The following is a 144,179-nucleotide window of genomic DNA, read 5'->3' on the forward strand; positions in this document are numbered from 1 at the left end:
ACAGATCTCTCAAGGATGTACTATTAGTCTAATATTAGTGTAGGAAAAATTTTGGAATAAATTTTGAAGGGTTGTTTAAATTACCATTAAGAATACTATTGATCAATATCTAGCAGCACGAAGCTGTTACACATCACTTGATTCAATATTTTAAGGAGATAAAGAGGAGGATTGATGGATTTTAAAGAGCATCTAATGTAATCCCACGTGGCTATCTGATTAGTAATAACAGCCCCATGAAATGAAATAAATTAATCCAAAATTGACTAGGTAACAGAGTGAAAAGTGTTATTATTGTGTATTTTAGTGACTGGAGGGCTGCTTTTAATGGATTTTGCAATGATTTGAACTTGCAAAAGTATGAAGAACCTTGCTCTTCTTATGGTGTATCAATGAGTTAGATTGAAACATTGTGACGTGATTTTTTTTTAATTGCTAAGTGGTTGATGAGGAGGAAAGATATAGGTGCAAGACATCAAGGGAATGGTTAGGTAGTCAGGAACGTGACAAATGGAAATCAATCCTGAGACATGTAGGAAAATGAATCTGTGTTGAGAAAGAAAACAGGAGAATAGGCCTCCTCTACTGTAAAGATGAAGCCACACTCAGGTTGGAGGAACAACACCTCATATTCCGTCTGGGTAGCCTCAAACCTGATGGCATGAACATTGACTTCTCAATCTTCCGCTAATGACCCACCTCCCCCTCATACCCCATCCGTTATTTATTTATATACACACTTTTTTTTCTCTCTCTCTCTCTCCTTTTTCTCCCTCTGTCCCTCTCACTATACCCCTTGCCCATCCTCTGGGCTTTCCCCTTCCCGCTTTTCTTTCTCCCTCGGCCTCCTGTCCCATGATCCTCTCATATCCCTTTTGCCAATCACCTGTCCAGCTCTTGGCTCCATCCCTCCCCCTCCTGTCTTCTCCTATCATTTTGGATCTCCCCCTCCCCCTCCCACTTTCAAATCTCTTACTAGTTCTTCCTTCAGTTAGTCCTAACGAAGGGTCTCGGCCCGAAACGTTGACTGTACCACTTCCTTAGAGATGTTGTTTGGCCTGCTGCGTTCACCAGCAACTTTGATGTGTGTTGTAAGAGAATACATAGTAAGTTATAGGAAGATGAAAATGCAGTGGGTGGAGAGGCTTACGAAAGTACAGAGGGAATAGGACAGGTGAACAATGTGGTAAAGAAGGCACAAGTATACTTTCCTTATTGGCCACGGCATAAAACACAAGGATTGGAAGGTAATGCCAGAACTATATAAAACACTAACTAACTGGGTGCAGTCCTAAACACCAGACTACAGGAAAAATGAGTCAGTACTCAGGAGGATTCAGTGGTGATCTAGAGATCATGCCCGTGATGGAGAATCTTGATATGAAATAATATTTGCAGTTTCACCTCTATAAAACTGCAAACATAATTGAACATCCAAACACCTCAAAGCAACCCAAGTGTTCAAAGTCATGATTGATTTTTGATGGAATACAAAGTGAAAGACTGTCAGATGAGGTGAACACCAGAAGATCGAAATTTAAGATAATTGGGTAAAAGAACTGAGGAGAGATAAAGAGAATATTTTATTGCAGCCAAGTGTTATGATCTGGAATTCAGTGCCTGAAAGAAAGGTGAAAAAGAGATCTAAAGGGAATTTGATACATGCTTGAATAAGAATCATCAGCATTATATACTAAACAACAGGAATTCTGCAGATGCTGGAAATTCAAGCAACATACATCAAAGTTGCTGGTGAACGCAGCAGGCCAAGCAGCATCTATAGGAAGAGGTGCAGTCGACGTTTCAGGCCGAGACCCTTCGTCAGGACTAACTGAAGGAAGAATGAGTAAGGGATTTGAAAGTTGGAGGGGGAGGGGGAGATCCAAAATGATAGGAGAAGACAGGAGGGGGAGGGATAGAGCCGAGAGCTGGACAGGTGATAGGCAAAAGGGGATACGAGAGGATCATGGGACAGGAGGTCCGGGAAGAAAGACAGGGGGCGGGGGTGTGACCCAGAGAATGGGCAAGAGGTATATTCAGAGGGACAGAGGGAGAAAAAGGAGAGTGAGAGAAAGAATGTGTGCATAAAAATGAGTAACAGATGGGGTACGAGGGGGAGGTGGGGCCTTAGCGGAAGTTAGAGAAGTCGATGTTCATGCCATCAGGTTGGAGGTTACCCAGACGGAATATAAGGTGTTGTTCCTCCAACCTGAGTGTGGCTTCATCTTTACAGTAGAGGAGGCCGTGGATAGACATGTCAGAATGGGAATGGGATGTGGAATTAAAATGTGTGGCCACTGGGAGATCCTGCTTTCTCTGGCGGACAGAGCATAGATGTTCAGCAAAGCGGTCTCCCAGTCTGCGTCGGGTCTCACCAATATATAAAAGGCCACATCAGGAGCACCGGACGCAGTATATCACCCCAGTCGACTCACAGGTGAAGTGATGCCTCACCTGGAAGGACTGTTTGGGGCCCTGAATGGTGGTAAGGGAGGAAGTGTAAGGGCATGTGTAGCACTTGTTCCGCTTACACGGATAAGTGCCAGGAGGGAGATCAGTGGGGAGGGATAGGAGGGACGAATGGACAAGGGAGTTGTGTAGGGAGCGATCCCTGCAGAATGCAGAGAGAGGGGGGGAGGGAAAGATGTGCTTAGTGGTGGGATCCCGTTGGAGGTGGCAGAAGTTACGGAGAATAATATGTTGGACCCGGAGGCTGGTGGGGTGGTAGGTGAGGACCAGGGGAACCCTATTCCTAGTGGGGTGGTGGGAGGATGGAGTGAGAGCAGATGTACGTGAAATGGGGGAGATGCGTTTAAGAGCAGAGTTGATAGTGGAGGAAGGGAAGCCCCTTTCTTTAAAAAAGGAAGACATCTCCCTTGTCCTAGAATGAAAAGCCTCATCCTGAGAGCAGATGCGGCGGAGACGGAGGAATTGCGAGAAGGGGATGGCGTTTTTGCAAGAGACAGGGTGAGAAGAGGAATAGTCCAGATAGCTGTGAGAGTCAGTAGGCTTATAGTAGACATCAGTGGATAAGCTGTCTCCAGAGACAGAGACAGAAAGATCTAGAAAGGGGAGGGAGGTGTCGGAAATAGACCAGGTAAACTTGAGGGCAGGGTGAAAGTTGGAGGCAAAGTTAATAAAGTCAACGAGTTCTGCATGCGTGCAGGAAGCAGCGCCAATGCAGTCGTCGATGTAGCGAAGGAAAAGTGGGGGACAGATACCAGAATAGGCACGGAACATAGATTGTTCCACAAACCCAACAAAAAGGCAGGCATAGCTAGGACCCATATGGGTGCCCATAGCTACACCTTTAGTTTGGAGGAAATGGGAGGAGCCAAAGGAGAAATTATTAAGAGTAAGGACTAATTCCGCTAGACGGAGCAGAGTGGTGGTAGAGGGGAACTGATTAGGTCTGGAATCCAAAAAGAAGCATAGAGCTTTGAGACCTTCCTGATGGGGGATGGAAGTATATAAGGACTGGACATCCATGGTGAAAATAAAGCGGTGGGGGCCAGGGATCTTAAAATCATCGAAAAGTTTAAGAGCATGAGAAGTGTCACGAACATAGGTCGGAAGGGATTGAACAGGGGGTGATAAAACAGTGTCGAGGTATATGTAGCATTATATACTATCTTGTTCACCTGGCTGAGAAATTCAAATGCACGGCAAATATTTAGGAAGTGTACGAGGATTGACTTGCAGGATAAAATTGATGGCCAAATATGACCAGCATCTAATAATGCATAATACATTTGGTTATGCTATTCACATACTTCATGCATTAAAGGCTTACAAGGGTGATGTACATTCCCACAGAATGCATAACTGATGCCTCCACAGTGAAAATAATTCATGTAAGAACAAAACAATGTGGAATACAGATGCACGAGAGAGAGGAGTTGGCCAGAATTGATTGGAAAAGAATACTGGCAGGGATGACCTCAGAGCAGCAATGGCTGAAATTTCTGGCAGCAATTCAGAAGGCACAGGATATATACATCCTAAAGAGGAAGAAGTATTCTAAAGGAAAGATGACACAACCATGGCTAACAAGAGAACTCAAAGCCAACATAAAAGCTGAAGTGAGGGCATATAATAGAGAAAAAATTAGTGGAAACTTAGAAGATTAAGAAGCTTTTAAAAACCAACAGAAGGCAACTGTAACAGTCATTAAGAAGGTAAAGATAGGTTTCGAAAGTAAGCTAGCCAATAGTATTAAAGGGGATACCAAAAGATACACTAAGTGTAAAAGAGAGGCGAGAGTGTATGTCAGACTGCTGGAAAATGCTGGAGAGGCAGTAATGGGGGATAAAGAAAGGGCGGATGAACTGAATAAGCATTGGTCTTCACTGTGGAAGATACCAACAGTATGGTGGAAGTTCTGGGTGTCAGAGGTCACTAAATGTGTGAAGTTACCATTCATACAGAGAAGAATTTTGGAAAACTGAAAAGGTCTGAAGGTAGACAAGTCACCTGGACCAGATGGTCTACATCCCAGGGTTCTGAAAGAGGTTGTTGAAAAGATCATGGAAGCATTAGTAATGATCCTTCAAGAATCACTAGATTCTGGAAAATTTCCAGAAGACTGGAAAATTACAAATGTCACTCCACCCTTCAAGAAAGGAGAGAAGCAGAAGAAAGGAAACTATAGGCCAGTTAGTCTGACCTCAGTGGGTGGTAAGATGTTGGAGTCTATTACAAGGATGAGATCTCAGGGTACTTGGAGGCACATGATAAATAGGCCATAGTCAGCATGGTTTCCCTAAAGGAAAGTCTTGCCTGAGAAATCTGTTGGAATCCTTTGAAGAAATAACAAGCAGGATAAACAAAGGAGAATTGGTTGATGTTTTGTACTTGGATTTTCAGAAGGCCGTTGATAAGGTGCCACCCACAAGGCTGGTTAACAAGCTACGAGCTCATGGTATTACAGGGAAAAAATCTAGCATGCGTTAAGCAGCAGCTGACTGGCAGGAGGCAAAGAGTGGGAATACAGGAAACCTTTTCTGGTTGGCTGTCGGTGACTAGTGATGTTCCACAAGGGTCTGTGTTGGGACCGTTTTTTTTGCAGTATATGTTAATGATTTGGATGATGGAATTAAAGGCTTTGTGTAAAGTTTTTCAGAAAATATGAAGATATGTGGAGGGGCAGGTAGTTTTGTGGAAGCAGATAGGTTACAAAAGGATTTAGACAGATTAGAAGAGCAGGCAAAGAAATAGCAGATGGAATACAGTGTGTTGGGAAGTGTATGGTCATGCACTTTGGAAGAAGAAAGAAAGGGTTGACTATTTTCAAAGTAGAGAGAAAATACAGAAAACCAAGGTGTACAAGGAACTTGGAATTTGTTGTGCAGGATTCCCTAAAAGTTAATTTGCAGGTTCAGTGTATGGTGAGGAAGATAAATGCAATGCTAGAACTCATTTCAAGAGGACTAAAATTCAAAAGCAGGGATACATGTTGAGACTTTATAAAACACTGATGAAGCCTCATTTGGAGTATTGTGAGCAGTTTTGGGCCCCTTATCTTAAATGTCATGCTGAAACTGGAAAGGGTTCAAAGAAAGTTCATGGAAATTATTTCAGGATTCAATGGCTTGTCATCTGAAGAGTGTTTGATGGTTCTGGCCTATATTTACTAGAATTCAGAAGAATGAGGGGTGACCTCATTGAAACCTATCAAGTGATTAAAGGCCTTGACAGAGTGGAAGTGGAGAGGATGTTTCCTATGGTGGGGGACTCTAAGACCAGGAGACACAGCCTCAAAACAGAGGGGCATCCTTTTAGGATGGAGATGAGGAGGAATTTCTTTAGCTAGAAGGTGGCAAAGAATTCCACAGATTCACCACCCTCTAGCTAAAGAAATTCCTCCTCATCTCCACAACAGCAGGAACTTCCCTGAACCTGCAGAACTTTAAAGGGCCATAATTGTTTTTCAGGGTGGTTGCAGAGGCAACTAGATGAGAGCTTGTTGACCTCATCCAGGTGAAGACTGAGGCTGCATTACCTTTAGACATTTGAGAACATTATTAAAGTGAGGCCTCTTTGTGCCTATGAGCATGAATACATCAATCATGGTTGCGCTGGCTCTTCTGCACAACCAGAAGCAAGAGGAAAAGCACAGGAAGAAAGGGAATGGTCAGTAAATCCACAAAGGCACCTCATGACACACTTATCAGATGCTGAGCTTCTCCGAACTGGCAATGACAGAAATCTAGCACCTTCAACAGGCTGAGCTCCAGGTAGGCACAGGGACTTGAATCACTCCTGGTAGATATGTTGATCACTCTTGCCCCTTAATTCTTAGCCTCTGGTTCAAATAAAACCTTGATGCCTGATGCATCCCATGTATGTCAATTTGTAGAAATTTACCCTCTATGAGATGCACTCTACTCAAGGAAATCAGCAGGCAAGAAGTGCACAATGAATTGCACATACTGTGAGGTTTTCCAAAACTTCATGGAATAATAAACCTCATCTATATGGTGCTTTGGTCACCACACATCAACATAGCCTTCCATCAGCAAGCATGCCAACTGGACACACTGAATGTGCAGTTTGTAAGGCTAATTATCATTCCCCAAATATCTAAGGAGGAAGTAGGACCCAGTCATATTAATGCAGCCTAACGTGCCTGCCTTATTTCAGCCTCTACACCAGATGGTGCAAAGGCTCTTAGGGGACTTTCCCAGGTGCCAGGACATCATGAAATGCACATTAAAAATTGCTACAGAATCACACAGAACCTAGTTGAAATAATTATCAAGAGCTTCAAAATGCGACTGACCTGCCTAATCAACACAGTGGCCACTGTGCAGTTCTCTCCAGAGTGAATCTCCCATTTTGTCATCATCTCTGGCAATAATAAGGGCACAGCACTTAAAGCAGAAAGAGAAAAAGGAAAAAGAACCAAGGGGTGGTGAGCAATGAAGAGTGGCTCTCTCTGGTCCTGCTGTCAAGGAACATCTTGCAACCCTCAGATTCTTCTGCTCCATTACCTGGAATACAAGGAGAGGTCGTCTGTCCCCAAGTTCAGTAAAACTTTCATAACGGCTGAACTTGAAATGGTATGTGTCATTGAGTCAACACCAGACCCCAGCAATGAGCATATACATCACTCGTAACCCTTAACATATTTGCTTTATGTTGAACAATATAACCATTCCCCTCACCAACCACCCCCCTCCCTGCAAGAGCACCCTAAAAGCAATGACCTGGGCCAAACAGTCCCTTGAATATTACAAACAAACATGCAGATATGGAAATCTGAAATAAAATAGAAAGATGCAGGGAACACTCAGTATATCAGGCAGCAGTGGAGGAAAAAGAGCAGTTGAAAAAAATAACGCAATCACGAGGAAATCTGCAGATGCTGGAATTTCAAGCAATACACATAAAATTTGCTGGTGAATGCAGCAGGCCAGGCAGCACCCTTCATCTCGGCCCGAAACATCGACTGTACCTCTTCCTATAGATGCTGCCTGGCCTGCTGCGTTCACTTGAAAAAAATAACAACTGTTTCTTCCCCCTTCCCCCAAGTACTCTCTGATCTGCTGAGTTTTTTTTTCATGTAATTATTGTGATCACAGAAGCAAGTTGCTTATGCTGCACTGAAGGATTAGTCCAATGATAAGCTCACATCAAGGACACCAGATAAGTTCCCCTCTGCATGAAGAACACTCAAGAATGCTTCTCCTTGTGTCCTCGGGGCTTAAAACATGAATTACCCAGAGCTGTCGTTAAAGCTCAACACTCCAGGAAAGTCCATGGTGTGTGCCTATAACAAATGGATGACAAACTTACAAAACCTTGAACTTTCCCATCTCAAACATCAAGGGCAGTAGATGCTTGGCTAATTTACCAATGTCAGATAGATACCAAATCACAAAATATCTCACATAGAAATATGTTTCATTTTTTGCTATAATCAAAAAGCAAAAAAAAACTTATTGCTGAAAATCTGAAATAAAAAAACAGAAGATGTTAGAAATACTAGGAAATATGATTTGGGTATTTCCATCTTTTTTTATTTGAATGTTTCCATGTTTTTGCAGATTCACTGTTTTGGAGCTTTCCCCATATTAACATTTTTGGAGTGCACAAACAGCAATGGATCAGTAAGGTGGCTCCTCTTTGCCAATAAATGTTGGTCTCCAAGCATCAACTACCACCCATGACAGATGACAGGTAATGAGGAACCTGACATCGCAACATAGTTTTAAAGCTGCCTTCCCAATATTTGCTCATCTTCTACAAATGCTTAGCTAATCAAGGTGCCAAATATTTTTTAGATGCAAACCACACTAAAGCCATAAAATATTTTACCATTACCCTTGCACATTGTTGGTGTGAAGAAATTAAAAATCTGCAGAATGGACATCTGGAACAAGACAAAGACAAGTGATGAGTTGACCAAACCAACATCTTAGTTCTGACCAGGTGGCGGAAGTGGAGGCTGACATTTCCTGAATTAACTCTTTATGCATTGAAGCACCAAGAAGTGAACATAAGAAAGACACTACGGGTAACCTGCTAAATCAGAGATTATATGCAAATAAGGAGATATTAGTGGGATGCTCTTTAATAAGGCAGAAGAAAACAGACTGATAAGAGAAGAAACCGGTATCCAATGAACTGAAGTGGACTGAACCCAGTGCCCAACTTGAACTGGCTATAATTAGTGTTAAATGGCCTAATTCAGCAGAAAATAATGAAGAATGTACCTCAGAGGCATGCTGTAATGGCGGGGGCACCTCTAGCCTTGGGTCAGAGTCTGTAACGGATGGACATGGGATGGCCCAATGGATCAAAGTAGAATAATGCAGAACTGATAAGGAAAATGTATACTCATGATAATAATAATAATGATGAGGCTTTTGGAGGTAGAGAGAGGACTTGGGAAACTAATGAGTAAGGACCCAGGAAACTAACCAGCAAAAGCTCCTGGAAAAACAACTGTCACAAGGAAGATCACTGTAGGGAGGAGAAGGAGAAGGAGGAGACGTAGTTAGCTGGCTACTAGGAGATCCACTATTTCAGTGCAAGTGAGTTAGGATGAGGAACAATAGATTCAGTAATTAGGTGGATAATTGAATTTGATTCCATACATTAAAGTTGTGAGTGATTTGAATTAATTAGACTTTGCGTGGTTACTCACCTAACCTAACCATGCTAAGGATTAACACATCTCTGTCGTTATCTGCTTTTGCTGAGTTCACTCCTTCTGTGAAATTAGCTGCAACCAAAGTATTAGAAGCTATTCGTAAACACAAAATAATCTGCAGATGCTGGGGTCAAAGCAACACTCACAATACGCTGGAGGAATTCAGCAGGTCAGGCAGCATCCGTGGAAACGATCAGTCAACATTTCGGGCCAGAACCCTTGGTCAGGACTGTAGAGGGAAGGGGCGGAGGCCCTATAAAGAAGATGGGAGGAGGATGGGAAGCAGAAGGCTGGTAGGTTCCAGGTGAAAAACCAGTAAGGGGAAAGATAAAGGGGTGGGGGAGGGGAAGCAGGGAGGGGATAGGCAAGAAAGGTGAAGAAGGAATAGGGGAAAACACAATGGGTAGTAGAAGGAGGTGGAACCACGAGGGAGGTGATAGGCAGCTGGGGGAGGGGGCAGAGTGAAACTGGGATAGGGGAAGGGAGGGGGAGGGAATTACCGGAAGTTGGAGAATTCAATGTTCATACCAAAGGAACAACAGGAATTCTGCAGATGCTGGAAATTCAAGCAACATACATCAAAGTTGCTGGTGAACGCAGCAGGCCAAGCAGCATCTATAGGAAGAGGCGCAGTTGACGTTTCAGGCCGAGACCCTTCGTCAGGACTAACTGAAGGAAGAGTGAGTAAGGGATTTGAAAGCTGGAGGGGGAGGGGGAGATGCAAAATGATAGGAGAAGACAGGAGGGGGAGGGATAGAGCCGAGAGCTGGACAGGTGATAGGCAAAAGGGGATACGAGAGGATCATGGGACAGGAGGTCCGGGAAGAAAGACAAGGGGGGGGGTGACCCAGAGGATGGGCAAGAGGTATATTCAGAGGGACAGAGGGAGAAAAAGGAGAGTGAGAGAAAGAATGTGTGCATAAAAATGAGTAACAGATGGGGTACGAGGGGGAGGTGGGGCCTAGCGGAAGTTAGAGAAGTCGATGTTCATGCCATCAGGTTGGAGGCTACCCAAACGGAATATAAGGTGTTGTTCCTCCAACCTGAGTGTGGCTTCATCTTTACAGTAGAGGAGGCCGTGGATAGACATGTCAGAATGGGAATGGGATGTGGAATTAAAATGTGTGGCCACTGGGAGATTCTGCTTTCTCTGGCGGACAGAGCGTAGATGTTCAGCGAAGTGGTCTCCCAGTCTGCGTCGGGTCTCACCAATATATAAAAGGCCACATCGGGAGCACCGGACGCAGTATATCACCCCAGTCGACTCACAGGTGAAGTGATGCCTCACCTGGAAGGACTGTTTGGGGCCCTGAATGGTGGTAAGGGAGGAAGTGTAAGGGCATGTGTAGCACTTGTTCCGCTTACACGGATAAGTGCCAGGAGGGAGATCAGTGGGGAGGGATGGGGGGGACGAATGGACAAGGGAGTTGTGTAGGGAGCGATCCCTGCGGAATGCAGAGAGAGGGGGGGAGGGAAAGATGTGCTTAGTGGTGGGATCCCGTTGGAGGTGGCGGAAGTTACGGAGAATAATATGTTGGACCCGGAGGCTGGTGGGGTGGTAGGTGAGGACCAGGGGAACCCTATTCCTAGTGGGGTGGTGGGAGGATGGAGTGAGAGCAGATGTACGTGAAATGGGGGAGACGCGTTTAAGAGCAGAGTTGATAGTGGAGGAAGGGAAGCCCCTTTCTTTAAAAAATGAAGACATCTGTCCCTCTGAATATACCTCTTGCACATCCTCTGGGTCACCCCCCCCCTTGTCTTTCTTCCCGGACCTCCTGTCCCATGATCCTCTCGTATCCCCTTTTGCCTATCACCTGTCCAGCTCTCGGCTCTATCCCTCCCCCTCCTGTCTTCTCCTATCATTTTATATCTCCCCCTCCCCCTCCAGCTTTCAAATCCCTTACTCACTCTTCCTTCAGTTAGTCCTGACGAAGGGTCTCGGCCTGAAACGTCAACTGCGCCTCTTCCTATAGATGCTGCCTGGCCTGCTGCGTTCACCAGCAACTTTGATGTATGTTGTTTCATACCAAAGGGCTGGAGACTACCTAGACAGTATATGAGGTGTTGCTCCTCCAACTTGAGTTTAGCCTCATCATGGCAGTAGAAGAGGCCATGTATGGACATATCCAAATGGGAATGTGATGCAGAGTTGAAGTGGGTGGCAACCGGAAGATCCTGTCTGTTGTGGGGGACGGAGCGGAGGTGCTCGACGAAGCGGTCCCCCAATCTGCATTGTGTTTCACCGATGTAGAGGAGGCTGCACCGGGAGCACCGGATGCAATAGATGACCCCAACAGACTCATAAGTGAAGTGTTGCCTCACCTGGAAGGACTGTTTGGGGCCCTGAATGATGGCAAGAGAGGAGGTGTAGGGACAGGTGTAGCACTTATGCTTACAGGGATAAATGCTGGGTGGGAGATCCCGGTGCGGTCTCCTCTACATCTGTGAAACGCAATGCAGATTGGGGGACCGCTTCGTCGAGCATCTCCGCTCCGTTAGCCACAACAGACAAAATCTTCCGGTTGCTACCCACTTCAACTCTGCTTCACATTCCCATTCAGATATGTCCATACATGGCCTCCTCTACTGCCATGATGAGGCGAAACTCAGGTTGGAGGAGCAACACCTCATATACTGTCTAGGTAGTCTCCAGCCCTTTGGTATGATCATTGAATTCTCCAACTTCCAGTAATTCCCTCCCCCTCCCTTCCCCTATCCCAGTTTCACTCTGCCCCCTCCCCCAGCTGCCTACTACCTCCCTTATGGTTCTGACTTCTTCTACTACTGTTACGTACCCCGTAACTGGGTTGCCAAACCAGCAGAAATGGATCACTCAGTTGGAGTCTGGAGTACTAGAACTAAGAAAGTTTTATTAAAGAAACAAGTAACACAGTAATCGAAAGGATAATAAATGCAACAATTCAACAATGATAACCACACATGTGCACAGAATTAAGATAACAGCATCAATCAAGCTCTATCGTTGTCTAGGGGTAAATGACCAATTTCAAAATGACTCAAAGTTCAGGTCGCAGTAATCGTTGCCATGGCGATGGACAAGGTGGGGGAAGAGAGACGGAGAGAACAACTCATCATTCAGCACAGCTTCACTCACAGACCAGCGGGATGGCTCACAACCAGCTTTTGGGCAGGTCCTTGGTGATGTCACCTGAGGTCACCGACTGTGACCCCTCCTCCAGATGCGGTCGATCCTCTGCAGTGAACCCGGCACCCAGGCAAGGGCGGACATACACCGGGTTCCCGCTGATCGTACCTTTCCACCCTTGTCGTTGTCTGGGACTTCTCACCCACTCGTGAGAAGCGCACCGCTTCCAGGGTCTCGTTACCTCGGGTGGCGTGTGTGTCTGTCTTAGCGAACCTGTCCCTTTTTATCCCCCTGCTGGGGTATCGCCTGTCCATCACTTCAAACAGTTAAGGGCTCAAAGGGGGGAGCCGCTCCAGACAGTTCTTCCTCCCACATCCCTTCATTACACATCTCCAGACGCTGCTCCATTGTTCCTTATCTCTCCTTCCCCTGAGGGCAGGTGGCAGACCAACTGCTGATGCCACTGATGCTAGCCCAGGCCAGCAAACATCTTAATTTTATGTGTATTCTCGTAACACTACCCATTGTGTTTTCCCCTATTCCTTCTTCACCTTTCCTGCCTATCACCTCCCTGCTTCCCCTCCCCCACCCCTTTATCTTTCCCCTTACTGGTTTTTCACCTGGAACCTCCCAGCCTTCTCCTTCCCACCCTCCCCCAACCTTCTTTATAGGGCCTCTGCCCCCTCCCTCTTCAGTCCTGACCAAGGGTTCCAGCCTGAAATGTTAACTGATCGTTTCCATGGATGCTGCCCAACCTGCTGAGTTCCTCCAGCGTGTTGTGAGTGTTTATTAGAAGCCATTCCCTTGAAATACTTGCAGATGGTCATGAGCATCTCTGGCCCTGGACGTCCCAGTTTTGGACACAATGTCACCAAGCTCAAAAGCAACCCAGATATTCAGGAGTTCTAGTTGATGGAGAGCTATTTTGATATGTAAGCAAAGTACCACAGGGACTAGATGACTGATGGAAAACTGCGCGTCTGAGCTACTGTCGCACACCTTGGACATACTGACTAATAAATCTAGCAATCTGCAACAGGCCACGGGGCCATATTGTAATATTCTCAAGCACCAGCTAACAAAGGAATCTAGATTAAAATGGCAAAATAACCTGAGATTGCGTGACAGCAAGCTAAGTTTTTGGCTGTAAATTGATTTCTTTTTATGACACGGTGTCAAATTCTGTGACATAAGAACCTTGCGGTATTTTACTAAACTAGATTTGCAGTGTAGCTGTAAGTTTTTAATCATTGAAATCTGAACCCAACAACAAATCACACTGAAGAAACAGGAATACTCCATTCAACGGTATGATTGTGAAAATGGATGAATGTCCAAAAAGAGTTTTGTAAGTTTAAGAGCAAGAATTAACCATTGAGAGAATGGCACCAAAACAGGAGATGGTGAAAGAATGAAAACACTCCAAAGATTCTCCTTATCTATTATTAGCTACCATGATGCAAGCTGAACATTCATGAGCAAAAGTAGGAGGGCAAGAGAGATAATTTAATTGATTTTCAAAAATAACTGCAGATTTATCTATGTTATAATCCATTTCAAAGAATTGTCTCAAGACCATCTCATTCTCCCGCATGTACAAAACCTTACAACTAAAAAGTATTATTTGCAAATGAAAATCACTTTAAATGAAGTTCAAAATCAATGACAAAGGGGACCATGTGGAATAACACCATTTTTATACTCACCTCCAAATTTAGATGGCATTTCTTCAACTGTAGTAATAAAAAATGCTACTTTCTTTATTAGTGAAAATAACAGCTCCAATACATCCAATGAGAAAACTTGCACTATCTCAATTAATGGTCATATACTTCCTCATTAAAAACTAAACAAAGATCCTAAGAAATTGTTTCTTATGTCAAGAGCTGCTCCAGAGCTCACAGCTTCTTCTTCACCATTTTCCTTTTGCTCTTAATAATCACATTAATCATCATTTGGGGTTCTCTGAAGAATTTGTGAAAATTCTTCCCAACCTGCAATTTCATACTCCAATGGTTTTTACATATTAATATTTATTACGTCATTCATCAAGGATAGTATTAGTTAGAAACTGGTCCAAAGTTCTGCATTTTTTTTTTCTGAAGAATGTCATTTCCCGGTAACAGCTCCTGCCTCCTCTCCCAGTCTCACCTTCATCTCAACTTCCCAATCTATTTTACATAGCAGTATGTACGGTAGCTCTGATGAAACATTATAAACCTGAAATGTTAATTAATTTTCTGTCTCCATTGATACTGTCTGCTGAGTATCTCCAGACTTCCTGTTTATATTGCACGGCATTGCTCCATGTTTTTAATATTTGTTATTATTTTCACAGTTCAGGATCAGAATCAGGTTTAATATCACTGGCATATGTCATGACAGTTGCTGTTTTGTAGCAGCAATACACAATAATAAAATTACAATAAGCATATATTAAAAAATAAATAAGGATAGCAAAAGAGAGCAAAAAAAAGTGAGAGAGTGTTCATAGATTGATTGACCATTCATAATTCTAATGGCAGAGGGAAAGGAGTTGTTCCTGAAAAGTTGAGTGTGTTCAGGCTCCTGTACCACATCCTTGATGGTAGCAATGAGAAGAGGGCATGTCCTGGGTGATGGGCATCCTTAATGATGGATGCCACCATTTTGAGGCATTGCCTTTAGAAAGTGTCCCTATGACAGAGCTGGCTGAGATTACTGCCTTCTACAGCTTTTACTTCTACACCAGACAGTGATACAATTAGTTAGAATACCCTCCATAGTACACCTACAGAAATTTGCAAGTGTCTTTATGACGTACCAATTCTCCTCAAACTCCTAATGAAATATAGCTAATGTCATGCCTTCTTTGTAATTGTTGGACCTAGGATAGACCTTCAGAGATGTTAACACCCAGGAACTTGAAACTGATTACGCTTTCCACTAGTGATTCCTCAATGAGGACTGTTGTGTGTTCCCTCAACTTCCCCTTGCTGAAGTCTACAATCAGTTCCTTGGTCTTTGTGATGCTGAGAGCAAGGTTGTTTCTGTGACACCACTCAACCAGCTGATCTATCTCACCCCTGTATGCCTCCTTATTACCATATGAAATTCTGCCAGCAATAGTTGTGTCATTAGCAAGTTTATAGATGAATCTAGCCTCATAGTGATGTGTGTAAGAGAAAGTGGGCTAAGCACACACCCTTGAGGTGCACCAGAGTTGATTGCCAGTGAGGTCACGATATTTCCAATCTGCACTGACTGTGCTCTCCCGGTGAGGAAGTCAAGGATCCAGTTGCAGAGGGAGGTACAGAGGCCCAGGTTTTGGAGCTTGTTGATTAGTACTGAGGGTATAATTGTGTTGAACTTAAATGGTGTAGCAGCAACGATGTCAAAATCATAAAACTTCAGCAATTAAAGTTATGACTTAATGACTTGGCTGCAATATAAGCTCACAGATAAAAATCTTTAAATACTGTATTGTTTAAATGATTGCCAGAATGAAAGGCAATTAGATTGAAGCTCTTTTAATTTTCAATCTTTCAAGAGGTTAAAATTAATCAAAAAGCCAATAATCCAGATGGTGTTTCAGACTGAGAATAAATAGAGATGCTTGTAGGTGGGATGTACATACACAATGTAGTCTGGCTAGCTACTTCCCACTCATGCTCTAATAAATCAGAAATAACACTTAGAGCGTCAGAGAAGTGATAGCTGGTAGAAGCCTGAAATGTTATGAACAAACTGTACCTGCTTAATTCAACAAAAAAAGTTTGACTTCTGAAATGAGGTTAATGACCAAAGTCACAGAAAATGTGAAAACAGATTGGGTTCCAAAGACAAGTTCAGATGTTTCTAAGAAGAAGTAAGAATTCAGGCAGGGAGTGGCATATGCAAGCTGTCATTCTGAATTATGTCATTCAACCATAACTCAATTGGCAGTGTGAATTTTTAATTCCACATTAAAAATTGAAATAAAATGGTAGTGGCATTACTGAGTTAAGCATTTTTACAACTTTATTTCAATTTATTTGGCTATTATCCTGTATTCAATGTACATAACAACCAACCTCTCATATGAACAACAGCAACCCAAGTTTACCAATCAATATATCTCCCTTAACCACCATCAATAAATTTGATAAACTCTTCTTCATCACAATACTAACTGTAGGAGTTTCCTATATCCAGTTTAACTGTCATGTTTTAACATCAAGTACAATCCCAAGGTCACTTATTAGTTGTATGGTAAAGCATCTTGAGATACAATGAGATTGCGAAAGGCACTGCATAAAATCAAAGTTGTTCATTTTATTCTTATGCCAACTTTGGCCAATTGCCATTGAACTGACTTGTTAATCAGAAAGTACATCCAAGACCAGGAAACCGGACAGACATTGTACAATGACACACAGGAGGTGCCATCTTTCAGATTAAAAATTATACTAAGACAATATAGTCAGATGGGAAAAGAGGTCCGAGTCACAGGGTCATACTGCATGGAAACAGGTCCATGCTGACCAACATTCCCATTGCCTGCATTTGGTCCATATCCCTCTAAAACATTCCTATCCATGTATTTGCCATTGCTAACGTTGTTAGTGTACCTTCTGCAACCACTTCCTCTGGCAGCTCATTCATGTATTGACCACCCTCTAGATGAAAAAGTTGCCTCATAGGTTCCAACTAAGTCTGACCCTAAACCCAGGTCCTCTTATTCTTGATTCCCCAATACTGGGGAAAAAGTCTGTGCACATTCAACTTGTCTATTCCACCCCACCCCCATGATTTTATACAGTACATCGCCATATGATCCCTACTCATTCTCCTACACTCCATTGAATAAAATCCTAACCTGCTCCACGTCTCTGCACAACTCAGTCCCTTGAATCCTGCCAAACAACATCCTTGTAAATCTCTCTGCAGTCTTCCCATCTTAATGACATCTTTCCTGTAGTAGAGTAATGAAAACTGAACACAACAGTCCACAGTCTCACCAACATCTTGTACAAATGCAACTGCAACACAAGTTCTGTAGGTGTCACTCCCTGACAGAATAATACAGAAAGAAAATCAGTTGCTCACTTAACCTCGTAGCTTTTGCTGTGAAAAAAAGTTTCTATATAACAATGCTGATAGCATTTCAAATCAATTGGCAGACCATTGAGCAATGTAGAGTCATAGTGTAACACAGCATGTAAACAGATCCTTAGACCCAACTGGTCTATGCTGACCACAGCATCTGCTCTGCTAGTCCCAGTTTCCAGTCTTCAGCCCATAGCCCTTCTCCATGTACCAAATACCTCTTAAATGTTGCTACTCTACCCACCTTTCCCACTTTTTCTGGCAGCTCATTCCAGTTGCACACTACCCTCTGTATAAAAAAAAAAGTTTTCTCTCGTGTCCTTTAAATCTTTTTCCTTCTTATCTCTAGTTTTGATCTCCCCAACCCTGAAGAAAATACTGTGAATGTCCTGCTGATCCATATCCCTCATGGTTTTGTAAGCTTCCCTAAGGTCTTTTCTCATTCCAAGGAGGAAAGATTACTGTAACCAACCTCTCCCTACAAACCAGGCCCTCCAGTCCAGACAGTATTCTCATACATTTCTTCTACACCCTCTCCAAATTGACCATGTCTTTCCAATAACTGCGTGACCAAAGTCTGTACAAAATACTCCGTGTGGTCTCACCACAACTTGTACTATTGCAAAATAATGTCCATACTCATAAGCATAATGCCCTGACAGATGAAGACCAGGATTCTAAATGCCTTCTTCACCATCCTATCTACCCGTGCAGCTGCTTCAGCAAACTCTGCACTTAGAATCCCAGAACCCTCTGTTGCACAACACTCATCAGTGGCTTGCCATTCATTATACAAGTCCCACCCTGGTTTGACTGTCCTAAATGCATCACCTCACACTTGATTTAAATTGAAATCCATTTGCCATTCCTCAGTCCATTCCCTAACTGATCATGATCTCTTTGTAATTCACTGTTACCTGCTTCAGCATCAACAAGACCCCCTCAACTTAATTTGCTAATTGCTATGTACAATCATATCCTGTTGTGTACATACATCTATTGAAGCTTCTGGACACATCTTCAGTGATGTTCCTGGAATCATCGGGTGTTTCGGGTCTTTCAACATCATACAACCTCCTCCAGGTGACCCAGCCGGGGCTGATCAGACCCCAGCTTGTGTCCAGATGGCTAGCTACATCTGACTCCATGGCTCCCCTCTTTTGAGCCACAGCCATCTTGAGGCCCTCTCTGCCGCATCGGTGGTACTGCGGATGGCTCTCCTCTTCCTCTCTCCCTCGATGCCCAAAATACTGAAGGCTCTAACTAAGGAACGGGCTACAAATCCCCTATAACCAACCTCCACTGGGAGACACCTCGCTCTCCATCCAGCCTGCTGACAGTTGCTGACCAGTCCTGCGTACTTGGAGAGCTTCCTTTCAAAGGCCTCTTCCAAGCTATCTTCCCATGGGACTGTCAGCTCCAGCAGCACCACTTGCTTCGTAAACTCAGACACTAGGACAATGTCTGGTCGCAGGGTGGTGGCTGCGATATGGTTGGGGAACTTCAGCTGCCCTTCGAGGTCCACCAACAGCTGCCAGTCCCTTGCAGAGGTCAGGGTGCCTGCAGATGTTCTTTTGGCAGGTATTGGCTGCTCCCCAGCTCTGACAAAGGCAATGGTCTGCTTGGAGGGTCGGGACCGCTTCGCCCACTCAACTCCTGCGCTGACAGCTTCAGCGATGGTCTTCAGGACCTGATCATGCCTCCACCTGTACTGTCCCTCACCAAGTGCCCTTGCACAGCCGCTGAGGATGTGCTCCAGGGTTCCTCGCTTGGAGCACAGTGGGCACGCAGATGACTCTGCCTTGCCCCATGTGTGCAGGTTTGATGGGCTTGGAAGCACATCATACACTGCCTGGATGAGAAACTGGATGCGGTGTGGTTCAGCTTTCCAAAGATCAGCTCAGGTCACTTTCCTCTCAACTGCATTCTCCCATCTTGTCCAAGCTCCCTGTTGCTTCATTCCCACCGCCTTGCAGGCTCTCGTCTCCTCCACTACTGCTCTCACCTCCTTCTGAACTAGACGACGCCTTTCCTTCCCTCTGGTGTCCATTTGGGGAGTTGGAAAGGATCCTAGCCCAGCTCAGCCTCATGTGACCACTCCCACCAGCCTCCTGTGACACAGCCTCGCCTCTGCCTCCTGAACAGCTTCCTCTGCCCTCCACTTCCTGCCAGTACTTACTTGGATCCCTGCTTTAGCCACCTTTGGGTCACTTGAGTCCCTATTCGTGTTACCTTGAATTCTTCCTCCAAGGATTTGAAGGGCAGTTGCAGTTTGTTGTGGTGTCCATAGAGTGCGATGCTGCTCAGGCTCTTTGGCAGCCCCAGCCATCTCCTGAGGTGGTTGCTAACCCTCCTCTCTAAAGTTTCGACTGTCGAGATCGGAAATGCATAGATGAGGTGGGGCCACAGGATTCTGGGAAGAATGCCATGCTGATACACCCAGGCTTTAAACTTCCCAAATAGGCCAGACTTGTCCACAGATTTCAGCCAGCCATCCAACTCAGTGCAGATTGCCTGAATAGATGTTGTGTCTCTTAAGGAGCTGTCAAAAACTTTGCCTAAGCTCTTGACTGGCTTTTCTGTGATGGTTGGGATGGCTGTGAATGCGATGCTGAACCGGAACTTGTTCTCCACCTTCCCTTTCCTCAGCACCATCGATCTTGATTTGGCAGGTTTGAAATGCATCCGGGCCCACTCCACCAGCTTTTCGAGTCCTTGCAGAATCCTCCGGCTGCCTGGGACTGATTCTGTGGTGACTGTGAGGTCATCCATGAATGCCCTGATAGGTGATTGCCGTTGAGCAGAATTCATTCTGGGCCCTCTGCACTCTGGTTCAGCAGACTTAGTGAACATGTTCATGGCTAGGGAGAACAGTGTCACTGAGATAGTGCACCCTGTGATGATGCCGACCTCCACCTTGTGCCAGGTTGATGTAATTGCTCCTGAAGAGACCCTCATCCTGAAGTTGCTGTAATAATCAGCGATAAGGTCTCTGATTCTGCTGGGGACGTGATATTTGGTCAATGTGAGCTGCACCAGCTTGTGCGGAATAGAGCCATATGTATTTGCCAGGTCGAGCCACAACACTGACAGGTTGCCCTTGTTCTCTCTGGCCTCCCTGATGAGCTGTGTCACCACACCGATGTGCTCCAGACAGCCCGGCATCGCTGGAATGCCACCCTTCTGGACTGATGTATCAATATAGGTGTTCTTTGCTAGGTAGGTGCACAGCCGGTTAGAAACTGCACTGAAGAAGATCTTCGCCTCGACACACAGCAGGGAGATGACGTGAAACTGATCTATCTGGGTGGCATTTTCCTCCTTCGGGATCCACTCCCCTTCAGCCACTCTCTACTGTTCTGGGATCTTCCCCCTTCTCCAGAAGATTCTCAGGATCTTCCACAGATGCAGCAGGAGTTTGGGGCAGTTCTTGTACACTTTGTACGAGGTGTTGCTTGGTCCTGGAGCTGAGCTTGCCCTTGCTTTGCGGACAACCTCTCTGACTTCCTTTAGTTGCAGCTCTGACATGTCGAACTGCACATCCGGTTCAGGTGGTTCTATTAGGATGTCGCACTCTCCCAACTCCTGCTCTCTTTCAGGATCATTATATATCTTCTTCAGATGTTGGTCTATTACTTCCTGCGAACAGGCCAGTTTCCCACTGCGCTTCTCCCCCAGCAACTCCTTGGTGAACTTGAAGGGGTTGGCGATAAAGACTGCACGTTATCGAGCCCTTTCACGACACCGCCTCCGATGCCACTCTGCCCGGCGGAGGACCCTGATCTTCTTTCGTAGTATGCACATCAGCTGAGCCAAGCCAATGCGCTCCTCTTCTCCTGCCTCCTGTATTGGGACTTCAGCGCTTTCATCTCCTGCCTGATGTTGTGGATCCTCAATGCTCTTTGGTTCTTCGAGTAAGATGTTTTGGAGCCTTCCTTCTCCTCTTCTCTGAACCGTTCAGCTGCGATGCTGACAATAATTGTTGTCATGGCTTGCAGCTTCCTATCAACCCCTCCCTTCGCCGTTGCCTCCAGAATTTGGTTAACATCTTCATCAAACTGCTTCCACAGTGAAGTCATGTTAGCTGCAGGCCATTTGATCCGCCTCCTGTTAGACTTCATGTTAGAGGGATTAGTTTGCAACACTTGGAGGTTCCGGGCACTATGGGGTGACTCCAGGCCTGGCCCCTCCTTCGTCTCACCAGGTTGGACACCTGCGCGTTGTGCTGCTCCTTCTCTCGCCAAACACTTCATCCTCGCTTGGTGGATCTTCAAGCCGCGATCGTTCTTGCAGATTTTGCCACATGCACACTGCTTCCTCATCGTCGTTTGTTCATTGCCTGGGTCTGATGTCGTTGTGTCCATCCGACTGGGGTGCTCATCCTCCCCCAGCTTTGGGAGTATCTTTCCCTTAGATTCCAAATAATTTACATAAATAATGAGCAACAAATTCCAACAACTGGAAACCTACTGGCTGTTGATGGAGTAGCAGCGTTTTTATAATTGCTCCTACACTACTTAATTTACTGTTTCCAACTTGTTTTGAAAACTTACTTTTAAACGCAGTATTGTTTTATGATGAGTCATGTCAAAGCTACTAAAAAAAGAAGAGGACCCTCCTGTAACTTCAGAATCTATTATGGAGACTCTTCGGAAGCATAAAATCGAACATTCAGAGGAGTTCTGACAACCTGGCGCTGAATTTAAACAAATGGATGTAAATTTGGATTCTATTCAAAAAAAACTTCAAGTGAACACGATAAACAGATAAAAGAGAATGGAGAAACTTTGATGATGTTGGATGCGAAGACTGATGACCTGGTAAAGATCTGTGATTAACAGTCAAACGTTAATGAGACATTAAAACAGACGATTATGAACTTAGAAAATAGAAGCAGAAGAAATAATTTACATATTCTGGGTTTTAAAGAGTTTATGGAAGGCAATCAGCCTTCTGAATTTTTTGCAAACCTTTTGGCTAATTTATTTCCAAATATTTTAAAATCTCCACCGAAAAAAGACTGAGCTCATAGATCGCCAGTACCAAGACCTCCTCCAGGAGAACGACCCCATTCAGTGATAATTTGTCTTAGAACATAGAATAGTACAACACAGTACAGGCCCTTTGGACCACAATGTTGTGCTAACCCTCAAACCCTGCCTCCCATATAAGCCCCCACCTTAAATTCCTCCATATACCTGTCTAGTAGTCTCTTAAACTTCACTAGTGTATCTGCCTCCACCAATGACTCAGGCAGTGCATTCCACGCACCAACCACTCTCTGAGTAAAAAACCTTCCTCTAATATCCCCCTTGAACTTCCCACCCCTTACCTTAAAGCCATGTCCTCTTGTATTGAGCAGTGGTGCCCTGGGGAAGAGGCACTGGCTATCCACTCTACCTATTCCTCTTATTGTCATGTACACCTCTATCATGTCTCCTCTCATCCTCCTTCACTCCAAAGAGTAAAGCCCTAGCTCCCTTAATCTCTGATCATAATGCATACTGTCTAAACCAGGCAGCATCCTGGTAAATCTCCTCTGTACCCTTTCCAATGCTTCCACACCCTTCCTATAGTGAGGCGACCAGAACTGGACACAGTACTCCAAGTATGGCTAACGAGTTTTATAGAGCTGCATCATTACATCGCGACTCTTAAACTCTATCCCTCGACTTATGAAAGCTAACACCCCATAAGCTTTCTTAACTACCCTATCCACCTGTGAGGCAACTTTCAGGGATCTGTGGACATGTACCCCGAGATCCCTCTGCTCCTCCACACTACCAAGTATCCTGTCATTTACTTTGTACTCTGCCTTGGAGTTTGTCCTTCCAAAGTGTACCACCTCACACTTCTCCGGGTTGAACTCCATCTGCCACTTCTCAGCCCACTTCTGCATCCTATCAATATCTCTCTGCAATCTTCGACAATCCTCTACACTATCTACAACACCACCAACCTTTGTGTCGTCTGCAAACTTGCCAACCCACCCTTCTACCCCCCACATCCAGGTCGTTAATAAAAATTACGAAAAGTAGAGGTCCCAGAACAGATCCTTATGGGACACCACTAGTCACAATCCTCCAATCTGAATGTACTCCCTCCACTACGACCCTCTGCCTTCTGCAGGCAAGCTAATTCTGAATCCACCTGGCCAAACTTCCCTGGATCCCATGCCTTCTGACTTTCTGAATAAGCCTACCGTGTGGAACCTTGTCAAATGCCTTACTAAAATCCATATAGATGACATCCACTACACTACCCTCATCTATATGCCTGGTCACCTCCACAAAGAACTCTATCAGGCTTGTTAGACACGATCTGCCCTTCACAAAGCCATGCTGACTGTCCCTAATCAGACCATGACTCTCTAAATGCCCAGAGATCCTATCTCTAATAATCTTTTCCAACAGCTTTCCCACCACAGACGTAGGGCTCACTGGTCTATAATTACCCAGACTATTCCTACTACCTTTTTTGAACAAGGGGATAACATTCGCCTCCCTCCAATCCTCAGGTACCATTCCAGTGGACAACGAGGACATAAAGATCCTAGCCAGAGACTCAGCAATCTCTTCCCTCACCTCGTGGAGCAGCCTGGGGATTATTCCGTCAGGCGCCGGGGACTTATCCGTCCTAATGTACAAACATATTTTAACAACTCCAACACCTCCCCTCCCTTAATATCCACATGCTCCAGAACATCAACCTCACTCCTATTGTCCTCACTATCAAGTTCCCTCTCATTGGTGAATACCGAAGAGAAGTATTCATTGAGGACCTCGCTCACTTCCACAGCCTCCAGGCACATCTTCCCACCTTTATCTCTAATCTGCCCTACCTTCACTCCTGTCATCCTTTTTTTCTTCACATAACTGAAGAATGCCTTGGGGTTTTCCTTTACCCTACTCGCCAAGGCCTTCTCATGCCCGCTTCTTGCTCTTCTCAGCCCTTTCTTAAGCTCCTTTCTTGCTTCCCTATATTCCTCAATAGACCCATCTGATCCTTGCTTCCTAAACCTCATGTATGCTGCCTTCTTCCACCTGACTAGATTTTCCACCTCACTTGTCACCCATGGTTCCTTCACACTACCATTCTTTATCTTCCTCACCAGGACAAATTTATCCCTAACATCCAGCAAGAGATCTCTAAACATCGACCACATGTCCATAGTACATTTCCCTGCAAAAACATCATCCCAATTCACACCCACAAGTTCTAGCCTTATAGCCTCATAATTTCCCCTTCCCCAATTAAATATTTTCCTGTCCTCTCCAATTCTATCCTTCTCCATGATAATGCTAAAGGCCAGGGAGCAGTGGTCTCTGTCCCCCAGATGCTCACCCACGGAGAGATCTGTGACCTGACCCAGTTCATTACCTAGTACTAGATCTAGTATGGCATTCCCCCTGGTCGGCCTGTCCACATACTGTGACAGGAATCCGTCCTGGATACGCTTAACAAACTCTGCCCCATCTAAACTCTTGGAACTAATCAGGTGCCAATCAATATTAGGGAAGTCAAAGTCACCCATGATAACAACCCTGTTATTTTTGCACCTTTCCAAAATCTGCCTCCCAATCTGCTCCTCTGTATCTCTGCTGCCACCAGGGGGCCTATAGAATACCCGCAATAGAGTAACTGCTCCCTTCCTGTTCCTGACTTCCACCCATACTGACTCAAAAGAGGACCCTGCTACATTACCCACCCTTTCTGTAGCTGTAATAGTATCTTTGACCAGTAATACCACCCCTCCTCCCTTTTTTCCACCCTCTCTACCCCTTTTAAAGCACTGAAATCCAGGAATATTGAGAATCCATTCCTGCCCTGGTGCCAGCCAAGTCTCTGTAATGGCCACTACATCATAATTCCATATATGTATCCAAGCTCTCAGTTCATCACCTTCGTTCCTGATACTTCTTGCATTGAGGTACACACACTTCAGCCCTTCTACCTTACTGTCTTTACACCGTTTATTCTGCTTCTCTTTTCTCAAAGCCTCTCTATATGTTAGACGCAAACAACAGGAATTCTGCAGATGCTGGAAATTCAAGCAACACACATCAAAGTTGCTGGTGAACACAGCAGGCCAGGCAGCATCTATAGGAAGAGGCGCAGTCGACGTTTCAGGACTTCGTCCTGACGAAGGGTCTTGGCCTGAAACGTCGACTGCGCCTCTTCCTATAGATGCTGCCTGGCCTGCTGCGTTCACCAGCAACTTTGATGTGTGTTGCTTCTATATGTTAGATCTGGCTTTACTCCATGCACTTCTTTCACTGCTCTATCACTCTGGGTCCCATCCCCCTTGCAAGTTAGTTTAAACCCTCCCAAACCATGCTAGCAAACCTACCTGCAAGGATATTGCACCCTTTGAGTTCAGATGCAACCCATCCGATCTGTACAGGTCCCACCTTCCCCAGAAGAGATCCCAATGATCCAAAAATCTAAAACCCTGCTCCCTGCACCAACTCCTCAGCCACACATTCAACAGCCATCTCCTCCAATTCTTACCATCACTGTCACGTAGCACTGGCAGCAATCCTGAGAATGCCACCCTTGAGGTCCTGTTCTTCAGCCTTCTGCCTAGTTCCCGAAACTCACACTTCAGGACCTCATCCCTCTTCCTGCCTATGTTGTTGGTCCCAACATGTATCATGACTCCTGGTTGCTTTCCCTCTCGTACCAGGATGTTGTGCACCTGGTCAGAGACATCCCGGACCCTGGCACCCGGGAGGCAACAAACCATGCGGGTGTCCTTCTCACGTCCACAAAATCTCCTGCCTGCTCCCCTGACTATAGAGTCTCCAATGACGACAGCTCTACTCTTCTCCGTCCCACCCTTCTGCACCACCGGGTCAGACTCAGTGTCTTCACAACTTTCAAACAAAGGAACTTTTAATTCGTGAATCTCAGTGGAAAGGTATGATTGATTTTGAAGGGCAGAAGATCAGAATTGTGGAGGATTTTTCACCCAAGGTGTTGAGTGAACATTTTAAGTTTTAAAAAGTTATGTCGGAGTTGTATAATAAAGGTTTTAAACCCTCTCTTTGTTACCCCGCTCGTCTTAGAATCATTTTGAAAAATGGCTCTCAGAAATGCTTCCGCTCAACTCAAGAGCTGCACGATTTCTTAACTTCCAAATCAGTATCAGAAGTTTAACTGTTCAATAATTCCCTACATAAATCGATGTTGCATTTGCCTGATGGATCCTTTTTTTTTACAAGGAATCAGCATTCTGACTTCATATTCTCACTCTCAATAATGCAACTCCCGCTCTAACACAGCACATTAATTACAGATTTTGGAAAGACAGCTCACCACCACTTTCCTAAGTGAAATCAATATTATCTTTGCTAATGATGTTCTTACCATGTGGATGAACATAAAGCATTTTGAGGCATTATTGAAAAAGGCATCATGGTTAAAAGAACATTTTTTCTTTATTATTTGGTACATTGGGAAACAACAATTTTGAAGATTGATTATTAGAGCAACAGAACAATACAGCCCTATGGTGCAATGCCCATAACACCCACCCAGCTATTCCCAATTTCCTGTGTTCAGCCCATATCCCTCCAAGCACCGCCACCCCATGTACCCATGATCTTTCCACTTCAACATTTTATCACACCCTCATTTCCAACAGACATACATCGTTTCTTTAGCAACATACTGAGGGAGGTGGAGCCTAGGTCACTGCTAAAGATATAGCCGAGCTTGTACTGGAGATTTACAGGGGAATTAGAACAGACCCCATCTGATCGGACCTAATTTGCTTCTCTACCATTTATTTCTTCCTCCTAGAGTTTCCCTAACAAAGCCATTTGCTTCATTGTGTGATGGCATATTTCAAACTCCAACCAGGAATTCTATTTTCCCCCACTGTAGTGGAAGACAATTCTCCCCATGCTTGATGCCTTCAATAACCTACCAGAATTTGTGCAGACTGTTGTAAATCTGTCTGTTGCTGTTCATCATTACAATGCCACAGGGGATGCTCCGATCCCTGAACTAATGATTATAAATTCCAGAAAAGCTAAAAAGCTTGTTGGATAGTTAATTAATAATGGGCACTGCCTCCTTCGAAACAAAAAACCTGGAAAAAATGGAAATGTAGAAGAAATCAGTCATGCATAACAGACAGGCTGGCAGAACACTGGCATTGAAATTATTGTTTGAGGAGAGGCATTCTACCAAAGGATGATACTAGCTGGCTGTGATATTGATGAACAAATCCCTGACCTTTGCAATTGATAATAGAATAGATGCACACTGCAAAAGGCTCCTCAGAATGATCACATCCATGGTTACTCTTTGTCAGATATCCAAGGAAGAACAGTGCATTCACCTTAATACCACACTGAATGTCCTCCCTTCTTTATCAAGCTATCATAGAAAAATATATTACACAGCACCATATGCTCCAATATAAAAATAAAAATGACATGCTCCTGAGCAATTAAATGAACCGTCAGAAGGACGGGAACTAAGGTTTTGGGAACATGCTGATATGTTGGATTGATTAGAAAGGCTTAATAGCCAATCTTAAGTAAGTGACTCCAAAGGATCCTCCAAAGTGACTCTGTATTCCTAGAATGTCTTCTACTGTAATTTATTAGAATGTAGATGACAATTGTATTTCAAAAAAACAAAATAAAGGCAAAGCACAGAAGATATTGTTTTCTTCTAACATTTTGATTGACATGCTGCATATTTTCAGCTAATGATACCCACAATAGCACAGTCACTTTGAATTCTGCTGTCCAGTATAAATAGAATAGATCAGGTTGCCCTGCTACCTGGTACTGTATTGTTAGTGTTCTGCATGCAAAGCTACAGCTCCCCAGAGACATTTTCAGATACATTCAACAGAAATAATGAAATCCATTAAATGGGACACTCTTAATGATACAATGTTTACCAAGTCTTTCTATTTATTACGTACACACACAAGGCAATAACAGAAATTAGATTGCATGGTTTCACTGAGAAAGTTAAGTCAAACATAGTTCAGGTCATTTTACTCCTCCCCTTTTCCTGTATGTGATGATTCTGACCTTTCACAAGCAATTTCAGAAATGTGTAACACTGACTTCAATCCTTCACCTTGGATTTCTGTAGCTTCCCAATAACAGGTTACAAAGCATGCTCACTCAAGAAGCTGGCCCCTCGCACATAATATTGAAATAGAATGTGTTGTTTGTTCTCAGAGGCACACATTTATTAAATTTGCTGTTGGCAATAACAATTGATATCATTTATCATTTTGTCATCACTGCCAAGTTTGAAGTCTAAAACTCCGAAAATATATACACAAGAGCAATCATTAACCATTCGTTTCTGAGTTCTCTAACACAGTTATAATATTTATGACAATATTACATGCCACTTTTGTTTGACTTTCTCAATTTGGTGACTGCATGAAACTGAACATAACCACATTAGGACATTTATAGCATTTAATTATTTTCCTTAAACTTTCTTTTTATAGAACGGGAACAAAAATCATAAAGGGAAAACATAACGATCCAGGGGAACATGATTACTAACAGGTTCCCTTTGGCACTTCAATTATTTTTCCACTTCCTGAATAAATTTCACACAAATAAACCAAGGTGAACCTGTTGACTTTGACCTCCATTGGAGCCACATTCACTAAAGTAAATGAGGAAATGGTGCAGGAAAATTAGCAAGCTAAACACTCACAAAACAGGTGCAGAAATTGTGATGCACAATTAATCCAGATCTGTTTGGCATTAGCCAAACACTCGGTTAGGTTTAATGAGTGTAGTGTCCAACCAGTACCCACAGTACTCATTGGTGGAACATTTCAACAGCCTACTCCATGGTGGATGAGTAGTTCCAGTTAAAACTAACACTAGTGTTTGAAGCCAACTTGCACCTATTAAAGAGAAGGTGCAGTGTGGCTGGAGCAGGCACTGACAGGCATTCTACAAATCTGGTTAAATCCGTTAACAAAGAATGACATGGCACAGGAGTCAACTGACCCTGCTTTTCAGAACTTCCACTGGGGGCCTCAGCAGAAAAGGCTTAAGGGAAAGACAACACTTAGTATCTGCAGGGGGTCCGAGAGCCCTCCAGATTCATGCTCGGATGCCTTGGAGGTCAATACTAGGAGTCAAGCCTCAGTGTTGCAAAAAGTTCCATCTTTAGCCAAAGGGAAGGAACAATTCACCATGCATTCATCGCATAGCCGCCATTATTCATTATTAATAAGAGCTCAAAACCATATACAGTACTTCACTGCAATACAATCCATTTCCGAGTGATTCATACCAACTTCTCACTGGTAGCTATCCAACCATGATAGTGACATCTCATAAATACACACCACAAAATTCAATATGACTATTTCTGGCCCAGGACAAGATGACATATAATTGGACACAGCCAAAACTAATAGGATGTGGAGAGGAGGTACAACATGTATCCTAACTTCCAAGTCAGAGGGGTGTTGACCACCATAAGGATCCTATTACTGAGGCCATAGCCAGCAGCAATGCTCTTTCCTCTTCCTCACATCCTACCATTCCCTTCACCTAATGTCTCTCCTGATTTACGATTGCAAGTGGTACAGGTGTACACCACTTGCTTTCCTCCTGTTCACTCTGTCCACAACACAACATTGCCCAGTGGATGGTGGTGTTTGAAGAGAATACATTAGGGATATTCAAGAGTATCTTAGAAAGGCAGGCACATGGATGGAAGGAAAATGGAGGGTTTGGGGCTACGTAAGAGGAAAGGGTTAGATTGATCATAGAATATGTTTATATAGGTCAGCACAATGTCGTGGACAAAAGGATCCATGCTGAACTACACTGTTCTATGTTCAGGAGTGAAGGCAAGAAGCGAAGATCTGTGCTGCTTTTTTTGCAATACAAAGCTCCTGAGCAAGTGTCCACAAGAGCATAAGACAGGAGCAGAATTAGGCCATTTGGCCCAACAAGTCTGCTCCACCATTCAATCATGGCTGATTTATTATCCCTCTCAACCCTAGTCTTCAGCCTACTCCCTGTAACCTTGGATCCCCTGATTAACCAAGAACCTATCAATCTCTCCTTTAAATATACTCAATGGTTTGGCTTCCACAGCCAGCCACGGTGAAGGATTCCACAGATTCACCATCCTCTGGCTAAAAGGATTCCTTCTCATTTTAGTTCTAAATGGACATCCCTCTATTCTGAGGAGGTGCCATCTGTTCCTAGACTACCACACTATAGGGAACATCCTGTGCATATCCACTCTGTCAAGGTCTTTCAATATTTGATAGGTTTCGTGAGATCCTCCCTCATTCTCCTAAACCCCAGTGAGCACAGTCCCAGAGCCATCAAATGCCCCTCATACATTAACCTTTTCATTCCCAAAATCATTGTCATGAACCTCTTCTGGACCCTCCCCAATGTCAGCATATCTTTTCATCAATAAGGGCCCCAAAACTGCTCACAAATCTCCGTTTGCAGTCTAGCCAATGCTTTATAAAGCTCAGCATCACATCCTTGCTCTTATATTCTAGTCCTCTCAAAATGAACGCTAACATTGCATTTCACTTTCTCACTGACCCAACCTGCAAGTTAACCTTCAGAGAATCCTGCACAAGGACTCCCAAATCCCTTTGAGCCTCAGTTTTGTATTTTCTCTTCATTTAGAAAATAGTCAACCTTTTCATTTCTCCTACCAAAGTGCATGACCATACACTTCCCTACATGAAATTCTATCTGCCACTTCTTTGCCTATTTTTTCCAACCTGTCCAATTCCCCCTGTAGACTTCTTACTTCCACAACATTACCTGCCCCACCACCTATCATTGTACTGTCCGCAAACTTGGCCACAAAGCCATCAGTTCTGTCATCCAAATTCTTAATGTATAACTTGAAAAGAAGCCGACCCAACACTAATCCCAGTGGAACACCACTTCTCACTGGCAGCCAACCCAAATCGGCCCACCTTTATTCAAGCTCTTTAACTCCTGCCAATCAGCTAATCTTCTATCCATGCTAGTATCTTTCCCGTAATACTATGGGCTCTTACCTTGTTAAGCAGCGTCAGTTGTGGCACCTTCTCAAAGCCTTCTGAAAATCCAAGTAAACATCATCCACCGACTCTCCTTTGTCCATCTTGCCTGCTATTTTCTAAAGAATTCCAGCAGATATGACAGGCAAAATTTCCCCTTAAGCAAACCATGCTAACTTAGACCTACTTTGTCATGTGCCTCCAAGTACTCATAAACACCATCCTTAATAATGGACACCAGCATCATCCTAACCACTGAAGTCAGATTAGCTTGCCTAAAATTTCCCCTTCTCTGCTTCTCACTTCTTGAAGACCAAGACTACTTAGACTGATACATAGCAAGTATTCTCTAAATTGGTTTATTATTCTCACATGCACTGAGATACAGTGAAAAATGTGTCTTGTGCACTGCCCATACAGATCAATTCATTTCAATAGGGCACTTAGCTAGTTCAAGGTAAAACAAAGAGTGCAGAAAAATTACTGAGAAAGTGCAGTGCAGTCCAGGGGCCAAATGCAGGCAGATGGGTCTGCTTCATTGAGCGAAGGAATCAGAATTCATGTGTTGGGCTGTGGGCCTACTTCCATGCCGAATGATTCTGACTCAAGAGGGCAAATCCATTTTCACACTGATAATCAGAACTATTATTCAAGGCCAACAGTGATTTCAGAGCATCAGTTATAGCACAAGTGATAACCAATGACAGCCCTGCAGAAGGATCTCGGCCCAAAATGTTGACTGTTTATTCAGTTCCATAGATGCTGCCTGACCTGCTGAGGTCCTCCATCATTTTGTGTGTGTTGCTTTGGAATTCCAGCATCTGCAGACTTTCTTGTGTTTGTAATGAATGACTAGGCTGGAAATTCTGACTGCTGCATTATTAACTAATGCCCGTCAATCACTTTGGACAAAAAGATTAGAGATTTCATGGTGGACTGACAATCAGGCTTCCAACAGATTACTGCGAAGCCCAAGGCACCATCCCAGAGGCTCAGAAGTTCACAGACACAAATGAACTGTCCCCTTTCAGGAAAACGATGTACCTCAACACAGCCTGCCCCTCACCCAGCCAGGCCAAACTCCTTTCGCTGGCACTAGGACGAAGCACTCCACAAGCAAGATTTTATTATCTTGTCCTTTTGTTCACAGACATCTTCAGCCTCTCCAATACATTTAATGTCAAGAGATGTATACAATATACACCCTGAAAGTCTTTTTCTTCACAAACATCCACAAAAACAGAGGAGTGCCCCAAAGAATGAATGACAGTTAAAATGTTAGAACCCAAAAGCCCCCCCAGCTCCCCTCTCCCACACACAAGCAGCAAAGCAACAACCCGCAACCCCCCCAGCAAAAGAGCATCAGCAACCCCCACCAAGCACTCAAGTGTGCAGCAAAGTATCAATAGCCTTGCATGACCCAAAACACTACTGTTCACCCAGTATTCAAATACCACAAGCTCTCTCTCTCTCCCTAATAAGGGAAAAAGAGGTGTCCCCATTTCACAGTGAGAGGGGAGACATAACAAAGCAACTTGCCAATTTATGGTGTTATATATCTGTTGTGTCACTTTTTCCAAGCTTGGTGCCCAAAGAACTCGGGTCTCTGGGCACGCAGCCAGCTCGCTGCTTTCGATCTTCCGCCTCCCATGACACACCAGGTGGTGGCACCGACCACGAGTCTGCCCACCTCCAGAGCCACAAAAATCCGACACCCTGAAGGCACACTAGTCTTCTAGGCCACATCCTTGGCATATTGAAAAGCAGCCGGTCGTGAGACCACGGGAGCAGGTCCCGTTCCCGCAAAGAACCAAAGTCAGTGTGCAAATCCAGGTCACGGTCTTCAAAAGAACCCTGAAAATGAAAACAAAAGAGATATTAAAGACAGAAATAGAGCTGTTCCTGAAGATGCAAGCAAAGGAGTTGCCGTTAGGCGCTGTCGTCCTCCTAAGCTCTGCCCTCCACTGACATTCAGTAACCTTTGACCATTCGTATTGCATCTAGCAGCATAAAAAAAGGCCCCAGGAAGACAGCTATTAAGGAAGGGCACCATGCTTGAACATTGGATGGAATATGGAAAGATCTAATTAATAAATTTGGCATGTGAATTTGTTTTAACCCACTTTTTGTGAGGGCCGCTAGCGAACTCAGTGCAGGAATCACAAAGACTTTGCCAATTCAAAGAAAACTGAAGATTTATTACAGAAATTAACCAGAAGAATCTAACATGAGCTCAGGCAAACTGTGCAGAATCTTGACGAACTGAAATCACTCACGATTCATCAGGCAACGATCCACAGTGACCTAGCAAAGAGGGTTTGACAAGCCTCCCCCACCCCGCCCCAGAAATACACCCTGGAGCACATGGGAGTTCAGCACCAATCAGACAGCCCTGGTGTCCAGTGAAGAATCATCCCCAAAGCCAGCAATGACAATACAAGACATTGAAAATCCTGAGCTAATTAAATCACCCCAAATAGAACAAAAGTGACAAATACAAAGAGAGCGTAACAATCCCCATGATACCAAATGAGACACCTGCAAATCAGAGTGAAAACCCTGACCTAGTCCAAAGATAAACAATCCAAGTGTAACCCTCAGTCTAGGGAAGATAGTCTCTGGCCCTGCCAAACATGTCAAATCTGAGGTGCAAGACCTCTTGTTTGGGTGCATGCTGTGTGATCTGTTCTCCATTACAAATCAGTACGACAAAATAACAGACAGTACACCATATGCAATTAAACAATTTAGTAATTCTTAATCTGACTAAAGGGTTAGTAAAGAGAAACAAAAAGGAAAGGGCCCATTTTAATAAAACAGCCTAATGTGCACTAGTTGGAGCTCATGATTTCCCTTCCGTTGGTCCTCCATCGACTCCCAGCCCCTCCCCAGTCCACTCCGTCCTGGTGTCTACGACCCCTCCTGTTCTGGCATCTTCTCCCTCTCCAACTTCTGCCAAACAAAAGACCCAGATCACCTCGGTCTCAAGTACACAACAAGAAAATAAAACACTCCCTTCACTGGACGGCGCATATTCCAAAGCCCCTGTTATCTCTAGCCATAACCCAAACCCTGCAGCTACAGAAAAACTACTACATTAGCAATGAAACCTTTCCCAGAGTGTTACACAAAGAATACTACATACCCGCAAGGAGACACCAAAAAAATACAGTCCATATACTGACTAAAGAAAACAAATCTCTTTAAAAAGAAAACACCCCCTGGTTGTGAGAGTTTTTAAACTACTGATGCAATGATGAAGAGTCAAGGTTGATGAATGGAAAATTAAGGATGATGTTACAGAAATTAATCTTTTTCAGATAGACCAGGCAGAATGGTGTCATATAGGTTGTCTCTTCACATAACGCTTCCTCCACTCTTCCGCATTCTCTGCTGAACATATGGTGGAGAACAAGGACTTCCCCTTCATAATCACAAGGATATGCATCATGCAGCAAAGCACAGTGACTCTACTGAAGCCAGCAAGGGACGTCCAGAGCAGTGCACCCACGTGAAGGACAACAATGATTTCCTCTCCATTTTGTTCATTGTTTTGGTTTAAAGGCACCCACAAAAACAAACATCCAGAGAAAGAATGCACCATGATTACACTTTGGATATTGATTCACTGGAGAACACAGAACAACAACTGGATTTTGAAGAACTGGAAGATTTAATTGGTTTTAGAGTAAAGATGTATCCTATAGGATGGCACGGTAGCACAGTGGTTAGCGTAATGCTATTACAGCACCAAAGACCTGGGTTCAGTTCCTGCCACTGACTGTAAGGAATCTATACGTTCTCCCTGTGACTGTGTTGCTTTCTCCCAGGTGCTTTGAGTTCCTCCCGCATTCCTTGACATATGGGTTAGCAGGTTAATCGGTCAAGTAGGTGTAACTGGGCAGCACAGGCACATAGGAGCAGAAGGGTTTGTTGCCGTGCTGTGTGCCTAAGTAAGTAAAGTCAGTGGCACACTCTGGACACGATCAAGCCTGCAATCCACACAAAGCCATGTGATCGGACTATCTGCACATCTCTGAGAACAGACCTCTTTGTCTCTCTTTGAAATATACTCACTTCTTTTGGATTGAAAATACAAGTTAGAAGATGAAGCAAAAATAAAAATGAGGACATGTGGACTCAGCATAGATCAGTTGCAATTTTATTGTTAAAAAGGCTGAAGTAGTTATTTCTGATGCTACAAAGGGCATCTCAATTCAGGCCAGTGCATTAATTGAACCCTAACCAATGTAGCAAAGCACCAGTGGTCAGCTGTACTCTCAGAATAGCTTGGATAGCCATCAAGTCCCACCACAGCTCTTTGACATCTAACAAACATTCAGAAGTCTCAAAAAACTGTTTAGAAACAAACATATTATTACAAAGTTATTTAAAACAATGTTTTTTCTACAAAAGTAAAACATCAATAGCTTATTAACCCTTAAAAACAATTAAGTGGATTGAACCGATGAATTAAATTAAATAAAGTTGTCCTGTTACCATTTGACGTAAATGAGAAATAGCAGAAAATACCACTACCAGCCGTGGATATAGGGACTACTATAATGAAACAGGAATAATGTTGCCTGGGCGTGCATCTTTCATCAGAACTTGATAAGTTACTGCTGGAGCAGGTTTTAAGAAAACAAGGAGAATGTGAAGGAGTGGAGGAAACACCACAAGAAAAGGCAGATGCAATTCTGGTTTTTGGTACATACCAAACACTGCAAGGTGATAAACAAATGACAAAGATTACAAGTCCCTATAGAGAAAGGAGCAGAATTTCTCAAGGAATATAAAGTAATACATTCAAACACCAAATTTAGACAACAAGACCATAAGATATAGGAGCAGAAGTAGGCCATTCAGCCCATTGAGACTGCTCCGCCATTCAATCATGGGCTGATCGAATTCTTCCAGTCATCCCCACTCCCCCACCTTCTCCCCATACCCTTTGATGCCCTGGTTAATCAAGAACCCATCCATCTCTGCCTTGAATGCACCCAATCACTTGGCCTCCACAGTCACTTGTGGCAACAAATTCCACAGATTTACCACCCTCTGGCTAAAGTAATTTCGCTGTATCTCAGTTCTAAAAGGACATCCTTCAATCTTGAAGTCGTGCCCTCTTGTCCTAGACTCCCATACCATAGGAAATAACTTTGCCATATCTAATCTGTTCAGGCCTTTTAACATTCAGAATGTTTCTGAGATCCCCCCTCATTCTCCTGAACGCCAGGGAATGCAACTCAAGAGCTGCCAGACGTTCCTCATATGGCAACCTTTTCATTCCTGGAATCATTCTTGTGAATCTTCTCTGAACCCTCTCCAATGGCAGTACATACTTTTTAAAACAAGAAGCCCAAAACTGCACACAATACTCTGAGTAGTCTCACGACTGCCTTATAGAGCCCCAACATCACAGCCCTGTTCTTATATTCTATACCTCTAGAAATGAATGCCGACATTGCATTCACCTTCTTCACCACTGACTCAACCTGGAGGTTAACTTTTAGGGTATCATGCACAAGGACTCCCAAGTCCCTTTGCATCTCTGCATTTTGAATTCTTTCCCCATCTAAATAATAGACTGCCCGTTTATTTCTTCCACCAAAGTGCATGACCATACATTCTGTCTCCTCAACACTATCTGCTCCTTCACCTATCTTTACATCATTGGCAAATTTAGCCACAAATCCATTAATCCCATAGTCCAAATTATTGACATATATCATAAAAAGCAGCATTCCCAACACTGACCCCTTTGGCAGCCAGCCAAAATAGGATCCCTTTATTCTCACTCTCTGGTTTCTGCCGATCAGCCAATGCTCCACCCATGCTAGTAACTTCTCTGTAATTCCATGGGCTCCTACTTTGCTAAGCAGACTCATGTGTGGCACCTTGTCAAAGGCCTTCTGAAAAATCCAAGTACACCACATCTACTACATCTCCTCTGTCTACCCTGCTTGTAATTTCCTCAAAAATCTGCAGTAGGTTAGTCAGGCAGGATTTCCCTTTCAGGAAATCATGCTGGCTTTGGCCTATCTTGTCATGTGCCTCCAGGGGTTCTGTAATCTCACCCATAACAATCAATTCCAACAACTTTCCAACCACTGATGTCAGGCTAATATGTCTATAGTTTCCTTTCTGCTGTCTCCCACCCTCCTTAAATAGCAAAGTAACATTTGCAATTTTCCAGTCATCCGGTACAGTGCCAGAATCTATCGATTCCTGAAAGATCATTGCTAATGCCTCCGCAATCTCTCCAGCTACTTCCCTTAGAACCCGAGGGTGCATTCCATCAGGTCCAGGAGATTTATCCACCCTCAGACCATTAAGCTTCCTGAGCACCTTGTCAGTCATAATTTTCACTGCACATACTTCACTTCCCTGACACTCTTGAATGTCCAGTATACTGCAGATGTCTTCCACTGTGAAGACTGATGCAAAATACACATTCAGTTCCTCTGCCATCTCTGCATCTCTCATTACAATGTCTCCAGTGTCGTTTTCTATTGAAGCTATATCTACCCTCGACTCTTTTACCCTTTATATACTTAAAAAAGCTTTTAGTATCTTTGATATTAGTCACCAGCTTCCTTTCATAATTCATCTTTTCCTTCCTAATGACCTTCTTAGTTTCCCTTTGCAAGTTTTTAAAAACATTCCAATCCTTTACCTTCCCACTAGCTTTGGCTTCCTTGTATGCCCCCTTCTGTTTTTACTTTGGCTCTGACTTCACTTGTCAGCCACAGTAGTGTCCTTCCATTCAATTTTTTTTTCTTATTTGGAATATATCTGTCTTGCACTTCCCTCATTTTTCACAGAAACTCCTGCCATCGCTGTTCTGCTGTCCTTCCTGCTAGTGTCCCTTTGCAGTCAACTTTGGCCAGTTTCCCTCTCAGGCCATTGTAATTTCCTTTATTCCACTGAAATACCGACACATTGGATTTTAGTTTTTCCTTCTCAGATTTCAAAGTGAACTCAATCATATTGTGATCACTGTTCCCCGAGGGTTCCTTAACCTTAAGCTCTCTTATCACCTCTGGATCATTGCACAACATCCAATGCAGCACAGCCGATCCCCTAGTGGGCTCAACAACGAGCTGTTCTAAAAAGCCATCCTTTAGACATTCTACAAATTCTCTCTCGAGGTCCAGTACTGACCTGGTTTTCCCAATCCACTTTCATGTTAAAATCTCTAATGATTATCATGACACTGCCCTTCTGACACGCCTTTTCTATCTCCTGCTGTAATTCATAATCCACAACCCAGCTGCTATTTGTAGGCCTGTGTACAACTGTTATTAGGGTCCTTTTACCCTTGCCATTTCTTAACTCAACCCATAGAAACTCTATACTTTCCGATCCTATGTCATCCTTTTCTAATGATTTAATATTGTTTCTTATACTCAGGGCAAATCCACTCCCTCTGCCTACTAACCTATCTTTCCAATACAACATATATCCTTGGACGTTCAGCTCCCAATCCTTTAGCCAAGTTTCAGAGATGGCCACAATGTCGTACTTCCCAATCTGTAGCTGAATTTCAAGATCATCCATTTTATTTCTTATGCTGCGTGCATTCAAATATAACACTTTCAGTCCAGTATTTGTTGTTTTCTGTTTTAACTGCACCACATCTCTACTGCCCTGTAACTTATCCCACTGGTTGTGATTATGCCTCATCTCCTGCCTGTCCTTTCTATCATCTCTGTGGTACACCACCTTTGATTTACTTCTGTTTTCCCCCTTCTTCAGCCTTATCACTCTGGTTCCCGATCCCCTGACAAATTAGTTTGAACCCTCCCTAACAGCTCTATTGAACCTGCCTGCTAGGATATCGGACCCTTTTGGGTTCAGATGTAACCCGTCCTTTTTGTACAGGTCGTACCTCCCCCAGAAGAGGCCCCAGTATCGGGGAACTCAAAGCCCTGCCCCTTACACCAATCTCTCAGCCACACATTAATATGCCTGATCATGCCATTCTTGTGCTTGTTAGCACGTGGCACAGGCAGTAGTCCTGAGATTATTACCCTAGAGGTCCTGCTTTTGAGCTTTCTACCCAACTCCCTGAATTCTCTCTTCAGGACCTCCTCCCTTTTCCTACCTATGTCATTGGTACCAATGTGTACCAAGACTTCTGGCTGTTCGCCCTCTCCCTTCAGAATACTCTGCACCCAATCCGAGACATTCCACACCCTGGCACCTGGGAGGCAACACACCACACGGTATCTCCATCAGGCTGACATAACCTCCTGCCTCTTCCCCTCACTATGGAATCCCCTGTGACTACCACATTCTTCATCTTCTTTTCTCCCTTCTGCACCACAGAACTAGGCTCAGTGCCAGAGACCCGATCCCTGTGGTTGTCCTCTATCAGGTCACTGCCCCTCCCCAACAGCATCCAAAATGGATAATTATAACTGAGGGGGATGGCCACAGGGGTGCTCTCTACTACCTGAACCCTTCCCTTCCCTGACAGTTACCCACTTATCTAACTCCTACAGCCTCAGGGTGACTAACCCCCTGTAGCTCCTCTCCATTTCCTGTTCACTCTGCCTAATAAGCTGTGGGTCATCGAGCCGCAGCTCCAGATCCCTAACACGGTCTCTCAGGAGCTGCATCTCAGTGCACCTGGCACAGATTTGACCACCTGGGAGACTGGAAGATTCCCAGGATTCCCACATCCAACACCCAGAGCAAACTACTAACCCTACAGACATGCTCTCTATTCCTCAAAAAAATGCAAGGAAAAATGCAAAAAAAAATGTTCACCACCACCTCCCCCACTGCAGGAAGTTTTCATGTTTTACAACATTGAAACAGTGGATTTAGTTTGGCTTTTTTTTTAATGCTGATCAACAGAAAACACTTTTTCACGTCAAAGTGAAAACAAATTTCTAAAAATCAGTATAAAATTATTCCAATTATTAAACAAAATAATTTGTACAAGTACTCACTCCCTTTAAGTCAGTATTTAGTATATGCACCTTTGGCAACAGTTAGGTCTCTATCAGCTTTGCACATCTGGACACCGCAATTTTTCCCCCCTCTTCTTTACAAAACCACTCAAGCACTGTCAGAGTGCATGGGGACTGTGAGTGAACAGCCCTTTTCAAGTCACAGCCACACATCCTCAATGGGATTGAGGTCTAGACTCTGACTTGGCCACACCAGGACATTAACTTTGTTGTTTTTAAGCCATTCCTGTGTGCTTTATGCTTGGGGTCATTGTCCCGCTGGAAAACAAATCTTCTCCCAAGTAGCAGTTCTTCTGCAAACTACATCAGGTTTTCTGCCAGGATTTCCCCTGTATTTTGCTGCATTCATTTTACCTTCTACCTTCACAAGCCTTCCAGTGCCTGCTGCAGTTAAGCATCCCCACAGAATAATGCAGCCACCACCAACACGCTTCAGAGTAGGGATAGTGTGTTTTTGATGATGTGCGGCGCTTGGCTTACACCAAACATAGTGTTTAGTCTGATGGCCAAAAAGCTCAATTTTGGTTTCATTAGACCATCGATCCTTCTTCCAGCTGAATTCAGAGTCTCCCACGTACCTTCTGGCAAACTCTAGCCAATATTTCATGTGAGTTTTTTCAAACAGTGGCTTTCTCTTTGTCACTCTTTCATAAAGCTGCAACTGGAGAAACACCCTGGCAACGGTTATACGTGCGCTCTCTTCCATCTCAGCCACTGAAGCTTGTTACTCCTGCAATGTTGTCATAGGTCTCTTGGTGGCCTCCCTCACTAGTCCCCTTCTTGCACGGTCACTTAGTTTTTGAGGATGGCCTGCACTAGTTGTACCATATTCTTTCCAACTCTTGATGATTGACTCAACTGTACTCCAAACGATATTCAGTGACTTGGGAAATTCTTTGTATCCATCTCCTGACGTGCTTTTCAATAACCTTTTCACAGATTTGATAGGTATCCTCTTTTGTCTTCGTGGTGTAGTTTTTGCCAGTTTTCTGACTCACCAGCAGTTGGACCTTCCAGATACAAGTGTATTTTTACTACAATCAGTTGAAACACCTTGACTGCACACAGGTGATCTCCATTTCACTTATTACATGACCTCTAAAACCAGTAATGATTTGATGTGTCATATTAAAGGGGGTAAATACTCATGCAATTAACTATTTTGTATTTTATATTTGTAATTAATATACATCACTTTGTAGAGATTTGTTTTCACTTTGACATGAAATAATCTTTTTCTGTTGGTCAGTGTAAAAAAAACAAATTAAATCCACTGTGATTCAATGTTGTAAAACAATAAAACATGAAAAACTTCCGTGAGGCAGGGTGTAGGGTGAATATTTTTATATGCTCTGTATTTCACAATAATTTTGCTTCAGTGTTATATTTCCATGCAAAAATTGAATAAATGAAATTTTTGGTGCAACCAATTGTGCGTAATTTTCTGGCTTGTAAAATCTAGAAGTGACACAATCTTCCCATTGATATAATGGATGGGATGTCTATTCCAGGGTTTTCTGAAAGCAGTGTAACCATTTTCACCCATGGTGGAAGTCTCAGGACTTTATAGCTTGGGGACTGAGAAGCTGCCAGTGGAGAGAAGTTCTGCACTCTCAGTTGAGCTCAGAAAACCCTTACAATCCATATGGATTTTCCAAAACTTGATTTGTAAGTTTTTAAATATGTCAATGCGTTCAGAATCAGAATCGGTCCTGTGCAGTAGCCCCTCCATACCAGACAGTGATGCAGCCTGTCAGAATGCTCTCCACGGTACATCTGTAGAAGTTTTTGAGTGTTTTTGTTGACATACCAAATCTCTTCAAACTCCTAATGAAGTATAGACACTGTCTTGCCTTCTTTGTAGCTCCATCAATATGTTGAAACCAGGTTAGGTCCTCAGAGATTTTGACACCCAGGAACTTGAAACTGCTCACTCTCTCCACTTCTGATCCCTCTATGAGGACTGGTATGTGTTCCTTCGTCTTACCCTTCCTGAAGTCCACAATCAGCTCTTTCGTCTTACTTACGTTGAGTGCCAGGTTGTTGCTGCGGCACCACTCCACTAGTTGGTACATCCCGCTCCTGTACGCCCTCTTGTCTCCATCTGAGATTCTATCAACAATGGCTGTATCATCAGCAAATTTATAGATGTATTAGAATTATGCCTAGCCACACAGTCATGGGTATATAGAGAGAGTAGAGCAGTGGCTAAGCCCACACCCCTGAGGGTGTAAAAATATTTTACATTTGTGAAATATTCAGCTATTATTAACACTTTCCTTTTCTGTCAAGATAGTAAGTTCGCACCTTGTAGAATCTTTGCTGAATTCTGAATCTGGCCATTTGGTTATTCAATGCACTGGTTGGAATCTTTTAACTAGAATTAAATTCAAAAATATGCTTTAAAACATTAGTTTATTTTCTTCAGCTTTAGCTAACATATTAAACACTGTTATTAATGTGATTAAGGCAATTTTTTTTACCAAATATCATAAATGAAGCCTTCATTTATTCTACCCATAACCACAAGCTTTATATAATTTCTTGCTTTGCTACACTTGACAGACTTTCAGTCTGCTAGTGTTTGCGGTAACATATAGCATATATTTGCTACGATACATTTCTACGTTAAGAGGAGGCTTGACCCAGTTTATTCTGTAGATCATAATCAATATATTTCTGGGCAGAGCATGATTTTTTCCAAGGTATATATGAACTTAATATGTAGTTTAGAAATATTCAGTTTGTATTTTTGCTCTGAATGGCATACATTTGATTTCTCTTCCATGGTTCAATGCAAACATATATTTATTATCGGTGACATTTTATAAACAAATTACACTTGCAATGATAGACTTACAGTCCCTGGCATGGCATGCTCAAATAAAATGTAGTGAAACAAGGACTGAAGAAAAATATTCTTTTCTCCATCAGCCTGTCTATCTGTTTAACCATATTCATGATTACATTGCAAATCTCAAATCAAACAGCAAAAGAGTAAGGTAACAGCACTCAAAAGCTAAACGCATATGCTTAACACAGTAAGTAGCATATGTTCTGTCAAAATCTTGAATCAAAAATTTGCCTCTAATTGCTTATGTTTTTCAATAATAAAGGGCAGTATAATGGAGTGCTGCCAAACTTACATCATAACTCCCTGAAGATCGGGTCCCAAGTCAAATGTCCTCTTGAAGTGTTCCTTCATTCTTACAATTGAAATATTCATTGGCGTTCAGTGTACTTATTATCTGCTGCTTAATTGGTCCAGGATTTTTATGATACAATGCCTATCCCCTATAACACTGATTTCTTTTTGTAAATAAAAGCAGCTCCATCACGAGCACCAGCCTTTGTAGTATCCAGGACACCTTCAAGGAGTGTTGCCTCAAAAAGGAGGCATCCATCATTAAGGACCCTCATCACCAAGGTCAGGCCCTGTTCTCATTGCTACCAATAGGAAGGAGGTACAGAAGTGTAAAGGCACACACTCAATGATTCAGGAACAGCTCCTTCCCCTCTGCCATCCAATTTCTGAATGGACATTGAACCCATAAACACTATCTCACTACTTTTTTATTTCTATTTTTACACTATTTATTTTAATTTAATATATGATTTACTGTAATCTACAGGTTTTTTTCTCTATTATTATATATTGCATTGTACTGCTGCCACAAAGTCAATAAATTTCATGACATATGCCAGTAATATTAAACCCGATTCTGATTCCTAAATAGTCCTTTCATATTGCTTTCATTTAAACTCACAGTTCAAATAAAACACTAACATTATTGTTGTCAGCCATTCTTCCTGTGGTTCCCTGTCTGGTCTGTGACTACTACAGCCAAGATTTTGGATTCTCACTGTCATCGGTTTGAAACGCATACCAATCTTATTACCATTTTGCATTTAACACTCAATTCAGGTCACTTTTGATTCCTCTGTGCACCTTCATCATTGCTCTTTAAAGGCAAAGGAAAGGAAGCAGAAGAACAATTTCAGATTTTGTTATGATGTAGAAGGGGTTACTCAGCCCATCACCTCTATGTTAGTTTGCAAAACAATCCCATTACTCAATTAATTTTTTCCTTTAATTTCCTCGTGCTAATTTCTCATCAAATCCCCTAGATACAAGTATACACCAAAACACTAGGGGCAGTTTCAGGTGGCCAATTAATCTACTAATCCTCATGTCTTTGGTATGTGGGAGCAAACCAGTAGTGCGTGGGAGCCCACGCAGTGACCGGCAGTGCATGCAAACTTGACACAGAGAGCACCAGAGATCTGGATTAAACCCAGATTTCCTGAGCTGTGAAGAAGAAACTTTATGAGGTGCATCACTCTGCTACCCACATTAAGAACATTTGGGAATGAAGGAAAGTATAAGGGAGATTTTAAGGTCATGGGAAAATATAAAGGGAGCCAGAGAAGCTGTAAATTGATAGAGAGTATGTCAAATGTTGGAAAAGCAAAGTAACAAGAGTGAGGTAAAAGGGAAGAAGCTACTTTAGTCATAAGAAGATGTACTGGATTAGAAGAAGTACTTATGGTCCAGAGGGAAGGAAAAAATTATGAAAAGTTGGTGAAGGATTTCAAATGAATCAGAGACAGGATAGAGATTATGAAAATCAGACCCCAGATACCTGAATATGCAAATCAAAGTTGTAAGGAAAGAAGTCTATTATGGTCAGGGTTAGAACACTGAATATCATGTATTTTTCAAACTCATAGAATATTAAAAGGCCTGACAAAAGCAAGATTGATTAAATTTTATTTATAATCTCTTGAAAGTTCTTCTATTCACTTTCTTGAAATTCAGATTCTATATCTTTCTTTCCCTATTGGTTTTCATTCTAATGAACATCATGGATTCAAGTTCTGCCATTCGTGCAGATATTTGGAAGTAAATTCACTCCCACTGAAACTGGTAGAATACTCCCAGAGATTTTGTTTTAGAGTGGTGACTTTTCTTAAGAATAGGGGATTGTTCTGAAAACATACTATACCAAGGTACAATGTACAACAGAGGTATTGTATGACATATAACTATATGCATCTAAAATAAATCAGTTGTGGCACACTAGGAGCAGAGGGATCTTACCCAGGGGCTACCTACGCAGCACTTGATTGGCAGCTGGCTTCTCGTACATAGCTCTGTGACTTGATGGGGATCATTTATCTGCTGACATGTCTCAGGTAGTTCAAGCATGAAGAACCATTTTTTGATCTCTTCCGGGAAATATTCCTGGCTGCACAAAAAAAAATGCCGATTGGCAGACATTGACAACTAATTGAAGGAGCAGAACTGAGCTGGAACTGAGGCAAAATAATTAAATCACTTTATTTTATGTTGACTTTTAATGTAAAGTAAAGTGATCGATGGCTTTGAAGTCTCTGTGGCAATGATAAGAGATCTCTTTAATTTATTTAAAGTTCAAGTGTACAATTTTACAATAAATAGCTTAGAGAATTATGAGGACCCTGAACAGCAGTCAGCCTCATCAATTTTGTGAGTCAGTGGCTTCTGGATCCTCAGCATGGTGCAGGCATATAGTACAACAGTGCAAGTGTGAACTATTCATATGAGTTATGTGAAGTACCGATCTGCCCTGTCACCTTATGCTGGAACTCCTGTTCACCCGTACTATTCCCCACACAGAGAGGATTCTGGGGCAGCACGGTAGAGTAGTGGATGCTGGGGCAGCATGTTGCTTTACAGTACCGGTAGCCCCAGGTTCAATTCCTGCCACTGCCTGTAAGGAGTTTGTACATTCTCTCCATGCTGTGTGCGTTTCCTCCGGGTGCTCCAGTTTCCACCCACAGTCCAAAGACGTACCAGTTGGTAGGTTAATTGGTCATTGTAAATCGTTCCGTGATTAGGCTAGGAATAAATTAGGGGATTGCTTGGCAACACGGCTCCAAAGAGCCAGAAGGGCCTATTCCGCAATGTGTGACAATAAATCAATAAATATCTTGTCTTCCTCATGCAGCTATTCATAACATGCAAGTCTGTATATATTGAGTAAGGGCAGGTTGTTCAACTGTGCCTTGTTCCTATCTGCACCTTAAATCCAGGTGTGTGTGCTGTTTTTAAGTATACAGTGATCTAGAATAAAAACTGTGATTGATATTTGTCATCAGCTCAGAACTCCACTGAGGACAAGTGTAGCAACAGCACACTATGCTGCCTAATTTTATACATATTTCAGAAATCTATACTGGGAATTTCACAGTCTACATAGATGAACTATAAGCATCAGATTCTTTTAAGTAAAGACACGTCATGGGAACCTGATACTTACTTTATCTCTTATCAATAGCTAATGTGTTCATTCATTTAGAGGTCACTGGAATGCAGAAGTTCAGGGTTTTAGCTTAGAGGAAATCATAAAATTTGATACCTTCATATTAGAGCACATTGGATTCGGGGCATTGTAACATTTAGTGTATGTTTCCATGGTACTGAGGTGGGGATAGTTAAGAGTTTCAAGTTGCTTGGTAAAAACATCACCAACAGCATGTTCTGGTCCAACCATGCAGACACTATGGCCAAGAAAGCAGACCAGAGCCTCTATTTCTTCAAAGGCTAAGGAAATTCCCCATTAACCCTCACCAACTTATATACATACATCATAGAAAGCATTTATCCACAGCAACACACACAAAATGCTGGAGGAACTCAGCAGATCAGCCAACATCTATGGAAATGAATAAACAGTCGACTTTTCTAACCAAGACCCTTCTTCAGGACTTATCCAGATGTATCACAGCTTTGTATGGCAACAATTATGCCCAAGACTTTAAGGAAAGGAAGGGAGTTGTGGACATACTAAGTCTATCAAAAATACCAACCTCCTTTCCATTTGACTCGGTCTACACGTTCCACCGCCTCGGGAAAGTAGACAATATCATCAAAGACCATCGAAACCTAGACATTCTCTTCCCCCACCCCCCCACCACCCTTCCACTGGCAGAAACTACAAAAGCTTGAAAGCATGAACCACCAGGCTCAAGGATAACTTCTATCTCTCTGATACAAGAGTCCCAAATGAATCAATAAAGAGATATTGAGATAATACAATAAAGATAAATTTTTGAACTCCTAATCTACCTTACTGTAGCCCTTACACCTTATTTCTCAACCTGCAGTGCAGATTTTCTGTAACAGTAACACTATATTCTGCATTCTTTTATTGTGTTTCCCTTTGTACTACCTTGATATCCTTTTATTTGGAAGGATCTGTATGGATGGCATGCAGAACAAAGTTTTACACTATACTGTATCTCAGTCATCATCATCATTATGTGCCATGCTGTATGGCATGGGCGATCATGGTCACGATTGTACTTGGTAAATTTTTCTACAGAAGTGGTTTGCCATTGCCTTTTTCTGGGCAGTGTGCATGTGACAATAATAAACCATTTACAAACTAACTAGGTCATTTTGGGTTTGGAAACTGAGAAATAGGAAAAAGGGTTCGGACAGGAAAATGGCTCCAAAGTATGAAGATTCTGTCTATGAGTATTCCCTGTATCTATGAAGGCTTTGGCTTCCTCCTCCACGTTTGGGAAGATGACCTGTTTATACCACCTTGGATTCACCCTGGCAGCCTTTCCCATCCTCTTGTTTTTTTTCTGCTTCTGCTGTTCTTCGCTCTCTCTCATGAAGGAGAGTCAAATGTTGAAAGGGTTGAACAGAGTAGATGTGGAAAGGCTGTTTCCCTTGGTGAGTGAGTCCAGGACAAGAGGCCACAGTCTTAGAATTAGAGGGTACCCATTTAAAACAGAGATGAGGAGAAATTTTTTTTAGCCAGAGGGTCGTGGATTTATGGAATTTGTTGCCACATACAGCTGTGGAGGCCCGATCATTGATTGTTTAAGGAGGAGATTGATGTACCTAATTAGTCAGGGTACCAAGGGATATGGGGAAAAAGCCGGAAATTGGAACTAGATGGGAGAATAGTTTAGCTCATGGTGGAGTGGCGGAGCAGACTCGATGGGCCAAATGGCCTACTTCTGCTCCTTTGTCTTGTGATCTTGTGAAGGAGGAAGTCATTGCCAGGGACCTCTCATGGACAGATGATTTTCATTAGCCCTTGATCTGCTTTCTACTCATTCTTTACCCCAGTTTCTCTCTTCAATTTGCACATCTGGGCAATACACAGCATATCACAATATTGTTTTCACCAAGTTGTGCAAGATGACTGTAGACTGATGTAAGCAGATAGTAGCCAATAGGACCGCTGCTATCTCTTTCTATGGTGAGAAAGTTGTGAGATAACATGACAATAGTTAGCTGTCCAAGTCTTAATACAAATGCCACGCATCTCAGGGATAACAGACGTGGAAAAAAACGAGCCTACACCTACAAATGCATTGCTGATGAAGACGACCAGGTAGGATTTGACATCTATGGAGTCCGTGGGTATATCCTAATGCTTTTCTGGCTGTTACTGGGGATATTAATTATGTTCCTCTCAAGGCAACAATACCAGCTTTTTATCAATAAGTCAGCTGCCCTACACGGGACAACAGAACACTGGACCTTCTGTATGCAAATGTAAAGGACACATACAGTGCTGCTGCCCTTCCCCCACTTGGCAGATCTGATCACAGCCTGGTCCTGACAACACCCAGGTACGTGCTTCTCGTCCAGTGGCAAACGGGGTCAACAAGGATTGTGAGGGGATGGACTCAGGATGCTGATGAAGCACTGCAGGAATGCTTTGAGAGGATGGACTGGAATGTGTTACGTGAGCCACACAAAATGACTGATTGTATCACAGACTATATCAAATTCTGTGAGAACACCACAGACCTTTCGCCGCTTCCCTGGGATCACCAGTGACCAGAAAGAACTTTTGAATTCGAAGAAGAAAGTCTTCAGCTCTGGAAATAGACAAGTGCTGAGGCGAGTACACAGTGAACTGAGGGTAAAGCTGCTCCAGTTGCAAAGGATCCTAGAAGAGGAAGCTGGAGTATAAGATCCAGCAGAATAGCATAAGGGACATGTGGTCGGGCATGAAGCAGATCACTGGCTTCAAGTTTAAAGAAAGGAAGATTAAGGGCTGCCTGAATAGGGCCAACAGTTTGAACTTGTTTATCAACATGTTCAGCATGGGACCTCCTGCTGTCCCTTCTCCAACTTGCCCAAACCACATACCCCTCCCCAGCTCTGAAGCCTTCTCCCTCCACCCCTCCCTCCCCTCTGGTGAGTGCTTGTGTTCCAAAACCCCCTAAACTTTGAAGTATCCTGCCTCCATGAGGATGACCACCCTCCCCCACCTGACTGTGATGCAGGTTAGGTTGAGAGACAGCCGGAGAGACCACATCAAGGCAAGGCTGCTGGACCAGATGGTATCAGCCCAGCATTCTGTGCGAGCCAGCTTGTCTGGTATTTTGCAGCACCTTTACAATCTCATTCTGAGTCAGGAAAAGATGCCAGTGCTGTGGAAGACTTCCTGCTTGGTTCCTGTACCCAAGAAGGAAACTCCATCTGAACTTAATGATTACAGACCAATTGCCCTCACATCTCATGTGATGAAAGTGCTGGAGAGGCTGATCCTGACTTACCTTGGACTCCAGGTGAGATCTTCATTGGACCTTCTACAGTTTGCCTACAAACCTCATGTGGCAGTGGATGATGCCATCATCTACCTGTTGCAGAAAGCTCAGTTCCACCTGGATGATGCTGGTGGCATTGTGAGAATCACATTTTTTGATTTCGATACAATTCAGCCACTTCTTCTGAGTGAGAAGCTGCAAAGGATGGGTGTGGACATATCCACTATCTCTTGGATTACTGACTACCCAACAGATAGACTTGATAGTTCTCTGCTTGAGATGGTGGTGAATGGCACTGGAGCACCGTAAGGAACTGTCCTATCTCTGTTTCTGTTCACACCGTACACCTCAGACTTTCAGTACAACTCTGAGTCGTCACTTGCAGAAGTTCTCTTATGACTCTGCAGTGGTCGGGTGTATTAGAGATGGGCAGGAGTCGGAGTACAGAGGACTGGTGAACAAGTTTGTGGAGTGGTGCATGAGGAATCACCTGCTCCTGAATGTGACCAAAACCGGGAGATGGTGATTGATTTTAGGAGGACGAAGACTGCGACGAGTCCTGTATACATTCTGGGAGAAGTAGTTGCGGTGGTGGAGGAGTACAAATACTTGGATGTTCATCTCGACAACAGACTTGACTGGAAAACCAACATCAAGGCTTCTTACAAGAAGGGGATGAGCAAACTCTATTTTCTAAGGAAGCTGAGATCTTTCAATGTGTGCAGCAGGATGTTGGAGATCTTTTATCAGTCTGTTGTAGTGTGTGCAGTCTTCTTTGCAGCTTTACGTTTGTTGGTGGAGCAGCATTGGTGCTGGTGATGTAAAAAGACTAAATAAACTCATCAAAAAGGCTGGATCCATCCTCGGCTACAACATGGACTTCTTTGAGTTAGTGATGGAGGATGTCACTAAAGAAACTGTTATCCATTATGGACAATCAAGCACATCCTCTCCATGACCTACTGAATAAGCAGTGAAACACCATTTTGAACAGACTCATACAGCTCCGATGTCACAAGGATCCATAACACCATAAGAGATAGGAGCAATATTAGGCCATTCAGCCCATTGAGTCTGCTCTGCCATTCCATCAAGGCTAATCCCGGATCCCACTCAACCCCATATACCTGCCTTCTCGATGATCACAGAAAATCTTGCCTACCAAATGTAGTTAGCATATACAACAGTTCATCTCTGTGTGACAGGAGGACACACATCATAGTACAATAGTTTGTTTTATTATTTTGAACATTATTATTGAACAGTGGTAAATTATTATTCTGTACCTTATTATTAGTTAATATTATTATTATATTTATTATTATTGCTATGTGTGTTTTTAAATGTTGTTGCTGTAACAAAATAATTTCCCACGGGATCAATAAAGTAATAATTATTATTATTGTTATTATTATTATTATAAACTCATCACTGCTGACCATGTCATTGCCTTCTGTATTAAAGTTAATTTCTCATGCCCATATTATAATGGAGCGGTGCGAGCAAAGGCACAACTGAGGCACCTACTCTGAATCAGTGTCTCAGCAGCTAAATGCTGAAGAAAGCACCCGCTGGAAGTTGCAGCACACCCTGTGGTCTTCGAAAGGCGCTTGTACAACTTACAGTAAGTTGTAAAGCTGCCCAGTCCAGTTTCTCAATGTTATCAGGGCAGCCTTTCAGAAATGGGAAACACTACGAACGAGCACAATGTGTTCCTATTTCAAAAAAGGTTGCTGCATGACACAGGAACCTTAAGACCATAATACATAGGAGCAGAATTAGGCCATTTGGCCCATCGAATCTGCTCCGCCATTTCATCATGGCTGCTCCAATTCTCCTCTCAGCCCCAACCTCCTGCCTTCTCCCCATATTCCTTCATGCTCTGACCTATCAAGAATCAATCAACCTCTGCCTTAAATATACTTAAAGATTTGGCCTCCACAAAGAATTCCATAGATTCACCACTCTCTGGCTAAAGAAATTCTTCCTCATCTTCATTATAAAGGGACGTTACTCTATTCTGAGGCTGCATCCTCTGGTCTTAGACTCTCCCACAATAGGAAACATCCTCTCCACATCTACTCTAACAAGGCCTTTCACCATTCGAAAGATTTCAATGAGGTCACCCTTTATTCTTCTGAACTCTAGTGAATACAGGCCAAGACCCATCAAACGCTCTTTATATGACGAGCCATTCAAGCCTGGAATCATTTCCATGAACCTCCTTTGAATCCTCTCCAGTTTCAGCATATCCTTTCTGAGATAAGGAGCCAAAAATTCTCACAGTACTCCAAGTGAGGCCTCACCAGTGCTTTATAAAGTCTCAACATTACATCTTTGCTTTTATATTCTAGTCTCTTGAAATGAATGTTAACATTGTATTTGTCTTCCTCACCACAGATTCAACCTGCAAATGAACCTTTAGGGAATCCTGCACAAAGGCTTTATACACTTTATGTATTTGAAGAAACTTTTGGTATCCTCTTTAATATTATTGGCTAGCTTACTTTCACATTGCACCTTTACCTTAATGACTTTTTTAGTTGCATTCTGTTGGTTTTTAAAAGCTTCCCAATCTTCTAACATCCCACTATTTTTTGGTCTATTATATGCCTTCTCTTTGGCTTTTATGGCCAGTGTTATTTTCCAATCAATTCTGGCCAACTCCTCTCTCATGCCTCTGTAATTCCCTTTACTCCACTGTAATACTGATACATCTGACTTTAGCTTCCCTTTCTCAAATTTCAGGATGAATTTGATCATATTATGATCACTTCCCCTAATGTTTCTTTTACCTTAAGCTCTCAAATCAATTCCAGTTCATTGCACAACACCCAGTCCAGAACAGCTGATCCTCCAGTGGGCTAAAACTACGAGCTGCTCTAAAAAGCCATCTTGTAGGCATTCTGGAAATTCCCCCACTTGGAGTCCAGCACCAACTTTATTTTCCTAATCCATCTACATATTGAAAACTTTCATGACTATTGTAACATTGCCCTTTTGGCATGCATTTTCTATCTCCCATTATAATTTGTAGACAACATCCTGTCTGGGGGTCTGTATATAACTCCCATCAGGGTCCTCTTACCCTTGCAGTTCTTTAGTTCTAACCACAACGACTTAACACCTTCCGACCCTACGTCACCTCTTTCTAATGATTTGATTTCAATCCCAATTCCCAATTTGCATTGGAAGTGGTCAGTGCATGAATAGTGACATCATTAGGTATATGATTGAAGCAGGGAAAAGATCAGACTTGCTGACAGATCTCATGCAAGTGTCCAGTCCAATGTTGTGACTGATGTAATTTCACCTGGATGAGATCATTTGTACAATATGCTCCAAGTGAAATTGGTTTTTGAGTGCACAAGGCCCTGAACAAACAGCAGCATACTGTCCAATTTCCAGGCTACGGGCAAAGGTTCTGGATGTTTGAACATCTGATCTACTGGTACATGAAGAAATAGAATCAAGCTCAAATTCAGCAAATAGGTGGCATGGCCCTGGCATTTGTAATCACGGGATTACTTGCACTGTTACAAGCCGATCATAGGAACAGATGTGGGAATTAAATGCCTGACTGAGAAGATACTGGAGGTGGAACTAATTGAGAAACCTTGGGATAGGTCTGCATCAGCAGCAGGATAGTGTAACAGAATTGAATGCGCTGGGAATCATTTTCATGGCTGAGAGAATAACAGGTGCTGTGGTTAAAGGTTAAATCGGTGTAGCAGGGATGAGAGAGAAAGGGAGGGAACAAAGAAGATGGGAAACATGAAAGTAATTCAAAGGACAAAAAACATTGCACAAGATTTTAAAAAGGAATTTTAAAAAGAGGGGAGTTTAAATAATATTTGTGTTCTAAGACAGTCTAGAATTAATGTGCAAAATATAGTCCATTGAATTAATGTGTTCCAGAAGAGAAACAGTAGTAGCAGCAAAATGAAGTGTAGCTATGACAAGCACAGGAAATGAAGCTGAATGTGTCTGTATACAAAACATTCATGGAGATAGACAGCATAGAAGCTATGGCTGAAAAAGTTAATCAAAGTTTTGATTACAGCAGTCGAGCATAAGGATGATGGAAAAACAGAATCTATTTTGTCAGAATAATTGATTAAGATGATACGTGGTACTGTGTTGTGAATATATTACAACCACCAAACCATGGAGATGAGATACAGCAGGAGATTATGTTGACAAATTACAGCAAAATTCAAAAACAACTGGATCAGCAAAATGGGCAGTTTTATGTATAAAACAGATGGGGACAAGAGTTGTGTCAATGAAAATAAAAGGAAAGGACTTCTCTGGACTATTTTCTGAAAGTTTTTTTAAATCCCAGGAAGAGAACAGTTAAGGAAAGCAACAATGCTGGATTGAAGAAATGCTGGACAATACAATGGGAAGCCAATAAAACATTAGAAGCAAATAAAAACAGAGACAGAACAGTCAAAGATAAAATAGTTGGATGAGAAAACGGAAGTTCAGCACAGTATAAAGCTATCCAGCTCAGAAAACATGCATAAAGTTATTTTCAACAACCGCATAAAATGGGAAATATTGAAAGAAGAGGTGAATACTGTGTTGAAAAACGTGACAGCAATTTTCTAACTCAATACCTCAAGAAAGTAAAAAGAAACTTATTTTTTGACCTGGAATTGGCAAAAGATTACAGGAAGAGATCAGAAACAAACTCATGGCAGCCTCAGTAAATAAAGGCATTTTTACAGTACAGCTGTCATTATCTGCCAGTCAAAAATACCCAGGACCTGGAGACAGTTCTTAGACTTGAAAGAAGAACAACCTGCATTTGTATTGCACTCAGATTGTAGGATGTCCTTAGGCATTACCATCTACTGTGTAGGGGCTTTCGACCACCTGGAGAAACTAGTACTCCAAGGTCAAGGTTTCATGTCTCATACAAAGTTTCTCTCTCAACTGGGCTTCAATGTTGTATGGTTTTGAGACATGAATGAAATACAGCTGGTGTGACAAAGCACTGAAGAAGTCTCCACAACATGCCATACAAATCCACTGGCAGGATAAGAAAGGCGAAGTCAGCTTCCTCTCCCAGGCCAATATCCCTGGCCTTGAGGACATAATTATACCTTGTCAGTTCCAGTAGCCAAGCCACATGATTTCAATGCCCAACACCTGATTCCTAAAACAGCAAATCTATTACCAACTCTGGGTGGAAAATGATTACAAGGAGGACGAGAAAATATTCAAGGATTTTCTCAAATACTTACGATAACATATTTGCCTCATAACTCACATGAACTCTTGGATCATGATAACTTAAAACAAAGACAGAGCATTCAGGATGGCACTAAGAATCTTTCATTCCTTTGTTGGAAATGCATAGAAGCCTAACAAAAAAAAACAAGAGGACAAACTGCAATACATCCTACCCATCTACCCTGTCAAGTACCTCATGCCCCGTCCATGGTGTTAGCAAGTCATCCTCAACAGCTTAGGACAACTCTGAAGCACCCTATGATACTATAACCCTTGATTCCCCTAATAGCATCCCATAGAAGTACTCTTTCATATAAACTAAGTGAATGAGCCTCCATGGCCTTGAGGTGAAGAATTCCAGAATTCACCATCTTATAACAAAGACATTTTTCATCCCCCCCCCCCTAGATGGCATGCCCATTATTTTAAGATTGTGATCCCTGGATCTAGACTTCTCAACCATGAGGAATATCTTCCTTCCAGCCACCTATTAGCCTGTTAGATGACTTCTATAAGCCTCAAGTCCAGGTAATACCTCCAAGCCATATAGGTAATGGTCAGAATCCCCAGGATCAATTACCATCTACAAACTCCAGGATCCAGTGACTCCCGCAAGCCCAATAAGCAGATGATACCCAAAATAGCCTCTGCAGGGCTGATCACCAATCCACGTATCCCCTTCTCATAAGCCCTGGGTCAGATGACTCTCACAAATCCCAAGATCAATTAAACCCACTCCCCCATACTTATAAGCTCCAAGTCCAGAAGTCCTGGAATTAGGTGATTTCCACAAATGCCAGGGTGAAGTGACTCCCACAAAGTCAAGTGACACCTGTAAACTCCAAGGTGACGTAACCTTCATAGGTCCCAAGGCTAGGTGACATCACAAGCCTTGATGGGTAAGTGACATCCACTTGGATTATTCTCCTTTTAAGACATCTAAAGGAAATGTCCGTTGAAGTTTTTAGTTTGGTGAAGGGATTCCCCAATCTATGAGGAAGATCCCAACATTAAACTGAGGCACAAAAGACTGCAGAAGATGGAAAATAAATTTATATAAGTTGATATTCTCACTGTGTCAATCAGCATCTGCAGAGTGAAAAACAAAGCTAATGTTTTCATATCAATGGCCTTTTGTTTTCAAAATAAAATACTGAAGGGTTGAAGTCAAGAGTGATCAAAGTCTATAGAAGATGAAAATGCAGAATAACTATTCTGAAATAGGCAAAAGTGCACCACGGGTGTAACAGTTGCTGCATGGGGTGTAGGAATTTGGAGTTCAGTTCTAGTGCTGTCTGTAAAGAGTTTATAATTCTCTCCATGACCATGTGGGTTTCCTCCAGGTACAAAGATGTACCATTTAGTAGATTAATTGTTCACTGTAAATTGTCCTGTGATTAGGCTAGGGTTAAATAGGCGGGCTGCCGGCACAGCTCAAAGGGCCTGTTCCACACAGTGGTTCTAAATAAATAAACAAATATTGCTGGAATCGGAAATAAACACAATGGAAAAGCAGGTTACACACTTCTGCAATTGGCCTAATGCATTTACATCAGCAGAAGATTTGTGGCTGAGGTAACAGAGCCCAGATAATTGACACATTTAGTGCAGCTAAGGGATGACTATCTGGTCCCTTTTCATTGTGGACAGTGAGACTGGAAATGAGCAATTGAAACCAAAAGGGCACCGTTTTGTAGCGACTGATTGTTTCTAATTGAAAAAGTACAAGCATTCATTTTGTCAAATTACTTGAAAATTTGTATTTAAACAAATTCCTTTCCATACTGCTTTTGACTACAGATGGCGAGATTTTTTATTATAGATGTAAAAGGGTTTAATTTACATGATAACATGACAGAGTCCACTTGAAGTATATGCTTGCTCTTTGATTCTGACTATTTATTGCTTTTGAGATTTTAGTGATATTTGTGTTTTGCTTATGGAAGCCTTCTATGTCACTGTAACCTTCACCTAGATTCCTCATAAGCTACTGTTCAAAAGAACAGGACATGTATCTGCATCTCACTCTTTTGCAGATAAATCTGATTCTTTTGTCACAGAAGCAGAAATCTGCACCCTTAAAAATTAAGATCTACTGCAAGAGGCATGAGCAAATCTGCAGATGCTGGAAGTCCAAGCAACACACACAAAATGCTGGAGGAGCTCAACAGGCCAGGCAGCATCTATGGAAAAGAATAAACAGTTGATATTTCAAGCCAAAGTGATGAAGGTTCTTCATCTCAAAAGTTGACTGTTTACTCTTTTCCATAGATTCTGCCTGACCAGCTGAGTTCCTCCAGCATTTTGTTTTGTTCACTTCAAGAGAGTCTTGTTTCAGCTTTTCTGTCTATTACAGTGAAGGTTACAGAGGATAAGTTATACCTGGGTTTTTTACTTGTATCTGGGGCATAATTTTCCATCAATCATTTTTCTTTCTGTGAAACTAAATGACAATACTTCTGACCATGTTTCATGTTCTAGAAGATGTGTGCATTAACTAATGATGTATTTAACTGTTTTGAGTTTACTTAACAGATTACAGTGAGATAGTTACCGTGCCTTTATAGGGAACCTGTGTGCCATTTGTACCATGGACCGGCTGAACATTGTTGCGTGAAAAGTGCTGAAATCTGGGCTTGCCACACACAGAAACACATGAAACAAATTGAAAAAAAAAATTATTGCTCTCAGTTCTCTCAGCAATTTTGCTGCCAAAAATGAAGACCTGAAATATGAAATATTAAATTGTCAAACTAAACTATATGCCAATGGATAGATTTTGTTTTTTGTACATGATTGCAGATAATGGACAAAACACAGCACTTAAGGACTTTATCTCTATTATAAATGACCATTAAGTCATTCAACACAAAGTAATAAAACTATCTTTATACTTATCAATATGCATTAAGTAATCCATTAGCTATTCAATCCTAGGCGTCCGTGAGCAGTTATGCCAATATTTGTCTTCTTAATGTAAAGCTCTAAAATTTTTCTTCATTAACTAGTGGCAAAGCAATGCCATCTCCATCATCTAAATGCTTTAAAAAAAGTTATATTTGCATAAGACATTTTTTCTCATATAGAACACCTAAAGTACCATGTGCAATGTGTGGCATAAATTTTAGCATTCTCAAATCTAAAGTTCTCTCTTCCTCTTTTTCCAATATAAATCTGCATAATTTAATGTTACTTATTTGTATAAGGATTAGTGCTCTTCCTTCAATCCGTCTTGAACATCAAGCCATGTCAAGACTCTGCTCATACTTAAACTCCATACAATCCTCTTTCCTTCCTGGTTTTTCAGAATATTGTTCTATCCCTGCACTCATGAAGTTTAAATTGGAATGCATCTAAAATATTTGCCTCAGTCCACCGTGGTTGCAATTTCCCATCTAACTACTTTCAGAGAAAATGATTGCTTTATTTTCCCACTGGATTTAATTAGTACCTACATATTATTTATGGCCTCTAGTTTTATACTCTCTCTCAAGTCAAGCCATCTCTCCCAACTATAATTTCATTCTACCAAACAAAAACTTCCAGCAACTTCAGTTTCTTTCCTACAACTGTTACTTCCCAGTTCTGGTACTACCTTTGTTAATTTTGCTTGCACTTTCTCCAGAACTTTGATCCAATATTCACTGTATGGAATCTAAAACTCTGCACATTACTCCAAGTGCATCCCAACTAATGACTTGTATAAGTTCTGTCTCATCTCAGTCTTTCTCACATCCATACAAGAAAAATCAGAGTAACCAGAAAGTAAAAGGAAACTGCAGATGCTGGAAAGCTGAAATAAAATCAAAAGGTGCTGTATTTCTGGAAATATTTAGTAGATCAGCCAGTACCAGTGGAGAATGAAATGGAGTTAATGTTTTGGTTTGATGGCCGGGCATCAGATGCGAAGGAACATTAACAAACAGAAACATTGACTCAGAGAGCTGTATCAATATTGTAATGGCCTTGTTCCTGGGTAGTGTTCACAGCTTCCTTTCCTTCTATCTGTATGTAATATTTCCATTTTCCCTCGAAAGGTACATCATTTTACATAAAAAATCACCTAAACCATAAGGCAATAAGCTATAGGAGCAGAATTAGGCCATTCGACCCATTGAGTCTTCTCCAGCATTTCATCATGGCTGATCCATTTTTCTTCTCAGACCCAGTCTCCTGTCTTCTCCCTGTACCCCTTCGTGCCCTGACCAATACAGAATCTATCAACCTCTATCAACCAACATACCAAAAGGCTTGACGTCCACAGTCACCTGTGGCAATGTATTCCACAGATTCACCAATCTCTGGCTAAAGAAATTCCTCCTCATTGCCATTCTAAAAGGACATCCCTCTATTTTGAGGCTGTGTCCTCTGGTCTTAGAATCCACCACCATAGGAAACATCCTCTCCACATCTACTCTATTGAGTCCTTTCAATATTTGAAAGGTTTCAATGAGGTCACCCCTCATTCTTTTGAATTCTAGTGAGTACAGGCCCAGAGCCACCAAATGCTCTGCATATGATAAGCCGTAAATCCTGGAATCATTTTCATGAACTTCCTTTGAACCCTCTCCAATGTCAGCACATCCTTTCTTAGATAAGGGGCCAAAAACGGTTCACAATTTGCTACTTAACTGCCCAGTCTGCAGGTTTTCTCCTGACTTGTACTATATTGATTTTTTTCTTCAATGGCTGGTACATGGCTTGATGACATCTGTGGATTTCAATATTGAAATATTTGTCTCAAGTACACATCATTAATGAAGCTTACAAAGATGGTCTTTGAACAGATCTCTGTTGCAAATCAATTTCTATTTTTGTCCATTCTGAATATCTCCACCCTCTCCCTTCTCTTTTTAACCATTTTAACCATTTAACCGTGGAGTCACATACTTCAACCGGAAGTGCATTGACGATGTTGTCCCCCAGAAGCTGGTCAGGATCTTCCCGAACCAGAAACACTGGATCAATAGTTTAGTGTGAGCTGCACTTACAGTGCGACATCAAGCTTACATCACTGGTGATCAGCTAGAGCTCAAGAAAAACCAACTATGACCTGTGCAAAGCTATCAAGGCTACGAAACAACAATATAGGGAGTCAAGATTCACAATGAATATCACACGTGACTTGTGGCGAGGGCTGCAATACCATCGCAGACTTCAAAGCCAAACATTGCGGTGCCGCCAACATCACGTCCTCTCTCCTAGATGAGCTCAATTGCCTTTCTGCTCAGTTCAATATCACTAACTCTGAGCCTCCGAGGAAAGCCACCACTATAACCTGCAACCAGGTCATTTCTGAGGCTGAGATATGCAGATGTTTTCAATGAGTGGACGGTTGCAAGGCTGCGGGACTGGACGGCATCCCAGGGTGAGTACTCAGGATGTGCACAGCACAACTGGCAGGTGTGTTTACTGACATTTTTAATCTCTCCCTCTCTCAGTGTAGAGTGCTCTCCTGCTTCAAATTATCCACCATTGTCCCTGTACCAGAAAAGATCAAGGTAACGTGCCTGAACGACTGGCATCCTGTCGCACTCACCTCAGTAATAAGCAAATGCTTTGAGAGGCTGGTCAAGGATTACATCTGCAACTTGCTACCACCCAAAATGGACCCCCTACAATTCACCTGCCGACACAACTGATCGACAGATGATGCAATAGCCACTGCAATACATACTGTCCTTACACATCTGGAGAAGAAGGATGCTTATGTGAGAATGATGTTCTTGGACTATAGTTCAGCATTCAACACCACAGTTCCATCCAGGCTTGACAAGAAGCTCAGAGACCTTGGCCTTCATCCTGCCTTGTGCAGCTGGATCCTGGACTTCCTGTCAGGTCGCAGGAGCTGGTAAGAGTGGGCTCTCTCACCTCCAACCCTCTGCCTCTCAATACAGGAGCTCCTCAGAGCTGTGTACTGAGTCCCCTCCTTCACTCCCTGTATACCCATGACTGTATCTCCACCCACAACTCTAATCTGCTAATTAAAATTGCCAACACTACATTGATTGGCTTTATCTCAAACAATAACAAGGTAGCTTACAGGGAAGAAGTCATCTCTCTGACACAGTGGTATCAAGAAAACAACCTCTTCCTCAATGTCGCTAAAACAAAGGAGTTGGTTGTGGATTACAGGAGGAATGGAGATGGGCTAACCCCTATGGACATCAATGGATCTGGGGTTGAGAGGGTAAACCGCTTTAATTTCCTCAGCATCCACATCACTGAGGACCTCACGTGGCCCGTGCACACCAGCTGTGTGGTGAAAAAGGCACAAAAGTGTCTCTTTCACCTCAGGCGGTTGAGGAAGTTTGGTGTGGGCCACCAAATCCTAAGAACTTTCCACAGGGGCACAATTGAGAGCATCCTGACTGGCTTCATTACTGCTTGCTATGGGAACTGTACTTCCCTCAATCGCAGGACTCTGCAGAGAGTGGTGCAGACAGCCCAGCATATCTGTAGTTGTGAACTTCGCATGATTCAGGACATTTACAAGGATTGGTGTGTAAAAAGGGCCCATAGAATCATTGGGGATCCGAATCACCCCAACCACAACCTATTCCAGCTGCTACCATCCGGGAAATGGTACCAACAGGCTCCAGGACAGCTTCTTCCATCAGGCCATCAGACTGATTAACTCACGCTGATCTGAGTGTACTGTATATAACACTGACTGTTTTATTTATTACAAATTATTAAAAATTACTATGATTGCACATTTAGACAGAGACGTAACATTAAGATTTTTACTCATGTTTGTGAAGGATGTAAGAAATAATGTAAATTTAATTCAATTCAATTTAATTTGTAATATATTCAGGTATTCGTGCCTGATTCCATGTGTCTATCATGAACACTTCCTCCCTTTTTCCCATATTATTTATTATTCTTTGTAATTTTTATGGATTTATGCCTTTGTATTGTGCTCCTTTTACAAAACAACTAATTTCATGTCATATGTCAGTGTTAATAAATATGATTCTGGTTATAATAAGCCTATCATGTAATTCAACATCAAAAGCCTTTTGTGTATTACATTATTCCTCTACAGTCTAACTCAGATCAGAATTCCATCGCATTCACAAAATCAGAAGCAGCCAGTCAGAATGCTCTCCACATTACTTCTATAGAGATTAAGAAGAAATAAGTCTTTTTCGGATTCCTTTTTGACTGTACTTTCAGTCACAGGGTACTTACCTTCTAATGCAGATTCCGGTATTTTTCTGAATGCTTCAATAAACAGAGTGGCACAGATTTACTGTGGCCAACTTCGCTCTCACGCCACTGTAATTTCCTTTACTCCACTGAAATACTGCTACATCAGACTTTACTATCTCCCTATCAAGTTTCAAGTTGATTTCAATCAAACTATGATCACTGTCTCCCAAGGGTTCCTTTACCTTAAGCACCCTATCACCTCCAGTTCATTACATAACACACAGTCCAATATAGCTGATTCCCTAGTAGGCTCAATGACAAACTGCTCTAACAAGCCATCTCGTAGGCTTGTTAGCAAATTCATTCTCTTGGGATTCATTACCAACCTGATTTTCCCAATCAGCCTGCATGTTAAAATCTCCCATGACTATCATAACATTGCCCTTTTGAAACACCTTTTCTATTTCCCATTGTAATCTGTAGTCCACATCCCAACTACTATTTGGAGGCCTGTATATAACTGCCATCAGGGTTCTTTTACCCTTGCAGTTTCTTACTGAACTGGCATTGAAAATCTTCTGATTCTACGTCACATCGTTTTAATGATTTAATGCCATCCTTTACCAGCAGAATCACACCACCCTCTCTGCCTGCCTTCCTATCCCTCTAATGCAACACGTAACCTCGGACACTTAGCTCCCAACTACCACCATCCTTCAGCCACAATTCAGTGGTGGCCACAACATCATACCCAGCAATCTGTGAAAGTGCAACAAGATCATCCACCTTATTTGGTATACTCCATGCATTGAGATATAACACTTACAGTCCTGTATTTACTACCCTTTTTGATACGGCATTCCTAATGCACTGATACTCACCCTGCTGGCTGCAATTTTGTCCTGTCGTCTGCCTGCTGCTCCTGACAGTCTGACTGCATGCTATCTTTGCTTTTTTACCATCCACTCTATCTTGATTCCCTTCACTCCAGTTCCCATCGCCCACCAAAAGAGTTTAAACTCACCCCATGAGAATAGGTCCCCTTGGGTTCAGGTGCAACCTGTCCCTTTTGTACAGGTCATACCACCTCCAGAAGAGATCCCAATGATCCAAGAACCTGAAGCCCTGCCCCCTGCACCAGCTTCTCAGCCACACCTTTACCTGCCAAATCATCCTGTTTCTACCCTCACTGACCCATGGCACCGGTAGCAATTCAGAAATTACTACTCTGGAGGTCCTGTTTCTCAGCTGTCTGCCTAGCTCTTTAAATTCTCCCCTCAGGACCTCATTGCTTTTCCTTTCTATGTCATTGGTATCAATATGTACCAAGACATCCGGCTGTTCTCTCTCCCCCTCCAAAATGCTGTGGACGCAATCCGAGACATCCCTGACCCTGGCACCTGGGAGGCGACATACCATCTGGGTGTCCCATTCACATCCACAGAGTCTCCTGTCTGTTCCTCTGAATATTGCACCCCCTATCACTACCACTCCCGTTTTCTCCCTCTTTCCCTTCTGCACCATGGACCCATGCTCAGTGCTCAGTGCCAGTAAGCTGGTCTGCATGGCATCCCTCTGGGAGATCAGCCCCCACGACAGTATCCAAAACAGTATCCTTATTATTGAGGGGAAAGGCCACAGGGATGCTCTGAACTATCTGCTTATTCAAATTCCATTTCTCCTGACAGTCACCCAGCTACCCACCTCCTGCAATTTAGAGGTGACTACTTCCCTGTAACTCTGATCGATTATCTTCTCGTTCTCCTGTTCAAGCCCAAGGTCATCCAGTTACTGTTCCAGATCCCTAACAAGACTTCAAGGAGCTGCAGCCGGATGCACTTCACACAGAAGTAGTTCCCTGGGAGACTCCGGGTCTCCAAGGACAACATCTGGCATGAAGAGCACACAATGGCCATTTAAACTGCACTAAGTACCCCTGACACAGTAAGAGAAAGGAAATTTAACAGAAACTTACCTGGACAGCTCACCAAGAACCAACACCTCTTCTGAGCCGAAGCCTCCTTTGAACCAAAGCCTGATACTCCCGCTCTAACCACTAGCCCACTCCCAACAATGGCCACTCTGCTTGTCCCCTCGGTACTTTTACTTACTCCTCTCTGTGCTGCTCCCACCGACCTGCAGGAAACTTACTCACTGTGCGCTCCTCCCGCTGCTGAATGGGCCAGCAGAATGATACCGAATTACCGCGAAGCTCTCCTTTTAAATGAGCGCCGCTGACCTGCGAGAAGCCTCTTCACTGTGCGCTGCTCCCACTGCTGACTGGGGTGCCAGAATGACACCGAACACCCACAAAGGTCTCCTTTTGAATGAGCTTTTAGTTTTTGTAACTCCTTTTTGCTTTTGTTTCTCAAATACTTTCTCACTTTACCACAACTTGTATTAATATTATTTTCAAGTTTATCCCCCAACAGCACTATTTCAATAGGTACATTTAATGTCAGTGAAATGTGAACAATGTGCATCCTGAAATTCTTTTTCACACACAGACATCCATGAAAACAGAGGAGTGCCCCAAAGAATGAATGACAGTTAAAATGTTAGAACCCCAAAGCCCCCCCAACTCTCCCTCCCAAACACAAGCAGCAGCAAAGCAATGACTCCCCACCCCCACAGCATTAGCACCCTCCACCGAACACTCAAACATACTACAAAGCATCAAGACACAGACTTGCAGTACCCCAAAAACTACACATTCACCCAATAATTTGACATGCCACAGGCTCTCTCTCTCCCTAATAAGGGAAAAAGAGGCACCTCCATTTCACAGCGAGACATAACAAACAACTCGCTGATTTACGATGTTAAAACTCTGTTGCGTCACTTTTTCCGAACTCTGCACTCAGAGAGTTGGCACCAAAAAGTTGCAGCTCTCCAGACACACAACCCCTTGGCAGGTAACCCGTTGCTCCTGATGTTCCGTGTTCTCCCGTAACGCTTCAGTCAGGGGCACCAGCCTAGAATCAGCACATCTTCAGAGCCACCAAATCCCAGAACCCTGAAGGCGAGCTCACCCTTCCAGGCTGCATGCTTGGCATATCGAAAAGTGGCCAGTCATGAGGCCCTGAGGGCGGGTCCCATTCCCGCAAAGTCAGAGCATAACTCCAGGTCAGAGTCTTCAAAAGGAACCCCCACGCCCTGAAAAGGGAAAAAGAGATATCGAAGATAGAAATAAAGCTGTTTTTGAAGATGCAAGCAAAGGAGTAGCCACTTAGTGCCAGCTCAACTTTGCCCGCCTGGGTTATGGTTGCCTTTGCTAAAATTTTATTATTCATTTTTTCTGCAATTTTTTATCAGTATTTTTATGTTTGCTTCCTGCCTGTTACGCCACTGGTGTTGAAGGCATTAATGAAGTTCCTCCTACTCTGTCTCTACAGAAGGATTCCTCATTGCTATTTCCATAACAATTTTCTTTACCAGTCAGGGTTGTTAGCCTTGGAGAACTGGTGGACCACTCTTAGTCTGGCCTCTACCCTTTGGCTTATTTAGCATGGGTGACTCAACCAAGAGCCAAAGCACAAGGCTCTGACTCCAGCCAACATAGCTCTCCAAGTCATTGAGGCACACCAGCCTCCAAGCCCGACAAGGTTGTCATCGTCTTGAGGGATCTTTATGTTTACCCTGCTTATTCCTGCTTTCATTTTATTTTTTGTCTCATTTATGTGCATAGGATTCTCTTAGTCCTATAGCCCCTGATAATTTTATTTTGTAATCCCTCTTTGCCCTTAATTTCTCCTAAGTTATTTTCATTGCTCTAGCTACCTTCTTTTTTAGCATCAAACTACTTCCTGTATAAGGTCATAGTCTAAAGCACATGGGTTTAATGTAATGGGGTAAAGCTTAAGAGGTTTAGAAGGAATTTAGGAAGAAATTTTACACCCAGATGTCATTGATATCTGTACTGTACTGAGGGATCATGGCAGTATATACTCCAAGAAACATTTGGATGAGCAATTGAATGGCCAGGGCATAGAAGGCCACAAACCAAGTGATGGTAAAGAGCACTTGGGTAGATAGATACATGATGGTTGTCAGGTGGGTTGTAGGATCTGATTTTGTGCTATTTGATTTTATATCTTTTTTTATCCATTTGATCCCACTTTCTTTTCTGTTTATCTATAAAATTAGACTGTTTTATTGGGCTTTTTGAAAAAATGTATTTTTATTCAGCACCATCAATTCCTCTGAACATTAAGTTATCCCACTACTCATCTGCATATTTTTTCTTCCACTTCCCTCAGGCGCTACGGTGGTGTAGTTATTAGCACAACATTATTAGCACAGAGTTCGTAGTTCAATTCTGGTGGTGTCTGTAAGGAGTTTGTACATTCTCCCTGTGTGATTGCATGGGTTTCCTCCCTGACTCCAAAGATGTACATACTTGTTCGTAGGTTAATTGGTCATGGTAAATTGTCCTGTGGTTAGGCTAGTGTAAATAAGTGAGTTGCTGGGCAGTGCACCTCATTGAGCCTGACGGGCCTGTTCAACACTATATATCTAAATAAATAGATTTGTTGGACTGCAGTATAGCCTACTTGGGTACAGCCCATCGAAAACCCATTCTCAATCTAACTAACTATCTTGTTGTTGGTAACATATTCTTATACTATTGCAATTGGCTTATACAGCTATTCCAGCTTCTGATATGTGTTATCTCTAGCAATATTCAGTTGCCATTTCTGTTCTCTATACACCCTTCACTGTTTCAAGCATCCTCTCCATGTATGATCTTCAGATAGTTAATCCTTCAATTTTATTTGATCACTGTGTACATTACTGTACAAAGGGTTTAATCTTTATGTTAAAACCCTCTCTCTGCTTTTAGTAGCTGCATGCATATTTACGCAGTACTTACAGATACATATAGACCAAGAGATCTACATAGTGATATAGTTCTATTGTCTGAACTCTAATTGCCAGTGAACAGTCATTGCAGGTCACTTGGGCGAGGGAGCTTACAAGCAGCTACACGACAAAGGCATTTACATCTTACCTCTGGAATTAGAACTTTTCCAGTAAAACATAAGAATAACATTTTTCTGGTCTTAATCCTGCGAGATATAATAATTAATAAACAACACAAAATACAAAAAGTTTTGAACTTCGGAAATGCCCTTCCAATAATTTACACACTATTGTCCAATTATCTTTGCTTCCTTTCTTCGAGATAACATTGAATCCATTACTACTTTCTTTTGGATCCTGTGGACTTTCAATTTACCAATCTGTTTACTATGCAGCTTCTTTGCAAAGGCCTTATTAAAAGCCATATGTACTACCGCGAGAATCATTCAGAAGGTTCATTACCTTCTCAAAAGTTACTTAAGTTAACCAAACACAACACATTGATGAACACAGAGCAGTGGATGTGGTGTATATGGACTTCGGTGAGCTGTTCCACAGGATTCCCCATCGTAGGCTCAGTCAGAAGGTCAGGAGGCATGGGCTCCAGGGAAACTTAGCTCCATGGATTCCGAATTCATTTATCCATAAGTGGACAAATAGAGGATGGTAAGAAACGAGGCATATTCAGCCCAGAAGTCAGTGACCGGTAGTGTTCTGCAGGGATATATTCTGGAACTCCTGCTCTTTGTAACTTTTTTCCTCATTGACTTGGATGAGGAAGTTGAAGGGTGGTTAGTGACTTTGCAGAAGACAAAGAGGTTGATAGTTGTAGTGGCAAAAACAAATCCAAAATCAAACCGATTGTCACTAGCCTGTGACCACCACGGAATTGTTATACTTGCATGACACGCCCTTAGATCGAATGAAATGATTGTTCCAAAGAGTCGAATACCTTGTTCTAGGTTCTATTACAACTTTCCCTTCACTATTCTATGTGTATTGTCAATGATTAATTCCCATCTTTCTGGATTACAATACACATCATCACTTTGAATCTGCACCAATAATTTCCCCAGCACTGATGTTAAGGCTGAAAGCTATTGAAATACACAGTTGTCCTTTTCTCCTTCTTAAAACAGCAGCCCAAAGGCTTCAGCACCTTATCTCTAGCCAAGGTAATTGGGAATTACAGGATGAAGATTCCATTAGTTGCTCCACTTTTTCCTCTTCAGAGCCTGAGATAAACTGCTGGGTCTGGAGAACTAAAGACACTGAATCCTTTAACATTTTTACATTCTATTTTCTACATGTTTCATAATCTTCCTCCTTTATACCAATAAACCATACCTATGTCTTCCCCCTCCATGAAGAGGTTACCTACATGGTCTTTAACAAACCCAAACCATTCCTTTTTATTTCACTTACTCTTTGGATTTTCCTTGAGCTTGTCTGAAACTATATTTTTGTGCACTTCCCTCACGCTCCAGATTTCTATTTTTAATTTCACCCCTTCACTTTCTGTATGCATCCAAGCTTTCTGTAGTTTTCATCATTCAGTATAAGGCGTAAGCTGTATTTTTTTTGCATTGTAATACTGTGTTCTCCACATTGTCCAAGGACTTTATATCTGTAAACCCCACCCTTTTTCTTTTCTGGGAACATATTTTCTCTGAAGCTTTACTAAAACCTCCTGCCATACTTTCTACTGCTGTTAGATCAAGTACTTGCAGTATTTTCAGGCCACATTTGCTCAGTCATTGATCAAATAGTGACCTGCAAGAATACAATTGCAGAATTATGTCTGATGATGACAAATGGGAGACAGGGCTTCTGTTTTCAGAGATTTCTTAAGATAAATAGTCAGCAGTGAAAGATTAAATGTATATCATCGACTAAAAAGAATCTCTGAATATGTTTGTTTCATGCCATCTAATGAAACGGTTATTTTTTTATTGTCACTGGTTTATAGCTCTATAGTGCATGCCAAGCTAGCTCTTATTTTATTATTGGGCTGCAAAATTTGCTACCGTTTACAGATGTAATGATTGCTTCTAACTTAGTAATAGAAGTGAAAAATATACCTGAATCTGTGTGTGACTTGAGCTCCACTTGGTGGTCAAAAGAGAGAAGTATTAAAGTGGTTAATTATTTAGCCTCATTCTTCAAAGTATATTATGATGCTTCCTTTAAGTCTATTCACTGGCATAATGGGATTGAAGTTTTTTTAAAACCTAGATACACTTTTGATTGTCTAGTTGGTCATCTAGATTGCCTGTATTATTCCAATCAGTGCTACACAAAGTACACATTTCCCCAATGTTAAGAAAGTCAAGACTATTTTTATTGTCAGGACAATCAGAATGGATTTCTTGGAACCATCCATAGGTTCAAGGATTTTTTTAAGTAACTAAGTTATAACCAAACCTTAGCTTCCTTTTAGTTTCCTGTAGGCCAGATGATAGTTTTGATCCAAAAGGTCATAGATGCTACCTGATTCACTGAGTTCCTCCATCTGCTAATTTTTCACTTCAGTTTTACAATCTGGTTCTGTAAATTCTGTAACTTACTCACAACAGTGGCCACTTGCAAAACTTTGTACAAATTCTATGTCAAAATTACAAAATCCTGCTTTCAAAAGTTTTCAACATTCTGTGCATTTGAAGCATCAGACCCTCGCTCTCAGATCAAACTGATGCAGCAGTGAAGAATTTCTGGCAGAATGGGAGAAAGTATTGTACACTTTCTGGGTCTTACCTGAATCTTCTCAGACAAGCCATGTAAAAATCCTTTTTCTCACAATGCCCATCCTGATAGTAGGTAAAGACTGGGGGAAGAATGCCTGATGTAAAACTACAAGTGTAAGCGATCAAAACTGAAGTTGGGAGTAATACCAAAAGTTATTGTGGGAGTAAAATGACTGGGGGGAAAGGATCATAGGAGAGCATAAAGTTTGCTTAATCAGGGTATGAGTGAAACTCAAGAGAAATATGGAAAAAACAGAGTGGGCACAAAAGAAAATTCTGGACTGGAGAATTCTAGAGGAGTATGGAAGAGAGGAATGAGAAAAAAATGGGAAGCAGGGAATAGAACATGGATGTGATTGAGGAGGGAGGAGCAATGGTTGGGGATGATTCCAGGGATCACAGAGGAAATGAAAGTTCTGTAAAACTGGAGGCAGAGGAGTTGGAGAACTGGTAGTTGCAGTGATGATACAATAAAATGTCAGAAAGGGAAAACAGGATTTTTTTTTCAAGAAGAGTATTGATCCTTGAAGTGCCTTTATTGTTAGTTTCACCAGCAGTGACAATCTCAAGGAGGAATGAGCCTTTTAAAATGAAGCAGATCTTACTGCTCAAGATTAGGCTGTTTCTGTGGCCAAGTTCCGTGCCATTCATTAAGTGTGTAAATGGACTAGTAAATTGTGTAAATGTGATCAATAATGCATTGCACACCAGTGACATCCCTGCATGTGACCAGCAGTTTCTATGCACAAGCTCATCATTGTAAATAGGAGAAAGCATTGTTATCTATCCTTTCATACACAAAAGTTTCAAATGTACTTACCAATCAAGCGTCTGACGAGGTTCTGCTGTCTGATAAGTAATAAGACTAAATTTCTACAACATTGGATTCAATATTGGATCTCTTCACTCGCATCCCATTGTAACCTAGGGTATATCCCATCCGGATATCTATGCTGATGTTTTTCAAAGATTCCAGAATGACTTTTTTCTGAATGTCAACATGTTGCAGCACATTAGCTTGTTCACTGCTGCCCTGACAGTTGCCAAGTTTCTTCTCATCAGTGAGTACTGAAGTGAAGTATTCATTAACAACATTGGCTTCCTCCTCTCGTTCCAGGTATATGCTTCCACTTTTATCCCTGATTGGTCCTATGCTCACTCTAGACATCCTCCTGTTCTTCACATACATGTGAGCGTTTCCTTGATCTTACTTGGCAACATTCTCATGTGTCCTTCTAGCTCTCTTACACCCATTATTAAGCTCCTTCCTGGCTACTTTGTAATTGCCTAGAGTGCTGTCTTATTCTTGCTTCCTAATCTTTAAGTATGCTTCCTTCATTTTCTTGACCAGATGCTCTCATCTCTTGTCAACTATGGTTCCCTACACTACCATCCTTTCTCTGCCTCAATGGGACAAACTTATCTAGAACCCCATGCAACTGCTTCCTAAACAGCCCCCACATTTCTGCTGTGCATGTCCCTGAAGACATCTGCTCCCAACTTCCTGCCTAGTAGTATCATACGTAATTTACCCTCTCCCAATTACATACTTTCCCATACCGGCAGCTTCTATCCCCTCCCAAGTCTATAGTAAAGGTCACTGTTCACTGCCTCTGAAATGCTCACACACCAAGAGATCTGTTACCCACTATGGGCCCGATTTGAGAGGTCCCTGACAAAGGCACCTAGGAGGCAACATACCATCTGATCCCTTTCACATCCACCAAGTTTCCATTCTATTCCCCTAACTATTGAACTATTGATCTGTAAGGAGCTGCAGCCAGATGCATTTCTCACAGATGCAGCAATCAGGGAGACTGGAGGTCTCCTAGATCTCCTACATCTTGCGTGAGGAGCACACTGCTATCTAGGATCCATTCTCTCTACTCTAACTCTACACTCTAACGATGGCCACTCCACTTACAGCTAACATCCTTTCATTGGTCCTTTCCAATTGCCTCCTAAACCAAACTGTCTCAAGCTCCGCAGAAAGCCCAGTTCACTTTTTAAATCTGGCACTGAATTCTACAAGTGACTGTTCCTGCAATAATGCAAGTAATGGTATTGTAAGTAATTTTTAACAGAACATTGAAGTGGCACTCAGGAGATTTCCAAGTTGGAAAGCAGAAACTATGACCTTTAGAATGCAAAATTATAACATATTTCATTTATAATTTTTATGTACTGTAGATTTTGTTTACAAAGAAATCAATGAATACAATCAAAGAGCAGGGCTCTTCGGATCAAAGAGACGATCATGTGAAGGATGGAGTGTTTGATGGGAAGAGATAGTTACAAGAACATAGTATGGGTGATAGGAAACATTCAAATGATCACAGGGATCATTTGTGTTTTTAAAAAACCATTTAAGGCAGGAACCACCAAGAATGGACCACTCCGGACCTCAGAAGTTTCAGTGCAGATTTTGGCTTTCTCATCTGAAACCAGCATATTCCCATCTGGTCTCTGGAGAGAACAGTCTGCAGAGTAGAAAAGTATCTTGGTCAGGTAGTATTTTCACAGATGACCTCAGGGCAGCACAGTAGCCTTAGTACTAGCGATCCAGGTTCAATTCCCACCACTGCCTGTAAGGAGTTTGCATGTTCTCCCTGTGACTGTGTGGGCTTCTTCAAGGTGCTCTGCTTTCTTCTCACAGTCCAAAATAGGATAACTGGTTATTGTAAATTGTCGCATGATTAGACTAGGATTAAATTGCTGGGCATCGTGGCTCAAAGGGTCAGTAGGGCCTATTCTGCACTGTATGTCAATAAAATAAAATAAAACTGAACCACTCCTGTGACTCATTTGCATGAGTGGGCTGCCTCAAACTTCACTCTCATACATTCCCAGGCTTTCAAACTTCACTCTCATACATTCCCAGGCTGACAGCAAGTTTACATTCTCTGCAAAGCTTCAATAGAATCAGTGGTACTTTGGTGAGACTGCACACAGCATCACCCATTAACAAAAGGGGCAAGTCTGTAGCAAACTTTGAAGAAAATCAAAAAAAAAGGTCAGTCCGGTAACACTGTTTGGAGAACTGCTACCATACATACAGCTCCAGCAGTCTAGGTTCAACTCTGACCACTACTGCTGTCTGTATATTCTTCCGTAACCATGTGGTTTCTGGTTTGCTGTAGCTCGCTCTTGCATTCCAAAGATGTATAGGCTGTTAAGTTACCTAACCCTTGTACATTGTCCCTTAGAGTGTCAGTGAATGTAGAATCTGAAGGAAGTCGATGGGATGTGGACAGAATAAAACAGTATTAATATTGGTCAGCTGGTGCCACAGTGACATCAACGCTGGACTCCAGAACGGAGGTTCCCGGGTTCGAATCCAGTTGGGCCATTCCCGAGTAGGCTTTCCATCCGTGCTGGGTTGAGTGTTGAGCTTGCAACTCGACCTCATAAAATAAAGAAAATACTGTACTGCAAAATGTCTGTGTGCGCCACATAGTCTCTGATTCCACGCCTTGTAATGCATGAAAATGCCCAACACTGGCCTTTCAGGCCTGAGTTGACATCATCATCAATGTAAATGTATGCTTGATCATTAGTACAGACTTGGTGGACCAAAGAGCCTATCTATTACCATACGGTGTTATTCCATGACACTGAAAGAGCAGTTTGATTCCCTTAGTGTAGGCTGAAGATTAACTACCTAAGCTTGAAGGATTCTCCAAGTGTATTCAGGGTTGAATGTCTAATCGATATTTTGTTAGCCGTACAAGGAAGGGAGTGGTACGTGGCATTGTTTGGAAAGTGAAAAAGGGCAAATTCAGTATGTTTCTATCAGGCATCACCTGGCGATCATAATAGCCCAGAATTTGCACTCAGTCTGAGTCATCTGCACTTGCTGCCAACCTGCTTACCTCACATAGAAACTTGCTAAGGGAAGTCAGTTTCACCTCGCAGAGAGACCATAGGCTTTGACAAACGCTTATGCGACATAAATATCATGAAATGCTGAGAGGAATGGAGAACAAGTCACAGCAGTCAAAAAGATCTTTTGATCTGTACTTACTGGAAGGACATTGATGCACCATCAATAACTCCAAAAGACTGGAAGTAGAGTAAATACTGAAAGGCTTTTATTAGCAGTAAAGTGTGACCTCCACCATGCTGAGTATCTGCCCTGGACTGAGAGGAGGAGCAATGGCACAATCGCCTTTATTCAGGGGTCTGTGGGAGGAGCCACAGGGGCAGTCAGCAGAGGGACGTGTCCAGACAGGTAACCCAGTTACAACATATATATATAGTTTATCACATTCACCCCTCCTTTTTTTTTAAAAGAGTCCCACGGGGTGAAGTGACTGACAATATTTACAAGAAGTATATTTACAGGTCAAGTCTATCAGGCGGTCGAGTCCGTCGCTGTGATCTACGTAGCACCGGTGGTGATTGCACCGGCGATGGCGGTTGTGCTGGCTCCGGCCTGACTTCAGGTGCCAGCACGTTAGGCGTTGGTAATCCCTCGTGCGTGTGCGTCGCGCCCGGTATGGGAGTGTCATGTGGTGTCTGTGTAGGTCTTGGAGTGTGCTGTGTCTCATAGGTATATATATCAGAGGATATGGGGTTAATAGTCACCATGTGTTCGGGGTAGGGGCCCGGTGCTCCTGGGGGCGCCAGGTCGCGGATGGAGACCGTGTCCTCCCACCCATCAGGTAAAACCACATAGGCATACCGGCAGTTCGCATGAAGTAAGTGAACCCTCTCGACCACCGGGGAGTGTTTATTGCTCCTCGCATGTTTCCGGAGCAGCACTAGCCCCGGGGACATCAGCCAAGATGGTAGGGTGGTCCCAGTGGTCGACTTTCTGGGAAAGGAAAAGAGTCGGTCATGAGGGGTGGCGTTGGTGGACATGCATAACAGGGAGCGGATGGAGTGGAGTGCCTCGGGAAGGACCTCCTGCCAGCGGGAGACCGGCAGTCCCTTTGATCTGAGGGCTAAGAGTGTGGCCTTCCACACCGTAGCATTCTCCTTCTCCACCTGTTCATTCCCCCGGAGATTATAGCTCTTGGTCCGACTAGTTGCAATACCCCTAGCCAGCAGGTATTGGCACAGCTAGTCACTCATAAATGAGGACCCTCTGTCACTGTGGATATAGCATGGGTATCTGAACAGAGTGAAGAGCTTGCGCAGGGCTTTTGTAACTGATGTGGTAGTGGTATCAGGGCAGGGGATGGTGAAGGGAAACCACGAGTACTCGTCGATAATGTTAAGAAAGTAAACATTGCAGTCGGTGGAGGGAAGGGGGCTCTTAAAGTCAACACTCAGTCGCTCAAAGGGGTGGGTGGCCTTGATGAGTTGTGCCTTTTCGGGTCGGTAGAAGTGCAGTTTGCACTCTGCACAGACTTGGCAGTCCCTGGTCATCGTCCTGATCTCCTCAAGGGAGTAAGGCAGGTTCCGGGCTTTCACGAAGTGGAAAAGCCGGGTGACCCCCGGGTGGCAAAGATCTACATGTAGGGCATATAGCCGGTCGACCTGTGCGCTGGCACACGTTCCCCGAGATAGGGCATCGGAGGGCTCGTTGAGCTTCCCAGGCCTGTACATGATGTCATAGTTGAAGGTGGAGAGTTCGATTCTCCACCTCTGAATTTTATCATTTTTGATTTTGCCCCGCTGTTGGTTACTAAACATGAATGCGACTGAGCGCTGGTCAGTCAGCAGGGTGAACTTTTTGCCGGCGAAATAGTGCCTCCAGCACCTAATAGTTTCCACTATGGCCTGGGCCTCTTTCTCCACTGCGGAGTGCCGAATTTCAGGGCCTTGAAGGGTACGGGAGAAGAACGCCATTGGTCTCCCCGCCTGGTAGCAGCCAGCGCGAAGTCGGAGGCATCACTCTCTACTTGGAAGGGAATGGCCTCGTCCACCGCATGCATTGCTGCTTTGGCAATGACCCCTTTTATGTGGTTGAAGGCCGTGTGGGCCTCGGCAGAGAGGGGGAATGTGGTGGACTTGACCAAGGGGCGGGCCTTGTCTGCATAGTTATAGAGACCCATTGGACGTAATATGAAAAGAAGCCCAGCCACCTTTTGAGGGCTCTGAGGGTGTTGGGAAGAGGGAGTTCCAACAGGGGGCGCATACGGTCGGGATCAGGGCCAATGACTCCATTCTCCATGACACACCCAAGGATAGTAAGTCGGGTGGTGCCGAATACACACTTGTCCTTGTTATAGGTGAGGTTGAAAGATTTGGCCGCTTGGAGAAATTTTTGGAGGTTGTTGTCGTGATCCTGCCGGTCGTGACTGCAGATGGTGATGTTATCCAGATATGGGAACGTGGCCTTCAGTTGGCACTGGTCCACTATCCGGTCCATTTCCCTCTGGAAGACAGATACACCATTTGTGACACCGAAGGGGATGCGCAGGAACTGATAAAGCCTGCTGACCACCTCGAAGGCAGTGTAAGGGCGGTCCTCCCGGCGGATGGGGAGCTGATGGTAAGCAGATTTTAGGTCTACGGTCAAGTATACCTTGTACTGTGCTATCTGACTGACCATATCCGCGATGCGGGGTAGAGGGTACGTGTCAAGCTGCCTGAACCTATTGATGGTCTGGCTATAGTCCACGACCATCCTATTCTTCTCCCAATTCCAAACAACGACCACCTGCGCCCTCCAAGGACTTGTGCTTGCCTCAATGACCCCCTCCCTGAGCAGCCGCTGCACCTCCGACTTAATGAAAGCTCTGTCCCCCGCACTGTACCTCCTGCTTTTAGTTGCCACAGGTTTACAGTCGGGGGTCAGGTTGGCGAACAGCGGTGGGGGAGGGATCCTGAGGGTGGAGAACCCACAAGTGGTGTCCGTAGTGCGGCAGTTGGCATGGTGTTGGGTGGGATGTGCGGGTCGGTGTGTGTGTGTGTGGTCAGTAGCGGGGTACGTGACATATTCCTACAAAACTGAGGATTTCCAACAATGGTTGGTGAGAGGGGCCCATCATACTTCATTGTCACGCTTTTCAGGTGGCTCTGGAAGTTGAGCCCCAATAGCACAGGGGCACACAGTTGAGGCAAGACTAGTACGTAAAGTCTCGATATTCTGTGCCCTGCACCACTAGTGTCGCTACACAACTCCCCCCGGATGTCTGTTGTATGCAACCCGGAAGCCACCCGGAATCTCCGTGCTGCCTGTGTCAAACAGGCAGCTTGTCCTGCGCCCCTCCACCAGGATGTCCATCATTGACCTTGAGAGCTGGTGGGGAGTGCTTTGGTCGAGGGTCACGGAGGCCAGAGTTGAGTCGCTGTCTTGGTCCGGTGCGGTGGGGTGCCCCATGAGCACCCGTGGGTCGTGGGCGGTGGGAGGTGGCACTGACCAAGATAGCCGCCCCCATGTCTCGCACGTAGTGACGGCGTGCAGGCAAGATGGCGACCCCCATGCCTCGCACGCGGCTCTGCTCGATCCCGCTTGCGGTTTGGACTTACGGGCCTTGGCGAAGTGGCCTTTCTTTCCACAGCTGGAGCAGGTCTCAGGCCGGGCAGCGTTTCCAGGGGTATCACTTCGCAGTCTCACAACTGGCAGCAGCCATGGTCGATTCGCCGGCAAGTTGCGGGGTCTGTGGCATCCACGAGGCCATCGGGAGATCGCGTACCTGGAGAGCATCAGAGTTGTGCACAGCAGCCTCCAGCATGTCAGCCAGCACAATCGCCAAAAGTAAGGTAAGAGCAGCTTGTTCCAGCAGCCGCTGGCGCACATACACTGACCTGGTCCCCATGACGAAGACATCTCTCACTAGGAGCTCTGCATGCTGTTCTGCCGTCAGCTCTCGGCAGCCGCAGGTCTGCACGAGTGTCTGTAGGGCCCGGACGAACTCAGCGCTCGACTCTCCAGGCCGCTGCTGCTGTGTCGCTAAGCGATGTCGCGCACAGACTGTGTTTACTGGCCGCAGGTATTGTCTTTGGAGGGCGCTCATCGCACCATCGTAGCTTGGCTGGTCTCTAATCATTGAGTAGACCCATGGACTGACCCTGGAGAGGAGAACTCTGTGCTTCGCGGTGGACTCGGTCACTTCAATCTCCTCCGGGTATGATTCGAAGCAGGCCAGCCAGAGTTCGAAAGAGTTTCCAGTTTCAGGTGTTTGGTCTAACTTGTTGGGTCTCAGGACGTGTTCCATGCTTTAAAATTACTGCTAATAAAATTGATGCACCATCAATAACTCCGAAAGACTGGAAGTAGAGTAAATACTGAAAGGCTTTTAGTAGCAGTAAAATGTGACCTCCACCATGCTGAGTATCTGCCCCTGGACTGAGAGGAGGAGCAATGGCGCAATCACCTTTATTCAGGGTCTGTGGGAGGAACCACAGGGGCAGTCAGCAGAGGGGTGTGTCCAGACAGGTAACCCAGTTACAACATATATATATGGTTTACCACAGACATACAGTTTACAATCGGCCTCCTGGGGATGGACACAGGGTATTGTATGTCCTATCATAGCCAAATGACTTTGGAGCACGGGGATTATGATTTCAAAGTCGACAGATGAATCAACCTAGTGAGAATAGGGGCAGGTTTAGGAGCTCAGTGTGCTGGGTGCAGGAATGGGAGAGCTGATGTCTAAACAGGCACGTCAATATCCTTCACAGAGCATCTTCAACCATCACCTCCATTGGCCAGCATTACATTCAAGAATTCTCTGGAAATCCTCCGACTAATTGGGGTGATTATTTTTGCATGCTGCAATCACTGGCCCACAATCACAAAGGCCTTTGAAGGCTTTTGAGTAGCCAAAATATCATTGGAATTTGCCCCCTGAGGCCTAGTCAATGCTCCTAGTCCGCTCTGATTCACAAGAAGCACAAGGTGCACCATGGATCTTGAAATGACCTCTGACTTAAAGCATTTAAGCGAGACCTTAAATACCCTTTCATGTCCTCCCTGGGTCTGACAGATTACCGCATAGAGGCATTGAGACAAATGGTGTCAAAGCCAAAGCAACATACATCTGAATACTGCATCAGGAAATGGTTATCACAGGAGAACCCAACTTTAAATGTATGGATGGAAATTACAATGGACATTTACAAAATGGAGAAGATAACAGCATCTGTTAATCATAAGTTGGAACAATTTTATTCGTACTGGGAAAAATGGTTTAACTACGCAACACCTCATAGGCCTGATTTTATTCTCACAAGTCAATGAATATGTTGCAAAAAAAATCACTCCCTACTCTGTACATAGTTTTCTTCTTTCGATTGTTCTTTCTTTCCTCTCCTTTCTATAAGTGTATACCACACATAAATAATATGTGGAGATTTGTGACAACTGTGATTATATGATATATATGTACAGTATCTGAAATACATCTTATGGAAATGTTTGTTTGATGATGAAATTTAATAAAAAAATAAATTACAAAAAAAAAAATCAATAGTCCTTGCCAGGGTATATGAAACGCACCTCAAAATAAAGGAGAAGCACCATGGCATTCAATGCTGAGAACTGACTTCAAATAGGTGCCTTTCACTAAAATCTCTCTTTCGAGCTGTTCATTAACAAACCTTGGATCACAGACCCCATTTTCCCAGTCTGACATCTTCCTCACCTCCCCAGTCTCTACCTTCGCACATCCACTTCCTTTATCTAGCACTTTGAAAAAGAGTGAGTGGGGTAAACTCCTCAGGGTGTGTTAATCATGCAATGGCTATTCTATTGCACATGATGTTTTGGACCTCATATTTCCCTCAATTTTGTAGCAGCGCAGCCTGGCCAAAAGTTTCATTGGCCAGTTGCACACCACATAATTAAAGATTTTCTCCAGGCAACAGAACATTTCTAAGTTATTTAAAGCCTGATGACCAGCCTGTTCTATCTCACGGTAACAGCACAGCAGCCTTTGTCTCAGGGTCTGACAGAGAAAGGGAAGTCTGAGCTTTAACACTGAAGTGCCCAGCATGTCAATAATAGGACAGCATCACTGGTACATGCTGACTCGGTAGAGAAGTCTGAATCCATGAACAAAATGATATACAAAAATACGTGGTATGGGAAAAGTGTGAGAAAATGTAGTTATCTCAAATATTCTTTGAACTTGTTAGGAAACATACTTTGAAATTACAATCAGCTCTCTGGCTGCTGGTAAAAAAAAACAAAAATCAGAGATGACCACTTCTAAATACTTCCCTTTTGACTAGACTATCACTCCTAAAACAGGTTATCACATAACTAAATAGTATCCTTTAGTTCATGATAGAAGATCAAAACAAAAAAAAAGACTATCCAGTCATCAAGTCTGTGCCCTAAGCAGAAAAGCCAGAGTCTAAACAAACAATCCAAAAGGATTCCATGGATCCCAAATACCCGTTCATTTCCCATATATTCCAGTAACTTATTTGCCTTTTATAGATACCATCCTCTAAACATCCCTTAGGACAGCAACTGGCAAATCTTCTATCACGTATAATAATTCCAATATTTTTCTTAACCCATTAGCCCTTTCTGAATCTGTTGGCCATATGTATATATATTTTCATTTTCCCATATTTTATTCCCTTATCTTGTGCACCACAGAATCTGATGAGACTTTGGATTGCATAGAGGGAGAAACAGTCAAAAAGGAGCAAGTGGGGACAGGCAGTCAAGGAAAAGAGTTCATATGAAGCAAATGGGGGGGGGAGGGGGTGGGATTCAGCACATTTTGTGTGTCACAGTTTCCAAAGAGACATTGGATTGCATACAAGAGAAAGGTTAAAAGAAGCAAGTGAGGGTAGTTAGCACATTTTGCGTGCCTTAATTTCTGTGGAAACATTTGATTGCACTAATTAGACGCTTGGCAGGGTCCAATAAAAAGGAAGTTGGGTGTGAGCAGAGTGGACACTGTGTGAGTAGGAAAGTGCTGAAGTGGGGAGCTGGGGCTTTGGCTTATCAAGGCTTCAGCAAGGAGAGGCGTAGGCTACTGGTAGATTTTATTTTTGTTACTTTTTCTTTCATTCTTTCTTTTTGCACATTTAGACCAGTGGGGATGCTCCTCTTGCAGGGTGTGGGAAGGCAGGGAGACCTCCAGTGTCCCTGATAACTTCACCTGTGAGATGTGTATCCAGCTGTAGCTTCTAACCAACCATGTTAAGGAACTGGATCATTTGGGAGGCTCAGAGGATGATAGACAGGACAAACAGGGAGATAGTTACACCCAGGGTGCACCCAGGTAACTAGGTGACTGTCAAGAGGAGGAAAGGGTATAGGCAGAGAGTGCCGAGTACCCCTGTGGCCGTTCCCTTCAATCGCAGGTATAACATTTTGGATATCGTTGGGGGGCATGACCTGGCAGAGGAAAGCCACAGTAGCCAGGTCTCTGGCGCTCAGTCTGGTTCTGTGGCTCAGACGGGAAGGGAAGGGGGAGAAGAGGCAAGTTCTATTAATAGGGGATTCGTTGATTAGGAGAACAGAAAGGAGGTTCTGTGGACGAGAATGAGATTCCCAGATGGTATGTTGTCTCCCAGGTGCCAGGGTCAGGGACATCTTGGATCAAGTCCGCAGCATTCTTAGGTAGGAGGATGAGCAGCTAGTCCACATCGATACCAAATGACATGGATAGGATGGATGACGACATCCTCCAAAGTGAGTTCAGGGAGTTAGGTGTTAAGTTACAGGAAGGACCTCCAAAGTCATGATCTCAAGATTGCTATCTGTACAATGTGCACGTGAGGCCAGAAACAGGAAGATCATACAGTTTAACAAGTGGCAAAGGAGGTGATGCAGGAGGGAGGACTTCAGATTTTTGGATCATTGGGCTCTCTTCCAGGGAAGGTGTGACCTGTACAGAAGGGAGAGATTACACCTGAAATGAAGGATGGCTAATATCCCAGCAGGAAGATCTTCTAGCCCTGCACGTGGGGGGTTAAACTAGAGTTGCAGGGGGATGGGAAACAAAGCGCCAGAACAGATGGTGCAGTGGTAGAGGAGAATGATATTGGTAACCCTATGTACCAAGTCAGAGATCTAAAGGTTGATCATGGTAGGACTGATGTTCTGAACTGCATATATTTCAATGCAGAAAATATTGTAGGAAAGGCAGGTGAGCTTAGGGCATGAATCTGCACCTGGAATTATGACATTGTAGCCATTCGTGAGACTTGGTTGCAGGAGGGGCAGGACTGATAGCTCAGTGTTCCAGGATTCCATTGTTTTAGATGTGATAAAGTGAGATGGATTAAAAGGGGAGGGGTGGCATTAATAGTCAGGGAAAATGTCGTGGCAGTAGTCAGAACAGACTGGAGAGCTCTTCTAGTGAAATTTTATGCGTAAAACCGAAGAATAAGAAAAGTATGACTGCATTAATGAAATTACACTATAAACCACCCAATGGTCCGCAGGATTTAGAGGAGCAAATTTGTTGACTTTTGCAAGAAACATAAAGTTGTGATAGTAGGTGACTTTAACTTTCCACATATTGACTGGGACTCCCATACTGTGAAAGAGTGAATGGGATAGAGTTTGTCAAATGTGCTTGGGAAAGGTTCCTTAATCAGTATTGCATTCTCCCAAATAGGGGAACGTGATAATAAACCTCCTATTAGTGAATGAGACAGGGCAAGAGACAGAAGATTGTGTAGGGGAACACTTTGCATCTGGTAATCATAATGCCAGTAGTTTCAAGACAATTATGGAAAAGGATAGGTCTGTTCCTCTGGTTAAGATTCTAAACTGGAGAAAGGCCAATTATGATCATATCAGAAAGGATCTGGCAAGTGTGGATTGGGGCAAAGTGTGGATTGTTGTTTTCTGGCAAATATATGTGTTTTAAAAGGGAAATGTTGAAAGTATAGAGTTTGCATGTTCCTGACAGACTAAAAGTTCAGCATAATAAGTTTAGGGAACCTTGGTTTTTGAGTTAAGAAAAGAAGGAGGTGCATGGCAGGTATAGGCAGGCAGGAACAAATGAGGTACTTAAGGAGTATAAGAAATGCAAGTGAACACTTAAGAAGGAAATCAAGAGGGGTAAAAGAAGGCTTGAGTTTGCTCTAGCAGAGAAGGTGAAGGAGAATCCTCAGTGATTCTACAGATATATTAAGAGCAAAAGGATAGCAAGGGATAAAGTTGGTCCTCTGGAAGATCAGAGTGGTAATCTGTGCATGGAGTTGAAGGAAGTGGGGGAGATCTTAAATGAATTTTTTGCATCAGTATTTACTCAGAAGATGGACACAGAGTCTATAGACTATCTTACTCTTAATAATTTCTCCTTTTGCTCCTCCCATTTCCTCCAAACTAAAGGTGTAGCTATGGGCACCCGTATGGGTCCTAGCTATGCCTGCCTTTTTGTTGGGTTTGTGGAACAATCTATGTTCCGTGCCTATTCTGGTATCTGTCCCCCACTTTTCCTTCGCTATATTGACGACTGCATTGGCGCTGCTTCCTGCACGCATGCAGAACTCGTTGACTTTATTAACTTTGCCTCCAACTTTCACCCTGCCCTCAAGTTTACCTGGTCCATTTCCGACACCTCCCTCCCCTTTCTAGATCTTTCTGTCTCTGTCTCTGGAGACAGCTTATCCACTGATGCCTACTATAAGCCTACTGACTCTCACAGCTATCTGGACTATTCCTCTTCTCACCCTGTCTCTTGCAAAAACGCCATCCCCTCCTCGCAATTCCTCCGTCTCCGCCGCATCTGCTCTCAGGATGAGGCTTTTCATTCTAGGACGAGGGAGATGTCTTCATTTTTTAAAGAAAGGGGCTTCCCTTCCTCCACTATCAACTCTGCTCTTAAACGCATCTCCCCCATTTCACGTACATCTGCTCTCACTCCATCCTCCCACCACCCCACTAGGAATAGGGTTCCCCTGGTCCTCACCTACCACCCCACCAGCCTCCGGGTCCAACATATTATTCTCCGTAACTTCCGCCACCTCCAACGGGATCCCACCACTAAGCATATCTTTCCCTCCCCCACTCTCTCTGCATTCCGCAGGGATCGCTCCCTACACAACTCCCTTGTCCATTCGTCCCCCCCATCCCTCCCCACTGATCTCCCTCCTGGCACTTATCCGTGTAAGCGGAACAAGTGCTACACATGCCCTTACACTTCCTCCCTTACCACCATTCAGGGCCCCAAACAGTCCTTCTAGGTGAGGCATCACTTCACCTGTGAGTCGACTGGGGTGATATACTGCGTCCGGTGCTCCTGATGTGGCCTTTTATATATTGGTGAGACCCGACGCAGACTGGGAGACCACTTTGCTGAACATCTACGCTCTGTCCGCCAGAGAAAGCAGGATCTCCCAGTGGCCACACATTTTAATTCCACATCCCATTCCCATTCTGACATGTCTATCCACGGCCTCCTCTACTGTAAAGATGAAGCCACACTCAGGTTGGAGGAACAACACCTTATATTCCGTATGGGTAGCCTCCAACCTGATGGCATGAACATTGACTTCTCTAACTTCCGCTAGGCCCCACCTCCCCCTCGTACCCCATCTGTTACTCTTTTTTATGCACACATTCTTTCTTTCACTCTCCTTTTTCTCCCTCAGTCCCTCTGAATATACCACTTGCCCATCCTCTGGGTCACCCCCCCCCGTCTTTCTTCCCGGACCTCCTGTCCCATGATCCTCTCGTATCCCCTTCTGCCTATCACCTGTCCAGCTCTCGGCTCCATCCCTCCCCCTCCTGTCTTCTCCTATCATTTTGCATCTCCCCCTCCCCCTCCAGCTTTCAAATCCCTTACTCAATCTTCCTTCAGTTAGTCCTGACGAAGGGTCTCGGCCTGAAACGTCGACTGCACCTCTTCCTACAGATGCTGCCTGGCCTGCTGCGTTCACCAGCAACTTTTATGTGTGTTGACAGAGTCTATAGATATGAGGCAAGGCAACAGTGAGTTAATGGTTGTATACAGACTACAGATGAAGAGGTGTTTACTGTCTTGAGGTAAATTAAGGTGGATAAACTCTCAGTGCCTGACAAGGTGTTTCTTCAGAGCCTGTGGAAGACCAGTGCAGAAATTGCAAGTGTCCTCACAAAGATATTTAAAACATCCTTCGTCCTCTGGTGCCAGAAGAATGGAGAATAGCTAATGTTCCATTATTTTAGAAAAGGCTCTTAGAATAAGCTAGAAAATTATAGGCTGGTGAGCCCAATGTCAGTAGTGAGACAGTTGTTGTAAGGTATTCTAAGGGACCAGATATATAAGTACTTGGATGGACAATGACTGATTAAGGATAGTCAGCATGCTTTGTGAGTGATAGGTCATATCTAAACAATGTTATCGTGTTTTTCGAGGCAGTTCCCAGGAAAGTTGACGAAATCAAGGCAGTGGATGTTGTCTACATGGACTATAAAAAGACCTTTCACAAGGTCCCACATGGGAAGTTGGTCAAGAAGTTTCAGTCACTTGGCATTTAGAGGAGGTAGTAAATTAGATGAGATATTGGCTTTGAGGGAGAAGTCAGAGAGTGGTAGTGGATGGCTGCCTCTCTGACTGGAGGCCTGAGACTAGTGGAGTGGCACAAGTATCAGTGGTGGGTCTGTTCTTATTTGTCCATAAGACATAAGACATAAGAGCAGAATTAGGCCATTCAGCCCATCAAATCTACTCCACCATTCCATCATGGCTGATCGCAGATCCCACTCAACCCCATACACCTGCCTCCTCACCATATCCTTTGATGCACTGACTGATCAGGAAGCTATCAACTTCCACCTTAAATATAGCCATGGATTTCATCTCCACTACAGACTGTGGCACAGCCTTCCACAGATTCTCTACACTCTGGTCAAAAAAATCCTCCTTACCTCTGTTCTAAAAGGTCACCCCTCAACTTTGAGGTTGAGCCCTCGCGTTCTGGGTACCCCCACCATAGGAAACATTCTCTCCACAGCCACCCTATCTGGTCTTTTCAACATTTGGTGGGTTTTAATAAGATTCCCCCCCACCGCCACACAGTCTTTTAAATTCCAGTGAGTACAGGCCCAAAGCTGCCAAATCTTGCTTTAATATTCTATTTCCCTTGAAATTAATGCCAACATTGCTTTTGCCACCTTCACCACAGACTCAACCTGTAAATTAACCTTTGGGAGTCTTGCACAAGGACTCCTAAGTCCCTCTGCACCTCTGATGTTTGAACCTTCTCCCCATTTGGATAATAGTTTGGAGGGAGGAGAAGATGGCGGCGCGACGCAGCGCGCACAGCTTTCCGGTGAAATGATATCGTATTTGTAAGTAGGATGCCGTGCACAATTCTCATTTGATGGAGACAGACGTGAGAAGGCACAGAGGAACATCTGGAGAAATTTCTGAAATGCCGGTTCGCTGCCGCTGCTACTGTGCGATCGAGAATCTCCAGAGCGAAGGCCTCAGAATCCCTGGCTTTGCCTGCTGCTGGCGATTGAGGCTGGGGTTGAAGTGTTCAGCAGAGATGGTGCTCGGTACTTGGTGTCGGAGGGCTGACCGGAGCTCGAAGTTTTCAGACGACTCAGAGTCAGACTGTGGTCGAGCATGGCAGGGAGCATTTTCTTCCTTCTCCCGTCTGGTGAGATGTAGGACTTTCGAGAGACTGAACTTTTTTTTACTGTGCTCATAGCCTGTTCTTCATCAATTTATGGTATTGTTGCACTGTTGTAACTATATGTTATAATTATGTGGTTTTTGTTAGTTTTTCAGTCTTGGTCTGTCCTGTGTTTCTGTGCTATCACACCGGAGGAATATTGTATCATTTCTTAATGCATGCATTACTAAATGACAATAAAAGGGGACTGCGTGTCCTCATAATCTAATCTAAAAAATAGTCGGCACTATTGTTCCTTTTACCAAAATGCATTATCATACATTTCCCAACACAATATTCCATCTACCACTTTTTTGTCCATTCTTCCAATTTGTCTAAATCCTGCTGTGATCATATTGCTTCCTCAGCACTACCTACCCCTCCACCTATCTTCATATCATCCACAAACTTTGCCACAAAGCCATCAATTTCATTATCCAAGTCATTGACAAACAATATGAAAAGTAGCGGTCCCAATACTGATCCCTGAGGAACACCACAAGTTACTGGCAGCCAACCAGAAAAGGTCCTCTTTATTCCCACTAACTGACTCCTGCCTGTCAGCCTTTTCTCTATAAATGCCAGCATCTTTCCTGTAAAGCCATAGGATTTTATCTTGTTAAGCAGTCTCATGTGTAGCACCTTATCAAATGCCTTCTGAAAATCCAAATGAATGACATCCACTGCTTCTCCTTTGTCCATGCTGCTTGTTACTTCCTCAAAGAACTCTAACAAATTTGTCAGGCAATATTTCCCTTTACAGAAATCATGCTGACTTTGATTTATTTTATCATTAGTCTCCTAGTACCCCAAAAACTTATTCTTAACAATAGACTCCAACACTTTCCCAACAACTGAGGTTAGGCTAACTGGTCTATGATTTCCTTTTTTCCCTCTTCCTCCCTTCTTAAAGAGTGGAGTGATATTTGCAATCTTCCAGTCCTCCGGGACCATGTCAGAATCAAGTGATTCTTGAATGATCACGACCAATGCATCCATTATCTCTTCAGCAACCTTTCTCAGGCCTCTGGGATGTAGTCCATCTGGTTCAGGTGACTTATCCACTTTAAGACCTTTGAGTTTGCCTAGCACTTTTTCCTTTGTAATAGCAATGGCATTCACGCCTGCTCCCTGACACTCACGGAATTCCGGCACACTGTTAGTTTCTTCCACAGTGAAGAATGAGTGAAGTACTCATTATCTTCATCTGCCATTTCTTTGTCCTCCATTACTATCTCACCAGCATCATTTTCCAGTGATCCAATATCAACTCTCGCCTCCCTTTTACTCTTTTTATAACTGAAAAGTCTTTTCGTATACTGCTTTATATTATTGGCTAGTTTGCCTTCATATTTAATCTTCTCCCTTATAGCTTTTGTAGTTGCTTTCTGTTGGATTTTAAAAGCTTCCCAATCATCCAACATCCCACTCACTTTTGTTGCCTTATATGCCCTTTCCTTGGCTTTTATGCATACTTTAACTTCCCAGGTCAGCCACGGTTGCCTACCCCTGCTATTTGAGAATTTCTTCTTCAGTGGGACATACCTATCCTGCGCCTTGTAAACTATCCCCAGAAACTTCAGCCATATCTGCTCTCCTGTCTGCCCCACCAGTCTACCTGAGCAAGTTCCTCTCTCAATAGACAATAGGTGCAGGACTATGTCATTCGGCCCTTCGAGCCAGCACCGCCATTCACTGTGATCATGGCTGATCATCCACAATCAGTATCCAGTTCCTGCCTTATCCCCATAACCTATGATTCCGCTATCTTTAAGTGCTCTATCCATCTCTTTCTTGAAAGCATCCAGAGACTTGGCCTCCACAGCCTTCTGGGGCAGAGCATTCCATACATCCACCACTCTCTGGGTGAAAAAGTTTTTCCTCAACTCCGTTCTAAATGGCCTACCCCTTTTTCTTAAACTGTAACCTCTGGTTCTGGACTCACTCATCAGTGGGAACATGCTTCCTGCCTCCAGCGTGTCCAATCCCTTAATAATCTTATATGTTTCAATAAGATCCCCTCTCAGCCTTCTAAATTCCAGAGTATACAAGCCCAGTCGCTCCACTCTTTCAACATATGACAGTCCCGCCATCCCGGGAATTAACCTTGTGAACCTACGCTGCACTCCCTCAATAGCAAGAATGTCCTTCCTCAAATTTAGAGATCAAAACTCATTCCTCTGTAATTCACTTTACTCCATTGTGATACTGATACATGTGACTTATGCTTCCCCCTTTCAAATTGCAGTATGAATTCAATCATATTATGATCACTGGCTCCTAAGAGTTCCTTTACATTAAGCTCCCTAATAAGATCTGGGTTATTACACAATACCCAATCTAAGATAGCCTTTGCCTGAGTAGGCTCAAGCACAAGCTGCTTTAAAATGCCATCTCATCAGCATTCAACAAATACCTTCTCTTGTGATCTGACACCAACCTCATTTTTCCAATTCTCTTGCATATCGAAGTCCCCAATTACAATTGCGACATTACCCTTATTACATGCCTTTTCCAGCTCCCTTTGCACACTCAACCCCACATCTTGGCTACTATTTGGAGGCCTATATATGATTCCCATAGTGGATTTTTTACCATTGCAGTTTCTGAACTCCACCCACAAAGATTTGACATTCTCTAACCCTATGTCACCTCTTTCTAAGGATGCAATTCCATCTCTTACCAACAGACCACGCCACTGCCTGGGCCTTCCTGCCTGTCCTATCGATACAAAGCATATTCTTTGATGTTAAGCTTCCAACTCTGGCCTTCTTTCAGCCACTTCTCAGTGATGCTCACAACGTCATACCAACCAATTTCTAATTGCGTCATGAGTTTGTCTACCTTATTCCGAATTCTACGCACATTTAAATACAGCAATATCATCTATATCAACAATAAGAATGATAATGTGATAAACTGGATCAGCAGATTTGTGGATATCACCAAGATTAGGGGCACAGTGAACAGCGAGGAAGACTATTAAAGCTTGCAGCTGGATCTGGTCCAGCTGGAAGAATGGGCTGAAGAATGGCATTTGGAATTTAATGCAGAGGAGTGTGAGGTGTTGCACTAATGGAAGACCTACAAGGGTAGGTCGACCATGGTGAGCAGCAGGGCACTGAGAAAGGATCTCGGAATACAGATCCATAATTCCTCGAAAGAGGTGTCACAGGTAGATGGGGCCATAAAGAAATCTTTTGACACAATGGCCTTCATAAGTTAATGTATTCAGTACAGGAATTGGGCTGTTATGCTGAAATTGTACAAGATGTTGATGAGGCCTAAACTGGAGTATTGTTACAGTTTTGGTCACCTGCCTACAGGAAAGATGGAAATAAGATTGAAAGAGTGCAGAGAAAGTTTCTGAGGATGTTGCCGGGACTTGAAGACCTGAGTTACAGGAAACGGTTGAATGGGTTAGGTCTTTTTATTAAACATAGAAGATTGAGGGGAAATTTGATAAAGGTGTACAAAATTATGAGCAGTAGACAGAGTAAATGCAAGCAGGTTTTTCTTCCCACTGAGCTTGGGTGAACCTACAACTATAGAAGTCATGGGTTAAGGGTGAAAGGTGAAACATTTAAGGGGAACATGAGGGAGAACTAATTCTGTCAGAGGGTGGTGAGAGTGTGAAACGAGCTGCCAGCACAAGTGGGCCGATTTCAACATTTAAGGGGAATTTGGATAGGGACATGAATGGGAGGGGTATGGAGTGCCATGGTCAGATGCAGGTCAATGGGACAAGGTAAATTGATGGTTCGACATGGACTAGACGGACTAAAGGGCCTGTTTCTATGACTATTATATAAGAAACCATTTGATCCACTGTGACTATGCCAATTCTCAGAGCAACCTCATCAACTCCTTCCGCCCACTTATTTCCCTATAATCTCAAAGTTCAAAGTCAATTTATTATCAAAGTACATATATGTCACCATATGCATCCCTGAAATTCATTTTCTTGCGGGCATGCTCAATAAATCCAAAATAGAATAATAACCATAATAGAATCAATGAAAGACTGCATCAACTTGGGCGTTCATCCAGTGTACAAAAGACAACAAACCGTGCAAATACAAAAATGAAGAAATAATACTAATAATAAATAAACAACAAGTATCCACAACATGAGATGAAGAGTCATTGAAAGTGAGTCCATAGGTTGTGGGAACATTTCAATGATGAAGTGAAGTTGATTGAAGTTATCCCCTTTGGTTCAAGAGCCTGATGATTGAGGGGTAACAGCTCCTGAACCCGGTGGTGTGAGTCTTGAGGCTCCTGTACCTTCTTTCTGATGATAGCAGCGAGAAGAGAGCATGTCCTGGGCGGTGGGGATGCTGAATGATGGATGCTGCTTTCCTGCGACAACACTTTGTGAAGATGTGTTCAATAGTGGGAAGGGTTTTAGCCATGATGGACTGGGCCGTATCCAGTACTTCCTGTTCAAGGGCATTGGTGTTCCCATACCAGGATGTGATGCAGCCAGTCACTATACTGTCCACTACACATCTACAGAGGTTTGTCAAAGTTTCAGATATCAAGCTGAATCTGCACAAAAGCCTAAGAAAACTGCCATGCTTTCTTCATACAACACGCACAAGATGCTGGTGGAACACAGCAGGCCAGGCAGCATCTATAGGAAGAAGTACAGTCAACGTTTCCGGTCAAGACCATTCGTCAGGACTAAGAGAAAAAAAGAGATAGTAAGAGATTTGAAAGTGGGAGGGTGAGGGGGAGACCAGAAATGATAGGAGAAGACAGGAGGGGGAGGGATGGAGCCAAGAGCTGGGAAGTTGATTGGCAAAAGGCATACAAGGCTGGAGGAGGGGGAGTATCATGGGACGGAAGGCCTTGTAAGAAAAAAAGGGGGAGGGGAAGATGAAGAACAGGCAAGGAGTTATTGTGAGAGGGAAAGAGAGAATAAATAAATAAATAGATAGATAGATAGATAGATAAATAGGGATGGGGTAAGAAGGGGAGGAGGGGCATTAACAGAAGTTAAAGAATTCAATGTTCATGCCATCAGGTTGGAGGCTACCCAGACGGAATATAAGGTGTTGCTCCTCCAACCTGAGTGTGGCTTCATCTCAACAGTAGAGGAGGCCATGGATTGATATATCGGAATGGGAATAGGACGTGAAATTAAAATGTGTGGCCACTGGGAGATCCTGCTTCCTCTGGCGGACAGAGCGTAGGTATTCAGCAAAGCGGTCAGGACAGGTCCTCCAAAATAATAACACAGAGGAATTTAAAACTACCACTATCCATATGCCCACCATTACTCAAATTACATTCAGAGTGATTTACATCAACCAATTAACCAACCAACCAGTCTGTCTTCAAGAAGTGGGAGGAAATTGGAGTAGCTGATGGCAGCAGGAAGAAAGTACAATGTCCATACAGAAAGCACCAGAAGCAGGATTCTCGAGCTGTGAAACAGCAGATCTACCAGATGTGCCAACTGTAACCTGAATTCCAATTAGATATTTACTCAGAACATTATTAACTGTACAATACGCATGGGGCAAAATAGTCAGAGTTAGGACTGAACGCTATTGTTCACTGCTTTACATATAAACTTACCAAGTTGTATAGAAGGGAGAAAGCTAATCTGGGTAAATGATAGCAAGAATAACAGATGTGTTTTGAAGAACCTGTGATACCTAAAATAAGATTCCACTATTTCTCAGCTGGTGTAAAGTGGAACTGTCTAGGTGTCAAAAGTTGGATACAGGTGACATGATTTAAAATACAAATTTAAAAATATATTGGAGGATTGTTTCAGGAATTTTCTTTAAGGGATGGGTGAGTTCTAACAGAAAAAAAAGCTGAAAATTCTATCACAACTGTAAGGTGAAATGAGCAGAAGGCAGAAAGAGATGGGATGGAGAATGTAACAAGATCACTGCAGGTGCAAGCAACAGACTTAGATGAAGTGATATAGAGTTGATGACACCTCCAAAGACAAGAAGCAAAGGCACTGAGGAATGACACACAAGGTTAGAATATTTGTGTCTGTAACAAGTGAAGTTGAAATATCAATGTCACTGTGAGTACTGGGCTGTGGGAGATCGTATTTCAGCTGACTAGTTTATATGATATACCAAACCTTGACCAGGATCTTCAACACTTATTGTTACATCTAACCTAAGCTCAATTAAGTAAGTTTCACAAACATGAGAAAATCTGCAAATACTGGAAATCAAAAGCATCGCAGACAAAATGCTTGAGGGTCCTGTTGAAGGGTCTCGACCCAAAACTACGGCTTAGCCTTTTCCATAGTTGCTACCTGACCTGCTGAGTTCCTCCAGTATTCTGTATGTTTTGCTTCAGAAATATTTTGTATGGTTTATTTTGTGAAGAATCACACCACCACTATTAACGTTATGGTTTATAGGTTTCTCAGTTAGCAGCTTGGGTGATTTGAAAGTAAACGTACTGAGCACATTGACTTACAGACAATGCTGAATATCTTACAAGCATCACCAGCATGGTAGTTTTCCAGCTACCCTTAACGTTCAAATCCTTCATAATTTCAGGCGATCACCTTTCTATAGGCAGTGAATAAAGCCATTATAAAAAGCACAGATTCAGGTCAACAGCTGAAAAGCATGTTTGTTATGTAAATTAGCTTCAGTCCCTCTGAACTTAATCTGATCATATTATATCAGAGGAACATTTCCACTTCATATGTTGCAAAATCTTCCTTGATAAATAGGGTAACGTAATGATTTTCACCTTCTTCGCATTCTTCTTTGAAATGCCCTCGAATTCAAAGATGGCTCAGTCCCTGCTGGTTTTGGGGGCTGTAGATGCGGTTGATGAGGCCAACGGGGAATGATTTTATTAAATATAGTGCAGCCCTCTGAATTAAATGCTGAGATTTCAGTGAGTCACCAGATGGTGCTATTTAACCACAAAAGTTAACCAATCAATAAAAAATAATGACATTAAGATAAAGCTACAAACTCAGTCTAAAAGTGGGACTAACCAAATATGTCCTTATTAAACAGTGCTTCATGTCAGAATGTTAATCAATTTTTTCTGTGAACTTTATTCGATGTAAGACAATTAAATCAAAGTATTGTGTACAGGAGATGTTATGTTGAAGTTGTACAAGATATTGGTGATCCTAATTTGGAGTATTGTGTGCAGTTTTTGACATCCACCTACAGGAAAGAAGTAAATAAGGTTGAAAGAGTACAGAGAAAATGTACAAGGATGTTGCTGGGTGTGGAGAACCTGAGTTACGTGAAAGATTGAATAGGATAGGCCTTTATTCCTTGGAACACCGAAAATTAAGAAGAGATTTGACAGAAGTATACAAAATTATGAGGGGTATGGATAGGGTAAATGCAAGAGGCTTTTTCCACTGAGGTTGGGTGGGACTACAACTAGAGGTCATAGGTTAAGGGTGAAAGGTAAAAAGTTTAAGGGGAACACAAGGGAAAACTTCTTCACTCAGAGTGTTATGACAGGATGGAATGAACTGCCAGTGCAAGTTGTGCATGAGAAGTTTGGATAAGTGCATGTATGGTCAGGGCATAGAGGGTTACAGTCCAGGCGAAGATCAGTGGGAGTAAGCAGTTTAACTAGTTCGGCATGGACTAGATGGGCCAAAAGGCCTGTTTCTGTGCTGTACTTTCCTATGGCTATGATTCCAATTAAATGTATTTGAGCGCTAGCATTCAACATCTGGTGTTGACTACTGCTGAATTCACCTTAAGACAATATAATCATCACTCTGTAAATGTCATAGAATCATAGACCATAGAAATAGGCCTTTCAGCCCAGCATGCTGATGCTGGCTACAGTACTTATCGCCACTAACCCCATTTACATGCATTTAGTCCACAGCCTTCTATGCCTTTGCAGTTCTTCTACGGGTGCTTCTTAAACATACACCTCCACCACACACTCAGACAAATTCCAACCAGTGCTTGACAACCACATGTATCTTGGGTCATATCTAAAAGAGATGGTTACACCTTGGCCACAAGAGCTCATTTCTGTGACCAAAGCACCAAGGCAGGGATTTTGCAATAATATGGAAACTTGGGAAGTCTTGATTGGAGTGTCAATGTGTCCCATTGTACTGAAGTTCTGACAGTATCAATTTCTCACACAAGTGTGTTTAAACCTGAGTGTGGGCCAGATTAAATATCATAAGAACATAAGAAGAAGAAGAAGCTGGAGAAGGCTACGGCATCCTTTGTGCCTGCTTTGCCTTTCAATAAACTGCATGGCTAATCTTTTACCTCAGTGGCATTTTCCTACACTAACTCCTTTAAAATATAAAAGTCATCAAACTTGGGAGATTAAAAATGGAAAAAATGGAGTAGGAAAGGATGGTCTAGAAGACACAGTCAGTACCTGGTTGGATATTAAGATCACATTGACCAGAAACGAGGAATGCAAGCACCTTGTTCTCCTTGGTATAACTTTTCAGAATCAGAATTAGATTTAATATCACTGGCATATGTCATGAAATTGGTAACTTAGTGGCAGCAGTACATTGCAATACAGGATAGTATAGAAAAAATGAATTACAGTAAGTGTATATGTTTTTAAATAGTTAAATTAAAAGTAGTGCTAAAACAGAAATAATAAAAAGTGAAGTAGTATTCATGGGTACAATGACCATTTAGAAATCAGTCAGCAGGGGGGAAGAAGTTGTTCCTGAATTACTCAGTGTGTGCCTTCAGGCTTCTGATCTTCCTCCTTCACTGTAAAAGGTTCAAAGGTTCAGAAGGAGTTGCAGAAGTTCTGAAGCACATGCTACACTCAGGGCAGCCGACACGCAGGATTCCATAACCCAAAACAGTTCTTATACAGCGTGATAGTGCCAACCTTGAAATGAGCCACATAAGCGGAACACCTGTACTTGAAATTTCTCAGTACTTCAGAAATAACTCCACCGCTAACCATTGCCTGTTTCTGAAAACTTTATCTGGTGCTGTGTGAGTACAGGGCTATTGGGTTATCTTCTCTTCCTTTAGAATTGCTATTGGGAGGAACCTCAATGAGGCTATTGGTGCTGTAGAAATCCGTCTGCACAAGGTGCATAAATCTCAGCAAGTAAGAATAGAATTAGGCTGGCAATAGCAACATTGCCAATAACATTGAATCAACATAAACAATAGGTTTCAATAGGTACATTTAATGTCAGAGAAATGTATACAATGTACATCCATTTTTCTTCACAAACATCCACAAAAACAGAGGCGTGCCCCAAAGAATGTATGACCATTAAATGTTAGAAACCCAAAGTCTTCCCCCAGCTCCCCTCCCACGCAAAAGCAGCAGCCAGGCAACGACCCACCAAACCCTACAAGCAAAAAGCATCCACTCCCTCCACTGAGCACTCAAGCGTGCAGCAAGCATCAATAAAGACACAGACTTGCAGTACCCCAAAGACTACTCGTTCACCCAGTAATTCGACATACCACAGGCTCTCTCTCTCCCTAATAAGGGAAAAAGAGGTGTCCCCGTTTCACAGCGAGAGGGGAGACATAACAAACAATTCACTGATTTACGATGTTAGAAGTCTGTTGCATCGCTTTTTCTGAGCTCTGCACCCAGAGGTGGAGCCCCACAAAGGTGCAGCTCTGTGGACACATAGCCCATGACAACGAACCCGCTGCTCGCAATGTTCCATGTTCTCCCATGATGCTTCAGTCAGGGGCACTGGCCTAAGATCAGCATGTCTCCAGAGCAATGAAAATCCAGAACCCTCAAGGTGCGCTAGTCTTCCAGGCCGCATACTTGGAATATCAAAAAGCGACCGATTGTGAGGCCCTGAGAGCAGGTCCCATTCCCACAAAGAACCAAAGTCAGAGTGTAACTCCAGGTGACGGACTTCAAAAGGACTTTGAAAAAGAAAAAAAGAGATATCAAAGATAGAAATAGAGCTGTTTCTGAAGATGCAAGCAAAGGAGTTGCCATTTAGCACCATCTTGACTTTGTTCCGCCACAGATGTCATCCTTAAAATATTTCATTCGTGTCAATGAGTAGACAGACCAAAGCTGACACCAATTTCCAACATTCCTCTCTGAATCGCATTGCCCTTCACGCACAATTCCACCCAGACCTGCTAAACCACATTCTCCAGATCACTGAAAGAAACAAACACACTGATCCCAGGAGCTTGTCAGCCTCTGCATTAGTGCCACGTCTTATGTTTACCTCTATTTCTTATGGGTCTTTCTTCTTGTTTTGCAATCCTGTGTCTGTAAAATAAAATTCTGGCAGTGAAGCACACTACTGTGCACTCTCTCAAAGCCACATCTGCCTCTACCCATCACACCCCACAAGGCTAGATGCTGTTTGGACAATGGAGGGATCACTAGGCAAATCAGTTAAAGGACAGAAATATACTTTCAAGAAGGTTAACCTTATTGGAAAATGCAAACACATGCATTGTATTTTCTATGTACTTCAGTATTTACTCAAATGCACACATTGTGTTTTCTATATTTACTATGTAACCACTGCTAGCTCAATAGAAGGTATTCACTATGTAGCAACACACATCAAAGTTGCTGGTGAACGCAGCAGGCCAAGCAGCATCTATAGGAAGAGGCGCAGTCGACGTTTCAGGCCGAGACCCTTCGTCAGGACTTGTAGCTATGGACTATGTAGCCATGACTTTTGACCTGATCACTATTAATTCATGAAGAGAACTAGAATGAAACCAAGTAGAAAGATAACGGTGGCAAGTAGGGGGATGAAATGTGTGGCAGTATGTCAACACAACACTAATTAAGAAATAACTGTGGTTAGGGATGAGAAGACATATGGTCTAAAATGTAAACTAGGACATAATTAAGTTGGGGAGTAAAACAATAATGGAAAGTCAAGAGCGGATATATTGATGATATGTAATCACAGGCCGACTGGATATGATAATGTAGCAAAGATAGGAAAATTGCTATAAAAATGTATACAAGCCTCGATGGGCAGTCAGCTACTAGCTTTCTGATTGTCTCGGCTTTGATTTGCAAATTAAAGTTTAAAACGTCTTGACGAGTTTTCTGCGTCTCCTTGTCGTTTGTGAGAAACGAGAAACCACGACAAAATTGGCGTCACGAACAGGATCGGATAGAGACCCGCGAGGAAGGGAACGGCAGATTGGGGCGCTTCCTGGTCCCTCGGGGACCCTCACGGGGCTAACAGAATTAAGGGTGCACCCAAAGAAAAAAGATGAGCGCTTTTTGCGATAATTCAGACTAAGAATTCTGTTGGTTTTGGGGTGTCTCGGGGACTCAGAAGTGTGAAGCAACTGCTGAAGGGTCTCTCCGATCCAAAGAATCTGGCAGAATTGGGGATAAAAGGAGGCTCAGAGGATTAATCAAGAGCACTGCAGTGCGGGTAAGTACGAATAAAGTAATAATGTTAAGTAAGAAAATTCCACGTGGTGTTGGTAAGTCCCTGTGGATACCGCTTTGCACGAAACGAAGGTCTGAACAGGCAGGGAAGGAGAATTAAAAATCCTCGTGAATACCGCCTTAAGAAATGTAAGGGTCTGCATAGGCAAGGTGTAAAAGGTTCTGTGGATACCGCCCTAAGTAGGGGTCTGCACTGGCAGAACGTAATAAGAGATAAAGATAGTTTAATAGATAATTCAGACGCTGGTGAGATAAACCGTAAGGCTAGGCATAGAAATAGAGTTAGAGAAATAGTATTATTAAATAGGCAAGTAGTGAGAGTCTAAAAATACCATAATAGAAAAAGGAAAAAGAGAGCAACATGACAGAGAAAGGAACAGCAGTAGAAATATTGAGCAGAAAATTCCCGGTGTGTCAAGGTAAGATCGCGGAAATTTCAGAAAAATGTGAAAAAAGAACTAAAAAACTGGTCACGAAATAGCCAAGAGAAGGGACGTTTGATGTAAGCTTATGTGAGGAAATGGAAGCGCTAATTAAAAATCACAAACCCAAAGATAAATCTAAGAAAAGAGAAAAAAAAAGGGAACAAGAAATGTAAGTGTTAAAACTCTTTAGGATGGAGGGAGAAAGGTAAAGGTTAAGAAAGACGGGAAGTATATTAATAGTAAGTAAAAAAGACACTGAGAAACGAAAGGAGCAGTCTGATAAAGAAAAGGAAAAGCATAACAGGCAGCCGGCTTCGGCTCTATACCCAGACCTGAAAGATGTAGAAAAACCTCCTCCCTATTATGAGAAAGAAACCCTTAAGCAGTGTCCGATGATAACAGGAAGAGTGGATCTAAATGGAGAAATTAAAGTCTGGGATACCGAGGAGGAAAGGAAGAATCACGAAAAGGAGCAGGAGGAACTACGGAAGGTAATCGAAGAAGACAGGGCAAATATAGAACAGGAGAAAAAGGGAAATAGAAGAAGAGATCAAAGGGTTACAGGAATTAAAAGCGAAAAGGGATGAAGAGAAAGCTTTTTTATATGGGCACAGAACTGAACAGGCCAGAGCAGAAGGTAACTTGTCAGGAGAGCAAGAGTTAAGTAGTGAAAGAGAGGGTGCAGGAGAGTGTAGGCGGAGGATAGGAGATAGGAGCCTTGAAGGGGAAAAAGAGAGAGTGAAAAGGCAGATATTAGAAACAGAGGAAGAGATTAGGAAATTACAGCAGAGAATGAATTTCCAACGGGAGATTGAGGATTTCATATGGGCCCAAGCAAATGCTAGCTCAAGGCAGAAAGGAAGAACTCCACGAGGAGGCCAAGGGAGAGAGGAAACCCCGGAAAGAATCATGTGGCAGCCAGTAAAAACGTGCTCAGAAACAGATGGGGAGTCAGGTGAGGAGGAGAGTCAGGAGATGTGGGAAAGGAAAGGGAGAATGATGCCGTGGTTAGTAAAAGGATTGGGACAAATATAGTATATTCCTCGGGGATCCCAGGACCTGGAAGGGCTGAAAAACACCCTGCCCAACCTACATGAGGGTGCAGGGAAGTGGATTAGGGCCTTTGAGGAAGAAACCATGGGACGAATGTTGGCTATGGGAGACTTGAAGGCGCTGCTGATAAGGCTGATGGGAACCTCCAAACTACAAGAGCTGATGGAAGTGGCTGGTATACAGAATGCGGACAGCACACTGATTGACGAGGCCAGATTTGACACAGTGAGGCAGAGGGTATGAGGGGCCCTCAGGGAGCTCTATCCACCCAAAATGGACCCCAAAGCCATGAAAGGGGATCCACTGGGAGACACTGAAAATCCAGCAGCCTACATAGAAAATCAGTTGAAAAGGTGGAGACTGGAAACTGAACAAGAGGTGGAAGGCAACCCATTGATGACCTGGATGTTCCCAAATGCCGTTTTGGATGCAATGCCTCCTCAAGTTAAGTCTAAACTTGAGGAAGTGGTTGGACTGATGTCAATGACCCCACAGGAATTCAGGGACAACGTAGTCCATGCGGTCAAAAAATATCGAAAAGACAAACGAAAGTTGACTGAGCAGCAAGAAGAAGTGCAAAGAAAGCTGATACAAATGTAGCTTGAAGAACTTAAAAAGAAGGAAAAAGAAAAAGGCAAGAAGATGCTGCCAGCAATGACCGATTTAAGCACAGCCGTTGAAATGAATGAAATGCCATTATATGGAGGGACCGGTAGTGCCATAAGACAGAGCCCAGAAAACCCCATGCCAATAATAAACGTCTTTGGGGGAGCTTTTCTGCAAATGCCCTATCAGGGACAGGATAAATTTAAACAGCAGCACAGACAGGACTACAAATCACAAGGAGGGAGGCAGAGAGGTTATGGGCAGGAAGGGCCAGTAAGGAAACAAGGGGAAAGAGAGATACAGAGACTGTGCTGGGGATGTAACCAGCCAGGACACATGAGAAGGGACTGCCCACGTAAGCCATGGGCCGTCACATACCAGTGGGAACCAATGAGATGGGAACCACAGTCTAGCCAAGGACCAGTCCCCGCAGGCCCGAGTGGACCTGTGAACCCCTATGCAAGACATTAGGGGTGCCCAGAGAACCCAGGTGGGAAGGGACACTACCCAGTGATAACAAGGGAGGCAGAAGAGGAACCCATTGTTCAGGTTGTGTTAGAAGGGCAGCTGACACCAATGATGATAGATACTGGAGCCACGTATACTTGCATACAGCCGCAGTATGCCCTTCACCTTCCCATGTCAGGAAAATTTATTAAGACTGTAGGGTTCTCAGGAAAAACACAGTTGACACAATGTACAGCTCTAGTGAGATTAAGGATGGGCAGCAAAGGAATAGTTTTGCCGATATTAGTGTCCAAAGGAACTCTGATTAATTTGCTAGGCAGAGATGCCCTATTAAAACTAGAATTAAAATTAGAATGTACAAGAAGTGGGTTGAGTGTGGAAAGAGTAAATGCTCAATTACTAGTGCGGGAAGTCAAGAAAGCTAATGTCTTCTGGATAGGAGACATAGAAGATCAGATCTGGGAAACCTGGGAAAAATGGAAAAAGGGTGTGCAAGCTATATTGCCCCAGGCTGTAGCGCCCAAATCCGAGTTACATTGCACAGTGATTTTTGATAAAACTCAGAACAAAGAGTTAAGGGAGAGATGGCACAAGGAGGCAGGCAACCAGCAGCACCTAACAGGAGAAGCTATAATAATTGGGAGACAAGGGGCAGCCCTGCAAGTCAGGTGGAATACCTTCTCGGAAAAATAGTACAGGATACCGGAAGCTGAGCCCCACATAACGCTGCTGGTAAATGAGGGACATCCGTCTAAAGACCTAGGACATAGAAACATAGAAACATAGAAAATAGGTGCAGGAGTAGGCCATTCGGCCCTTCGAGCCTGCACCACCATTTATTATGATCATGGCTGATCATCCAACTCAGAACCCCGCCCCAGCCTTCCCTCCATACCCCCGACCCCTGTAGCCACAAGGGCCATATCTAACTCCCTCTTAAACATAGCCAATGAACTGGCCTCAACAGTTTGCTGTGGCAGAGAATTCCACAGATTCACCACTCTCTGTGTGAAGAAGTTTTTCCTAATCTTGGTCCTAAAAGGCTTCCCCTCTATCCTCAAACTGTGACCCCTCGTTCTGGACTTCCCCAACATCGGGAACAATCTTCCTGCATCTAGCCTGTCCAATCCCTTTAGGATCTTATACGTTTCAATCAGATCTCCCCTCAATCTTCTAAATTCCAACGAGTACAAGCCCAGTTCATCCAGTCTTTCTTCATATGAAAGTCCTGCCATCCCAGGAATCAATCTGGTGAACCTTCTTTGTACTCCCTCTATGGCAAAGATGTCTTTCCTCAGATTAGGGGACCAAAACTGCACACAATACTCCAGGTGTGGTCTCACCAAGGCCTTGTACAACTGCAGTAGTACCTCCCTGCTCCCTGTACTCGAATCCTCTCGCTATAAATGCCAGCATACCATTCGCCTTTTTCACCGCCTGCTGTACCTGCATGCCCACTTTCAATGACTGGTGTATAATGACACCCAGGTCTCGTTGCACCTCCCCTTTTCCTAATCGGCCACCATTCAGATAATAATCTGTTTTCCTATTTTTGCCACCAAAGTGGATAACTTCACATTTATCCACATTAAATTGCATCTGCCATGAGTTTGCCCACTCACCCAACCTATCCAAGTCACCCTGCATCCTCTTAGCATCCTCCTCACTGCTAACACTGCCGCCCAGCTTCGTGTCATCCGCAAACTTGGAGATGCTGCATTTAATTCCCTCATCCAAGTCATTAATATATATTGTAAACAACTGGGGTCCCAGCACTGAGCCTTGCGGTACCCCACTAGTCACCGCCTGCCATTCTGAAAAGGTCCCGTTTATTCCCACTCTTTGCTTCCTGTCTGCTAACCAATTCTCCACCCACGCCAATACCTTACCCCCAATACCGTGTGCTTTAAGTTTGCACACTAATCTCCTGTGTGGGACTTTGTCAAAAGCCTTTTGAAAATCCAAATATACCACATCCACTGGACCCTTAGTAAAGCACGCTGGAACTGTAGTGGTGTGGAGGAAAATTATGCCGCAGGTGTGGGTATCGGGAGACAACAACTACTTTAAAATAGAGGTAGATATAGATATAGTAGGAACAACAAGGGAGGTCGAAGTAACTCCCCAACCACACCTGACGTTATTGGGAAAGGAGGAAGGCCAGCAGAGAGATAACAGGCTGGATAGATTACCATCTATTCTGTGGTCAGAACATGACACGGATGTAGGGAGAAAAAGAACAGTCAGTCTGATAAAAATAAAGCTCAAAAAGAGAGCAGTTCCACCCAGGAGACCACAATATCCCCTGAAACCAGAGGCAGAAGAGGGAATAGCGCCAACGATACAGGGGCTACTAGAGGCGGGAGTACTCAAAGGGGCGGACAGCCCATGTAATATCCCACTGTTACCGGTCCTAGAAGCGGATAAATCTAAATGGAGACCGGTGCATGACTTGTGAGCGGTGAATGAGGTAGTGGAGGACTGGCCAGCGGTAGTTCCCAACCTACACACGCTCGTGACTAATGTTCCACCAGAGCCAGACAATTTCTCAGTGATTGATTTACGTTTGGCTTTTTTCAGCGTTCCCCTGGCAGATCAGTGTCAGTACCTATTTGTATTTACATACAGAGACAACCAGTATACCTACGCTGGAATGCGGCAAGGATTTAAACATTCACCACACGTATTTAATCAAGTGTTAAAGGTGGACCTAGAGGGCATATCGTTGGAAAGTACATTGATACAGTATGTGGATGATTTGTTGATTTGCTCTGAAAGTGAGGGACAGTGTGAACAGGATACCATAACCCTTTTGGAGAGACTGGTGCATGGAGGGCACTAGGTATCTAGAAAGAAGCTGCAATTTTGCAAGCAACAGGTAGAATACCTAGGTAGAGTGATATCCAAGGGAGCGAGGGCAATAGCGCTGGATCAAATTGAGGCTATAACTAAAGCTCCCAAGCCCCAGCCAGTGAGACAGATGATGATGTTTCTGGGACTGACAGGATATAGTTCAGATTGGATTGAGGAATATGCTGAAATTGTAACGCCACTAAGGAAAATAATGAACGAAGCAGGACATACAAGCTTGAGGAGTAATCTACAGTAGAATGAGGAGACGGAAGTGGCTTTCAATACTATAAAGCAGGAATTGCAGTCAGCCCCAGCATTAGCTTTGCCTGACTACGCGAAGGCCTTTTATCTGTACGTATCCAACCGACAGGAAGGTTATGCCACGGCAGTTCTAATGCAGGAGACTGGCACAGGTAAAGCAAAGTAACCGATAGCATACTACAGTGCGAAACTGGATGAGGTGGCTCAGGGGGACCCACCTTGTTACCAGGGATTGGCGGCACTATACTATGCATATGAAAAGGCATCATCCGTAACCATGGGCTATCCTGTGATTCTGTACACACACCACAAGGTAGCAGAATTACTGGAAAGAGGGAAATTCCTGTTGACACCAGCCAGGATAGCAGCATATCAGATGCTACTGACATTTCCAGATATAACTATACAGAGATGCACCACCAGTAACATAGCTGATTATGTCCCTTTAGGGTATGAAGGAGAGCCCCATGATTGTTCGCTAAATTGAGAGCAGATTTACGATCAGAACCATTAGAGGACGAAGATAAAAAGGTCCTGTTCGTAGATGGCTCTTGTTACAGGGATCACGATGGGAATCACGTAGGGTTCTCAGTAGTGCAACAGGATCAGGCAGACTTCAAGGTCAGCAGAAAAGAGGCATGTCCCCAACCGTGCTCCACCCAGCTAGCGGAAATCAGAGCTTTGACGGCAGCGTGTGAAATGATGGAAGGAGAGAAAGTAGGTATCTTTACAGATTCAGCATATGCTCATGGAGTGTGTCATTTGTTTGGGGCAGTGTGAAAACAGAGTGGTTTTAAAAAGAGCAATGGAGATCTCATACAGCACTGTCAGCAGATTCTAGATCTAATAAAAGCATTGATGAAACCTAAAGCACTGGTTATAGTAAAATGCCAGGCACATAAAAAAGGAAACGATGCAGTAACAAAGGGAAATCAAGCTGCAGATGAAGCAGCCAGGAAGGCGTCTGGGTGTACATCCGCTGTTATCGCACCCCAGGTAAGTCTAGAGCCGGGACCTATAGTAGGGGACCTAACTGAAATACAGGGAAAGGCAACTTTGGCAGAACAAACACTGCGCAGAATAATGTTCGGAAAGGAATTACAACCCCAATAGATCATATACCCGTACCTGAAGGGCCATTTAAACACCTAGTGATTGACCATGTAGACATAATAAAAACAGTAAGAGGGAAAAGATACATGTTGGTGGTAATCAACAGATTCAGCAGATGGGTAGAGGCAGTACCCTCGAAGGATCAAGGGGCAGGAACAGTGGTGAAATTCCTGACAAACGAAGTGATCCCAAGGTTTGAGATACCGACAGAAATTAGCTCAGACAATGGTTCAGCTTTCATCCAAAAAGTGGTCAAGTTAATACTGCAAGCACTGAGAATAAAGCAGAGATTTGGATGTGTGTATCACCCTCAGTTGCAGGGTATGGTGGAAAGAATTAACGGGACGTTAAAAACCAAACTAAACAAAATCTGTGCAGATACTAAACTCAACTGGGTCGATGCACTACCACTAGCATTAATGAATTACCGCATGCAGACTAATCGGATGACGTGTCTAACACCGCATGAAATGCTGACCGGAAGGCCCATGCCAGTGCCCCAGTGGAGAGGACCATATAAAGGGCCTAGTTTGGAACAATTGGAATTGGAATTAAAACAATACATTCGGCAATTAACTATGATACATAAGTCTATTTATGCACAGGAAAAACAGAAAGAGCCAGAGATCGATCAAGGGGAAGGACCAATCAAGCCAGGCGATCAGGTCTACGTGCGAGCGTTTTGAAGAAAGTAGAACGAACCCAGAAGGGAAGGGCCCTTTACAGTAACCAAAGCATCACCCACCGCAGTTCAAGTGGAAGGACGCTCCACCTGGTATCATCTCAATCACTGCACTAGAGCAATCCCGCAGGTACAGTCAGGTGGGCCACCCGAGGTAAGTGGTGAAGAGGAACAAACAGTAGGGGACAGACAAGAGGAACAAGAAGCTGATACTGAACTGCAGGAACTTGACCAAGTAATAAGGGAAATTTTTGGTCCTGAGGATAGGCCCGAAGACCCTAAGGATTGGGGTTATGGATGGTAGTACTCTTTCAGATAATGGGGACAACTTGGGGGCGATCAGTCCCGCCCCCCGGGATGATACACTCAGATACTCTTGTGCAGATTTGGAGACCATCAATTTGGCAGATGTGGCATGAGACTGTTAGGATCCCACAAAACCGGAGAGAAAGGAGTCAGAGGAGCACAATGGTTACCTCCGTACTATGGTACCAGAACATGTGGTACCAATGGGCAAATTATTCAGCAGGGATGATGAAGAGACAGAGTTGTTATCTATTCTCAAGGGCAAGTCCGGTGCAACACGTAGTCCCCATGCCTTATAACTCCTCCACCTGCACGCAATGGCGAAAGGAGCGGAGGGGGCAGTGTGCGCGGCAGTGTCCAAGTGTAGTCAAGACCTGCAGTCTGGGAATTTGCAGCGGGACGGATCCTTGTTATCAGAAATGTATTGATAACACCCCATATTGCCCGTATTGGTGTATGTTATACCAGGCTTCCTCGCAGTTTGATCAAAACAAGCTTGCCTCTAACTGTAATTACAGCAGACCATTGGCTATAAATAAAAGAAGCCAGACACCCACTTTGGGAAAGCTTAAAATGCAGGAACATTTGAGTTATGAATGTTTCACGCGGACGGGTTACCTCTCGGTTGGGCATTTCAGCGGCAACTGTGTTAAGATTTGGGATGTAACCCCAGGCCGAAGATACCAGACAGGTGCCCCTCTGCCCGAGGGTGCACTGAACTCCCAGACCATCCCGTTAGCAGATACCTGGCGGCTGTGTGGACAGGAGGAGGGTCTGAGATCCACGCTTCCCCTTAACTGGGTAGGTACATGTACGCGTGTTATGCTGATTCAAGAAGTTGTAGTATCCCCTGAAATACTGTTTGACACCTCGAGGCAACAGACACTAAAATGGAGGAAGAGAAAATATGAGCCCGACCTGACGATTCGGATTGACAGTATAGGACAGCCGAGGGGTATACCTAACGAGTTTAAGGCAAGAAATGAGATTGCTGCGGGCTGGGAAGCACTTACACCTGTAATAGGGTTTAGCAAAAATGTTGAATGGATAAATTATATATATTATAATCAACAGAGATTCATTAACTACACCGATGATGCACTAGAGGCTTTGGGACAGCAGCTAGATGCAACCAGTAGAGTGGCGTGGCAAAATAGACAGGTACTAGACTGGCTATTGGCAGAGAAAGGAGGGGTTTGTGTAATGTTTGGGGAACAGTGCTGTACTTTTATACTGAATAACACTAGTCCGGAGGGATCGTTTACCAGAGCAATGAATAAACTAAAAAATCTAAGAAAGGAGGTCAAACAAAATGCAGGGTTTGGACACCAGTTCTTTGACTGGTTAAGTAGTAAACTAGGAGGATGGGGAGCATGGCTGACCAAGATTGCAGTAACCATTGGTATTGTACTGCTAAGCTGTGCGGTCATTCTGTGCTGTTTTCTTCCACGCCTCAAGTCGCCTGTAGTGTGTGCTGCAATGAAACGGTTTCCGATGCTCCTGGAAATTGTTGGGTCGAGCCCTACGGAGAAAGAAGCACCGATGATGTGTTCGTACAGTTTACGAGACACACAAGACGAACAGGAGAGAGATGAAATATGTGGGGATTAGGCTGTGAAGGCTCCTGAGTCCTTTTTCCTGTCTCAGATATGAAGGGACGGGTTTTTGGCTCAGCGGCCTTAGGAGTTAGGGAGAGAACACTTTGAGTCTTAAAGTGCAGGAAACTATAGTTTAACCCAAATTTGGGAGTAAATGTGTGGCTTTATTTGAGATTTTGTGCATAGACTCTCAGTCCTCTCTCTCTCTCTGTATGACACCCTGTGGGTCTCAAAGGGAGGATTATATTGGAAAATGCAAATGGATGCATTGTATTTTCTATGTATTACAGTATTTACTCAAATGTACACATTGTATTTTCTATATTTACTATATAACCACTGCCAGCTGAATAGAAGGTATTCGCTATGTAGCCATGACTTTTGACCTGATCACTATTAATTCATGAAGAGAACTAGAATGAAACCAAGTAGAAAGATAACGGTGGTGAGTAAGGTGATGAAATATGTGGCAGTATGTCAACACGAGACTAATTAAGAAATAACTGTGGTTAGGGATGAGAGGACACCTGGTCTAAAATGTGAACAAGGACATAATTAACTTGGGGAGTAAAACGATAGTGGAAAGTCAAGAGCGGATATATTGATGATATGTAATCACAGGCCGACTGGATATGATAATGTAGCTAAGATAGGAAATTGCTATAAAAAATGCTGTGTACAAGCCTCGACGGGCAGTCAGCTACTAGCTTTCTGATTGTCTCAGCTTTGATTTGCAAATTAAAGTTTAAAACGTCTTGACGAGTTTTCTGCGTCTCCTTGTTGTTTGTGAGAAATGAGAAACCACGACAACCTCTAAACTACCAGAGCGAAATTTCCACTGACATCTCCATGGCAGAGATACTGATCAGGTCAAGTAATACCTCCATCTACAGCAAGGGCTCAAGGCCCCCATCATTCAGAAGCTGTGTGCTTGCATTACATAATAACTTACCTACTTATTTACTACCTGATATACCACTGGCATTTAGAGCAGCAATGAAGGTTCTCCATTTCCAGGGCTTCCGTGTTCAGGGTGTTCAGGGCTTCCTTCATCATGTCAGCAGCCTCCTCCTGGTTTTCACTACTGTTAGTCATGCAAGTCAAGGGTGGAGACTCAGGAATACCATCACACTCAGATGTAGGAGGATTCTTCATTGCTGTTTCTGCAGCAATTTTGTTTTACCAGTCAGTGCTGTTAGCTTTGAGCTGAAGCACCTACCCTGGAAGACCTGTGGACCACTCTGAGTCTGTCTTCTACCCTTTGTGGTGTTTGGCATGGGTGACCCTTCCAAGAGCCAAAGCGTAAAACCCTGATTCCAGCGAACGTAGCTTTCCTGGTCACTGAGGCACACAAGCCTCCAAACCCTACGGCAAGGTTGTGATCCTCCTGGACGATTAGAAAATTACAAGAGTGAATTCAGCTGTGGATTGCACCAACTCCATATGTAAGTGTGCTGCAGCCCGGACCTGGAACACCTGTCGGTGAAGTGTCGTCCCTACTATCTGCCACGGGAATTCACCTCGGTCATACTGACAGCAGTCTACATTCCCCCCCAGGCGGACGTGGAGTGTGCTCTGAACATACTGTATGCCAACATCAGTGGACTTGAGACCAGGTATCCGGAGGCTTTGCTTATTACAGCCGGGGACTTTAACCAGGCCAACCTCAGAAAGGCACTACCAAAGTTATACCAACATGTCTCCTGCCCCACTAGAGGCCCGAGTATACTTGACCACTGCAACACAGCAGACAAGGATGCCTACCGTTCCGCCCCACGACCTCACTTCGGAAAATCGGACCATCAGGCCATACTCCTCCTCCCGGCTTACAAACAGAAACTGAAGCGGGAGGTCACGGTGTCAAAAGTAGTATTGCGTTGGACGGAAGAAACAGATGAGGTCCTCCGTGACTGCTTTGAATCGGTGGACTGGTTAGTATTCAAGGACTCGGCAGCTAACCTCGATGAGTATGCCTCAGCTGTCACGGACTTTATTTGGAAATTCACGGAGGACCGTGTGTCTTGCAAGACAATCCGGGTATTCCCTAACCAGAAACCTTGGATGAATTAGGAGGTCAAGTCCCTTTTGAAGGCTAGAGCTGCAGCTTTTAGGTCCAGGGATACCAGTCGCTACATGGAATCCAGGCATGAACTCCAGAAAGCCATTAAGGGTGCCAAGAGGCAATATAGAGCCAAGTTGGAAGCCCAGGCTAACCAAAGGGATGCCAGTAGACTATGGCAGGTTCTAAATGAGATCACTGGGCACAAAGAAAAGGCTGGGAATATCAATAGCTGTGGCACTTCTCTTCCTGACGAACTTAATGTATTCTACGCAAGATTCGAAAAGAAGAGGAGCATCCCGCTCCCTCCGGATGAACCGGACCTGGTGGCATCGGGATTCATCGTCACTGAGGAGGACGTTAGAAGGGCCTTCCTGAAGATAAATCCAAGGAAGGCGACGGGCCCAGATGACGTCCCAGGATGGGTTCTCTGGGCCAGTGCAAGCAAGCTAGCTGGAGTGTTTGCTGACATCTTCAACTGCTCCTTGTTTCAGTCTAAGATCCCCTCATGTTTTAAGAAGGCAACGATAATCCCAGTGCCGAAGAAGAGCAAGGTGGCATGCCTGAATGACTATCGACCTGTGGCTCTGACATCAATTGCTATGAAGTGCTTTGAGAGATTGGTTATGGCACACATCAACCAGAGCCTACCGGTCAACCTCGACACTTTGCAATTCGCCTACCGGAGCAACAGATCAACGGCAGATGCCATCTCTCTAGCCCTTCATTCCTCCGTAGAACACCTGGAGAATAAAGGCGCATACGTAAGGCTCCTTTTCATTGACTACAGCTCTGCTTTTAATACCAGCATTTCAAATAAACTGATTCCTAATCTCCGGAACCTGGGCCTTAGCACTCAGATCAGCAGCTGGATCTTCAACTTCCTCACAGACAGGACCCAGGCTGTAAAAATAGGGGACAAGCTCTCCTCTACAATCACTCTGAGCACCGGTGCCCCACAAGGCTGTGTACTCAGCCCCCTGCTGTACTCACTGTACACCCATGATTGTGTAGCCAAGTTTCCATCAAACTCAATATATAAGTTTGCTGATGACACAACAATTGTAGGCCATAACTTGGGTAATGATGAGTATGAGTACAGAGAGGAAATTAAGAACCAGGTGGCATGGTGCGAAGACAATAACCTATCCCTCAACGTCAGCAAGACAAAGGAATTGGTTGCTGACTTCAGCGGACTGCATGATCCAATTTACATCGGTGGTGCGCAAGTGGAACAGGTCAAAAGCTTTAAGTTCCTTGGGGTCAATATCACAAATGACCTGACTTGGTCTATCCAAGCACAGTCCACTGCCAAGGAGGCCCACCAGCGCCTTTACTTCCTGAGAAAACTAAAGAAATTTGGCCTGACCCCTAAAACCTTCACTAATTTTTATAGATACACCGTAGAAAGCATTCTTCTAGGGTGCATCACAAGCTGGTATGGAAGTTATCCTGTCCAAGACAGGAAGAAGCTGCAGAAGATCGTGAACACGGCGCAGCACATCACACAAACCAATCTTCCATCCTTGGACTCACTTTACACCGCACGCTGTCGGAGCAGTGCTGCCAGGATAATCAAGGACACGACCCACCCAGCCAACACATTTTTTATCCCTCTTCCCTCTGGGAGAAGGCTCAGGAGCTTGAAGACTCGTATAGCCAGATTTGGGAACAGCTTCTTTCCAATTGTGATAAGACTGCTGAACGGATCCTGACCCAGATCTGGGCCGTACCCTCCAAATATCCGGACCTGCATCTCGGTTTTTTTGCACAACCTTACTTTCCATTTTTATATTTTCTATTTATGATTTATAATTTAAATGTTTAATATTTACTATCGATTTGTAATCCAGGAAGCGGGAAGCGCAGAATCAAATATCGCTATGATGATTGTACGTTCTAGTATCAATTATTTGGTGACAATAAAATATGAAGTATAATGTAAAGTGTTTGCACAGGTGATTGTGATTATATTTCTGGAAGCATAATTATTCTGGATTAATGGACATAAATCAGCAAGACAGATATCATTTGTCCTCCCCTAGAGAAGGTTGTGTTTTTGCACTATTTCAGTCCATGTAGAGAAGATACTCATAATCCTGACAGGGGTAAGGAATTTCAGAAGGAGTAGCAACATATTTTAAGGATATGATAAAACAAGATGGAAGTGGAATATGAGAAAATGATAAAAAGAACCATGCTTTCACTTTGGATGTATTCCATTGATTTTGCTGTTGCTGTACACTGGCAGATCTTCCATTTCTTGCTGTTGGGTGACCTGGCTGTTGATATATAATATTCTTTAGGGCACCATTACTGCCTCCATTTAGTAAAACAAAAGCAGGAAAATTCTATGCTTAGAATTCTAGGTGACTATTCTCCTTCTCCTTCACATGAGAAAGAATTCCTTGAGATGATTATCTTCATATTACACCATACAGTAGAAAAAAGAGCGAAACGACTCTTTGTTATATTTCCATCAGTTAACCTAAGAAATACTGTGCACAGCAACATTCCACAAATAGTAATGAAATGGATGACTGCTTAATTTGATTCCACAAGCGCACGCATCTGACGCTGGTTCGAACTGTTTGGCAACAGTCTCCTGCACCAATTAAGTGGCAGAGTGTCCCAAATAAACGAAGCGAGTCTCAGCAATTTTCTCAATTAGCTTTTGTTCTTTAAGAGTTGTCCAGCTAAGCAGCTGCCCCAAGTAACTGATGGCCCAATTAACCGGAATCCACTGTAATTGGATTAGTCTTTCTTCCCCATCTCAAGAACTAGATAGAGTGCCCCATGTGATAAAATGAAACAAGGTTTCCTTCTGGCTAAAACTCTATTGCTCCCTTCATTTGCCTTATTGATCTTTGTCAAAGTAAAATTTCCTATCAAAGGACAGACATACAGTGGATTCCAATTAATTGGGCCATCGGTTAATAGGTCAGAGGTGTGGGAGCTATGGCTTCTGAGCCTCCTGCCCAGTGGTAGTAATGAGAAGAGAGCATGGCCTGGATAGTGGGCTCTTGGATGATGGATGCTGCTTTCTTGTGGTAGCCCTCCACGTAAATGTGTTCAATGGAGGGGAGGGCTTTGACATTTTCCATTCCTGAGCATTGTTGTTTTTATACCAGGTAATGATGCAAAGTTCAAAGTTCAAAGTAAATTTATTATCAAAGTACATATTATATACAAACCTGAGATTCATTTTCTTGCGGGCATTCACAGTAAATACAAGAAACATAATAGACTCAATGAGAGACCGCCCCCCAACGGGATGGACAAACCATCTCCACTGCCTTAGTGCATTGTGTACAAAGCTGGGCAGGGAGATAAACACCTGCTCAAAAATCACCCGAGCTGGAAGCTTTCTTCAGGGTTTTCAATGAGAAAACTTGATGAAAATGCAGAACGTTAAATAAAACACATATTCAATTCAATACAGATCGTCACACAACTGAACATATTAATATCATCAACTTTTCCCGCGATCAGTGATGAACAAGGTAATTTACGCATGCAACATTCTGTAGCTGTGCCATGGTCCAGAGCGAACACATGGCGCAACAATAGCTTAACAGCAATGAACAATAAACATAATACTTCCTTCAAAGTACATCAACTAAGTATTTACCAATACTAGGAAAGCTTAAGACTCACAGATATTACTGATTCAAGGGCAAATAAAGAATGGATGGAGATGGATGTCTTTCTACCCTGTTTGCTCCAAATCGAAATCCGAATTAAGCCGCACAGGTAATGATTTAAAAAACAGTTCACAAACCAGAAGTAATGTTTGTACAAAACAAGCAGCACCTCTAGAAGCAGAACACTCCCCACCTGGCATTCCTGATGTCAAACTTTCATTACTGAAACTAAAAGTCAAATAATCATTTCATCACGTGTTTAGCAAAAGAATGGACAGCCTCAGGGACGAGTCTTGAAACAGTCTAACTAACTGCACAGCCTTTAACCATTCTCACTTTAAAAATGTCATTCTTGAAGACATACTTGCTCATGGTAATGTCTGATGAGCAGACCAGTGACACAGTGCTCACCTAGAAAGACGACTAGATCAGGTTCCTCTGAAGTGGGTTGTACGATCTTAATATGTCCCCCAACTTGCTGTAGCCCCTCAGAGTCAAGAAAGGGACAGAGTTTGGATTGGGAGAGGTTCTTGCACATCCTCTGCATTCACTTGTCTTTGAACAAGAAGGATTCTAACCTTTGAACCATACAATCACTCTGCTTTGAGGGGTTGCTGACAAATGTACCAACCATCACAGAAGTTGTCTGTAGCTGTTCCTACAATCTTCGTTTTCACATAGATTTTACTTTCTCAGGGTCTGAAATGACTTGGGTGCCCATTCTCCAGGATATTAATCGTAAATACTCTGATAGTGGGCTGATGCGTACCATCAAGGTAAAGTTCACCTGCTATGACCCAACCTAGGTCCAGTCATTGGGCATAAAGTGCACTATGCTGACCATTGTGCTGTTCATGTACTTTATGTGCACAGATGGTGCCTCTGCCAACCAACAGGAAAATCTCAGAAGAAGAGTCTAGTTGGGGAACATTGACTTCTCAAACTTCCGCTAATGTGAACATTGACTTCTCGAACTTCCGCTAACGTGAACATTGACTTCTCAAACTTCGGCTAATGCCCCACCTCCCCCTCGTACCCCATCCGTTATTTATTTATATACACACATTCTTTTTCTGTCTCTCCTTTTTCTCCCTCTGTCCATCTCACTATACCCCTTGTCCATCCTCTGGGTTTTTCCCCTCCTCCCCACTTTCTTTCTCCCTGGGCCTCCTGTCCCATGATCCTCTCATATCCCTTTTGCCAATCACTTGTCCAGCTCTTGGCTCCGTCCCTCCCCCTCCTGTCTTCTCCTATCATTTTGGATCTCCCCCTCCCCCTCCCACTTTCAAATCTCTTACTAGCTCTTCTTTCAGTTAGTCCTGACGAAGGGTCTCGGCCCGAAACGTCAACTGTACCTCTTCCTATAGATGTTGCCTGGCCTGCTGCATTCACCAGCAACTTTGATGTGTGTTGCTTGAACTTCCAGCATTGCAGAATTCCTCGTGTCTAGTTGCGGAATCTCATCAACTATGTCCTTAACAAACAGGAGAAATTCTGCAGATGCTGGAAATCCAAGCAACAAAACAAAATGCTGGAGGAACTCAGCAGGCCAGGTAGCATCTACGCAAAAAAAGATTACGGTCGACGTTGTGGACTTCAGGAAGAGTAAGACAAAAGAACACATACCAGTCCTCAAAGAGGGATCAGAAGTGGAGAGAGAGCAGCTTCAAGTTGCTGGGTGTCAAGAACTCAGAGGATCTAACCTGGTCCCAACATATCGATGTTGTTATAAAGAAGGCAAGACAAATACTTCAAAAACTTCTATAGTTGCACCGTGGAGAGCATTCTGACCGGCTGCATCACTGTCTGGTATGGAGGGGCTACTGCACAGGACCGAAAGAAGCTGCAGAAGGTTGTAAATGTATTCACCTCCATCTTGGATACTAGCCTACGAAGTATCCAGGACATCTTCAGGGAGCAGTGTCTCAGAAAGGCATCGTCCATTATTAAGGACCTCCAGCACCCAGGGCATGCCCTTTTCTCACTGTTACCATCAGGTAGGAGGTACAGAAGCCAGAAGGCACACACTCAGTGATTCAGGAACAGCTTTTTCCTCTCTGCTATCCGATTCCAAAATGGACATTGAATCTTTGGACACTACCTCACTTTTTTTTAAAATTTACAGTACTTCTGTTTTTTCACATTTTTTAATCTATTCAATATATGTAACTGATTTGCTTGTTTATTTATTATTTAAATAAATAGCTTATGTATTGCATTGAACTGCTGCTGCTAAGTTAACAAATTTCATGTCACATGCCGGTGATAATAAACTTGATTCTGATTCTCTGATTCTGGAAAAAAAACGATGAGGGGTAGATTTAAAAGGTGGGGGAGGGGAGTGAGAAACACAAGGTGTACAGAAGGACCTGGGAGTGTTTGTGCATGAATTGCAAAAGGTTGGTTTGCAGGTGCAGCAGGCTATCAAGAAGACAAATGGAACGTCGGCCTTCATTGCTATAAGGATTAAATTTAAGAGCAGGGAGGTTATGCTGCAACTGTATAGGGTACTGGTGAGGCCGCACCTAGAGTACCGCATGCAGTTCTGATCTCCTTACTTGAAGAAGGATATACTGGCTTTGGAGGCGGTGCAGAGGAGATTCACCAGGTTGATTCCAGAAATGAGGGGGTTAGACTATGAGGAGAGATTGAGTCGCCTGGGACCATACTCGATGGAATTCAGAAGAATGAGAGGAGATCTTAGAGAAACATAAAATTATGAAAGGGATAGATAAGATAGAGGCAGGGAAGTTGTTTCCATTGGTAGGTGAGACAAGAACTTATGGACAAAGCCTCAAGATTCGGGGGAGTAAATTTAGGACGGAGATGAGGAGGAACTGCTTTTCCCAGAGATTGGCGAATCTGTGGAATTCTCTGCCCAGTGAAGCAGTGGAGGCTACCTCAGTTAATTTATTTAAGACAAGGTTAGATAGATTTTTGCATAGTAGGGGAATTAAGCGCTATGGAGAAAAGGCCGGTAGGTGGAGATGAATCCATAGTCCAATCAGCCATGATCTTATTGAATGGTGGAGCAGGCTCGACGGGCAAGCTCCCCCCTTCACTATTCCCCATCCCCTTTTCCCTCTTTCACCTTATCTCCTTGCCTGCCCGTCACCTCCCTCTGGTGCTCCTCCCTCTTTTCTTTCTTCCATGGCCTTCTGTCCTCTGCTATCAGATCCCTTCTTCAGCCCTGTATCTCTTTCACCAATCAGCTTCCCAGCTCTTTACTTCACCCCTCCCCCTCTCACCTATTACCTTGGGTTTCTCGCTCCCCTCCCCCACCTTTAAAATCTACTCATCTTTTTTTCTCCAGTCCTGCTGTAGGGTCTTGGCCCGAAACGTCGACTGTACTCTTTTCCATAGATGCTGCCTGGCCTGCTGAGTTCCTTCAGCATTTTGTGTGTGTTGCTATGTCCTGTAACTTCAGGTGTTGGGATTATGGTCACAGTCAATGAGAGTTGGCAGGGGTACAGAGACCTCCCCTCTGATTGACTCCATAACAAATCCACCGGCTCTGCTTCCGGAAACTTCTAATGTCATTAGAAAGTATGGTGAAGTAGTCTCATCTTTTGGATGCTCAGTGTGCTCACTTCATCAAACGTGGGATTGAGTTTAGGAGCCGAGAGGTAATGTTGCAGCTATATAGGACCCTGGTCAGACCCTACTTGGAGTACTGTGCTCAGTTCTGGTCGCCTCACTACAGAAAAGATGTAGAAACCATAGAAAGGGTGCAGAGGAGATTTACAAGGATGTTGCCTGGATTGGGGAGCATGCCTTATGAAAACAGGTTGAGTGAACTCAAGCCTTTTCTCCTTGGAGCGATAGAGGATGAGAGGTGACCTGATAGAGGTGTATAAGATGATGAGAGGCATTGATTGTGTGGTTAGTCGGAGGCTTTTTCCCAGGGTGGAATTGCTAGCATGAGAGGGAATATTTTTAAGGTGCTTGGAAGTAGGTACAGAGGAGATAGCAGGGGTAAATTTTTTACACAGAGGGTGGTGAGTTCGTGGAATGGGCTGCCGATGATGGTGGTGGAGGCGGATATGATAGGGTCTTTTAAGAGACTCCTGGACAGGTATATAGAGCTCAGAAATACAGAGGGCTATGGGTAACCCTAGGTAATTTCTCAGGAAAGGACATGTTCAGCACAGCTTAGTGGGCCGAAGGGCCTGTATTGTGCTGTAGGTTTTCTATGTTTCTATCTGGGTCTAATCCTTCTGATTGGTTGGTCAAATCAGAAACAGCCAAATGAATTATATCTTGACACACCTTCTGTACATGGACGATATGAAATTATGCACTCCTTCATCAGTAAAGCTAAAGCAATCAATTCAAATAGTTCATAAAAATGAACTTTGGACTAGATAAATGCAGAACTTTAAACAGAAAGAAAGGTGCAATAGAACTAGTAGAATATAAAACAGAGCAGCAGGATACAATAAAACCGATAAATGAATATGAAACATATACTGTAAGTATCTGGAATATAAACAAGCAAAGTGAATTGATCATAGTGAGATAAAGAGAAAACCTGACAGCACTTACCTTGAGGCTTAAGAAAATCTGCCAAACCGAAATCAAAAAATATAACAAAGGCAATAAACATTTTCTCTACACCAATATTAACGTATTCATTTGGAATAACATCTTGGTCCGAATCCAATCTGGAAAATTCACAAAGAAAAATAAGAACTGAAATAACAAATTTTAGAAAACACTATGTACACTCAAACACTCAGATTAACACTCCTTAGGACAGGAGGAGGAAGAGGAATAGCAGCCGTAACAAAATTACACAACAGCTCAAACTTCTAAGGATATATTTTCATCATCAAAAGCAAGATTCAGCACTCCACATGGGCGTATGCAATTTTAACAAAAAGTACACACCACTAAACTTAAATGAAAACACAATCTAGAGAAATGAGGAAGTTATCACTATAGAAAGAAAAGTTAACCAATGGAAGAGTATGATCCTCCATGGAAGGCATCCCCACGATCGGAGGAGACTAGATGTTGATAAAGAAGCTTTGAACACCTAGCTCAGAGTTAGAGATCACTTCCCAGAAACTGAAAGGTTCTTTGTGGCAATACAGGACCAGCTGGTTAACACAATACATTATCAAAAATACATGTAATAGCCTGGTTAAGATTTTTGCTGCTACTGATGTAGGTTATTTCATTTAGTAGCTTTCTGTAGAAGCAGTGTGTCTCGCTGATCTGTTTGGGTTTTGGGTGAAGATAAGGGGCTGTGATGTTTAGCTTAGAAATGTTGTGTCTGCCGATCACAATGGTGGAATTGGAGGAACTTCTACAGAGAGCTGGGCGGAGAGAGATTGTGATGGACACTGGTGGGGTTTGTGGGTTTGTTTGGCAGGAGTGGTGCAGAGGACAGGAGGGAAGATGACTGAGGATGCAGTGGAAGGAGCGTCCCTGTTGCACGATGTGTTTTGTGCAGATGAATGGCTCCAAGAAGGAAGGGCCAGTACTCCAGAGAGAGCGTCTGTTTGTTCAAGATGGATTTTGAGCGATGTTCGGGGTGTGCTGTGTGCTTTCACGTAGACCATGGGTCCAGCATGTGAGTAAAACGATAACTTCAAGAGGAGCTCCAACGATGTGCACATTTGGACTGGGTTAACTGCAGCTGGCCCTTTTCTCCCCGCTACTAACTGTTCAATAAAGTTGAATTTTTTTAATATACTTTCTTTATAATTTTATGCGGTGTATGATTTGTTATTTCTTGCTGACTGCCAATTGTGTATGCGCAATATTTCCACAGCATTCGCTCAAATCAAGGTTTCTTTAATCAGAACATCACGACGTTACTGTTTGGTTGAATCCCAAATCAGACCGACCCTCGACGTATATTGTTTATGAAAGGTGGCCTTCTCATTGCTGAGTCTCGTGGCTGTTAGTAGTGCCGGCAATGAGGCAAGTTTCCATACGAGCCCGGTGAGGGGCTTCATACATAAACAACAAATTCAAGATGATAAGTGCAGAAAATGGCAAAGAGGAACCAGAAACAATCCAACACTTATGGGATTCTGCAGCAGTTTAACTCAATCTGATTACTTACACAGGCACAACCAAGTGGCAAACACCATTCAGCAAAATATTGCTTACTCATAAAAGACAACATACCTTACCATAAAAACAAGCTTGGTCCAGCTTTAGAGTCAGGGTCCAACAAATTATATTAGAACTGCTCCATTATTACATACAGGACAATCCATAGTAACCATCGGGATATAATATTACAGGATAAAAAAAGCAAGAACAACTTATTTAATAGATATAGCCATTGCAAACACATAACATACCGAAATCAATAAGTGAAAAACAGCAGAAATATGATGAATTAATGGAGGAAATTGAAAGACTATGGAACACAAACAGGGTATACATTGTCCTTGTAGTAATATCCACAACTGGTATCAACCACAATAGTATTAAACAATTAGGTCTACACGGCAATATTTACGTAAATCTTCAAAAGCCACTATACTGAACAGCACTGGAATAGTGTAAAAGTTCCTAGCCATTGAGAAAATGAATGTGCTTAGCTATGCCTGTACTAGACTGAACATCAAGAAGGAATCCAGCCACTGACAAACAGATCACACATTGTGTTTTGATGTACTGTAAGTCTGTAAGTTTTGTTCTATCTGGGAAATCACTGTATTGGCTCAAGCTAAGTAAAAAAAAACTCCAAACCTTTGCTCCAATTATTGCAATAAGGAGCTCAAAACTCAATACCAGAGCAGCAACTTGCTTACAAAATTAATTGAGTGCATTTATTTAAAATTAAAATAATTAAATGTTGCTTGCAAGTTAGACAGTACCTGGTAGTCTTACATATTTTTAAATACGTAAAGTAATAACATACCCCTTCACCTAACACAAACTGCTGGAAAGATCTCAAGAACACATTTCCTTCATAAAGATTAGCAGTGATTCAATTGGTGGCTTTTATTCAAGAATCACGAGCATCATTGTTCATGTCTCTCTGCTGGACCTTATGCACAAAACCTGAAAAGATGTCCCGGAGCTCTCCAACTTGAAACAGGAGCAATATTTTCCCTTGAATCAATACTGCAAGAACACCTTATCTAGTCATGATGTTGCTGATAGTCGGATCTTGCTCCTTACAGGTTGACCGCCTCATCTCTTCTATTATAATAACACCACACAAGTACCTGATCATAAACCCTTGCTATTGCCTTGCAAGTACACCAAAGTGTCTGTGAAAGTAGGAATACTTTTTTACTGTACCATACAATTCAGCTGCCTTGCTTTGTTGTCCTGTCTGATTGGTTAACATTTTGGTTACTTTGATCAACATGGTAGTTCAACCAACAATGGTCTATCCTACTTCTGTTGTTCACAACCTAGAAACTAAGACATGCTTGAAAACCACTGAATTCAGAAATAGAACATGGTTGTAATCATTCCCAGCTCAAATCACAACCTCTTATAACTTCTGTCTGGCGCTTCTGGTCACAAATCACCCTTGCATGCTTTATGCAATGTCAGTATCAGCCATAGTGACTCACCCTGAGAGAGAATTAGTTGACTGAAAAATAAGCTGTAGGCTAATTTGACGATCGTGAAGATAATTTCTGATTAGATTTATTTACTGATCTGAAAATGAATGACCAACTCTGAATCAACACTTAATTTTCAACAATTCAGGGCTAGCTGTGTATAACTAAGCATGCATCATCCAAAAGGTTATTACATTATGTTATATGGTCCTAACAGCTATGAGAAGCAACCTTCTATCACTGACACACTAATGTCATTTGCAGTACTTGTCCCTTCAGAGCTAAATCCATGCCTTCTCTTTCATTGAAGAGGATGGAAAAGTTCCTTACAACCCATGAGTCATCGGTTTCTGAGTTTCTTTCATCTTGACGAGGCTTTGTGAAAGGTTTAAGTTAAAAAGGGGGACCACATTGTATGATCTACCAATCCATCTCTCATGCCTGTAATTTAATTGCATTTACAACTACTGCTGGTTTCTTGATACTTGCATGATTGGACAGAAATGGTTTAAGCTCACGACGGAGCAATATTGTCAATAAATATTGACAAACGTGGTTCAAGTTAGAATTTATTACGGTTATAAACATCATGTTCCCTCGCAAACTTTTGCTCATTCTGTATCCCTCACCACCAGCATTAAATGCTATAATAGATCTGAGAGACTGCAGAAAAGATCCACAAGGATGTTGCCAGTGCTGGAGAGCTTGAGTTATAAGGAGATACTGGATAGGCAGAGCCTGTTTTTCCTGGAGCAAAGGAGGTTGAGGTTTGCAGAGGCTTAGCAAATAATTAAGGGACATACAATAGGTAAAGTAGATGTTAAATGTTCACATGCAAAAGAAAATCTGCAGATACTGGAAATCCAAGCAACACACACAAAATGCTGGAGGAACTCAGCAGACCAGGCAGCATCTATGGAAAGAGTATAGTCAATGTTTCGGGTGGAGACCCTTCATCAGGATTGGAGAAAAAAAGATGAAGAGTCAGAGTTAGAAGGTGGGGGGAGCAGAGGAAGAAACACAAAGTGATAGGTGAAACTGAGGACTGGGGGGGGGGGGATAGAGGTGAATTAACGAGCTGGGAAGTTGATTTTGCTGTCCTATATGCCAGTGGTGTAATGGGCAGTAACGAACAGGTACGTGGATAGGGAAGATTTAGAAGAATATGGGCCAAACACAAGCAAATAGGACTAGCCTACTTTACTCAGAATAAATGTGCTGGGCCAAATGGAATGCTTCCATGCTGCTTGACTCCATGACTCTGGCCTTGGAATAGCTGGCATCTCTCTGCAGCATTCCACTGGGAGGAGCTGCAGTCTGGATTTCCTAAAAATGAGTCAAAAATGAGAGGGCTGAGGGCCAGTGGTGAGGGAGGTGCTGATATTCTGAGGGAGAACAGTACTTCGAGGCTCTGTAAAGCAACCAGACACCAGACAGCACTGAGCAAATAACATTGTCCAGATCTTCAGCAGCTCAATTCACACATGTACCTCTACAGTTGTCCCAATCCCAGCTAGCAAGTTCCACAATACAGCTCCCTGAGAACCATATTTTTCTCCTTGAAATCAACTCTCTTTTTACACAGGAAACCAGTCCCTGTAAAGAGCTTTCTGTTCCCAGGTGACGTCTCTGTTCCCGTGGGTGAAAGGTCAACTCTGGACAGTCTGTACTGATGTAAAACAGATGAAAGGCTATGGAGCCTTCATTGTTCTTTAATGAAAGAGGAGGCACATGGAAGATCTTTTAGACAGAACAGTCATAAGCACTGTAGTTAAGTGCCCTGTCTTCATCTGCAATGCTTGCTCGTATACCTGAAGATATGTAAACATGCACATACTTTCCCAGGTTGTTCTTCTCCTATACTACCACACTTGGACACAGATGGACAAGCAAGCATGCTTCCAAATCACCAGCACCTACACTATTGGACATATGGATACATGTACAGAGATAAAGCAACTTGCCAATATCATTGGTGGATTTAGTTAATTAAACCCTTTTTGTCGCTTGGACAACACTTGCTCACAATCTCACATTGATACAGCAGAAGGTGGGAACACCCTCCTGGCCTCTACCCAGCCTGAGGGGGAGGATAAAGTCCTTCTTGGCCTTTGAGTTTAATGTCCCAGGAAATGTAGAAGAAAATAATCAAACTTTTTTATCACTCTTTGACTCGGTCCTGAAGAAGGGTTACGGCCTGAAATGTCGACTGTTTACTATTTTCCACAGAGGCCGCCTGAACTGCTGAGTTCCTCCGGCATTATGTGTGTGTTGCTTTGGATTTTCAGCGTCTGTAGACTTTCTCCTGTTTATGATTTGACATGATTTTCTTCTTTACTGCAATAGATAACTTAAAACTAGAGTGGCTTCACAGTTTTAATGTAATGAGCCCTTAGAGGGCACAAGTAGTATAAAATGCAACTCATCCAACAAAGAAAGTTAACTAACACTGAATGGTGGGTGGGGGGGGGTGGGGGTTAGAAATGAATGAAATATCATAATCTGATTAACAAAGTTTATTTCCTACTGTTTTTCAAACCCATGCTGCAGTTCATCTGATGAGCCATATGCCAGTTGCTTATTGGCACTTCTGCTAATACACCAATGACTTCCATGATCTCCTTCTTCCAATCTCTACAAAAGCCATTGCTCCCACAAAATGCTGAAGGAACCCAGCAGGGTCAAGCAGCATCGATGAAAATGAATAAACAGTTGATGTTTCGGGTCAAGAATCTTCACCAGAACTGCCAAAAGAAAAGGAACTAAACCAGGATAGGAAGGTGGGAGGTAGGGAAGGAGTACAGGCTAGAAGGTGATAGGTGAAGTCAGGTAGGTAAGGGAGTGGGGTGAAGTAGAAGCCAGGAGGCGAAAAGTACATGAGAATCAGGAATGTGATAGGAGAGGAGAGCAGACCATGGGAGAAAGAGGAGGAGAGGCGCTAAGAGAAGGTGATAGGCAGGTGAGAAGAGAAGAGGTAAAAGGGGGTCAGAACAGGGAATTGAAGAAAAGGGAAGAGAGGGAAATATTACCAGAAGTTGGAGAAATCAATCATCATGCCATCAGGCTTAAGGCCACCTAGGTGGAATACAAGGTGTTGCTCCTTCAACTTGAGAGTGTCCTCATCATGGCAGTAGAGAAGGCCATGGACCGACATATTGGAATGGGAATGGGGATGGGAATTAAAATGGTTGGCCATGAGGAAATACTGCTTTTTGCAGATGGAGGAAAGTGCTTGACAAAACAGCCCCCCAATCTATGTCAGGTCTCATCAATACAGCAGAGGCTACATTGGGAGCACCAGATACAGTAGATAACCCCAACATATTCACAGGTGAAGTGTTGCCTCACTTGAAAAGACTGTTTGGGACAAATGGGCAGATGTAGCACTTCTGCTGCTTGAAGGGGTAAGTGCCAGGGGAGAGATTAGTGGGGAGGGAGGAGTGGACAAGGGACTCATGGAGGGAGTGATCCCTGAAGAAAGTGGAGAGTGGGGGGAGGTAAAGGTATGTTTGATGGTAGGATCCCATTGAAGAAGGCGGAAGTTGTGGAGTATAATGTGAGGAAAGGAGGAATTCTATCCCTGTTAAGGCAGTAGAAAGATAGGGTGAGGACAAATGTCGGGGAAATGGAGGAAATACGGGTGAGGGCAGCATCATTGGTGAAGGAAGGGAATCCCTCACCTTTGAGGAAGAAGGCCACTTTATTAAGTGCACCTGTACATCTGCTTATTAGTGCAAATATCTAAACAGTCAATCATATGGCAGCAATTCAATGCACAAAAGCTCGCAGACATGGTCAAGATGTTCAGTTGTTGTTGGGACCAAGTGTCAGACTGGTGACCTAAGTGGCTTTGATCATGGATAGATTGTTGGTGAGTGTCTTAGAAACTGCCAGTCTCCTGGAATTTTCATGCACTACGGTTGCTGGAGTTGTACAGAGAATAGTGGAAAAAAAAAAGAAAACATCCAGTGAGTGGCTGTTCAGTAGGCAAAAATGCCTCGTTAATGAGGGAGGTCAGAGGAGAATGGCCAGACAGATCCAAACAGACAGGCAGGTGACAGTAACTCAAGTAACCACACATTACAGCAGTGGTGTGCAGAACTGCATCTCTGAACACACAACACATCAAACCTTGAAGTGAATGGGCTCAGCGCAGAAGGTCACATTCGGTTCCACTCCTGTACCTAATAAACTGGCCACTGAGTGTGCATTAGCTTGTCTTAGTCCCTTCAAAGACTTATACATGTGAAGTTTAGAAATGCCTGCTTCTGCTTCCCTTTAATATTGCATGATTAAGTTTATTATGCGTCCTCCAGTTTCCCATTTGTCTGAAATTAAGGTATAAGTGATTTAAAGAACACCACTGCACTTAAAACATTGAAGAAGGCAAATACTTGGAGAAAAATTAATGAATGGTGAAATGGTTTGTTTTTCTTTCCCCCAAGGCAAGGAGAGTATTGCAAATAAGCTGTGTTAATGGTTCAGATTATCTAATATATTCTCTTATTTTTGCTTAGCATGATATTTACTTTTGCATGACCCGAGCTCAAAATAGATCCATCTGACATCGATAATTTTTCTTATGAGGAGTTCTGGATAAATATGCATTTCTGCCTCATTACTGTGGTTTATTTCCTTCAGATGATAGTAATTTATCAGCAAAGAATCAAGAAATAGCTCCTTTTATTCCTGCAGCGAAGTGGTAAATTGGTACATTAGTTTATTATTTTCACAGGTAGCGCGAAAACCCTGTCTTATGTACCATCCGTACCGATCAATTCATCAAATCCTTACAACAGTGCATTGAGGTAGTACAAGATAAAACAATAAGCCTCCTCAGTCCCAATCTCCTGACTTCTCCCCCGTATCTCTTCATACCCTGAATAATCAAGAATCTATCAACCACTGCCTTGGCCAATGATTCGGCCTTCACAGCCGCCCGTGGCAAAAAATTCCACAGATGCACTACTCTCTCGCTAAAGAAATTCCTCCTCAACTCCATTATAAATGGACTTCCCTCTATCCTGAAGCTGTGTCCTCTGATCTTAGACCCCCACCCCCACCATAGTAAACATTCTCTCCACATCCATTCTATAGAGGCCTTTCAACCTTTAATAGGTTTCTATGAGATGCCCCTCATTCTTCTCAATTCCAGTGAGTACAGGCCCTGAGCCATCAAACACACCTCATATGATAAGCCTTTCAATCCTGCAGTCGTCTTCGTGAACCTTCCCTGAACCCTCTCCAATGTCAGCACATCCTTTCTTAGATAAGGGGCCCAAAACTGCTCACAATACTCCCCATTTTCTCCCCATTTAGTAAATGGTCTATACTCTTATTTTTCTACCAGTGCATGACTAGACACTCCCCAACACTGTATTCCATTTGCCACTTCTTTGCCCATTCTCCTAATCTGTCTATGTCCTTCTGTGGCCTCTCTGCTTCCTCAAAACTACCTGTCCCTCCATCTATCTTCACATCCTCTGTAAACTTGGCCACAAAGCCATCAATGGCACCATCCAAATCAATGACATAACATAAAAAGAAGTGGTCCCAACACAGATCCCTATGGAACACCACTAGTCACCAGCAACCAACCATAAAAGGCTACCTTTATTCTGATTCTTTCCCTCCCGTCATCCAGCCAATGCTCTATCCACAATAGTATCTTTCCGGTAATACTGTGGGCTCTAAACTTATTATGCAGCCTCAGGTGTAGCACCTTGTCAAAAGCCTTCTGAAAGTCCAAGTACACAACATCTACTGATGTTCCTTTGTCTATCCTGCTTGATATCTCTTCAAAGAATTACAACGGTTTTGTCAGGTATGATTTTCTCTTAAGGAAAGCATGCTGACAATAACCTATTTTATCATGCACCTCCAAGTACCTTGAAATCACATCCTTAACAATTGATTCCAACATCTTCCCGTCCACTGAGGACATATTTCTGATCTATAATTTCCTTTCTTCTGCTGCTGTCCCTTTTTGAAGAGTGGAATGACTTGCAATTTTAAAGTTCTCTGGAACCATGCCAGTATCCATCGATTCTTGGAAGATCATTAATAATGCCTCACAATCTCCTCAGTCACCTCCCTCAGAACTCTAGGGTGGATACCATCTGATCCAGATGACTTATCTACTTTCAGACCTTTCAGTTTCCCAAGCGCATTCTCCCTAGTAATGGTAACTTCACACAGCTCTGCTGCCTGACACTATCCAACTAGTGCTATTGTCTTCCACAGTGACAACTGATGGAAAATACTTATTCAGTTCGTCCTCCATTTCTTTGTCCCCCATTACTGCCTCTCCAGCATCATTTTTCCAGTGGTCCGATATATACTCTCATCGCTTTTTTTTACACTTCATATGTCTGAAGAAACTTTTAGTATTCTCTTTAATATTATTGGCTAGCGTATCTTCATATCTGTCTTTTCCTTCTTTATGACTTCTTAATTGCGTTCTGTTGGTTTTTAAAAGCTTCCCAATCCTCCGATTTCCTACTAACTTTTGCTGTATTATATCCTCTCTTTAGCTTTTATGTTGACTCTGAATTCTCTTGTCAGCCACAGTTGCCTGATCCTCTCTTTAGAATACATCTTTTGGATGTATCTTTCCTACACTTTCTGAATTGCTCCCAGAGATTCCAGCCATTGCTGCTCTGCCATCATCCCTGAAAGTGTTCCCTTTCAATCAATTTTGTCTTCTAATTCCCATTACTCCACTGTAATATTGATACATCTGCCTTTAGCTCCTCCTTCTCCAGTTACAGGGTGAATTCAATCATATTATGATCACTGACCCCTAAGGGCACCTTTACCTTAAACTCTCTAATCAATTCTGGTTCATTGCACAACACCCAATCCAGAAAGCTGATCCCCTACCTGCTCTAAAAAGCCATTTCATAAGCATTCTACAAATATCCCCTCCAGTGATCCAGCACCAACCTGATTTTCCCAATCTACCGAAATATTGAAATCCCATTGCCCTTTTGACATGGATTTTCTATCTCCCATTGTAATTTTCAGACCACATCTTTACTACAGTTTGAAGGTCTGTATACAACTCCCATCGGGGTCTTTTTAGCCTTGCAGTTTTTTAGTCAGAACAGAAAATTGCTAATTTTATACAGTATTGACTAGCAGTTACGGATATTTACCATTTGGTAAGCTGTGTATGTTTGAATTCCTTACTTGCATTACAATTCACAAATGAGTTATCTGTCAATAGAAGCAACAAGCTAACAACTGATGACATTTTGAAGTTAGGAAAGCAAATGACCCCCAGGTGGTGTGTGTGTTTAGCATCCTTTTGTTATATTCTTAACTCATCTCCAATAAGCATAAACGGCTATGCAAGAGGAAGCTATGCTCTTCAAATACCTTTCTTTTGGGTTGTCTGCACTCATCTGCAATGTATCCATGCCTGGACGTAATGTTAATGCTTGCCTTGCTGCAACATCCACACTCCCTCCCTTTTGTCCTGTAGAGGGCAACACAAATCTTAATGAATTTCAATAGCACAGATCCCTGAAACTCCATGACAATTCCATCAGGGAGAGTTGGCTGTTTGATCATGGAGGAGGCAGGTGTTATGTGAGCCATCACTCCATAGAGTAATCTCAGGCAAGTGATTAAGGCAAATATTACAAATGGTAGGGAATATTATAACTATGGAAAAAGAGTGAAGCCAGCTAAAAGGTCCCCTTGGTGACAATGGAGTTGTCCACTCCAGTTGGGTATGCACAGCTAAATCCGCGATGTTCTCAGGTGTATCAGGGATGTACATGCAATATTCCTGGCACTCTACTCAGCCAACAAAAAGCCTAATGCTAGTCGAATTAAAAGAACACAATGCAGATTGCCACCATTTCGATGGTGACGTCATTGATGGCCTGGCTCATACCATGCAGCGCTATGGCTGTATCATTAGCCAATTTTTCCAGCAGCACTCAGGCCATATCAATGCTTTCACGAGCCAGTCAGTCAGGTCCCCAGACCAGGAACACTAGTGCAGAGACAGCATAATCAAGTGGTTCATATATGGTACTACATCAGCCAGATAGCGACAATTCCTCCATGGATTCAGTACAGACCAAATATCCCATTTTAGAAGGGGTACCCCTGGCAGACAGGGAAAGGCCTGAGGCCCACATACCCATTGGGGTTTGAAGGGTCACCAGTGGTATAGGCATTGAACGTACTCATTGGTTTCAATGGTTCCGTTTAATATCAGAGGATGTATACAATATACAACCTGAAATTCTCATTCACCACGGACATCCTCGAAACAAAAGAAAAACCTCAAAGAATACATGACAGAAAAAAATGTAAGAACCGCCACATCCCCCTACCTCCTCTCACGCACAAGCAGCATCAACCCTCCTGCCTCCCCCCTCATTCTATCATAAAGCATCGGCATTCCCACTCCCACCATGCAAGCAACAGCAAAGGCCCCAAAGAGAGACCATGGCCTACAGAACATCATAAAAATAGCTGTTTACTCCAACATTTCAACATCCCACAGACCCTCCCTCTCACTAGCAAGGGAGAGACAGATATCGCTCCTTCCATAGCGAGAGGGGAGACAAGCAGTCGCTGTTCCAATGTTACAGCCAGTCTGAAGCATTGCTTTTATTTCAAGTTCCCCGACTCAGGAATCAGCAGCAAAATCTCACTGACTATCAAGAGAGAGAGCAATCGATCACTAAGTGCAGAGCCCTTCAACAGCTGCTCTCACTGTCTTCCATGTTCCAGCTCCCGCTACACCTCAGTTCATGACGCTGGCGAGAATTAGTGTCCACAGGCACCTGCGAGGCCGCACCCTGACTCAGACTGAACCTGGACATACTGAGTGTTCCGCTCCCTTCCAGCCAGTGCCTCCACTCTTCCAAAGCAAGTTGACCACCAGTAACTCCCAGTTCCATACGTCATAATTTCGTTCGGCGGGGGAGACAGCTGGTGAGAAAAGGCGGCACAGGGATGAAGTCTTTGGTCCAGGCCTGAATGTTGGGAGAGGACCGCTCCCACCCTAGAGTTGGAGGCGTTGACCTCCACAATGAATTGACAGGAGGGCTCTGGTTGAACCAGGATGGGAGCGGAGGTGAAACGCCTCTTCGGCTCCGAGAAGGTAGCATCTGGTTTGGGGTCCCAGTGAAACAGGTTCTTAGGAGAGGTGAGTCGAGTAAGGGGCGCTGCATGAAACGACGATAAAAGTTTGCGAACCCCAGAAATGGCTAGAGTTGCTTGTGTGTCGTGGGTGTAGGCCACTCCGCTACCGCCCGGATCTTTTCGGGATCCGCCCTCACTTGCCCGCTCTCGATGATGCAGCCAACACACTTTTCAACCCTCTTCCCTCCGGGAGAAGGCTCAGGAGCTTGAAGACTTGTACGACCAGATCTGGGAACAGCTTCTTTCCAACTGTGATAAGACTGCTGAACGGATCCTGACCTGGATTTGGGCCATACCCTCCAAATATCCAGACCTGCCTCTCGGTTTGGTTTTTTTGCACTACCTTACTTTCCCTTTTCTATTTTCTATTTATGATTTATAATTTAAATTTTTACTATTTACTATCGATTTGTACTCCAGGGAGCACGAAGCGCAGAATCAAATATCGCTGTGATGATCGTACGCTCTAGTATCAATTGTTTGGCGACAATAAAGTGTCCTAAGAAGCTAACTGACGGAACGTGAAACTTGCACTTCTCAGCTTTTACGAATAGTTTGTTCTCCCAAAGCCTCTGCAGAACCTGGCAGACATGCTGGGTGTGTTCCTGAGGATTGCTGGAGAAGACTAAAATGTCATCCAAATAAACAAACACAAAGTGGTTAATAAAATCTCGAAGGATATCGGTTACCAGGGCTTGGAAAACGGCAGGAGCATTGGTGAGGCCGAATGGCATGACTAGGTATTCGAAGTGACCAAGTGGGGTGTTGAACGCTGTTTTCCTCTTATCTTCCTCCCTTATCCTGACCAGATGATAGGCACTTTGTAGGTCCAACTTGGAGAAGATGGTGGCTCCGTGAGGTGGTTCGAAAGCAGAGTTGAGAAGGGGTAGTGGATATTTGTTCTTTATGGTTATGCTATTTAGGCCCCGGTAGTCTATGCAGGAACGCAGTGAACCGTCTTTCTTCCACATGAAGAAGAAACCTGCACTAAGAGGGAAGGATGAGGGTCGGATAATGCCCACCGTGAGAGTCATTTAGGTAGGCCTCCATTGCTTTCCTTTCTGGCCGGGACAGGTTATACAGCCGACTGGCTGGTAGAGGGGCTCCGGGGAGAAGGTCAATAGCACAATCATAAGGGTGGTGTGGAGGCAGGGAAAGAGCCTGGTACTTGCTGAACACTTCTCCCAGATTGTGGTACTCTGCTGGAATCTTGGATGTCAGGGGTTTCAGCGGCAGACAAGGTCGCGGTGACTTTCACGGGGGAAAGGGCCGATTAAGGACAAGTGGAGTGACAGAACGGACTCCAGCTGGCTATCTTCCCAGTGGGCCAATTAAAAAGTGGGGATTGTGGTGGCTTAACTAGGGGTACCCAAGAACGATAGGAGCTTGAGGAGAGGAAATTAAGTTAAATTGTACCTGCTCCAGATGGATTCCATAGAGAATAAGGGATAGGAGTGGTGTGCAGTGCGTGACCCAGGCCAGGAGTCTGCTATCTAGTGCCCTGGCCTCCCGAGGAGTACTCAACGGCTCCCTAGGAATTCTGGCCCGGGAAGCTACATCTTCATCCAGAAGATTGCCCTCAGCACCGGAGTCCACCAGAGCTGACAAAGGTAGGGATTGTTTGTTGTAATAAAGTTGCCAGGATCTGCATCCAGGTTCCAGGAACGGAAGGAAATGTTGTCTGGCTCACCGGGGTCCCCCTTTCTACTGGTGAGACTTCCTTCTTTGGCCAAAGGGGACAGGTAGCACAGAAGTGGCCGGACTGGCTGCAATAGAGACGCTCCCCCGCTCGCAATCTCCGGAGTCGCTCAGCGGGAGAGAGGCGGTTCCATCCCAGCTGCATGAGTTCCTCTCCCGCGGCGGAGGAAATGGCCGGGCTGGGAGCTATTCTTGAAGCAGCAGAAGAGAGGCTTGTTCTTTCCTTATGGCATTTGCGAAGATGATTGTCTAACCTGGTGACTAGAGAGAGCAATGAATCCAGGCTGTTGGTGTCATCCCCCGCCACCAACTCGTCTTTCACCAGGTCACCTCAGTGAGACCTCTTGGAGTGCCTCGTCATTCCACCCCGCATCGGCCGCTAACGTCCAGAACTCCACGGAATAGAACATAGAATAGTACAGCACAGTACAGGCCCTTTGGCCCACAGTGTTGTGCCGACCCTTAAATCCTGCCTCCCATATAACCCCCCCGCCCACATTAAATTCCTCCATATACCTGTCTAGTAGTCTCTTAGATTTCACTAGTGTATCTGCCTCCACCACTGACTCAGGCAGTGCATTCCATGCACCAACCACTCTCTAAGTAAAAAACCTTCCTCTCATCTCCCCTTTGAACTTCCCACCCTTTACCTTAAAGCCATGTCCTCTTGTATTGAGCAGTGGTGCCCTGGGAAAGAGGCACTGTCTGTCCACTCTATCTAGTCCTCTTAATATCTTGTATACCTCTATCATGTCTCCTCTTATCCTCCTTCTCTCCAAAGAGTAAAGCCCTAGCTCCCTTAATCTCTGATAATAATCCATACTCTCTAAACCAGGCAGCATCCTGGTAAATCTCCTCTGTACCCTTTCCAATGTTTCCACATCTTTCCTATAGTGAGGCAACCAGAACTGGACACAGTATTCCAAGTGTGGCCTAACCACAGTTTTATAGAGCTGCATCATTACATCACGACTCATATACTCTATCCCTCGACTTATGCGGGCTAACACCCCATAAGCTTTCTTAACTACCCTATCTACCTGTGAGGCAACTTTCAGGGATCTGTGGACATGTACCCCCAGATCCCTCTGCTCCTCCACACTACCAAGTATCCTACCATTTACTTCGTACTCTGCCTTGGAGTTTGTCCTTCCAAAGTGTACCATCTCACACTTTTCCCGGTTGAACTCCATCTGCCACTTCTCAGCCCACTTCTGCATCCTATCGATCTCTGTCTGAAATCTTCGACAATCCTCTACACTATCCACAACACCGCCAACCTTTGTGTCATCTGCAAACTTGCCAACCCACCCTTCTACCCTAACATCCAGGTCGTTAATAAAAATCACAAAAAGTAGAGGTCCTAGAACCGACCCTTGTGGGACACCACTAGTCATAACCCTCCAATCCGAATGTACTCCCTCCACCACGACCCTTTGCTTTCTGCAGGCAAGCGAATTCTGAATCCACCTGGCCAAACTTCCCTGGATCCCATGCCTTCTGACTTTCTGAATAAGCCTACAGTGTGGACCCTTGCCAAATGCCTTACTAAAATCCATGTAGATCACATCCACTGCACTACCCTCATCTATATGCCTGGTCACCTCCTCAAAGAACTCTGTCGGGCTTGTTAGACACGATCTGCCCTTCACAAAGCCATGCTGACTGTCCCTGATCAGACCATAAATGCCCATACATCCTATCTCTGAGAATCTTTTCCAACAGCTTCCCCACCACAGAGGTAAGGCTCACTGGTCTTGGCAACACTGCAGGAGCCCTGATGGAGGGTCAGTAGACGCTTAGCGGCATCTTTACCACGGACGGGGAGGTCAAAGATCTTTCTCATCTCTGTGATAAAGGTGGGGAATGAAGAGCATATTTCTGGTTGATTATCCTAAAAAGCTGTAGCCCACGCTAAGGCACTTCCCCGCAACAACCCCATCATATAAGCTACCTTAGTTTTGTCTGAGGCGTACATGGATGACTGCTGATCGAACACCAAGGAGCATTGCAAAAGTAAGACCCGGCACTTCCCCAAATCCCCAGCATAGGGTTCTGGTTCAGGTATGTGCGGCTCTCTTGCTGGGGGTGTTACCAACATGTAGGGGGTTGCCATTACAGACTGTCTGGACTAGTCTGACAGAGTTCCAGGAGTGGATGGGGTAAGATTAGTGGACACACAGGCCATCTGGTCACAGATCTTCGTTATGTTAGCGGACAGGGAACGGAGGTTCCCCATGACATCCCGGAGAAGTTAATTGTGCAGACCCAGTAGGGAACCCTAGCTGGCGAGGGCTTGTTGCAGGATCTTCGTGTCCGCTGGGTCCATTTTTGGCCAGATCATTCTGTTACAAGGGCATAGGAAGCGAACCCAAGTGCAGGACACAGGCACAGAGATGAGTTAGGATGCTTACACGGGCGTAAACGCTGAAAAGCGAACAGGAAGAATCTTGACACGGAGCTCTGATATGGAACCTTGTCATGGAGCCTTGATATGAAGTCTTGACGCAGAGCCTTGACTCAGAGAAACGGAGTCTCATAGGTAAACCTTGAAACAGGAGCTAGAGTTAGAACAAAAGGTTCTAAGCAGTCGAGGAACATAGTTATCTCACAGGAAAAAAAGACCAACAATCTGGCAACTGGTGGTTGTGACGCTGGGATTCTCATACTGTAGTTCTTAATGGAGACCAGGTATGCTGTCATCAAAGCAAATGAGCAGTAAATGGGAAATTAATGATCAGAATCAAGGCATAATCAAAGGAGATTAGGAGCAAAATAGGGAATTAACAATCAGGACCATGACACACCCAGATTAACCAAAATTTATAATGCATAGTAATCCCTTAAAATCACAGGTAATGAAGATCAAATTCAGTTAATTAGTCCTTATCATCAAGGTTTGTCTGTCCACCAGTTCTTGGTCTGGTAGCACCGCTGGCTTAACTTGCAAAGCCTGAAACCACATTGACTTCCCTTGATCTTTTAAAGCAGAATATAGTATGTGTCAGTTACACTTGGAATGGACCTTCTCAGGTGGTTCCTTTGTCAGCCAGCTCTCACCAGTACCCAGTCTCTCAGCTGGTAGGTAAGGCCCTCTGCAGTTGTTACAAAGGTTTGAGCTTCTGATAGCTGGTGATGGAAACCTTTAAGAGTTTGCATTAATGCCACGTAACACTGTAATTTGTTTCACTCACAGTATGGATGTCCATCTGTTTTACTGAAAAGGGAGTGGCAACTGGCAAGTGCATGAAACGTCCCAATATGATCTCATACAGAGATAAGCCTGTTACACAGTTTGGAGTACAGCTCATCGTCATGAGTGCGGGTGGAAGAGCTTCCGGCCACGTTGGCTCAGTCTCATTGCACAGTTCAGCTAATCTGCTCTTCAGGGCTCCATTCTGTCTTTCAGCTGCCACGATAGATCGTGGGTGGTAAGAGCAGGGGAAATGATGCTTGCACTGCAAGGCTTTTGTCAACTACCCGTATATAACTTTACCCATAAACTGAGGACTGATTTTACTTGACATTTTCTCATGCATTCCAAATCCTAGGAAAAAATTCTCAGAATAGCAATTTTAGCAACAATTACAGTATCACTTCTATGGGTTTGATAAACTTACCACATGCAGATAACAAACAGATAACAAGTACATAATTATAACCCATAAATATAGATAACTCTATAAAGTCCATTGGAGATGCACAAATAACAGTGGCAAATACTGGCGGTGTCTTTCGGGATTCTGTCTCTGGCAAATCATTCAGTTACAGATCAAACAGGGAGCGGGGAGTCATGGTTGCGAAAAGGGGAATGGAGAGGGAAGGAAGTGGGAAGCGCCAGAGAGACATCCTGAAATGATCAGGAAACAATTGTTTGGAATCAAATGACCTTGCCTGGTGTCTCAGGGCTGGGTGTGTCTGCGCCCTTGCCATCCCACCCCGGACTCCTACTTTGCCACCTGTCCCACACCCTTCTCGTGGCATTCTACCCTCGCCATTCCTGATATCCTTTGCTCCTGCAGATTTCCAAACTCGCTCTCCACTTCACGTTGACAAATAGAGTACTGTGCAAATGTCCTAGGCACCATACCTATATGAAATATATATATATATCTGTCTGTGCCTAGACTTTTGCAGAGTACTGTAACTGTGCCATCTCAGCTGCTATATGAGGTGTACACATAGCATATCTATTAAAATCTTTCACTAAAATAAACTACATAGTGCATGGTGCTAGTGGTGGTGGAGGTGGAAACTATAATCAAAGTTGCCTTGATGCTGAGGGCATCTTCGAGCCCAGTGGCATACAAAAACATACCCCTCGCAAACATCCCCATGTTGTACCGCTTCCATGTGCACCATCCCATTTCCTTGGTCATTGACGTGAATCGTAGATCTAAAAACATACATTTAAAATAGCATTATCTAAATAACCAACTTTTCAAATCAAAAATAATACCAGTCACAAGTGGGTCATGTGAACTAAATGCATATAAAGCAGGTAATGTCAAAACTTAAGTTTACAGTGAAATTTTTTAAGCAGAAGTTAACCTGGTAATGATTAGCTAAAACATTAGTCACTCTCAACCAAGTTTAATTATCATTCAACCATACATTAATATAGCCAAACGAAACAGTGTTCCACCAGAGCCAAAGTGCAAAACATATTACCAACAGCGCACAGCACATATAGCACAAAAAAACATCATCACCAAAAGAAGAAAGAAGTAATTTAGCCCAAGTCCCTATGTGGCATGACAAGATTGTTGTCCTGGTCCAGCTTGTTCTTGCACTGAGTAAACACTAGAGGGCAGCATTGAGTGAAAACCAGAGAGCAGTATTGTCCCCTGAACGACTGCCACAGTCGGTTTTAAATACAAAACAAAACTATAAGTTAAAATAACATTCAAATTGTATCATACAGCTGCTGCAATACTTTTGAAACAATGTACAATATTGCCCAGAAGTTATAGTGGAGCTGCCAGGAAGTCTCACACAAGTATTGTCCTCATTCCCCTGAACAGTTTTAATCATTTGATGTTGTAATTGCTTTTGGCAATATTATAAAACCCACACAATTTTACTCAACATTTCCCATCTCACATAAGTAACAGTGCATGTTTTCCATTAACCCAGCTTGCAGTTTATCTGCAATAACATTTATTAAAATGGACATCTCACTTCAACAGTTAATTCAGAATACTTTTGAAAACATTTTTGCCCGCAGTCTATATATTCATTAACGTCATTGTCTTTTTACAACACTGTGTATCATATTCCAAACTTAGAGCTCCTTCTAGATCAGTACAAAGTACATTTAAATCAACACTTTGCTCATCCCCTCAACACCCCTGTGCCTTATGACTCCCAGAGTGCTATTGGGAGCCTCTGCCTGTGGCAAGGCACCGGCTGACTCCGGCCTCACTAAGCACTCAGGAGGCACCACTTGGCGAGGGTTTTTTTGGAACCATGCCTGGGGAAGGCGGGAGTACAGCAGGTTACGGTTAGCGCCTTGTTTCTTTTGAAACACTGAGGATGGCACTATTATACTCTGCCTGTCCTTTCTATCTTTTCCTTCTTTAACTTCTGTTCAAATTATCTGCTTTTTTTACAAGATTCATCTAACCTTCTTTGCACTTCATACCTACATTAAACAAATACAGGCCAGCCTGCATTTTCTTTTCACTAACAACACGTCTGTAGACAGTCACTTGGTCTATTACACACACTCAATACTTTCTGGTTCATAATGCACGCTACCAGAGTCCTTTAGAGGTCTGGGGCAGGGGACTTTCACACTACCATTCACGCACACACCATCAGGGCACATGCACATATGCAAACAGACACACACATTTTCCTTTAACCACACAATTACCATGTTAACTGGGACAACCTCTTTTTTTCCTCTCTACTCTCATGGATCCAATCTGTACAGGGGTAACTTCTTTTCTCTTGTTTTCTCCTGTGGGATCTGACACAGACCAGGCAACTTCTTCCTGTGCTTACACGGGATGTGACCCAGCCCATGGCATCCTCTCGTTTAACATGCTTCTGTGTGATCTGACCCAGTACAGAATACCCTCTCGTTTAACATGCTTCTGTGTGATCTGACCCAGCCCATGGCACCCTCTCGTTTAACATGCTCCTGTGTGATCTGACCCAGTACAGAATACCCTCTCGTTTAACATGCTCCTGTGTGATCTGACCTGGTACATTGTACCCTCTCGTTTAACATGCTCCTGTGTGATCTGACCCAGTACAGAACACCCTCTCGTTTAACATGCTCCTGTGTGATCTGACCTGGTACATTGTACCCTCTCGTTTAACATGCTCCTGTGTGATCTGACCCGGTCCAGAATACCCTCTCGTTTAACATGCTCCTGTGTGATCTGACCTGGTACATTGTACCCTCTCGTTTAACATGCTCCTGTGTGATCTGACCCGGTCCAGAACACCCTCTCGTTTAACATGCTCCTGTGTGATCTGACCCAGTACAGAATACCTTCTCGTTTAACATGCTCCTGTGTGATCTGACCCAGTACAGAATACCCTCTCGTTTAACATGCTCCTGTGTGATCAGACCCAACCCAGGACACCGTCTCGTTTAACATGCTTCTGTGTGATCAGACCCAACCCAGGACACCGTCTCGTTTAACATGCTTCTGTGTGATCAGACCCAACCCAGGACACCCTCTCGTTTAACATGCTCCCGTGTGATCAGACCCAACCCAGGACACCCTCTCGTTTAACATACTTCTGTGTGATCTGACCCAGTACAGAATACCCTCTCGTTTAACATGCTCCTGTGTGATCTGACCTGGTACATTGTACCCTCTCGTTTAACATGCTCCTGTGTGATCTGACCCGGTCCAGGACACCCTCTCGTTTAACATGCTCCTTGTGATCTGACCTGGTACATTGTACCCTCTCGTTTAACATGCTCCTGTGTGATCTGACCCAGTACAGAACACCCTCTCGTTTAACATGCTCCTGTGTGATCTGACCCAGTACAGAATACCCTCTCGTTTAACATGCTCCTGTGTGATCTGACCCGGTCCAGGACACCCTCTCATTTAACATGCTCCTGTGTGATCAGACCCAACCCAGGACACCCTCTCGTTTAACATGCTCCTGTGTGATCTGACCCAGTACAGAATACCCTCTCGTTTAACATGCTCCTGTGTGATCTGACCTGGTACATTGTACCCTCTCGTTTAACATGCTCCTGTGTGATCTGACCCGGTCCAGAACACCCTCTCGTTTAACATGCTCCTGTGTGATCTGACCCGGTCCAGGACACCTTCTCGTTTAACATGCTCCTGTGTGATCAGACCCAACCCAGGACACCCTCTCGTTTAACATGCTCCTGTGTGATCTGACCCAGTACAGAATACCCTCTCGTTTAACATGCTCCTGTGTGATCTGACCTAGTACATTGTACCCTCTCATTTAACATGCTCCTGTGTGATCTGACCCAGTCCAGAACACCCTCTCGTTTAACATGCTCCTGTGTGATCTGACCCGGTCCAGGACACCTTCTCGTTTAACATGCTCCTGTGTGATCAGACCCAACCCAGGACACCCTCTCATTTAACATGCTCCTGTGTGATCAGACCCAACCCAGGACACCGTCTCGTTTAACATGCTCCCGTGTGATCTGATCCAGTACATTGTACCCCCTTGTTTCACATGCTCCTGTGTGTTCTGACCCAGTACATTGCACTCTCTTGTTTCACATGCTCCTGTGTTATCTGACCCGACCCACGACACCCTCCTTTTTTTACGCTGCATCTTTTCTACGTATGTCAATGACAAAGGTGATGCCATGCCTGGAATACTCCACACAGGAGGAAATTTGCATTCCCGCAGCAAACTCAGTCCTTTGTCCAAAAATGAGCTGCCTAGGATTTAGCACTGACCAGCTACAGGAGTTGAATTCCATTCTCCCACATAGCAAAGTCAGCCACCTCAGTGGAACCTCCAAGTAACTATTGTTGCCAATTAATGTGGACTCTGAAAGCAAACGCTCATTCCTCAATGGTACTTTATTTTGCTCACGCACAGGAGAACAGCATGGCCCCTGTCATCCATGCTGTTCTGAAGTCAGAACAGAAAAATGCTGCTTATATTCAGAGATGACCAGCAGTTACAGATATTTACCATTTGGCAGGGTGGTTTGGCATTGCCTAACCTAAGATTTTATTATTGGGCAATTAATATTGATGGAGACAGACGTGAAAGCACAGAGGAACATCTGGAGAAATTTCTGAAACGCAGGTTCGCCGCTGTTGTTACTGCGCGATCAAGAATCTTCCGGAGGGAAGGTCTCAAAATCCCCGGCTTTGCCTGCTGTTGACGACCAAGATTGAGGTCAGATCGTTCGGATAGAGATGGTGCTCGGTACTCGGTGTCGGAGAGCTGATCGAGGCTCGAAGTTTTCGGAGGACTCAGAGTCGGACTGTAGTCGGACTGTGGTCGGGCATGGCAGGGAGAGTTTTTCTTCCTTCTCCCATCTGCGTGAGATATGAGACATTTGAGAGACTTTGAACCTTTTACTGTGCCATGGACTGTTCTTCATCAAGTTATGGTATTGTTGCACTGTTGTAACTATATGTTATAATTATGTGGTTTTGTTAGTTTTTTCAGTTTTGGTCTGTCCTGTGTTTTGTGATATCACACCGGAGGAAATATTGTATCATTTCTTAATGCATGCATTAATAAATGACAATAAAAGAGGACTGTGTGTCTTCATAATCTAATCTAATTCATAATCTAATATTCGATATTTAATATTTTGGACGCAAGATTGGAATATAACTCCAAGCCCACATTGGGGAAACCATGAAGGCCATTCTGTACAGGGGTTTTCTTTAGCTTCCATCTTAGGAACTTCACTTCATTTTGTACTATCTAAATTGAATAAACAAATGTTTAACCCTATAGTTAAACATACATTGCGAATATAGTTTCAATTTAGTAAATTTTTTGGCCTGAATGAATTTATGTTATCAAGTCCTATTATGTCTAATTTCTTTTTTCAACCGTTGGTTATGGACCAAGCCTTTTTGATATGGAAAATGAAAGGTATAATATGTTTTGTGACTTATTTCTAGATAACTGTTTTATGTCTTTTGAGCAGTTATCTAAGAAATTTGATTTGCCTAGATCCCATTTTTTTAGATACTTACAAATAAGAAATTTTTAAAATACTACGTTGTCTACCTTTCCGACTTCAAATCCTGCTGATATTATTGATAAAATTTTAGGTTTAAATCCTTCTCAGAAGGGATTAATAGCAATTACCTATGAAATAATTATGAAATTACAGCCAGGTATATCTGATAAAATTTAAACTGAATGGGTAAGGGAACTTCAACTTTGTCTACCTATAGAGAACTGGGATGAAATTTTTCAATTAGTACTTCTTCTATATGTGCCAAACATACATTAATACAATTCAAAGTAGTACATAGAGCCCATATGTCCAAAGATAAAATAGCCCATTTTTATTTCCACATAAACCCTACTTGTGATAGATGTCACTGTGAGGTGGCTTCTTTAACTCATATGTTTTGGTCCTGTCCTCTTTTGGAAAAATATTGGAAAGATATTTTTGATATTATTTCAACAGTTCTATGTTTTGATTTAAAACCCCATCCTATTATGGCAATCTTTGGATTGCCAATGGTAGAACATAGATCTTTGTCTTCTTCAGCCTGTCGGATGATTGCATTTGTTACTTTAGTGGCCAGAAGATCTATTTTGTCGAACTGGAAGGAAACCAATCCTCCTACTACATTCCAATGGTTTTCTGAAACGATATTATGTTTAAATTTAGAAAAAATTAGAAGTGATATTTTTGATCCTTCGGTTAAATTTGAAGAAACTTGGAAACCTTTTATGCAACATTTTTGATATGATATAATTTGACCTTTCTGAATCTATTTTTTAACTTAAATTATATGAATAGAGGAGTGGAGTTGACGACATTACTGAACGTTTCTGATTCAAGATATTGGTCTAGCCCTGTTTTGTTCTGTTTCTTTTTGGGTTTTTTTTTCTCTTTTTCTTTTGGGGGTTTTTCTTTGTTTATATTTTTTTTCTTTGTATTTCTTTTTTTTTCTTTATGATTAATTTCATTATGAGTTTGGAAGTCTATTATACCTATGTCACTTAAAATCCTTTTTGTATATGCTTATTAAGATTATTCCAATCTCTGTATCAACTTTGTTATTGTGTTTATAATTTTGAAAATTAATAAAAAGATTTAAAAAGAAAGAAAGACCATTTGGTAAACCATGTATGCTTGAATTCCTCACCTGCAAGATCAATCACCATTCAAAATAAAGCTAAATGGTACTTTGAAGTTAGTAAGGTAATTGTGTGTGTTTTGCATCCTTTTGCTACTTTTTAATTTTATCTTCAGTAAGCATAAACCACTCTGCAAAGAGAAGCTATGCTCTTCAAAGACCTTTCTTGCCTGAGCTGTCTGCACTCTGAACTACCGGGATATTTTGTTAACCCTTGCTTTGCTGCAACCTCCACACACATTTATCACGTGCAGTACATAAAATAATAACACAATATTAACAGAAATACAAATATATCCTGTAGCTGTACAAGTTGACATAAAGTGCATGCACAACATATATTTAAATATACAAGAGTATACTGCAATACACACAAAATGCTGGAGGAATTCCACAGGTCAGGCGGCATTGATGGGCAAGACCCGTCTTCAGGACTGACAAGGAAAGGGTAAGATGCCAAAATAAAAAGGTGGGAGGAGGGGAAGAGGGCTAGTTAGAAGATGAGAAGTGAAGCCAGGTGGGTGAGATAGGTCAAGGGCTGGAGAAGAAGGAATCTGATAGGAGAGTGGACTATAGGAGCAAGAGAAGAAGGGGACCCGGAGAGAAATAATAGGCAGGTGAAAAGAGGTAAAAGGCCAGGGTGGGGAAAATGGGAGCGGGAGGGGATTTTTTTTTACTATAAGAGCACTGTCAGAAATAATGCCTACTTGGTGGTAGCAGGGTGATCAGAAGTCTCACAGCCTGGTGACATGTGGAGGGTTGTTAAAGACCACTGCACAGAGTTCAAGACAGGCATGTTCCCATAAGAAAGGATTAGATAGCAAGGTATGGGAACCTTGGATGTTGAGAAAGGTGGGGTGAATTTAGTTTTCCCTCTTTACCTTGAAATGTCCTAGCAATTAGCACACTCCATACTTATCTGTCTATCCTCCATGTCCTGTTCTTGGTAAATGCAAATAAAAAGTATTCACTTAGTACTTCACCAGCATCTTCTCTGTCCGAGCATGTTTATCCCTTTATCCCTGAGTGATCCTACCCACTCATTAGATATCCTCTTGCACTAATGTATATATAGAATGCCCTGGAATTCTCTTTTTAATCCAAGGATTTATCATGGCCACTCCTGGATTTTCTAATTCCCTTCTTGCATTTTTTAAAATTATCCTCAAGGGCTCTGTTTTATCTTAACTTCCAAGCTGTACATACATTTCTTTTTCCTTCTTGACTAAATTAACCACCTTTCCAAACTTCCAAGGATCTCTTACTTTGCCATCTAGTCCTTCCTTCTGACTGGAACATACCTGTCTTGCATACTGTGCAGTTGTTGATCCTTAAACACCCTCTTCATGTCAAATGTGAACTTACCCAAAAACAGCTGTTTCCAATTAACTCTCCCTAGTTCCTGCCTCTACTCTTATAATTTTCCCTGCTCCAGTTTAATTACTCTCCCGGAAGATCCATACTTATCCATATCTATAGCTACCTTAAAACTTAAGGAGTTGTGGCCACTGTTCCCTAACTGTTCTCACACTTGTAGCTCCCCCTGGCCAGCCTCAGGGTCGCACAGCTTGTTGTCATCTAGGGAAACAGCCCTTGGCCCCGCCAAACTGGGTAATAGTTTGTGTGGATGCTGTGTGATGTACTGCACCCTGCCCAAATAACAGACAATACACCAGATACGATTAAATGATTTACAATTTATAGATATTACTGGAACTACATAATAAAGAATAAAATATAAAAGGAAAATAAAAGGCGCCACACTTATCAAAGTTCAATCTCTTCGTGCACAAACAGTTGGAGCTCAGGACCCTTATTCTTCACCCTGCGACCCCTCGGACCACCTCAACTGGCCGCCTGGGACCAACAACGGTAGTCGACCAGATGCTCCACACAAGTCCGTCTCCATCTCCTCTCCTCGCCGAACACCCCACTCGGGGTCCGACCCTGTTAGTGGACTCACAGCACCTGGTCCATCCTCTGTCTCTCTCTCCCGCCTTCTGCCCCAAAACCCCGTGCATACAATATCTTACAGACACACCAAAAACATAACTATCGCAATTGGTTCATTCGTCCTCTTATCAATAGATAATCCAAAACAAACTGTTAGTGGGAAGGACTTTCTCAGCAGTTAACTTAACAAAGAAGCCTTTTCAATTATAACATAACAAAGAAGCCATTTTAATTAGACTACACAGTGGCATGAAAAAAAGAAACCCTCTTACACATTGAAAGGCCAGTCACCTGGCCAGGCTCATTACCCATTACAATAGCCCTGCTGTTTTTACACCTTTCCCTAATATATCTTCATATCTGTTCCTCAATGGTGGCTATTGGGAGTTCTGTGATCCCATTAAAGTGATTGTGCCTTTCTTATTTTTGATTTCAACCCATAGATGCACAGGATGAGCCTCCCATTATGTCCACTCTGACCACAACTTGATACGGTCCCTGATTAATAGTGCAACTCCCATCCCTCTTTATCTCCTTCTCTATCTTTTCCAAAACATCAAAAACCTAAAACATTAAGTATTCCTCTCCATCTCTCAACCAAGTCTCTGTTATGGCCAAAAAGTCATATTTCCATGTGATGATCCATGCT

Source organism: Mobula hypostoma, chromosome 7 (assembly GCF_963921235.1).
Source record: "Mobula hypostoma chromosome 7, sMobHyp1.1, whole genome shotgun sequence".
NCBI lineage: Eukaryota > Metazoa > Chordata > Chondrichthyes > Myliobatiformes > Myliobatidae > Mobula > Mobula hypostoma.